The 144,179-nt window shown below is 36.8% G+C and overlaps 3 long non-coding RNA genes across 4 annotated transcripts; 2 read left to right on the top strand and 1 right to left on the bottom strand.

The window, feature by feature from the left end:
- The first annotated feature begins 15,784 nt into the window (after positions 1–15,784).
- Positions 15,785–47,813, top strand: LOC114146906 (uncharacterized). Of its 2 annotated transcripts, none has more exons than XR_003595979.1 (3): positions 15,785–15,882; positions 45,806–45,938; positions 46,902–47,813. It is a non-coding gene; the product is annotated as an uncharacterized LOC114146906 (long non-coding RNA). The 2 variants fall into 2 exon arrangements; XR_003595980.1 differs by lacking the exon at positions 15,785–15,882 and adding an exon at positions 41,280–41,355.
- A 10,822-nt stretch (positions 47,814–58,635) lies between these two features.
- LOC114146052 (uncharacterized) lies at positions 58,636–143,420 on the top strand. Its single transcript, XR_003595835.1, has 5 exons — positions 58,636–58,743; positions 59,877–59,936; positions 93,182–93,318; positions 142,439–142,533; positions 143,289–143,420. It is a non-coding gene; the product is annotated as an uncharacterized LOC114146052 (long non-coding RNA).
- Positions 133,867–135,160, bottom strand: LOC114146053 (uncharacterized). The gene is made up of 3 exons (XR_003595836.1): positions 134,723–135,160; positions 134,580–134,642; positions 133,867–134,406 (listed from the first exon to the last, which is right to left on the bottom strand). It is a non-coding gene; the product is annotated as an uncharacterized LOC114146053 (long non-coding RNA).
- Positions 143,421–144,179: the final 759 nt, after the last annotated feature.

The following is a 144,179-nucleotide window of genomic DNA, read 5'->3' as shown; positions in this document are numbered from 1 at the left end:
GTTGAATGTGCCAAGTCTTGTTTTCACTAAACAAAATGTTTCTGCTAACGCCAGGTCTTTTTTGAAGTCTCTGTTACTGCTTCTTTTTTCTTGAACAAATATGATAACTATTTTATTTTACTCTTATCTCAGAAGTGGTTTGTGGTGAAATGATGTGCTTACTCACACGTTCTGAAGCAAAGACATAAAGCTGTCACAGATGTCATCACCACGCTTTACAAGCGTGGAGGCTTTGACACATCTATATGATGATACTCATTATAAAATGCTTCCTTTGTGATATCTTGATCATTATAAATCTTTTTTATAGGCCTTTGTTTTCAATACTTACTCCGTGTGCTATACTGCAGCATTGCACATAACTTTGTATGGATGAATAACTTGGGTGTCACCAACATCAAGTATTGACTTGTCCTCAATAGTCACATCAGAAACATCTCTACTAACAGAAACATTTATCTTTTCAATACTTATTCCGGTCTTCAACTTGTAACACTGTTACATCACCATGTAGTTTTGCAAATGTAACTTTCCTAAAGGAAGGTGTCTCAGTTAAGGACTTTAAATTAACTTTCAAAATGTACATGAAATTTTAAGCCTCAAGTCCTTATGGGTTAAATAATATAAAGTCAAATAAAAAATAAAATACCTTGATACTGCTAACTGGTCTATTCTTTGTCTTGACAGGGAGAATATGAAGAAATAAACACTCATCCTCTTGTGCTTAATGACCCAGTTTAAAGGTAAAGGAAAGGAGCAATTGTTATGCCTTAAGGTGTGAAGAAGCATCATCCATATATTGACCGCAACAGATTAACAGTGACATACAGATTAACAGCATTGCTCGGTTGAGCTAAACGTAATTACTGGCCTGCGTCTTGTGTTACCCGAAGGCTCCCACATCTAGATCCACACACACATCGTAGACACAAACAGGTACATACCATATAATGTTGTTGCTGCAGCAGAATGATTTTATGATTCCAGGTCAACAGGAGGCTTCAGGCACAAAAGCTTCCTTTCTTTCACGACTTAATTTGTGAAGAATAATGGCTCCGTTGTACAGAGGGACCAAAGTATGTCGGCAATTTTAAACAAAAACTGTTGGTGCGAAGAGCTGGGCATCCTCTGTGAATAATTATCAAATTAATTCTACTTAGCAAGTACAACATTTATGCATGTGTTTGCTTTGAATAAGCAATATACAGTACAGACCAAAAGTTTGGACACACCTTTTAATTCAATGAGTTTCCTTTATTTTCATGACTATTGATATTGTAGATTCACACTGAAGGCCTCAAAACTATGAATAACACATGTGGAAATATGCACTAAACAAAAAAGTGTAAAACAACTGAAAATACCCCTTATATTCTAGTTTATTCAAAGTAGCAACCTTTTGCTGTGATTACTGCTTTGCACACACTCTGCATTTTCTTGATGAGCTTCAAGAGGTAGTCACCTGAAATGGTTTTCACTTCATAGGTGTGCCCTGTCAGGTTAATAAGTGGGATTTCTTGCCTTATAAATAGTCATGAAAATAAAGAAAACCCATTGAATTAGAAAGGTGTGTCCAAACTTTTGGTCTGTACTGTATATAAACACTACTAGCCTGTAAAATCAAGATGTGTATTTAAAATTTCTAAAATATACAGAACTGAAGAAAAGCCTCATGTCATCCTACGTTTCTTTATATGATGCTTCCAAGAACTTAGAACTTCACCTCATCTTTAACATGTTCTTGACAAAGAAAGTGACTTAAGTCTGGAATTTGGATTGAAGTAGGTCTCAAAAATGTAGACTTCAGACTTGACTAAGAACATTACTGTGAAGATACAAGACCTGACTCAGACTGGAGGTCTGGAAATTGAGTCTGAACATTTTTTAGTAAAGCCCAAAATTCATTCATATCCATGATAAGTTAATATGTAAAGTAATGTTGGTAAGTACATTAAACAATATGTATATTTAAGAGAGTCCCTGTCAGAATCCTGACTTGAATCTGTTACTCTTAGCTATAATATAACATCATAATGTTGACCACACAACTGAACCTGGCATAACATTATTGTAAGGCATACATTATTGTTGTATGTAAGGTTTAGTGTTTTTTTTGTGTGTTATGTTTTTATCATGTAAAGCACTTTGAATTGCCTTATTGCCAAAATGTGATACATAAAAAAAGCTTAACTTGATATTTAAAATAAATTTACTTCCTGCTCTGTTCATTCAGAAATTACACTCTCTCAGTTATCCAAACACTGCTGTGCCACCCTGTAACATATCTGCAGTTTGCTTTTGACAGAAAATGCTTTAAATGCAAATTTAAAATGTGGTTCCCTAATGATTTAGCAAATTGTTAGACTAGCCAGGGAGAAGAAAACCCTCTAAGCTCTCCATAGTGCAATATCTTGATAACACAAACATGTATTAACAGGTGTTACATCATGGGAGATAAAGTTGATTTGTCAGAATAAAAGCCCTTCCTATTTGATTCACATCTTCACCCATTTCAACTATTTGCAATTTTGCAATTAGAGTGAATGGTGCCAAGCTACAGCTAAAACAGCCGCAGTTTTATTTAAGTGTTCTCCAGATATTGGGGTGAATTTCTGTTTATTCACACTGATATGATTGCCTAGTACAGGAGGTTTTGTCTATGCAGAAAAACAGTTTCTCTTTCTGTTTAGTCAGATACGGATTTAGTGTTCAGATTCATTTCATATCACCTCTGAAGAAATTTACAGAAGCTGGTTTGTTGACTTTGTTTTCTGTTTTTGAGGATTTCAATAAATATCCAAAAAACAAAGGTCATGAACTGTTCAGTTTAAAAATGGAAGAGCATGTTTGCATTTAGAGCATCCCTCTTCTGTCTTTGCCTGACTTCATCTTCGCTTTTTGTAATTGGGACATGATTGGATTAAGACAGGAAATGAAGAGGACAGAGAGGGGCTGCTACATGGCTAAACATAATCCACTTTCAGAAGTACAATTTCTCCAGTGCCACTTATTTTTGAAGAAATTATTTCAAATTAGGTTCTTGGAAGACTATTTGTTAGTCTTGTAGACAAATAGTCTAATTTTATTCTGATCTTGTGGTAAAAGGCTGATAGTTCTTTTGTATTTTCCAGCAGATAAAAACATGCTGATTTACACTCATTTGTCAGTGTGTTTTATTTTAAAAGTTTCTGAGTTGTTGTTGGAGAGAGAGAAGCAAGAAATAGGAAACCATCTTACATAAAGGTTTATTTGTGTGTATCAAAGGTCCTCGCTTTCCATGTTGCAGACATTGTGCCTGATCTTGCAACAAAAGCCGTATGAAAATAACCATGCCTCTGGCGCTGCCCTTCACTCTAACTTCTTTCAAGAAATCGGCAGAACACAGAGTCTGGGGTAAGTCTTCAACACGATGCGGTTCTGTAAGAAAACAGCATCTGAGCTTAGATATTTTGCTGCTAACTCTTTGATTGTTTTCCTCTTTGTGTTGTGGCACAGATAGGATAACACTGACTGGAGAAATCGCCTCCTTGTCAGAACCCATTCACTCGCTGCAAATTAATTCCTGTCTCTTTCCTTTGCAGCTGAATGAAAGTTTGAAGCGTAAATGAGACACCCTCCAATTTAGGCAGTTCTCTTTGTGGAACAGGGGGTCATTCGTATGAAGAAAACCAAGCAGATTGTCTGATTTAACAAAGGTCTGCACTTTACTTCAGCAAATGCAGTCATGTCTACAACTTCTTAATTGGGTGTATTCAACAGCCTTGTGTGAAGACTTAAAATATTTACATAAACAATGTATTATATAAAATGAGGGAAATGTGTTTATTTTGAAGAAATAATATTTTTTAGGATTAAGGTTGATACTGGGAGCTACAGCAGAAGCATTATATAAATAGTCAGAAACTGTAGCTTGTTGTCATGAAGCCGGAGTCAATTTCTGGCTACAAGAGTGCATAGAGGAAACTTTGAAATATGGCTCTAATATTTCCAGCATGTGTTTAATAAAATGTTCATTTTATTTTAATCCAGTCTAAGTTGCTTTGTGTGAGGAAGCCAACCAGTGTCAGGGCCTATTATTGCCAACAATTATCACTTGCTAAGTGATGCATCACTTCTGATTTAACTGAAATCATGTCTTGAGAAAGTATGAATGATTATGAATTTGATTAGAAAACATAAGGCATCTGCCTTATGTTTTCTGGGTAGGAGGTGAGAGGTTCAATGCAGCTCGGAGAAAGGACGAGATCGTGAAGGAGCGTCTGAGAGCAGGCAGACAGAGTGGAGAAGGCGATCAGAGCTGCGGATGACAACCGTGGAGTTTGGCTTGATTCCAGGTGAATGTGGTGCACTTGAAAGGCCAGATGCCTTGAGGAACAGGGATGCTTCAGAGTCTGAAAATCTCCAGAATTCAAGTACTGAGCCAGGATACTGATTAGGTGGGTAACTCTGGGCAAACTAGGAAGATGCAGAATGTAACATTTCTGGAATGAGATCTTTACTTTTCCCATGTGTCCTGTCATGGCATATCAGGCAGTTTTGCTATACATGGATGGAAATGGTATCTTAATTGGTTGGTTGAAATTATGAAATCAATTCAACTCAGTTTATTTAAGGTGCACTAGTGTGTGTGTGGGGTTGAGAGAGAAAGAGTGGTGGAGTAATGTTGGTGTGATTGCAGGTGTGTACATCCAAAATGCATTAAAACTAAGGCTGGAGGTGATATTTCAGAGAACCCACTGCTGGCAGTGGAGTCTCACCCACCTCAACACCAAATCTCTACGTGTCTTAGATGCAATAAGATTCAGGTGCAAGATGGGTCCAAGGGGAACACTGCAATAGACTTTTTTGTTGTTGTCATCTTGACTGACACGGTCATAACCTATATTTAAATGTCAGTTTTTAAAATGATAATGACATTCAATTGCATTTAATTAAATTTGGTTTGATTAATATTCAACAATCTGAACCGATGATGTGTCCTCACACATTGAGGAGATGAATATATTAAACATTTTCTCTGCAGTGACAAGTTTTGAAATCAGTGAATATTTTTCGAAGTGAAGCGATCAGAAGTCGCCAAGACTGTCTGAACGAGGGGCAACCTGATCGCAAACACTCAGTGAGAAGAAACTCCCACAAATTGTTGAAAACGGTATTGTTGTGAATCCCAAACCTGACGAGAATTCTAAAAGCAACTAAGCCCAACAAAAATATATTAAGTGTACAAACCCCCACCCGTCCCTTTTTCACCCTGCCCTCAGTCAACATTTAATATGGATTTCAGATTTCATTCACTTTGTTCTTGGAGCTGTCAACCAAACAGCTCAGTTAAAATCTGACCCTCAACGTCCTGCAGTCGAGTTTTAAACTGTGTAAAAACGTATTACATGTATGAACAAGTGGCCTGGTCGGTTCAGCTGCAGCAGATGCACTCCTAAGTCTATATAACTCTTCAATGCGCTCATCTCCCAGATAGCAAGATGCATTGAGTTTGGTGTCCGGGTCAGAGATAATACTCTTGTTAAAATTGATTGTAGGTGGTACCCTCTGACCACCAGCAGCAGGCAAGACAGGTGAACAAGAGAGGTGGATGGAGCATGGACCAAACTGTCAATCTACTGATTGCAGGATAAACTCCTCGCCACCACCGTCCTAAGAAGTGGCAGCAGGCTGAGCATTGAGATCTCTGAACAAAAGTTAAGCTAAATCAGTGTTTCCCAACCCTGGTCCTCAACGTAAACTGTTCGGCATGTTTTAGCTGTTTCCGTGCTTTAATGCACCTAATTCAGATGATTGCAGTTCAGCAAATGCCTATTTATCAACCATCAATGGAAATGAACTGGGCTGAAGCGCGGAAATACTTACAATACAATATGCAAGGCAGTGTGCCTTGAGGACCAGGGCTGGGAAACAGTGAGCTAGATGAAACTGGTATTGTTGACCATCCGTTGTGAAATGGTTGTCAGGGAGCTCTTAATGTCCTCCATTATCGAGGGATATTAGGAGGTGATGAAGAGATTGCATTCTGGTGTATCAATCAGACAAGGAATCCAGCACACTCAAACCACCAAGGGTGTTAAGAGGGCTGGGAGGCGTCGGAAGTCATTTCGGAGGAAACCCTAGAAGCACGGACAGAGAAAGAGCTTAAACATTGGCTGGGAAAACACAAGGCAAATCTACAAAGATTTGCCACAGGGCTTGAGGTAACACTTTGGTTGACACTAAGGTGTCGAATGACCAACAGCCAGATACTGTTGATGGGCTGATTAGGAACAGGTGTGCAAGAGCACACTGGTCAGTCCTGGCCTCCAGAGGAAACCTGCAGCTAAAAGGAAAGGAGAATGCCACACACACATAACACACCAAATCCCTGACAAAACCATGACATGATTCATCTCTTAAAGTACCTTGAGGTGACATTTGCAGGGCATTAAATGTAAAAATACAGAGCTGAATTGAATATCTAAATCTGTTGTAGAAGATCCACAGGTTTGAGGTATGCCAAAAAGTATCTGAACACTGAGCTGTGACAGACTATAAAACACAGTTCAATAGGTTTCAATCTAATTTCTGCTCTACAGCAAAAAAATGTTTGGACTTTATTTTATTACCTTATGGTAATAAATTAATTGTATTAAATGTGACATCTGTTTCATTGCCTATTGCTGTAAATAGCTTTTTATATAGAAACATTTTCAGAATGCCTTGATTTATGCCTCAATGAAATACATAAAAAATTTTCACAGTGATTTAATTCTTTCTATTTGATGTAGCATTATATTTAATACGTTTTTCTTTTTTTTACAGGAAAAATGGAAATCCCATTTTTACCCATACATATTTTTTCAACAATCAGTTCAGTGTAGCAGATGCAATTTGTCTGATTAAGTAAACACAGCACACCAATTGTTCTGCTGCTGGATATGTCTTTGTACCCCTGGCTATATGATGATATTAGATAAATTCAGTTTGAACCATCCATTTAGGCCAATGGAGACTAATCTGACCCTATAAGAGCAATCTGATCAATTATAACATTGTTAAAAAGTTTTTTGGTTTTTTTTAAACAAAACCTTGTTGCTCAGGGGTATTTTATTTTCCAGGTTGTTTTTCGCCTGATTTTGGTTGCTATGTTTAATAAATGTAACCCTTTGATTGTTATGTGTAAAAAAAAAAAAAGGCAGTATTTACAGAGGACAGGTACAGTTTTTTTTTCCATTTCTCTGTTTGTGTTGATTTACACCAAGAAAAAAAATGTTTCTATTTGAGATGGCAGAACAAAACCTATTCTACAACGTAGTTCTATCACATTCTGTATTGAGAAAACATCTACGTATATTTATGTTAGATTAATTTAAAAGTAGTAAAATTGGTTTCAACAGGAAAATTACCATAAATTTGATTGGTCAATTTCTTCTTATATTTTATTTAACATTTGAGCTGCTACATTCCAATATTGTCCCTCATTTTTGTTTTTGTTTTGTTGTTTCTCTTGTTGCAAAAGTAAATTGACATAGAAAATGTTTTTTTTCTATTGCATCTGTAAATTTATAAATAGTATAAAGATAAACTTGCAGTTCATAGGCTTTGTTATTGCACAACTCAACAAATAGGCTTCCAATGCTGTAAATAGGAAACAGTTCATCATTTTTACCAGAAAGAAGACTTATTTTGACACAATTTCTCCTGCCTTCAGGGGGCTAGGACAGAAATGGAGGCCAACAGCTTTGTAATCTGTCCAGCACTGGAGAAAATCCCCAGACCTGGGAATATTTGTCTCATTTGTTGCTCCTCAGAGGTGGTATTGAAAATTATGTTTTGAAATGTCAGGCTGTGCTCGACACATTTGTCTAAGTGGTGCCAGTGTCTTTTAAAGGATGAAGGTAATTTTTCAGCTTTATAAAAACAATAGGAATACGGAAGCTGTGGCATTGTATATTAGTGATGTGTCGGTCGCTAACGATCCGGCTCTAAGAGCCGGCTCTTTGAAGTGAACGATTGGAACCGGCTCCACAATGGGAGCCGTTTTAGGATCCTATTTGGGAGCCGGGTTTTTTTCTACAGTATGTCTCTCCGCCTCCCTGTCGTTGTGCTTGTGCTCTGCAAGTGCCAGAGCCGATAGTTTTTCCCCACATCGTTTTTTTTTGTCCTGCGGTGCCTCGCTGTCTCTCCCCCCCTTATCCTCCCCCTTCTCCCTCTACTTGCGCGTTTTGCTCTTCTGCCAGTGCTAGAGCTGAGAGTTTTTTTCCCTCGGTCGGTCCACTGCCCTCATGTCAAGCGTGTGCACCACACATCTGACCAATCACACATAACACTGAATATTATTTGATATTTGTATTGTGGCACCTTTTCTGTTATGAAGCTGCTTTGATACTTTTTCGTATTGTGGTGGGTGTTTGTATTTATATTTAACTGTTTAATTTATTTTAAGTTATTTTTGTGGAAGTGGTGCTATTTTGTGATAATTTAATTGGTTATAATAAAAGGTTTATTTATAAAGCATTGTTATGCGGCATTTTTACTCATCATAAGTGCTTAACAATGTCAATAATGAAACAAAATATTATAAAATTGGGTTTAAGCTATTAATTAATTAATAATGTCAAAAATATATATGGGGAGCCGTTTGGGAGCCGAAAGAGCCGGCTCTCCACAGTAAGAAGAGCCATTAGAGCCGCATCTCGAAAAGGAGCCGAAAATCCCATCACTGTTGTATATGCATTCCAAGGATATAGATAACATAGGTGTGGCTTCTAACATCCACAGGATTTTATTAGAGTACATTAAGCTGATTTTTATTGCCTCTGTTGTTTTGCTGATTTTTCAATCCCTGCATTTAAATGCTGGGTCCAGCGGTGTTTATATTTACATAAAACTCGCTTTGATAGTTTGAGCCTTTATTTATGCAGTTGGAAGCAAATTACACAGCTGTCATCTCAGTGGAGTGGTGCTGATAGATCTCTTGTTTCATTTTTAAGAGTGGTATACATGCTTTCACCAAATTGTGTTACAGGAGAGAAAATCTTCAACATTTGGGACAAAACATTTTAATTTGCAGAAAAGCAAAATTCTGACGCAAGAGTGTTGAAGACATAAAAAAAAAAATCTGTTCCAACAGGTCTTTTTGAAGTACAGTAATCCATGGTTACTGATACTCTCTCTAAAAACCACTTACATCTGCTTTTTTATCTTCACAATGTGACTTCGCCTGTTTTAATAACCACTTACTGCATTTTTTCTTTGCTTTGTTAATCTTCTTAAACTGCTGAAACATAAATTTAATTAGTTCAAATCTGTATGAGCATGTCAAAACAATAAAAATAGTGATTAGCCACAGATTTCTAATCAATTATTCCCTTCTGTAAATGCTTAAGAAGAGGTGCGTATATCCTGATCTCCTAAGAAAGCCACACAGGATGTGCAGAACGTAGGAACAAAATGTCATGCAGAAACTTTCCTCATGGAAAGTCTTAACTATCTTTGCTGTGGCCTCTTGTTTCATGTAGTCCAGGGATTTCATCCAGAGCCCTTTTTGTTTTTGCAATCTAGTTCATACAGTGGGACAATAATAGGACGTCTTAGACATAGTTCCCTGACACTGACTTTCATGTCTCTAGCAGCATCTGTAACTATACATCTTACTTTATTGAAGATGCCCCATTCTGTCAGGAAGGATGCCTTTACTCCAGCTATGTTTTGAGCTCTATGAGCCTCATGGGAACCGACTTACAGCAAGCAGAATTGTGACCAATTTATGTTTGCTTTCATCCAGATAGTGGCAGATGACGACCAGGTGGGCACGGATGTGCAGAAGTCCACATAAAAGAATTGAAGCTTTTAACTGCAACCTTCAGAATCTGTGGCTTCTTATTTTCTTTGTTTTGAGTCAACAATCACCTTCAACTGAAATGAAAATGTTACGCTCATTGATTAAATTAAGGAGTACCTGTGGTCTTTTCAGAATACATAAACACTTCTTTCTGTTAGGCAGTACATAAGAAAGAGTCATCCTGTCCACTATGACTCATAACAAACCTAAATGCCACACTTTGTAAAATGAACTCTCACCCTGGTGCACCATATTCACAAAGCATCACAGCTTTTATTTCTATTTTTTATGAATGACATACAGTATGTACTCTTAACGAATATGGTATCTTCATTATAATGAGCAATAAAGGACACACTTTCACAAACTTTGGCTACATCCTGTGCTCTCATCTTTTTATAAGTGTACTCATGGGAATGGCAAGGTCAAACTAAGCCTGACCCATGTGAACAAGTTCAAACCCTATCAATTAAGAAATATAATTCTTAAAGCAGAATAACAGCAGATACTTTTATAAGGTCATCAAATCCTATTCAAATAGTGCAAAGCAAAATATTTTACTGCACTTGCAAACATGCCCTCATACTTTCATCTCATCTACTGTCTCCAACAGGACATATTTTGTTCCATCCCTGAGGTGGATGGAAAGAATCATTGATTAGGGTCATCTCTCAATGCAGGGCTAACATCTTCCAATTGTAAGTCTCATGAAAACAGGATATAGGACACAAAGGAAGATCTGACCTGAAAGTTGCAACAGGTGAAGAGTAAGATGTGAGGGGCAATCAGCAAGCAAGAGTTAAAAACGTGTAACTGAGTACAAGCTCAAATAAATAAAACTGACAGTAAAGAAGATCAGTCTATTGAAACTAGACAAAATTAAAGTAAAAAGAAAATCTATAAGATAAGTAAACTCAACAGCAGTTCAGGAAGACATTTATTCAAACTCTAAACACAAAAACCAACTAATAAAAATGACATTCCCAGTTTAAATTACCAATTTCAGTAAGCATATGATGAAAAAAACATTGGGTTCTTTAGATTTTTTTATTCTAAATGTTTGTGAAGCATATAAAATAAATGCTTGCTCTCATGTCCATCTAAGGGCAAAATGGACAGACTAACATTTCCTGTCTGTCCAGTCGCTCAGTAAACTGGGATTATGTGGGTTCCTAAATGATGAAAAATGTGTCATTTGCAAAATGTTCATGCCTGCAGCATAGAAGCTGATTGCACGTCTTGACTAAACCGGTGTAGCACATTCATGACGGGCCACAATAATCATGTTTAATGCTCAACACATTGCCTGTTATGACTGAGTCAGTAGAGCAGCATATATCGAGCAACAACTTATTTCTAATTAGATGAAAAAATGCAAAACTGGGAGCTGCAGGAAAGATGTGGAATATATTACTAACATTATGATTCCAATATGTGAAAACTATGAAAGCAGCACTATTAATTTTGTGTCAAATATATTCCTTAAGGTGGACTTTTACTCTAACAAAAAAATACGCTTTTTTATCTTCTGCTAAGTAACCATGTTTTAGTGTTTATGTAGTTGGACTGTGACTGATATTCAGTGCTGCTGTTTTCCGGTGAGAGTCCTTTCTTTGGCACACGGCTGTTGTGTATGAGCCAGAGTTACACTTCCTTTGAAGACTGAGTTTGCTTTAGGCCTATGCTGTATGAATTATGCTCTTTGTGTCAATGGCTCCTAGAGGTGATTAATGAATTGTCAGTAAGACAAAATTCAAAGGTCAAAAGGTAAAATGCTTAAACTAAGAAACTTCCCTTTACCTTTGCCAGTCATTTTAGGCAAGAGGCTAATATAAATGCTGCACCCTCAAAGTATTTTACTCAGAATTTTATCTGACCACAACAAAGTGCATAATTTGAGTGTGTTTGTATAAACTGTTCTTTACTCTGGTGCAGCAAAATCCGATGCCTTCAGACATGCCTTAATGCTGAATGCAGTTCATCTGTATGTAATTTAAGCTCAGAATAAATCCAGCTGTCCAGTGAAGGATTCTGAGGTTTATTAGAGAACAAAGACCATCATGAAGCCAAGGAACATAGCAGACAGGTCGGGGAGAACAGTTTGGAGAGGTTCAAAGCAGAGTTGGTTTATTAAACAATATTGGCAGACTGCTGTTTCAGACTGTTTAGTTTATAGTCTGAAAATGAAAACACTACGGCACAACTTATAACAAGACATGGCAGATCACATAAACCGTCAGGCCATGCACGATGACCATTATCCATAAAAGCATCCCAGAAGTCTATGGGAACTCTGGAGCAGCTGAGTTACCCATAGCTCTGGTGAACTACTCTGTTGACAGAATTACTTTTAGCTATACACTCCACACATCTGACATTTTTTTGGAAGAGTGACAAGAAGAAAATCATTGCTGAAAGAAATCTCTATGGCTTTCATTCAGGAATTAGTGCCATGTAGAAGAATTATAATGAGGAGGAATGTGAAAACAAGCAGGCATTTTTTGTGTGTATAGAGGAAACATTGCACGGGGAGTGTTTAACTAACACTAACCATCACCCTGAATACACAGTTCCTACAATGAAACATTGTGGTGGCTGCATCATGTAGTGGGAATGCTCATCTTCAGCAAGGGTGGGGAAACTGGTCAAAGTTGATGGGAAAATGGACTAAAAGCATCAAACATGAAATAAAAAATTAGCCTAATAAAAGTCTTAATTTAAATGTGGGTCTGTGGTGTGATATTAAGTCAGACTATCTTGCAAAAAAGAATGGGCAAAAGTTTTAACCACTAGTTGTTCAAAACTGATAGTTACATAGTGCATCAGAACTGCAGCTGTATTGCAGTACATTGTTGTTCTACAAAGTTTTGAGGGTCTTAATATTTATTTCTATGAAACATTTATTCTTTTCCTTCATCATCTCATTCTGTTTGTTTGTCACATAGAACGCCATAACATACACTGAAGAAACATATAAACCATCCATGGGGTGTGAATAATTTAGGAAGGCACAGCTATGTTCATTGATATTTTCTCTTCTGATTAAATATACAGTACAGACCAAAAGTTTGGACACACCTTTTAATTCAATGAGTTTCCTTTATTTTCATGACTATTGACATTGTAGATTCACACTGAAGGCATCAAAACTATGAATAACACATGTGGAAATATGCACTAAACAAAAAAGTGTAAAACAACTGAAAATACCCCTTATATTCTTGTTTCTTCAAAGTAGCAACCTTTTGCTGTGATTACTGCTTTGCACACACTCTGCATTTTCTTGATGAGCTTCAAGAGGTAGTCACCTGAAATGGTTTTCACTTCATAGGTGTGCCCTGTCAGGTTAAGTGGGATTTCTTGCCTTATAAATAGTCATGAAAATAAAGAAAACCCATTGAATTAGAAGGTGTGTCCAAACTTTTGGTCTGTACTGTATATATATCTATAAAAAAATCATGATTATGAATGTAAATCATATATGTTTGTGAATGTCTGCTTCTGTGTTCTGAACACCATTCATTTGATTTTTGAAACATTGCAGATATAGTTTGGAGACCAGAGATAGAGCAGCTGAAAATCTGGAAGCTGTAACAGAAAAGAAGATAAAGCTGTCAATATGAGTGATTGATTTGTTATGGGATTCTAGAGGCTAGCAGCAGTCATTACAGCGCCAGGAAAGGTTATAGGAGCAACAGATGAAATAGTTTGGATTACAGTTATCCTCACCAGATTGGAAGTGGGGGAGATAAGGAAAACCATTTTTCTTGGGAGGAGCAGCAGCAGGAGGAGTTGTTTTTTTAAACTTTTTTTTCCACTGTTCACTTAAGAAGCTGTGGTAGGTGTTGCAATAAAAGGGAGAGAAAATTACTCCTTGTGTTGTAAACAGACGTCCTGTTGAGAGGAACAAAACCTGCATTAAAAGAGGATCTTTTTAATGCTTTAGAGAGTTTTAGATCCCTTTCTACCCGTTTTCGTCACATTCAAGAATGTTAATTCTTTTATGACTTTGCTGGAACAGATGGACGACCTTTCTCTAAACAATTTTAATAAATAAATATATAAAAGGAATGTGGAATATTTGTCAATGTGCAGAGGATGGTGAGGTGCAGTACTCATCTAAAAAAGTTGGGCTATGACAAGAATCAAATTATACACAGATGCACCAAGCAATCTGTTTGCTTTCTCAGGATATTCTGAGCAAAACAAAACATACATATGTATTGTGATAAACAATGCACACAGATTACTGTATTCTCTTTATCTCCTAATGCGGGGAGGGTAATGCAATTTTGGTTTCCATACAGTTAGAGGAATTACATTAAGAGAGAGAGAAATCCAATAGATGGAAGCAGCAGCAAAACCTTATCAAATCTTAGCTGTTGGAAAAAGCTCCTCGCTCACACATGAGCATGTCTAGATGCACTTCGCTACGTCAACAAAACTCAGAGAAGCGGTCCACTTAACATGGAAATTGTCCTTTCATCTTTTTGGGAGGGAAACGTTGCAATGGGGGGGGGTTGGGGAGAAGAGCCAACTAATAATCAACAAAGAATATGGTCAACTTTCTCTTTGAGTTTAGGAAACATTTTTAGTCCACCTTCTGTGAACTCAAACCGTGCAATTTCCTGTCTCGCAATATTGGCTCTAAACCTGTCATAGTAAATTCAGTTAATATCTATATTCATCTGCGCTTTTGTTATGTTCAGTAGGGAACCGAGAGTCCCCCCCATAATTTCCTGCAACAATGCGGCACAAATTGCCAAGAAAAGACTTGAATGCCTGCTCTCATGGAAGACGAATGCAGAATTTAAACCTTTTCTTTGGGCCAATGGGTCACAGAGAAGACATTCACCTCTGGTGTTAGTATCTTACAAGCTTCATTGTGGCAGAAATATGGACACTGCCCTCCTCACATCTCAGCACCACTGCTTTAGTCAGTTGACCTCAAAGACTATTTACATTAAATCACAAGTTTAATAAGCCAGCCAGGGATTTATTTGAAATAAGCCATGAGAATAGGACTCGTGATTTGGTATTTTGCTTCATACCCATTTGGGAGTTGTGACTCTTCCTGCTCCTGCTTACTGATTATTATTTCATCACTCATAATGTAAATCCTTTACTTCAACCTTAAGAAATGACTGACAGGGTCAAAAAAATTACAATCAGAATCTATATTTATCCATCAAGTTTCATTTTCATTCAGTTTAATTAATATTCAACAAGCTGAACCAAAAATCCACATCATGTCATCATAACACATCACGCAACCTCTCTTACTCAGACTAAAAGTCAATATCATGCTGCCAGAAACGACACACAAATTATTTATCTTACTTTTAAATATTCTTTTATTTAATCTAAATTAATTTGTGGGGTTTTTTCTGGAAGACCCCATTATTTATATTCTGAGACATGGTGTTCCACCTAAACTGACAGGCCAGGAGAGCATCAGGCAGAGATGAAGACCAAAAATTCCATGGTAACTCTGGCGGAGCTGCAGAAATTCACAGATGAAGTGGGAGAAACTGCTGAAAGCATTACTATTAGTTGTGAACTCAGCAATTTTGCCCTTTAAGTATGAGAGGCAATAAGAAAGGCATGAAAATACCTCTTTACAGTTTGCATCCAGCTATGTGGGGAACACAGCAAACCTGTGAAGAATACTGTTTGAGTCAGATGGCAAATAAAATACATTAAAAAGTACAATTTCTTTCAACTTCACCATATTGCAATAATTTGTTTTAGTCTATCAGGCTTGAACAGGTTAGGATAGGTCTATGGGCCATACAAAACATGTCCAATACATTTTTTTTCACAAAGTCATCCTTTGATAATGAGATTTTGATCTGATTAGTTATTTTGAACTCCTTTCAGAATGATCGGTTTTAGGGCCTCTTGTTACTTTAAATCCAAATAAGCTGCTGATGGCCACGCCCCCAACTCAACATTTGCACTTGCAAGTGAAAATGGCTGCAAACAGATGAGCAATTATACAACCATAGCTGAAGAATATCCTGCTGAACAAACAAGAAAGTGGTGTCTGAATGGTAAGTTAACAACAAAACACATGTTTTTTCCAGCAGCCATTTTAAAGCACATACTGCAGTAAAACCAGCTGAACAAACATGCTCAAACTCTGCTTGTTGTATGGGAACATAAGGGGCTTTGCTAGGTGAGGGGCAGTGCCTGCTGATTTGTGATACTACATACTGTAGGTTTTGAAATGGCTTGTTTTGCTGGCACCAAAAAACTTTAACTTATTGCCAAAAACAGTAGAAGCACTGCAGTAGAGACGTCTGGTGGTACATTTGTTCAAATGTGGCAACATTTGAACAAGTTCAAGGAGTGTAAGTATGTTTGCACTATACTTAGGGAAATGTTTGGCTTCTTCTGCCTGTTACTGTTTTAAATAAAGAGCCTCCATATTATGACTTGTTGTGTGAAAGAGCGGATTCCCACTAATTAGATGATAGTGATGGAGGCTTAAAAGGTAAACATTTGAATCAAGTGTTACAGCTTTCTGTGTGAAAACTGCTTCCTGTCCACATGAAGTAAAATGAAACAAACACCCAGAAAATGATATGCATAGTTTAGCCTCTTAGAGGGGACATCAGAGAGCCCACTGGCTAAACCAAATCTAATTAGGTTTGCAGTAAACCACATTATTGCCTCATTATCGCTAATTGACCTCTAGGAGACCTGTTACGGGAACACTAGAGAAGATGCCTGTATTCAGACAGAAACATTAAAGGGCTATGTTGAGAAGACTGCAAGGAAGTGAATGGAAAGCCCATTAGAACACATTACCGCGTTGAATGCACACATATTCATCCCCGAGGACGATTCCAGCGCTCTCCACCTCTGAACAGAGACCATCAAAAATCTGTTGTAGCAGCTAATAAACACACTAAAAAATCAAGACTTACAGTGGGGTGTCCTGATATCAAAGGGTAGCTGGAGAAGCTGATCTTCCTTTACTTCAGATGTATGTTGCCCAAGGCATGCCTTTGAATAAGGCTCGCCTTTCAACTAAAGATGGATCAGGGGATTTTGCGAGGGTGCAACGGTGTTATCTGACAAAGACAGTTTTAGGTAAATGTTATATGCGATGTGTCCTTTCAGGTCAAACGATGGCTTTGAAGCAGTTCAAATCAAGGTCACAACGAGCTTCACAAGCAGCTAGTTAAAAAAAATAAATAAATCATATCGGGCAAAATTTGCAATACACTTGCTTTGTTTTAGACTCGCACACAAACGCATCCAACATAAAGGCAAAGAAGTAGGAATCCCCTTAAAACATCTCACATCAATGGGCTGCAGTAGCTCCAGGCTCACTCCTATCTTGCCTCATTAAATTCTCATACAACCCTCGTCAAAACGTATCTTTCATCCAAGACTCAGATTAGGTGCTGTGTGACAGAACAGACTGAAATACACCCAACAGGATCTCATTCCACGGTCTGTGTGCTGCAGATGGACGCTTGCTACTAAGGGTGGAGAAAACAGCTCATTTTTGTTTCCTCCTTAAAAACAAAAATGCATTCTTGAAGATATGTAGAGCCTTTGAAGTTAATCTTTTGGCAGCAGTTGGTGCCAGCGTGGTGCATGGTCATCCACTGAAGTATTTAGCTGCATCCAAACAAAGTTGAAAAATAGGACAGCTGTGAAGGAAAACAATTCAAGCACAAAAAAAAAAGCACTGTGTGGTAGGTTCATTCACAAAGTTCCCTTTGAAAGTATCACAAATCTAAAATTCATGTCAGAGCTAAACTGTCCTGAGAGTGTGGATTTCATTTGGCAGGATTTGTGGGGAGGTTATGAACAGTTGGTATCTTTGCAAAAAAAAAAAAATGCAAAACAGGAATCTTAACAACCTCAGTTTTAAAAAATAAAAATCTGAAATGTGTAGCAGTTTTAGAAATCACTTCTGTGTAGAATATTTTTATCACTGCAGCTACAGGTATTTTGTGGCACCTGGCTGTCAGCTTTGCATATCTTTGCAAAGTAGCTCAAGGTCAGTCTGGCTGGACGATGAGCTTCTGTGAACATCAGCCTTCAAATCCTAGTATTGCTTCTCATTTGCATTTAGTCTGGACTTTGAGCCATTCGAGAACATAAATAACTACAACCACATGTAAATAGCTGAAATTCTAGAGATCCCTAAAAAAAATTGCTAAAAAGATTACTAAGAAATTGTAAACAGAAACATTGACAAAGTCCATTCAAAATCATTGATTAACGTCACTGCCATGCAGTTTGAAACATCATCTAAGCATCATGTTTTAATTTTTGAGACACATTGTATGCTATCATTTTGTATTTTTCTTCTTCTCAGTCGAAGAGGAGCCCATTAAGATATTATTTATGCTTAGATGGCCAGTGTGTCAGTATTTTTTTTTTATATCTGATATGACCATTACCTGCTTATATTTATTTTCTGTCTATGTTGAGATTTTTTGTAATTCTGTTATGGCAGGCAGATGCACTGCTGTCACAATCATTCCTGTCAGGTGGTGGGGAAAAAAATGATAAGTTGATGTGTGTAAGAGACAGACATGATGTCAAGGAAATGTCAGTATTTTGTTACACATTTATTATCTTACTCAATTTTTGTTGTTTATGTACTGTTGTCTAGATGCATCATGTTTGTGAAATGCTGCTGAAAAGCATTTTCCTGCTTGCAGTTATCATGTTTTTGCTCTTTTGTCACATTTATAACCTGAAGCACTGTAGTTCAATCCACTGCTTAAAAAACACATAATGAAGATTTTGATGTGACTTATAAGAAGTCTGATCATAGATCCAGATGAGATGCTGAGGCATTACATTAAACAGGCAGCTTAAGCTGAAACAGGCTTTCAGCAGAAATCAGCTAATCAAATTCTGTGCTTTTTAATACCAATTTAATGACATTTTTAACCTTTATAATTCCACCAACAGTGAACACAAAGTGCATGAGTATTTTAAGTGATTTCAATGCTATTTTATGCACTAACTGTAAATACATGAACATTGAAAATGTTTGTGTTGTTTCAACAAAAGATCAAGTCATGTGCCTTAGTTTGCAAATTTTTCCTTCCAGTTCTATCTCAACATTTTTCAGTTAATTGCGTCCCAGTATCTTTTCCTCATACTGTCAGATTTTGTTATTTGAGCTATTGTTGTGCTGGTTTGTTTTGCTCAGCTAATTGATCAGCATTTCAAGGATGATGCACATTACCATCAAGATCCTCTTCCTCTGAAGCATTCCCCTTACCAGCTAATTCTCCCTTTCCTACCACAGAAGGCTTTTTAGCCATGTTTTCAGCCATTTCCACTCCTCTTCAATTCAGCTCAAATGGCAAAATATAAAACCTATATCAATGAAGAAGAATAAGAAGCATATCAGATGCCTCAGTCTCCAGCAGAGGCAAAAAGGACAAGCAAAGATCGCTTTATTTTCTCTTGTTCACGGGTCTATTGCACGTGGTGGTCACTGTAGCGGTGCTGTTTGTGACGATCTAAGTTGTAGCCAAATACGCTCTTGTTAGCCACAGAAAAGTAACTGGACAGACTTTGTTTTTCTGCACGTGTGATCTCAAAAGCATTCACTACAAAATCTTTCTCATCTTCTATCCACTCCAGCTGGAATTTCCATTCATGCATGTTCATGGAGTTTTTCCTTCAATGTGCAGTCCTCCCAAAATAGTGCAATAACTAGCTGGAAACTTTTGCCGAAATGGGACCATGTGTTAAGCTAATGTACATTCCTGACACTAATTCATAAAATCCCCAATGAGCGAGTCTGACTGAATAATTCAGAATCGAAACAGATGAAATCTGTAACAGGATTTTTCATGGTTCTGTAATATTAAAAGCTCTATAAATTTCAGGTACTACAGGTCATCAGCGAGCTGTTAAGATTTCTGCAAGATGTTTTAAACACATGTAGCGCACACACTGAAGGGGTGAGGTGACTCTGGCCCTTGTAACACAGCAAAAATAAACCTGTCTTCAAATCATAGAAAGAGGCATGTTTTATCCGTGGACTGGAAAAACAGAACTTTTCCCAGAAGAAGTGTTTTTTGAAGTTTAGACATGAATGGGGAATTGTTTACTGACAGCTCTGATCCTTAAAATTACATTTCCTCTTAGAGAATTTTATAATCTTTGAGGGTGGTCAATTCTCTGTAACACTTCTGTATTTTATTGCTGAAACATTATTTTCATATATTGTTTTATGCATGCATTTTACGCCTGTATGCTTATGAAGTTTCTTGCTTGACAAACTTGAATAAGATGCAGAGAAAATCTGGATGAAAATTTTTTTCTCAGAATCTAACTGTAGCTTTACTTTTTGAATCTGGTTACAGTCTAATTGAAATCTTTTCTAAAAAGGCTCTGGCCCAGCCCAACGTAATGATGTCACAGGATCAAAGGAGGGTTAAAAATACAACATTAGAAGACCTGTTAGAGGCTGCAAAGGATTTGAAACTAGAACCAAGGTTCAGCTTTGGCTCCATTCAATCTAAGCTTGGTCAAGTCAAAGTCCAGACCTACTGTAAATCTAATTCATCATCAATCATCTTCTTGGACACCAGGACTAAATACAAATGGGCTCTACAATTTCAGATTTTTAATTGTTAATATTTTGGGAATATTTTATTTTCATTCCACTTCAGTTATGCACTGATTTGTGTTGGTCTGTTACTTGCAGTAGAATCCTAATAAAACACATAGAAAGTTCTGGTTGTAAAAATGCTACAACCACACAAAAAAAAAAAAGCTTGTGAGGTATGAATAGTTTTGCAAGGCCCTGTTTTTGTTTTTAATCAAAACTAAATTCAGCATCACACGGCAATGGTTTGCAATATCTTTCAATCACCATGCACTCTTTGCAGTTTCAGCACATGAATATTCATAGGTCTGTATTATTATTCCATCCGTGGGGGAAATGGGGATGTTTATCATGGCCTGATAAGCTAACAGAGATTAGCAAGCATGAACATTAATAAATGCTGTCGCATCCAACAGCAACGCTCAATTTCACACTGTGGTGCTCCTTAACAAAGACTGATCTCCCATCATCCCACCTTTGTAGTTGCTGAATAGACTCACATTGTACTGTTCCATGAAAAACAAGTCAATAGCCACTTGAGTTCAGGAGGACAGAGATTTTCTAAGAGGTGCTCTTAGATAGGTGTGGGGGAGTAAATATTATTTCTTTACCACTATTAGTCTGACACTTGGTGCATTGTTTGCCCTAAACTTGCTGCTGACATATGAGACTTCTCTCTGTGCCTTCACTTTCAAATCTCTGCCGATAAAAGCATTTTCAAGATGAAATGAAAATAGGCCCTAATGGTTATTCTTAATGGCTATCCTCGGATCTGCAGTGTAGCAGCAGTGACATTCGGTTTTAATCATCTCAAGAAGAAATGTTAGTCTTTTTTTTCCAGCTAGCTGCCTACTGAGCTTCCAGTGATGAAGAGTGCCATCTTACTTCATTCTGCTCTATTGTAAATCTTTGCAGTCCTGCGTTATGTCTAAAATTCTTCCAAGTACCGCCAATGTTCAACAATCACAGATAAGTACTTGTGGTATGCTGTAATTTCAAACTGAGGTCTGAGTAACACCACATACAGTAGCTTTTACATTAATCATGAGTTCTTGTCTAAAATATGCTCATATATGTGCTTCATAAAGTAATATCAGACTAGATCACTCTTAACATGCCACACATGAGAGAAATGTCTCATTAGATTATCTTTAGAGTCGTCACAATAATTGTAGCATCTTTAAGATTGTCAAAAGCGGAAAATTGAGTCAGAAATCGGCATAATTGTCTTGTCATATGAATTAGACATTAACCAGTCTGGTTTGGGTACTCCTGTATTTATTTATGCTTGCTCTTGTTTGAAAAAAGAAAATTAGTTCAGATTTCTCTAACTTTTTATTTTTTTATTAAAACATGAAATATATTGTGGTTAAAAAATTCTTTGACACTAATATACAAAACAAGAAACTTAAGGTTGATTACAGAATCAAAGAGAAGCCTTTGGGTGAGTGTTTCTGTCAGAGCAGAAAACCACACCTGGCTATATTTTCAAATGATGAACTGCTAGATTTTTAGGCTGGACCTTATCTACACATGAGGTAAGAGCATTATTACAGTAATAGCCACCTTCGGCATCAGCCCAGGTCGATAATATTTCTGGAAAATCATTATGGTCTGTGTTCTCCCTTGGGGAACATCCTATAGTGGAGAAAATAGAGGCGGCGGAATGGTGCTATCAAATGATCTAATCACTTCAGCAAAAACCAGATAGTGAAAAGTGATTTCTTGTCCATTCTGTGTTAGTGTGCTTGATACACCATGGAACAAATAGTGCAGGAATATCTGGCTAGTTAAAATTCATAAGTTGTTTTTTTTATGTGGGTGGTGGAGCTAAGTAGTGTTATTAGCATGATATCTGTGCATGGACCAATCTCTATGTGCCTCATACTCGAATTCTGCCTACATTGTTTGTGAGGAAGTAATCAAATACTACTTATCTCCATCCTCATTATATTAAACAGAAATCTCAGTCACATATGCTTCTTGTAGACAATGGCCACAGATGGGTGATTAGTTGAAGTGCTCTAAAGGCGACTCTTTTATTTGACCAATTGAAATTGAGCATTAGGCCAGCGAACAAAAATAAGAGCTGCAATCAGAAAACCTTTCGAGCTTTCAGGACGTAATCTCAGTGTAACCGCTTAAAATCTCATTTATAAAATGGCGATAAATCCACAAATATGATGTATTCTACATTGGAAAAGCTTAGTTTGTGCTAATTTGAAGTTTTTCGTATTGTGTTGCATTGTAATCATAAACTTCAAAGTTTTTTTAAATGATAGATAAACACAAAGTTAACAGTGAAGTAGAAGAAAAGTCGTTTTTGACTTTTTTATTGCGGGTTGATCAATGTATTTAACTGCATGAACTGTGAAATTTAGCAGCAGCTGCTTCAATTATTATGGATCTCTTGACTGTTACAGATTACTTATTTTCTTGTATCTTTATTATAAAGTCCATAGAGTAAAGAGTGTGGAAATGAAATGAACACCACTATTTTCAGATCTTTTATTGGTTAAACCGTTTAACAATAAAGTAAGAATTTTTCTTCCACCTTATGTAGGTTTAGTCTGTTATATAACATTTTCAGTATGGATGGATGGATATCTATATATCCATCTCTCTAAATCTATCTGTGCAGAAGTGCGTGTTTTTAATGACTCACTTTTCAATAAGGCTATGCAGCAGACAGGCTATCCCAAAATGCTGTGTAAAGCGGATTTTCCAGCCAGTATTTTGAGAGGTATTAATGGCTTTGTGAATATTTGGATGATTAGTCCGAGCTCCAATGGATAGCGAGCATTAATCATACTTTCTGATCACACGGATGTGAAGGGGATCTCAGCACTCTTCTCAGAGAGCCTGTGGAGGTCACTAATTGAAGAGGATTGGGGGTCTACAGAAAGTGTGATCCTGTAACCGGGATCCCAGAGAAGCGTTGATGAATCCTGAAATAAGCATTTCTCTCTATGCATCTGAGCCAATGTGCATGTAAAGTATCTGTGCACAGAGCAGAGTAAAACATTTTTAATATTCCACTCAAGAATCTTAAAGAGTATTGTTAATGTTCCATCAAGGGCAAAAACCAATGTCTAGGGTTGGTGGATTTACTGTTAAATCAACGACAATCCATTTGTAATAGCCACTGCATGTAAATCCATCTGGATTAATGTTCCTCAACTAATGTAAGTGCCAAGTTAACAGCTTCCCGTTCACACACCATCATGTTAGAAGGCTGAAATACAATCCTTCTGTTGCCAGGGGTTTGTCCACATTAAGAAAGAAAAACATTTCTTTACTTTCCAATTTATTTTTTTTGTTTGTTTGTTTTGTTATTGCTTAGCACAAATCCCTGGACACTGAGAAAAATACAATTGTGATATGAACAAAAAGATACTTCAAGATTTCAAATCAACTAATTCCAAATGGAAGAATATTTATTTTGTCACCAAGCATATTTTTCATACTTATTTCTATATTGTTTCTGTTTCAATTTTGCAGTTCCAGATAAATGCTGCGAAGTGACACAATGACACATTAGACAAAGACTGCCCTAAGTGGAAAAATATAAGCTTTCCATTTACACATTAAATATAAGAAAATATCTTTCTTATCACAGATACATTGGATGCCATACATGGTGACATGATACATGATATTTAATTAATAGAGACAAAACAAGGGTTTAGCAATATTCTTAGGAAAAAAACAACATTTTTTATCAAGTGAAGTAAAATGAGTCTCAAATCATACTATATAAAAATAAACAGTATATATATAGTCATAACAGGTTCCTTTAGAAAACTTTGAATTAGGCTTTCAGCACAGATACAAAGCTACCAATCCAACACATTCTCACTCCCAACTCGTCATATATTGACGAGTTAGGACAATTTCTGATACCCTTCGCGTCAAAAGTTGACGACTTGGGCAGGTCACATGTTTTACGTGGATTTTTCACGCGAAGGGTTCTCGTAACCGCTGCCGAACCTTCAAAACCCAATGATTTGGTTAGGTTTAGGGCAAAAATTACGGTAAGGCATAGTGTAAAACACTTCGCGTCACATATTGACGCGAAAGGGGTACCCTGCGCGTCAACATGTGACGAGGACGGACCGTCCCATGCGTCAATATATGACGAGTTGGGAGTGAGAATGGGTTGACCAATCAGCTATGTTATGGCATGCAACTGCATTCAGTTTTGTTGCAAGTCACTTTTATCCTGTATGTTACTCTGTCTTTGCCAAAATGTTGCCAAACAAACAGTTTCAAAATCTTAGATGCTTTCTAAAGCCTTACATAGTCAAATGGTTTCAGCCTGTTCATGCATCTTCATTAATGGATTCTGTGTTTCATTTGCAATGCATTCGTTTAAAATCCTCTATGTAGATGACATGCATATGTATCATTAAACCACAGTCATTCCTTTTAACTAAAACAACCTTTGAATTATCCTGCCAACACTTCATTTTGAACAACTTTCAATCTGCTTGATTTCAAATAGGGAATAAGTTACTTTTTTTGGATTGTATTCGGCGGTAAAGATCTGGGAGGCGTTCAGTCTAGCATAAAACTATTGATTTTAATTTTAAAATATGTTGGTTCAGCATCAAACTTTCACTTAAAATTAAGGTTTTAATTGAAGGTGAAATCCTTTTAGTCTTTGAGTTATACGGAAAGGGGATCCACGCTTTTAGTTTGACTACTGTAACACTTTGTACGCTGGTGTTAGTCAGCCTTGTCTTTTACAGCTACAGTCAATACAGATTGCTTACATTTCCCTTGTGCTTGTTTCTCCTGCTTGGGTCTGTTTCTTTTATATTCGATTTTAAATGTCATTCCTGACGGGTACCTCATGGACAAGCTGCTGCATCTCCCTGAACTCCTGCTGCCTCATAAAAGCCAATCTTAATAAACTGGAATATCTTTGCAAAGTTCATTTATTTCAGCTGTTTACAAGAAAAATAGAAGCCCATATCTTTCATATATTCATTACTCAATGGGCAATGCATTTCAAAACTGTTGCAGGGCATTCTTGAGAAAAGATTTTTAATATCAGAGAGCTTTTCCCTAGTTAAAGATTAAATAAAGGAAACGGACTTTAAAAAAAATCAAGCATTCATAGATATTGGTGGTGATTCTGATGCCTTAAAAAGTTTGGAAGGGAATGTGTTTCTTTTTTTTTAAAGGGGATCCATTATTTCAATATCTAAAAGATAGAAATGTTGATTTCAATAAATTTAGTCATTTTGCCATTTTATAGTCAGACTATTGTACTTTTTCAGCTTTAATTGTGTTCAAAAACTCATTGGTGTTTACTTTGAGTGACTGCATCTTCATAAAAAAAAAGCATTTTCACAACTTTGTTTATACCGTAAAAAGACGTTTTAAAATAGAACTAAAGTTCTGTGTAATATAGACATTACGAGATTTATATAAAGTTATTACCTCATCAAAAACTGGACTCTTGCTGCTTCTGGCTCTACTGAGATGTTGGGAAGTTCTGTTCTTTTTAGCAGTGGCCTCTGATCTCTCCCACACTTGTGAATGGGCTTTGTTTTTCCATCCTCTCAGGGCTGCAGTTACCCAAGTTGCTTAAGTACCTTTTTTTTTTTTAACCACACTTTTTACTCTCACTCAACCTTCCATTAATATGCTGGGATACAGCACTCTACACAGCTAATTCCCTAATTAGCAAACCTTTTTTTCATGTTCTCCTTGCAGAGGGGGAAACTGACTGTCTGCTGAACAACTGTCAAGTCAGCAGTCTTTGACTCAAGCTTTTACATAAGCATGAATGGGTAAAGGTAGTCATCATTTTGTTTTAAGTAGTTATGCATGTTTTACTTGTTCACTTAACTGTTTACTTTTGAAAATATCTTTCACCATTTAATTCACATGTATGTACTATTTGTGATTGAATCAGTTGAACACATTATAGCTCTTATCTCATTCACTGTGGTAACAAGCCATGAACACATTAAACATTATGCTTCAATGCGTGAGTAAAATGTCACAAGTGTGAATTTTGACACATGCACTGAAAATTACCCTTCCTATTGAAGCAACCAACATTTTTTTTCTTCAGAATAATTTCTGAAGCGCCTGGGTTGTGTTGGAAGGATTTCTGTACACACTTATCCCTGCGGAGTTGTTTGTGGAGGAGACTGGATCCCATCTCCAGCAAAAGGCAGGGAAGAGTCTATCATGGAGTAACCCAGATACAGAGGACAAACAGCCATGCATGCACTCATGACTAACGTCAAGATTATAGAGATCAATTTACCCAAATAGTCATGTTTTTGGGCAGGAAGCCAGAGTACCCGGAGAGAATCAACTTATACATGAGAAGAAGAGACAAACTCCGTCTAGAAGCATCCAATATAATCTTGCTGCACCAATACTATTAACAAAACTCCTTTTTAATAAATTCTGTCTAGTGGAAAGTAAGTCTTTTAACTTTTGACTTTGTTGCTCTGGAATGTACTAACAGCTGGGCTTTACCCCTCCACATACCCAATGACCACTGGAGACACCTTCATGTTATCTTGCACAGATTATCCAAATAGACCATGGGTGGATGGAACATAGCACCTTAAAACTGCTCCATTGGCCTTTTATCCCCTCTAAGGCCCAGTGTTGTAATGCTCAACATATCTATTTCAAACAAAAATTAAAATGTACACATATTGACTTTTCTTCAGGGTTTTTACACAGACTTAGAGATTACATTCTATTGTCCAGTCATGCAATGCTACCCCAATTGTTTGTTAAAGCTCAGATTCTAGCATAGGCATTTTGTGGAAAAGTTGAAATGGCTCTTCAAAGCAAGGTGTGGCCCAAGACCAGGCTGTCCATTTGCTACCACCAGCTTTCCCTTTAAGATGATAATCAGAGCACAATATGTATGCTAGAGAGTATGAACAGGTGCCAGTAGTGAAACATAACCCATTGCTCCACTCCCAATGTCCTAAATTTGTTTTTGCGACTTCAAACAATACCCGAGACACAAGCAACACCCATGGGGCTTCAAAGTATGGATGAGAACCGGCATATCTGGCACTATGCGTGACTTTGATGTGTTCCAAAAGTTGCATGCTTTGCAATTATGTTGCTATTCATAATGTTTTATTGGTAAAAAGAGGTAAATTCTTCTAAGTTATTCTGACAATGACTGTCAACAGCTCACAGGAAATTCTGCCATCCAAATCACCCAGCGTTGTAAAACTAACATTTTCCTAAAACGTTACGAAAACAATTCAAGAATGTCATATTTTTATCTCCAAAGTACTCCTATAAAATCATCTTAAAGGTTGAGCTTTTTTTCCCTGTTTTTCTATGGCCGGGTCTTTCAGGATTAAGTGAGCTCTCAAACTGAAGCTGTGAATCTGATTCGACTTCCAGCTTTCTGATCAGTTGCAGTGTTCAGCAATATTTTCACACAGAGCTTACAGTGGGGCTTCCTATTGAAGTGGCATGCACACAGATAACAGCAACACTGTTGGGTGTAACTGACTGACTTTTTAAAAAAAAAAAACATTCCTGATGCCCCGAGGCTATGCTATGCCACCCGTGTTGCCGTTTTACCTACATTAAAATTCACCACTGACTCCGTCTGAAAAAGCAGATCATGTTCTTTATGCTGTCTGTTTCAGGCATGAAGAAATTAGAGAAGGTCTCACAGGAAGCATCCGAAGTCCATGATCCTCTTTAGATGCAGAATATGACGTTTATTTGCAAGCCCCTGTGCTGTTGGTTTATTGTTCAGAAGTACATTCAGGTTGATGACAAATTTTACTTGCAGAGTAAACAGTCCAGTTAAGAACCTCTGCCAGCTTTAATGAGAGGATTTTAAGTTGAGACCAGTTATGAGTATGCGAGCAGCTTGAAGCGTGGCTTATTTCTGGAAGACAGTGACCTTGGAAAACCTCTATAAAGTTCCCCAGCATGGGATACGTTAAAATGGATTAATTTCTCTCTGTCTGAAACGGCAATTAAATTTGGAATTAAACTATCACAGAGTTCTTAGACCTCAGATTGGACTCAACAGCTCTCACCTAACAACAATAAAAGAGTGTCATCTAGTTCACAGGCAAATAATTAAGGATTATCCAGCAAGAGTGTGTTAATTATGTCTGCAGCAACAACGGGATCAGCCTGATGAGGGGCTCAGCAATGATTAGATAATGACCACTGGCTTTTGACTGGAGTAAATGAAAGCGCTTGTGTCAGATACGAGCGTACAGTAGTATTGTGCATCATTATTTTTGCTGGGTTGATGGGATGCATACAGTAACATAAATTCATATTTCGCAAGCTTGACATGATAAGGCTGAGCAGTCATTATCGCTCATGAATAATATACCAATTCTTCACCCACTGCGGGCTGTATTGATCTGTTTTGAAAGAGATTTGCTTGAGCTCCTCATTTTAAGCTCCTGAGTTTCTGCTGCTGCTGATGTAAAGATATGGGCTTTATATTGAACTTGCTATCATTAAGTGCACTTTGCAAAGTTGAGCATATTTTCCTTTCAAGTCATTAACTTGATTAATAGATGTTCAGTCTATTCTGGTAGCTCGGGTCAGGCTCGCGCTGAGGAGCCTGCTGCTGAGAAAGAGACCTTTCTAGCTGGAAGCTGTCAGACTGAAGGGAGGAACTTTTCTCCTGTTTCAACCACTATTCCAAGAGAAAGCTTCTGCCTTCTAACTGACCAGCAGGAAGACAGAGTACAATGAATAATTGATTCCTTTAGATGGATAGATTCCCCTCTATCGAGGATTACTTCAGTTGTGTGTTGTATTACCTGGAAGGAGGGGTCCATTGTTCATCATTTGGTGCTAAACCTTTTTTTTTGCCACTTCAGGCTTTGAGTCCAAATATTTTTCGTTTATGTTTCTTCAGAAAGTCTAGAGCTATGTAGACATCCACAAGCAAAAAACGTGACTAAAATCATAACTTGTAGAAATTATTCCTCAGTTCATGCTTCGAAAATATTACTTTACAAATAAATGTGGCATCCAGTCCTGAAGATGCCAGTCCTAACCCTACCCTAAGTTTTAGAAGAGAAGAAAAAGAAATAAACTTCTTGGTTGAATTAAAATTATTTTAAATCCTAGAGGTTTAAAATGAGCCTCTTTGAGGGTACGAATAGTTTTGTGCAGTATGATGTTGATTGTTGTAAATTCGCAGATAGCTTCTCACATTCCATGTTGCATAGAAATACCGCCTTTGTTATTGCTCTAATCATTGCTGGTCAAGAAAAGATAATAAGCATGACTCATAGCTCATTACTTCTATTGTATAATTTAGCCGCAGGTCATTATATCCCTTTTGCTATTTCATATGATTTGGTGAATGCTTTGCTCATGCTCCTCACCCTGACAATTTAAGTTATGTTCTATATTTTACTTACAGTACAGTCTGAGTCCAACACAAAATTTAACCAGCAGGTCACTTTTACTTACTGTGCTGTGACTGGCACCATCATTATCTGTCACAGTTATAACAAGTTTTTTTAGTTTCACATTTATCTGTACAGGTAAAACTCACTGAGGGCTGAGGTCTTTTTTAGAGTGACTTGTTTTTCACTGAACATGATGAGACGAACATTGTGCAATAATGCAATTGGCCATTTGTGTGTAGCCTGCATATTGGCCATTGACTGAGGAGATCAAGCAACAATAAATGCATTCAGTCATTGGATGGATAGATAATATTAACCATAGCCTTCACCTCTTAACAGCACCATTTTTGTTTTTAACAATCTTGACTATGTCATTAAGGTGCTTCACTCCTCTTTTTTTCATTAGATTTGCTGTTATCCTTCCATAAAGTTTTCCCCATGGGAGAACTTCTCCTTCATTAACCAGTCATGCTTAGCCGATTACTTGACATTTAGCTCCCATTAAAAAGTCTTTAATTTCAATCCACCAAGAGGACTTGTGATATTTAGCAACTCCTGGAATTTATATATGAATATCCATGATTCATTAGATGTGTTGTGAAATATGCTAATGAACCCAAAGAAGCATAAATGAAGGTGTACAATGAATGACTAGACCTTTGATTTATTTGTGAGCTAAAAATTGCTTTTACAAGCATCAAAGCGTAGCAGCATGACAAACATTTCTGATAAGCCTGCTTCTCAGGTGAGTGACTTTGTATTGACTTTATTCTGGGTCTCAACATTGCGCTTAAGAGTTTAGGGCTGCACAGTGGTAGCATGACTCCAGCTTAAACAGAACAATGTTTTCCTGTGACCTCTTGTCTTCTCCCTTAGGTGGGAAGGGAATGAAGCGTACCATGACATTGAGAGAAGGTGTGAACATTTAAGTGGCACCAGACACCTTCGGTGATATGCCACATAGAAAATTTAGCACCTCTAACACAGCTCAGACCAGGACTATTTCAAAGTTGACAGCAGAGCCGGGGTCAGAGAAAGGTAAAAGAATGAGTATGGCTGCGTGAAACGTGTTGGGGAGCAGTCATTTTACACTTTTATGCCCTTAGTGAATAATGAATGAAGGGAACAGCAAAAAAAAATGTTAGAAGCTCAGCACAACTTCATTTGCAGTCCTTTTGTTGCGCGAGAAACAGTGTTGATTTTTTTCAACTTGAGGTAACTCAAGAAGCCTATCAGTCAGCAAAACAACTTATTTGCCATTTTTATTTCTTTTTTTCTTTTACATTGTCAAGTTCCTTTACTTTATTGCACCAAACTCTGGACAAAAGACAAAGAAAATCGCTGTTGTACAAAACTTGCTGATATCAAAAATTTCACTCGATTCTCCGTCTTGAGCTTAAACACTGGTATGAAATTTATCCACTCCTATAAGATGAAAAACCCGGTGAGAGAGTCTTTTATGGCTGCAGTTTATCACAGGCATGGTTCAACCTGTGATTCTTTTTCTTTCACTGTGAAATTGCTGGTAGAGAGAGGCAACCTATCGGATTCTCCACATCTTATCCAGTCATGGCTGATCCAGGAAGCTGAACCTAGTGATCACTCATCTCAAAAAGAATGAAAATCACTTTGTGATATTGTCTTCTTGGCAGGAAGAGCTTTCTGTGGAGCTTGTTTGGAAAGCATTTATGTCATCAGTATACTAGAAAAGAGCGTTGTTTGTGATTTCTTCTTGTTTTTGAAAATGATCAATAAAACTTTATTCACTTTTATCCATACTCAGCTAGTTCAGACAACTAAAACTAAGTAAGCTTATTTTATTTTTTGAAAAAGAGATGAAAATATTTAAATAAGCCATTTCTTTTCTTCTACATTACAGAAATATTTGCAATCATGAATGTATAAATTGAGATTTAAATGTCCTGTTAAGTGTTCTGGAACAATAAAGGCTTTTTTGCCATTACCATAACCATTAGCTTCCCCTCTCTGATTAAAGTCATGACTCCAAAATGTTAATATTACTCCCAGGCAGCAAAAACTCAAATTAAACCATCCATAAACAAACATGGACTTACTCAAAGGTAAAGGCAGGTTGAAATGGGCAGTGAGCATAATATGCACTTCTTTGAACTGTAAGACTAAATCAGAGCATCAGGGAATCCCAGTCATCCCAGGGAGAACACGCAAAGTCAACACAAAAATGCTGAAACCTGAACCTGGGTCATTTCTGCTGTGGAGCGACTATGCAAAGCGCTGGCCTGGTATATTTGCATAAAAAAAAATAATTGTTGCCATTTTATTATTACCAGAGTTGTGTTTATGCCATTATGCTAAATAATAATATCTTTGCAAGATGAAAAGCTATTGCTAATATACATATTATCAGCATTGGCGCAATAACCATATTCAGATGCTCCACTGTAATGTGTGAGCTGTGTAATGTGCTCTCAATATTTAATTAGAGCATCAAATCCACTGTCAGAGAAAGTGAGATATGGCTCTTTTGTAACCATTTTAAATGAGTTTTTCTCCTTGCATTTCTGTGACACTCTATTGAAATATTTAATGTGATGCCTGATTTCCCCCCCCCCCCTGCTGAAAGCTGAGAGGTTAACAATGAGGATGCTAATCATACCCTTTCACTGATAATTGACCAGTATTATCGTATTACATGCCCCCATTAGACAGAAATTGATTCTCCTGCCCAGACGGATGCCAGTGGTTCAGATATCTCACCAGCAGCAGTGAAAAATATTACTCACCCTGTCGCTGCTGAAGTTATATAAAGTCTTTGTCAAGTTTAAACTTTGAAATTTGTAATTGAAGTAATCTATTAACATATGGCTCATGGCTGTAGAAAATGGGATCCCAGGCAGAAATGGCAAAGTAATAATTCAATTCAAAAAGGGAAGTCTCTATAGGTGTCAAGTTGGATCATGCAGATCCTATTCACCAACAGTGTGTTTCACGTGAGATTTATACAAGATACTATATTACAAGGTTATGGTCTGAAGGACTGCATTATACCATACCTCTCCACCCGGAAAAAATAATAGCTTTAATTATGTGATCAATTATGAAATATTAGAAATTTAGCAACTGTATATATGTACACTGCTGTATGCAGCATCAAAGTTCTCAAAAGGGGTTGAAGTCTGAGCTCTCTGCTGACAAATTCTTATGTGAAAATTGTGTCTTATGCTCTCTGAACCCTGCAATGGACTGTCGACCTGAGCGGAGTTTCCCCCGCCCCTCGGCCCAATGGCTGCTGACTCCAGCCCTCCCGCCATTCTGACCAGTTCATGGTGAGTTCATAAAATGGACTTAGCGGTGGCTTACTAGTGTGCAACTGGAACTCTGTGAAAATTGGCTTTGTCATTCCGTAATTTGCCCACTTCATCAGTGAAAGAAAATATAGTTTTTTTAACAACTAATTCAAAAGGTGTAATATGTCTCCTTTTAGTGCGGTCACAAATTTTCTATCTTTCAAAAGGCATTTATCCACTTATGACTTGGTTCAGTTCTGTTTAGTCTTTACAATTTTAAATTAAATCCATCTTCATCAAATTGAAAACAATCTAATTTAGTTCAGTGCAGCCCGAGCAAGTTTGAGTGTATTTATAATTTCAATTTATTAAAACAAAGCAATTACAATTTTTATTTATTTAATAATGACAATAGTGGATATTAATGAGGTAGGGTCTGGTCACAAACAATTATGCCAGAGTAGCTTAGAAAAAACGTTGCCTCATAATTCATTATGACTTCTTAGTTTGCAACATCTCTCTGCCAGCCTCCATTCAAGAGTCTCCATGGTAACCAGTTACATCTCATGAACTCATGACACTGATATAGATTCAGGAATTAAATTGCACTTCAGTTGTAACTAGTGAGCTAAATTTAAATCTGGTGTCAGATAAAAGAATATGTCTTTTCAAAAGATTTGGCTTTTTATCATGATTATTTTTTGCATGCTTCTTTGAAAGAAAAAAATCGACAATCAACACCTACGTTTAAAAATCTCATCTTCAGTAAACATGATTACTGAACATGACTTATGCATTAATAAAATTATATTGTTTAGATTAGGTCTAAGCTTTGCAACGTTTGCTAGAGCTATTGCTTTGAAACGTCTTCACTCGGTTAGCTAGCTGCCTGCCTTGCAGTTGGCTATGTAGTTCCTTTATTATATGTTATCTATTATTTTTAAGGCGTTATCGAATATTATCCTTTCCTACATGACAAAAACCAAAGAACAACTTTCCTCCGAAGGATATGCAGTAAGAGATGATACTGAGAACTTGAATGCTACAAAAACTCAAAGCCTTACAAAGAAAGATTATTTTAATTTATTTTCTTTAAGTTGGCCTCCTGAAGCATGCATAAAGCAGAAGGCAACATTAACGACGCAAACTGCCTTTCAAAATAAGATCACCAGTGAAGCTCTATAGAATTATAACATTAGAGTTCCAAGTCTCTAAATATTGGACAGGCAATACATTCATTAAACTTTGTTCTGTTTTAATTGCCTTAAATTCAGCTTATTTATTTAGAGACAATTCACAACACGTCATCTCAATCCACTTTACCAAAAAGTCATTTCAATCCAAATGTACATACATTCCAATCAGATGTATGATGCTACTATGTTTACTATGTTGTTGATTGAACTGAAATAGATTGCATGTCATTAGATACCAATGACCTCTAAATACTGTAGATTCTGTCTTGTAAAAGGAGAAGCAATCTCACTCCTTCTTTTACCCAACTTAAAGTCTGCTGATGAGGACAAGGTGTGACTGCACATGATAATAGACATTTTATAAGCTGTTGTCAGACTATTAAAGATCCTTGATGTCAGTTGGGTCTCCCTCTCACAACTCAAAGCTCTGTTGTGTTTACTGTATAAAAGTGACCTTGAGGCCTTCTGATGGTATTCACAAGCTTTCTATAGACACGCTTAGAAATAATGTGTTAGGGTCACGGTATCATTTAACAGAGTCTATGCCAAGGAGATCTCTTTCACCTAGAAAGACAGTCGCTACACAACTTGTGCTCAATTTACCAGTTAAATGGTATTTCTAGGAAAGTATGAACTAAATAAGACAACTCCAGTGTGACAGCAAAATGCCCTTTTTTGTTCTTTTGTTTTGTAACAAAAGAATCACAATGATGTTTTTCTCAAGTTATCTTATAATCTAAATCCTTAACTGATTGATTTATATTTGTTTAATTCATCCCGGCAGAGTCTCTCATTGAAGGTTGCAGTTAAAGGAAAGGCGACTGACCTTCAAGTCTTTTGAGAATAATTTGTACATTGATGCTTTGACCCAGTCTGACCTTTTTCAAAATACTTTCCTCTTTAAAAGAAATACTTATACTAGCTCTGGCTTTTATTTCTAAAGCAACAGAAGCACTGCATTGCATCAAATATTAATACAGAAACGCCTTGATATGATACTCATTTAATTTAATTTTTGTGCTGATGAAAAACACCATCTCTGTCCTCCCTGTTCAGTCTACTGTGAACTAATCAAGATGGAAATTTCAGAAATAAAATTCTGTTTAGTCATAGAACACCATGATGAATATTCAACACTTTTTCCTGTTGACGATAACTAGTGATGAATTGTGGGGTTGTGTTTCATTTATACACTCCCACATTAAACAAAGGCTCTCAAAGGTGCTATGATGATTATTTTCAAATTTGTCTCTCACACGTATAACACAGTTCACTGTCTGAAGGAAATTAATCATCTATTATGGGATGTGTCATGTTTCTTATTGGTAACAATTAAGCAGAGTGGAACAAGCAAATAAGACTCTGTGCAATGTATCATTTATTTATTTAGTTAGTTATTGTAGAACAAATTTCAGAACACATTTTTCATCATGATGTATTTTTTTTACACACTGTAATTTTGTTAGTGTTTTTAGAGAGGGTCTAAGGATTTTAGCTATGTAGACATTTTTTTCTACAACTGGACTTACTGTGCAGGTGGAGGAGACGCATTGTTTTACAAATGTTTGTAGATGCTATCTGTTTGCCCATTAGCTGGATTTTATACATCGGTGTACGTGAAAGTTGTTGGAACACCTGAATTTATTGATCTTGAGGCGTGAGTGAATAAGTTTGACAAGATGGTGCATGTTCAGTCAAGTTTATTTAAGAAATAAAACAGATTTTACATGTCTAGCTCTGGTTAAAAGTCTAGTCTAGCTCCTGCAGGTATTGTGGCCTTCCACAATACTTGTTGGTGAAAAAAGACTAGGTGCCCTCTAGTCTGTAATGATTAACATTTCAAAAATCCCATTACATATAATTTTGTCTCATATTATTGTACTGGCCTATTCAGTCGCACAAAAGGACACAGATTCTGCACTGATGTGACCGATGCTCTATTTAAACCTTCCATGCTCATCTGGTAGTTCAGATGTTTCAGCTGTATCTTTTTATTCACACTCTAAACAGAGCACTATTTAAACTAATAACATAGACAACACTGAATATTCTGTTCTTGTTAATATTTTGTTGTAACACGTGATGATAAACAAAAGAATAGTAATAAATCTTTCTGCCAGTACAGCATGTAAACCCTGGTAGAAATTACCGTTAAGAAATATCCTTCTAAGTTTTAAAAAAAGAAAACATCAGAAGAAAAGTTAATGCTTGGTCCCAGCACAGAGGCAAATACCAGAATGTCTGCGGAGTACCTCACAAAAAACTTATCGACGACACACATGGGCCTCCTTCAAAAATGTGACAGGACATTTACATTTCACATAATGCACTTCATTTGGATTCACATGAAAAAGCTCTGTTAGATATGCCAACATACATAGCAAGATAAGAAACATTGTGACAGCATCTGGAACCACAAACATGCACATACTTCAAAATTCAGATTTTTATACCCAGTAGAGCGAAGGCAGACAGCTCTTATTTACTATAAGCTTTATGAGCCAAGGTAAGACAAACAATGATATGTGATATAACTGTTTAAAAATCAAAGATGAAGATTTAATTTTTTTGCTTTCAATAAGAACCACTTTTGGGTTTTTTTGTTGTTTTTTGTACAACAGATTGTAGTTGTTATTAGAAATACTGAGTATGAGAGATTATGAGGTATCACAGCTTCAGCATACCTACTGTAAGTTTCTTGCTGTATTGATGTTATGAATGTGTTAAATTACTCAGAAGCCTCTTATCAGTTGAGACAGTTCTTATCCAATTTTGTTTAGTGTTTTTGCTGCTGAGTTGAAAAAAGTGCATGTCCATTTATGTGAAAAAAGATCACAAACCCACTCCTCTGTTTAAAATTTTGTGAAGACTCAAGGCTTGCTTTTTCAAGGCAGCTCACTGCACTGAGCAACTACCATACAATGCAGACACAATGGAAAATACAAAAAATACAATAATTTGTTATAAGAAGAAAAGGTGGGAGGATTCTGCAGTTTAGTGTAATGTGTTCCTCTTGTACTCATGCTGTGTTCCAGCTGTACTCGGAACTGGAAAATTCTTTCTTCCCAGTTTGAAAAATCAACAGAAGTGTTCTCAGTAGTCAGATTTCCCACTGGGAAAGTGGGAGCAACTCAAACTACCCACAGTTCTGACTTGGTAGATGGACTTTGCATTTAAATATGGCATCAACAGTAGCAAGAAGTGGTGGAAAAAATTGTATTTTACAAGACACATGCAACAGTGCATCTAAAATCAATATTACATGTAGTGCCTATAACTATAAGCTGACAAGTAATGTTTGCTTATGGAATGTAAGGTTAGTGAGAGGTCCTGCAAACAATGTCTATGGCTGCTGCCATGTTGAAATTCAAACGTCCTGACTAGAACACTGTTTTAGACTCCTCTTTGATGGTGCACATCGTCCCCTCCCTCACAGAGGTGAGTGAATCTCCCTTTGTCCATCTCTAATTATGTGCATATCACCAGATGGTCTTCTGTATCAATTTGTTTGTATAACTTACATAATGTTCTGTGTCAAACAGTTTGTTACTTCTGAGTTAATAATGTATAAGGTTCTGTGCCAGATTATTACAGAAACACCATGACTCAAAACACACACCCCTCTTTCTGTCTCTGATTGTTATATTATTCTTATTGTTTGTTAATGTATTGAAGCTTTAATAAAATTTTACTAAAAGTAGTGAGAAGAACATATCCTCTCTGTGTACAGATTTAAGAGGGGAAAAACATCACCCCAGTGTCACCTAATCCTACTAACTTGTTTATCCTCTATTTTTAAGACTTTTTAGCCATTTTGTACAGATTTTGAGTAAAAATGGCAAATATCAGTATTTTTAGAGCTAGTGAAGCTAAAAACTTTGAAAGTATAAACCAAAAATAAATCATGGCCAGCTTTTCTGTTGTTATCAAAGCAGACACATTATTTCAAAACAAACTTTTCTGACATGAAAAAATCCTTTTGTGTCATGCCTATTAAGACAGGAAGCACTTTCATATATGGATGACAGTGTCTATGATGGCACTGTTTTGAAGCCTGTCATTCTCTAAAGTGATAGAAAATAGATTGTTTTCATGACAAAATAAAGCCTTTCTAATGGGAATATGTTCAATGGATCTTTGGCAGCTTATTATCTCCACCTTACAGTGATGCAGTGAGGACTTTTGCTGCAAAGACCATCAGAAAACATGGGTGAGCTCCATGAAATAAAGCATTTAGTGTACTTCTTGCCATACGACTATAAAACAACTGGATTTAGGAGAAGGGATATCTCAAAGCTAAGGAATCATGCCACAGCTAGAACAGAAGTGAGTGATGGGTATTTTTTGTGATCTTTAAGTTTAGCAAGTTAAAACACTTTTTTCTGTTGCTTTTACTTTGAATGTGTCTTCTGTTAGTACAAAACACCTGCCAATGTCCACAGATTGCGTTGAATCAACAACGCAACAGCTACCTCCAAGCAATCCAGCTACATGTTTAGCCATGATAATTAGCTTCAGCTTTGACATATTTTTTTTTCTCTTTGTTTGATCAAAAAGAAAGGAGAGAACATTTTGTTTCTGATGCTGTATGTGGTTTGTGTAGCATGTTTTAAGGACCAAAACCTTGCTGTGAACTGATAGACTTTTTTGATTTGTTATGGTTAAACTCACACAAGTAAGATTTGCACTAATTATGAAGAAAAACAAATCACAGTTGCACAATCACTCCATAGAATCTGACAGCTGTTTTAATTGGTAAAAATTGTGGGCGATATATTGTTTTCTTTCAATGAATATTCCTTGTCAATAGTATTCAGGCTTGTAGATCACAAGATATATTGCTAATTATGTTTTCAAATAGTACAAACAAAATAAAACATATAAGAGTTGCAGAAGAGGTTTGGGGTTATATCTGGAAAGCTAAATTTGGGTATTAGTAAAAAATACAATGGCTACCTAAAAGCGAGAGGCAGTAAAAGCTGCAGTTTAAATGTGACTGCAAGCTTAAGTGGTGGTGATCTTTAAAACAATTCAAGATTTTGTCTGCCTTCAGTAATACGCCACAATTTCTGCTCTAGTTCTGTTCAGCACTCTTACTTACAGAACCATTGATGTCCGAACTACCATGTCTTAATGAAGATGGAATTTAGGTATCACCTTCTGCATATATTTCAAAAGTAAGAAAATTTTCTGTCCCATTTAGGTGTAGAGTTCAAATCTTTTGATCCTTTTAATGAGTCTCAGATGACCAAACCGCAATCCTGTTTGCAACCTATTCTGAATTCCCTACAGTGAAAAGAAAATGCATCTCTCACCAGTAGATGCTGTTCTCTACTGTGGACTGCTATTGACTTTACACATGAAGTCCATGTAGCTCTGTCCAGTTTTATAATGATCTGGCTTTTTAGAGGTCACAGTTCATCCATAAAAGTGTGCACTACAGTTATCTAGCCTGGTTATGTCCAAGCACTTTGATTTTCACCCTAGGAGCTGTGGCCATCACCTCTTAGAGAGAATTATCACCACAACTCACAAGCATTCAGAGAAAATGACTGCACAACTGGGTAGACTCAATAAACCAAGCCTCCCAGTGAGAAAACTCGAAGGTGGGCTCGTCAACAAGTCAGAGCTCTTTTCTCTCTCAGACTCCCCTGAAATATTTATCACCAGAACTTATCAGCCCCTTGATCAATTATACACCTGCCATGGGCTTGGAATGAATTATTAACATGCCCCTGATAAGCATCTCACCCATTGATTTTTGTCACTTCTTTGAGATGGATATACTGGGTGGAGTTTTCTCCAGCTCTTTCTCTTGACATTTGTCCGATTACACAAGGGAGTCAATGTGAGCTGACATTTCTGGCATAAATAGCAATTTCTTGTGAAAAAAAAATAAGTAAATGAGGCCATACCACCAACCAACATCATTCAAAATTGTAGCTGTCGGGAATTGTTTCTTTACAGACAAAAAATACTTATGACATGCAACTAATAAATTTAGTGCAGCCTCTTACAGGTTTTCCGCTATGACTATAAACTATCAACCCTCCTGCTGAAGAAAAGTACCCACATACCATGATACCGCCACCACCATCATGTTTCATATCATTGTCAAAGTTTTTCTTTTAAGTATTGCATGTGTGCCGAAAGTTCAATTTTGGTCTCATCTGACCAGACGCATTGTGTTTACATTTTATGTCACCCTACATGTCATTGTTATGGTTTTCTGTAAAAAAAAAAAACACACACAACAGTACTGGCAAAGTTATGGAGTGCACCAAAGATAATTATACTGTCAACAGATTCCCCCACTTGAGCTATGGAGGACTGCAGCTCCTCCTGATCTACCACGGCCCTTGACTGTTTTACTGAAAAGTTTTCTTCTTGCCTTTTTTGTACAGAACAACTCATAAGGTGGTGGTCTTAATTAATGTATCTGTCTAATCAACCTTTCACATATACATAGAATCCTCTTATTAATGTACATGACCTATTTTAAATTTTTGCGTATTTGCTTTCAGGTCTTGTTTAAAATTTACAATTACAGTTGAAAAGCAGTATAATAATTTCTCTTGATTTATACTACTGCTGCCTTTGAAAAAGAAAACATCTCTATCCATTCCTAGAAAGTAATACTGCATATCAGCAGACCTTGTCACATAAGCTGACGGTTCTCAGGTTAGCCTGACAATTTTATCAATTTAGTCGACAGTCTCAGGTTCTCCGGCCTGCAGCGCCACAAATCTCAACTGAATGAAGCTGAACAGCGAGAACAAAGAGCACAAAAAAAAGACCAATTCATTCAAACAAGTAAAACAGTAAAAATCTCAGTTCTCAATAATTTCACAGGCCAGTGGGGTAACAACTTTAATCAAAAATCCTTTGTGTAATGGCAGCTGCAACCCCCACTGATCTCTCACTTGCCTGGTTGAAAAGAACCCAGATTAATTATTTCATTTCTCCATTTTCCACTACAAGAACGCCCCGTCACCTATTCATGATGGTTTCATCCCGTACCCTGGCTAACATATGCTGGCTGCCAGTAAGAGTTGAGGTGAGGAATTCAAGAATTGCTTTTTCTTCTCTTCATAGCAAGCACAGCTCCAGGTTTCGACAGACTTACCCTGACAGCAGAAGATTGATTGCTGCAGAGATTGAGTCTGAAAGTCGGTTTTCACATTGGATAAGTCGCTCAAGATTAGCCTTCAAAATGATGTGCAGATGCCTTCAGATTTGGCAGGAGAAAACTTAAACAGAAACCAGACTAATTTTTGTTCTTTTTCCTTTTCCCTCAAACGTAAAACATAAATTTTATATGAACTTTGCCTGTTTGAACCTTTGTTTAGTAAATGCAAACTTACAGATAAACTCAGAGGTGTTTTTTGGCTGTCAGGAATTAGAGAATTCTTAAAGATAATTTTTTGTGTGTGAAATTGTATTTGGAGGAGAGGAAGAACTGGTAGTAAGAAAAGGTATTAGGGCACAAGAAACGACTGATAGGAAGGAAATAAGGAAATGGAGAAAGTAGGACACACAATAAGGAACGTAGGAAATAGGAAATAAAAAAGGAAGGACACAAGGAAAGTAGATGGAAAATGAAGGTATGGGTGGTACCATGCCATATATCTCCAGAGAGGAGCCATGCAACCCTCTTTTTTTGTCAAAAGGGAACAGGAAAAAGTGTTGTACTGAGATACTTTGCCAACATTGCACACAAACAGGAAACGCTTAATCTGAAAAGCCACAATGCTTGTTTTACTAGCTCTGCAACCGTGAAAAAGACAGACACTCTAATTCTAGAGGGAAATTTTAAAAGTTATGCAAGCTCCTCTATCTGCAACATTGAAGCAGCAAACATGGCAGACAAGATAAGCTCATTGTTAGCTGTTTAAATATTAACAACTTGATGTTAGCCATTCCACTGCGAGTTCCTCCATCGAGATGTTTCCCTCAGTGTGAATTCTGCACCAACTCATATACATTGATTTTTAAAGAAATTAGTTGCTAATTTTGCTAATGCTATAGGAGGAAAATGTTAGAAAATTGATCCAGTCTGAAGGTGCAAATTAGAGCAGATTTGTCTTTGTATTAGTATAGAATTTGACATTTTTGTATCATGACATAATTACAACAAATTTTAATAAATATGAGGATGCTCCTCATATTTATTAAAAATTATTTCATGTAACTTTCTAACGTTCCTAGAAAGTGAATTTGAAGATTTTCTAAACCCTAAGTATGAACATTAACATAAATTACTCTATAATAAATGGATGAGTTGCACCTTTTGATGTGAGATACTGTAATAAATTCACTTTTTTGATTTGATTCTAATTTGCTGAAATGTAGCTTTAGGAAACAGATCAAACACTATGAGATTAATAGTAGCACCACAATGAAGGAAAAAAATATAATTAATGAGAATCTAAAAAGGAAATTAAATTGAAGTCAATGCAATTACAGAGGTGAGTTCTGATCAATAACCTTGACTAACAGCTTCTGGAAAGCACCATATAATAGAACGTCACTTATGTGTTGTGTAGTCTGGGTTTTTTTTTCCTTTCTTTCTTTTTTTATTAGGTCATATACACAACAGCACACCAGAATAAATTTCAGATTCAAAGTGAGCAATCAAGTTGTTTTTGCATGAATTTACCACTGATTAGCACCTTGGCTGGTATTTATATTCACAAGGAGATTAGAAACACTGACCTTATAACCCTCTGGAAATTATCATTAAATTAGTTAATGAGAAGTTGTGTTAAAATTTACATTCAAGTGTAGTAGTCTGGTGTAATTAGCTGCAAGATAAAATTTTGAAGCAGGAATAATTAACATTTATTTTTAGTATTATTCACTGTGGCCTTTTTTTTGTAGAAAGAAAACCTTAACTTAATTGAGTGAATCAAGAACAAATATCCTGTTTTTTCTTAACCTCATTATATAAAGTAATGAGTTTTCTCTCACACGTAGCTCCATTATTTAGTTATTTTTTGGTAATCGAATTTAAATATAGATTAATATATCACCCATTAGAACAGAACACAACACCATGGGTTTATTTTTAACTGTTCCGCTGCAGCTGTCACTGTCTTCACTGGATTCTGGAGCTTTATTCTTCTAAAGGAACCCTGTGGAGTTCTGTGCAAACAAAATGGATTTATTTACATTCAGTATCTCACAGCAGAATGCCTCTTGTGCATCATTAAGGCTGAAAGAGTACAATTCTGACTGCCTTTATTCCAAGCATACATAACATTTAATAGATTTGTGCCGCATAGTGTTACATTGTTACAGTTTATGTTCCTTATCTATTGTTCTGTTACTCATGAGCAAGTACAGCAATAAACATCACACCACATTACCAAATATTGCTCTGCTGGACCTTATTGAACCAATAGATCCTTCAGAGGATAAGACTGCTGCAGTTTTCCTTTCCGCTACCCCAGGAGTGACATTTTATTTTTCAGAAGAATGTCCTTACAAATGTATATGTGCGCACACTTGGCACAGACATTTCAGCCTCCTTCATGTGGAAAATTACTTTATTGAACCACTATCTGTTCATCTACTACCACTATAATGTAAAAAAAAAAAAAAAACACAGAAAAAGAAAAAACATTTGGCATGGATGGAACAATTTAGCATTATTTTTTTCAATTACTGCCAATAACTTTGGGTTCTCTCTCTGTTTACTTTCCTTAGAAAGTACACATAAGTCAGGGATTCTGTGTTTAGCTGTGTCTTTCTTGGACAAAACTGCTGACTATTGAGTTTTGTGTACTTCCTTCTCACATTAAAGTACTTTGTGTTGTGTATACCTCCTGGACAAAAGCATTAACAGAGCGACCACCTTCTTTAACCTGGAATCTGTATTTCTTCACCACAAAAACACTGAAACAGATACACCCGAGTATCTTTTTTAGTGTTTAGACATGTTTCTTTTCTACTCAAAGTTAAATATTTTTCATTAGACTTGTGGACTTTTAACTTGGTGAAACCTTTTATTTCTCCATCATAGAAAGTATTCCTAGCACAATGTGTGTTTTGTTCTTCTGTATCTCTATCCTGTTTTCTCAACAACCACTGTGTAAATCATGAGAAATCTGTAATGTAAAGGAAAATGAAGGTTTAAAAAACTGATTTTAAAGGTGAAAGACTAATTTAATTATCAATACAACACATTGCTAAATGTTAAGATACAACTTGTATACTTTATTCAACATCTCTGCCCAGTTTACTTTAGTAATCCTTCCAGTCTGATTCACTTGTGGAGAATAAGTCTTGTTCAACATAACGCAATCCGCTTAATGATAAATAATAGATAAATAAAAGCACATATTGAAAAGTGATAGAGCAGATCTTTCATAGAATACTCATTGCACAGTAAAGATTTTATAAGGACTGAAGCCAAAAGGAGTCATCAGAATAGATGAGTGTGATGAAAGATTTATTCACTGTCAGTTCCAGGAATGGATGAGTCTCTGTCTCTTGTTCTGCATAAGAATCCAGACAAGCATCAGTTGAATTTCACTGCAAACAGAGTTGTTTGCAGAATGAGAGGTAGACAGATACACAATGAGAGAAGGTTTCAGAAACGCAATCAACAAGGACATTTTCCTGTAGCAAGATTTTGAATTGGCAAATACAAAGATCTGGCAAAAAAATAAAAAATAGCACAAATAACCTGGAGAAGACGTTCAACTCAGAGAAGAGCGCTGGGAGTATCAAGTAGACTGTTGAGAATCTGGAGGCCTAGACTACAGAACCAACGAGGAGGAAAGACCAAGGACATCCATAAGGGGCAAAGAATGAGAAGGGAAAAACAAATCTTGTAAAAAAAAAAACTGGACAAACAGTTTTATACCTGGAAGACTGAAAATAAATTATTCTTTTCACCTGCCAGCATGTGTAAAGGAGAGATTCTCCACCAAAGCAGTTCCGGTGCTGAGCCAGCGTTAGTGCCATAGTTGGTTCTTAATTGGTACATCTACAAACAGATGACCTACGATCACCAGCTTTATATGTTAACACCGTTTCAAACAACAATGTTTTTTATAGCCGAAAACTGGTGATTTTTGGCAGATAAATGCTGTAACAGTTAAACAGAGCATTTAACGCAGCATTAATTATCACTAGCTGATGATATTAGAAGACAGATTATGTTTTTGATCCATCTCTCTTCTATCTGCCCATTTTCTGTCTGATAATTGTGAATGCATTCTACAAATGCTACGGAAAAAATCTGTTATTAAAATGGCACTTATAGGTTCAAAACAAACATTAGGTATGAGTGCATCGATCTGCTTAACCTCCGTGACTATAGATATCAAAATAAACAGTTTTGGAAGAATTGGGAACAGTGAGCTTGTGTGAGCTGGTTCGATATCTTATTATCGATCCATGTTTTTGCTGGTGTTTTGCCTTAAATTAGACAGATCAAAAAAGAAACTTGACACTTGCAGTGTTTTGATTGGTTGTTGTTCTGCATAAATCCTCTACAGCTCCTGAGGAAAATGGTTCTTTCATCTGACCAGGATCAAAGTCGAACTCTGACACAGAACATGTCTGTCTGAGGAGGAACCTGCACCTGTGGAACAAAAAAAACTGGAGCCCGACCACAAAGGATGCACAAAGGTGAGTTCAGCACTGAAAATAACTTTAACGGAATCCCTGATGTGGATGGTGATCAAATAGGTTACTTCAGTACAGGATTGACATTACATAGAGAAATTGTATTGCTATATTCCACACAGTGATTGTATTTAGTACTGTTTGTAGCAAAACTGCTGCAAGCATGATCAATTACAGTATATTGTCTTAATAGATCCAATTTTTATCACAAAAAGAAATATCCCACCACCGAAAAAGAGGAAATACTCCTCGATATTTACTGATTTTTCATAGAGCATTTTTCAGAATACTAGAAAGAAAATGGGGCTTGGGATTTTGAAATACCTAGATGCAATTCTACTTGACACGCCATTGGCTGTCATTTGAAAAACAGCCAATCGAGGATCATAATTCATTTTTCTTGCCACTGACTGGTTTTTCCAACAAAAGTGGAAATAAGGCAGATCGGTCAGTTGTACCGCTAAGACGATTTTCACTGTGTATATCAATGCATATTAAGGTATATTTGGTGATAGAACAATTAAAATAGGCAGTTTTTAATGTTTTTAAATGGAGTCCCAAGTATTCACAGATTGTAGCTATTCATCCACAGTTGTGATTCCTAAACTCTGCAAATACTGGTGTATCCACTATATGGCCAATCACTAAAAATTTGGTGGTAGTGTTGCATATTTTCTTTTAAAAAGCACTTAAATAGTGATCTATCCATCCATCCATTTTCTGTTCACCCTTGTCCCTAATGGGGTCGGGAGGGTTGCTGGTGCCCAACTCCAGCTACGTTCCGGGCGAGAGGCGGGGTACACCCTGGACAGGTCGCCAGTCTGTCGCAGGGCAATAGTGATCTAAAGTAGTCTAATATAGAATTTAATGCACTTTCAGAAAACTTAAAACCATAGAAAATTCCATATTACTGTTGAAATAAGCTATAATTTTACACACATAATAATTCTCATGTGTGACTGTAAGACCAACCTGGTTCTGAAGCCCATTACCAGCCTGTCGTCTACATTCCTACAAGCGATGACACCAGAATCCGACCCTGATGATGTGTTAAGTCTCTGACTGGGCTCTAAGTCTGCTTTGAGGTGCACAAGGTTTTGCATGACCTCCTTCTGACAAACTTCTGGGACCAACTTTATTCCTCTAAACTTTTTGGGTGTCTTTCCATGTGTAGCAGTGGAGTTGATGAAGTAGCTAAAAAGGCCAGTAACAGGATGTCATTTTGGTATTTCATGCTTGTACCGTCTTTGACTGTACTTCTGTGAAAGCTGTTTTCTTTTTGTGTTCTTCAGCCCAACATTCTGTATTAAATGTGTCATAATTTCTGATTTGATATGAAAGAAGGGTTCACATGTGTGAAAATATAAAAGCTGTGCAATGTGTAATTAACATTACTTAGTGCAGTTTTCTAAGAGATGCATATAAATCTGAGAAAAGGCTGTACTATTTTGACAGATAGAAGCGGTACTGGTGCAAGATTTTCTTCAACAAATGGTCAGCACTGACATTGAAACACCAACCTTTCATGAGTGTATAGGCTGAGAGATTTATAAAGGCAACTATTTAAATAAATATACTGTACCTGCTGAAACAGGAGGATTAACTGCCTCAAGGCAGGAAGAAGCAATGGTTAAAAACTTGTTCTGTCTACAACTAAAGTTTAAATATTAATTGATGTATGCTGTCTCAGTTTATAGAAAAAATATACCTAACAATGAAATCCTTACTTTAAAAGAGATTTTTAATCTGCCTGTATAGTTTTATTTATTGATCTATTATTTATGTCTTTCAGTTGTTTTCTATTCACTTGTTCAATCATTTAATTACTTCTTCGTTCAGTCATTCCTTCAGTCAATCAGTCATTTGATTATTTATTTATGATGGAAATTTATTCAATTTATGACTTATTCAACTGTGTATTAATTAATCCCTTCAATTGTATGTATTTTTTATTTATTTTTTTCATTCATTCTTCAATTCAGTAATTTAGTTATTTAATCATTTAAGTTGTTCCCAGTTTTGCCACTTGTTTATTTTTCATTCCTATTTGTGATTTAAATACTTATTCATCAATTCGTTCATTCATTTAATCTATGTATTTATTAGTTGAATAATTTATTTATCAAAACAATCATTCATTCAAGTCTTTAATTTATTCATTCAGTCAATATTTTCTTTATTTAGGTCTTTACAATGTAATGTAAAGATTCTTAAATGTGTTACTTTCTCCGACGATCTGATGTGTCAAAGATTAAAACTGAGTTTTCTTCCAGCATTAATGATTCTGTTGAACTTGAACGCCTCATTTGAGCAGATTCGCTTTGTGCTGCATCCTTCAAATTGGACCGTTGCTGTTCTTCTTTTTTTTTTTTTTGTCTCTGGATCCAGTTCCCTTCTGAGAGTCTTCTCTGAGCAATGATCCACAAAATTCCAGTGCACAGAGAGATGAGAGAGCAAGAGAATAAAAACAGAAAGTTAGGCTGGAGTGGGTGAGGTGGGAGGTGCAGTAGAGTGTGACATAGCCGTGCATTTCAGCTCGGCTGACTCCCATCCTGTGCGTGTGACTGTGGAGGAACTGAAAAACCTCTGCTTCGCCCCACAGCAACAGAAAGAACAGGACAGTTCTTGGGGAGACTAAATTTAGACCCAATGTGCTGTACCATCAATCCCGATTACTCTAACTGCAGAGTTGCATTTGTAGTTAGAAGAATATGGCTAAGTGTGGAAACCATGTTACATAAGTGTTATTTTGTACTTTCTGCTCCTACATGTTTGGGAAATGAAGAAACTTTTATGTTTCTGTGAGTGTGGTACTGTACTTCTCATCTTGAGTAACCTGGCCTTTATCCATATTACATGAGTTAATTTGAGGTTTGCAGCAGCACAGTTTTGGGCTCTAACAGATAGTTACGTCAGTGCTTTTTACACTGAACAAAGATGACACTAAGTGCACAGTCACATAGTGTTTATAACTGAGAAATGATAGTTTTCTCAGGCTTCTTTTGTTTTGCTGTGATCAATGTACAGTTATTCTCTTGATAAACATGTTTTATTTTTAAAGAATTCACATTCAGAGTATACTGTATACAGTGTTGCAAAAAAGTATTTATTCTGTTTGTTCTTTTCTCACACTTAAAAGTTTCAGACAGAGATAACTAGTAAATAGAACAGGCAGATTGAATTTATTCTATCTCTTTCCAAACTGACCTGCCTGTATATGAAAGACTAACTCTCCCAAAACCTAATAAGCAGGTTTTTCAAACACTCTATTGTGTGATGAGTTTGCATTGCTACACAGAAAGAAAAAAAAAAAACTCGGGTAAAATAAGGGGAGAAAGACTAAGAGTCCTTGATGGATGCAGTCTGTGAAGGAAGGTGTCTGATTTACTTCAGCTTTTTTGTCATTTTAACAGAACGTCAAACTTGTTTTGACCACATATTTCACTTGTTTTTAATACTGCCGCTGTCATTTCTCAAGATGGTGATTAAAAAAGATGCGTCAAGAGTTTCATAAAACCACTGGCAATCACTTTGTAAAGTTGTTCTGGCAAAATATAGAAGTCTGCAGCAACTGTGCGATGCTGTTCTGTAACATGGATCAAAATCTCTTGATGAAAGTTTCTGACGTCTTGTTAAAGAGCTTTCACACGCCATGATATTTGTGGGTAAATTGTTGCTCTGAACAGTAATTCTCCACAGAAAACAAAAGGGAAGGCTAAATATGTCCAGAAAAATAATTTTAGGTGGCATAGCATCTCTCAAAGGCAGCTCTTCATTATTATTACTATTTAATTTCTATGAAAAAATAAAACAGTTAGAAGCCTACAGTCTAGCACCAGAATGACTTCAGCACCAATACCATTTCAGCAGAAAAGCCCTCACTGGGGCCGTGGGAGGCTGCAGGCTGCACCAGCTGCCATCAGCTGAGTGGCAGGAACCTCTTTGAACAGGTCACCAGTCACAGCAAACAGAAAGACACCCAGTCATGCATGCACACATTCACTATTACTGTTCATTTAACATCAGAAACACAGCAAACATCCATGTTTTCATGGATGTGTGGGAGGAAGAATCAGACAAGCATAAGGAAATCACAAAAACTGAAGGACATTAAATTCTTGCACTGCAACATTTCAGGCCTTAGTGAAATTGAATTAAGAGCTATTTGATATTGTGTATCCATCTGAAAAATTTGATCAAACTTTAAAGACCCTTTTTATTTTAGCACTAAGCTAAACATTTCACTGTCTTTGCAATTTACAACAGTGACAATGTATTCAATGTCTGCAATTTACTGCTAACTCACATTATACCTAGAGCAGTACACTCTTTTAAGGCTTTGTCTTGTCAATTTACTCACATGTTTCATCTAACAAGAGCTGTACCTAATAACTGTGAAGCCCCTTAAGATAAGGATTTCTTACTTGTTTTGACATGTGCACACATGCAGATACACACATAATCTGATTTATATTGACTGTATGTTTCTTTAGGAGCTATTTTACTTGTTTTCTTTTTTTTATTACGCATAGGCTTGTGTCTCTGGCTGACATTTTCGTTTTCATCACCTCATCAATTATGAATGAAAAGCACCATAAATAACAAATGTCTGACAGGCATCTGAACACTGTAGTTTTCTTTATGCCATGTATTTAACTGCCTTTCTGAGCTTGTGCTGACTTTGCCAACATGCTTTTTAATTTATTTAGTTTATTCTGTATTTGTAACAAGCATATCCCTGTCTCACTTCAAATGCTATGTTAAACAGCTGGTAATTTATGCACTACAGTTTATTCCACCAAAATCACAATGTACTGTACATGGTTGCAATGACTTTTAAAGACTGAACTCAAGAAAATAGTCAAAACAAGGTGGACATGTCATCTTAAAATACTTCCATCCATCCAAAACCGTAAGTATAGCTTATGAAATGCGTCATTAACTGCGAGACGACCAAATAAAATAAAGTGCAATGGAATTTCCTGCAAAGAAGTTACCTAATTATCAAATATTGTGTATCTGCATTCATCTCAGTATAAATCCAGCTGTTCTGTGAAAACTTAAGACGATTGTCGGAGGCCACTGGTGAAAAACCATCATCATGTAGAGCAAAGAACAGAGCTGGCAGCCTCACTTACCAGTTATGTTTTAAAATGGCCCAGTCAAAGTGCAGACATAAACAATACTGAGAATCTGTAGAAAGACCTGTAAACTTATGTTTAGGAGATAAGGGCTTAAGGTATAATGGGGTATAATAAGGACAGGAAGCTGAGTGAAGCTTTTGAAGATACACCCCAGAAGATGTTTTGGCAGCTGGAAATTTGATGTGAATTGTTATAGAGCGTTCATTTTTTACATTTAACTGTGCGTTGTTTATTTTACATTTTTTTTATTTATGAAAACCCAAAATTGTATTATTACAAAATGTGAAAAGGTTGAAGGGGTAGGAATGCTTTTGTGAGGCATTGTATCTATGTTTATATTTATTTATATTTATATCACATCTCTTGTTTAGCTCAATTAACATTGAGACATTCTCCTTTACAGCTAAATAATAATTTAGTGAATATAATAGCAGAGTTCATGATATCTACATGAACTCTGTAAGTACCATAACAACCAAAGCAAAGCCTAATCTTCACCTCTTTGACTTTAAACATTCCTTGACTCTTCTTATATTGTGCATTCTAAGTTTTCCTTGAACTGACATAAGGTCTCTCTGTGGGCATTTTACACAGCAAAAAGCTCCCATGTTAATAGCACAGTAAATGCCATCTGCATTAACAAAAAATTGTGATGGATTTTTCTTGTCAAACATGCATGTATTCTGTCCCAGCATAATAAAATATTTATTCAAATGCCATGTTTCTGAAATAGTGCAATAGTTAACGCTTCACTTAGTAGGAGGGGAAAACTCGGCATTGATTAATATTCCCTGTTTTATTTGCCTGCCAACTACTGCGTCTTGACTTTTGCAGATGCAATTCCGCTGGATCCTTTGAGCTGATGGTCCCGTGATTCATCATTGAAATAAATGCATCAGTATTACAAAGTTGTTTTTAGGGGAGACATTTCGAACATGAATATATTACCAAACATAGACAATGTCAGTTTTGTTTGCTCTCTGGTTGTCAAATTAGCTGGCTGCCACATCCTTCACACAAAATGCGCTTTCAGTTGTGAGAGCATCCTTTATCCACAGCTCCATGGAAATTTATAATTGGAATCCAGCTGGGACACCTATTCTTTCAGCTGAGATGGGTTGTCCCCTGTTCCTATTGGCACAGAGATGTGAATGCGTATGAGGTCACTGACAGAGAGGATGGACTCCTTTTGTCCAGATCAGGGTTGTTTCTCTCTGGAAGGAGGCTCCAAGTGGGTGAATGGGTCAGAACAATTACTCAGATTGTGTTGTTTGGCTGTAGGCCTGCTGGAGCATAATCTATTAATCACATTCTTGCCTTGTTCCTCGTCTGGTTGAACGAATCAAGATGATTTAAATTGGAAAAAAAATCCAATTTAGTTCTTCCACAAAACAAAACTAAATGTTTTTTAATAACAAGTGAACTGAAATAATAATGATTTTAAAAGTTTAAGACCATATAATGTAACTAATTATCCTAACTGTGTAAAAGGCAACAGGACTTCTTCCCTTGCTTCCTGAAGACGTTTCGCATCTGATTCAAAAGTTTTTTTCAGTTCTGATCATGGCTGGACATAACAAGCTGAGCATACGCTGAAATATACAAGACTTTTTTTTGAAATTTTGTCTTATTTTTCCCTTTATTTAGAAACATCCTAGCTTCTTATTATTGTCAATACATAAGACAATAAATAGAACACACTAATACGTTCAATAAGGTCTTTATGAGATAGTTAGGACATGTTACTTATTTGCTATTTATTTCAATGTTTGGGACATTGATCCTTGACCATCCAAAAATATCCCTAAAGATGCAAAATGCATGGCTGCTTCTAGACAGTCGTGCAGTGAAATAGCTAATTTCTTCAAATTAAAAGCATTTCACATGAATACCATCAGTTATGTAATTTTGAGTGACAAATATTTATTTAATGTTATCAATGTGTTTTGGCCTTTCTCCTAACCTTTGTGCAAACCTTTGTAGCCATTCTAAAAACTATGGCTTCAGTCTTTACGTAGGCCATAGATCCAAATAAGTAAATGTCAAAATCAGCCCACTTTCTTTAAGTTTAATCAGTTTGTCTAGAATTGGTGCCTAAGGTGACCCTAAGAGTCCATGAACTTAGCAGCGTATAGAATCATGCAACCAGACTATTGCCCATTGTTTGTTTTCTATATTTTTTGCCCTTAACAGATGTGTTTGTTTTTTAGTTGAAGAAATCAAGATTCATGTCACATTAAAGGTGGGAAGAAGTTCGAAAGGATTTGTCTTGGTATCTCATTGTTTACATTGATCTTGAATCTTAGTCATGGTTTGTTTGTTTTTTTTACTTAGCAGCTGAATAATTATCAATGCAAGTCAACTATTTTCCAGGTTTGCTAAAGTTGACGACAGGGGTTTTCACCTCTCTGCAATTCATCGGTTTCCCCAGGCACGGGCGGTCAAGTGAATTTCGAGTTTTCTGTCAACAAATGCCGTTGTTATCCTATGCTCCAAATTTATCTGACATTCAGCATTGTGGGCTGAATACTACAGGTAGAGCCACCTCGTGTCAGACTGATATTGTCATAAATAATGGAACCAAGATGGGCCCATATTACCCAGGGATAGCCAGCCACCCAGGAGTGATGAAAGGAACCTGTAGAGCCCAAGGACACTCATCTAATGGTCCAGCATTGTCAGTAGTACTGTCACATATCTCAATCAAACCACACAGCCGCTGCTGCCTACACGTACAGAGTCTGGGGAGAAAATATCCTGTCGTGTACATGTGAAAGAGATGAAGATCAAATGCTGGACCACCACAGATGTCTGGGCTCTAACATCCTCCACCTCATGGTGGAAAACTTTAAAGGTATGTGTCAAAGAAGAAAAAAAGAAATCATGATTAAAGTCCTAGCACAGAAGACACTGGTCAGTGTTCACTAAAGGAGTGCTGGGTTCTTGAGAGGGAATCCTGCTCTGTGATCATTAGAGGATCCGTGTGCCGAGTCCAGATGGAGCTGTCACGGCGAGGCATGCCTACATGCACCCTCTGTGTCTGTGGGATCTGTTGCTCTGGGCTAAATAGAGGGGGATGGAAAACCAACATAACCTTGCGTTGAAGGTTTTCCCACTCTGAAAGAATGAGCGTCTTATTGCAGCAAACACTGACCTTCTGAAGTCAGACAGAAAGTACTTATGCATACAGCCCCAGCCGAGTGCCATTCCCCATCAGACGAACATCTCTGTTGCTGCTGGCTGTGTAATAATGGCCTCCCAAGCCAGACGACTTGATCACATTGTGAAACTCATCTGACTCATAGGATGTGATCAAACAAGTAACTGCTTTGACATTTTTTTAAAGTATAGCTGTAATTCAATATCTACATGAGTAACAGATAGCATAAACTGTACATGGTATGATGTCATATACTACCATTCAAAGGGCATGATGGGATTTGTTTTGCACGAATGTCAGATATTATTATTGTCTGTTATGTTGTATCAGTTTTTCTTTCCACAGAAGACTTTGCACCATTGTAAAACAAGGCTGTGGAGTGAACTGCAGTATTAATATCACTGTAATCTGATATTAATGCCTTGACCTTATTCCTCCGACAGTTTGTAATTGTTAATAATAAAATAATACATAGTCCAATCGTGGTCCCAAACAGCTAACTTTACAGTGATCCCTTATTGGTCTTTGTAGATTATTGACCTATCTTGTGTGCATTTATGAAGAATCTGGGTGTTCTCCCACTGTTGAAAGAGATAGTTATAGTAATGTATGCAAGCTTCTGATTTTGAAGACGATAAATAAATTTCTGAGATATTATTTGTTTTATTATGGTGGCATATAGCAAACAGATTTGTTTTTTGAAATTCTATTGTCAAGATCTAAAATAAGTGTGAGAAAAAAAGGTTTACAAGTCTTTTTATTAGGTGTATGCAAACTTCTGGTTTCAACTTTACATGTGGGACCTTGTAGAATAAGAATTTCCTCAAAAACCTGCTGTACCAAGTAAATATCTTTCCAAGAATATTTACACATTCTCTAAAGAAACAAAAATGCCATTGACACATTAATGATACAAAAAATAGAAAACCAATGAATAAAATGAACCAATAAAGACTTGCTTGAAAAAAATAAATAAATAAAAATTCTGATGGTTGTTTTTGTAGAGGGCTGAAAAACAAGTTGTTAGTAAACAAAACCAAGAAGTAAGAAAATAGGCACCCCTACATAATTTTTCATTTTGTATTTTTAATTTCTCATCCTAATAAGTTCTGCAGCGTTATTTCAGTTAGTCCGTGCAATTCTACACATGGCCGCTAGGGGCGCTGACGCGTTAGTGACCAAGAAAAGATAACGCACGCCAGAAGAATAAATCTTCCTGTTGAAGGTAAAAGGAGCTCAACATGTGTGTCTCGTCTTTTCTATATCGCAGGTCAGTAAAAATGTATTCTGATGCATAAATGTGGTGTCCTTTAAGAGTTAAGAAGTTATGGACTCGAGAGTCAACTGGTGGGTCACTTTGTACAGCTTTGGATTGACATTGTGTAGAAAACGGGACGTATTTCTGGAGGCTAACTAATGCTAATGCGAGCGAACATTGTGCATGTGTTGAGCTGAGAAACAGTTGAAGGACTAGAGATTGAGTTCATTTTGAACTTATTGTATTTTTCACTTTTGAAATGGTAAAAGACATTTTTCTGGTGTCTTTTCTTTATGGGTTATTTCAATAACACAGAAACAATGTTGTCAAACTCAATGAGTAAATAGTTGCATGAAGAGACAGTATTAACGGAGCAGTTTGTAGTTTTTTTGTGTAACAGATAAAATACTATAATGTTGTCAAAACAGTGGATACAGTTAAAAGCTACATTGCTTAAATATTAAAGTATATGTTGTGCAGAATAAAAATTGTAAAAGCTATTAAAATAGTTAAAAGCAAATCCATATATTTTTATTTTGACAGTTAAAAATACAAAAGGTCTGAGGAAAAGGGACAAGATATTTGAGTTAAAACAAAACTAATTGGTTTGGAGAATTAAAAGCTATCTAAAATATTTTGTCATTCAATAAAATTCATGATGGAGCATAATTCTCGTTCGGTTTAAAGGAATATTGCAGTCATTTGTAATGTACTGAATCAAAGGGTTATTTGTTGAAGTTATACAGTGATACCTGAAATATTGCATATGTAGTGTTGTATATGGAGTACGGTCATCACAAGAAGAATAAATCTTCCTGTTGAAGGTAAAAGGAGCTCAGCGTGGGTGTCTCGTCTTGTCTATATCACAGCATCACACGTTGAGGGAAGATTATCTGCTACATTACCCTCAGCCATCCGAGGTTGCAGGGTAACATTTTTTTGTGTCTGGCTTTAAAATGTTCAACGAACCACTGCATGTACTGTAGTAATAAATATCATATAGTGCGATACTTTGTGAACCTTTTTCTTAATTAAAACAAACAGCAAAAAATGTAAGGGGTCGTACTTGATCAGTTTAATCTCATGAAGCAGAGCAGCACATTGCTAAATCGTGCTGTGTGTTATGATAATTTGTCTGTTTAGCTTGTCATTGCATGCCTTGTACCGTGCAAGAACTTCACCTTCACTTGGAATGTTATCTTTGCCATTACCATTTAGCATCTCAATTTAATATATAATTGACAACTGAAAAGCCCAAGAAAGAAAAACAAGATTTTCCAAAAATAACAAGTTATTTGCTTGGAATGTCATGAGGAAGATTGCACCTTGACACACCCGGGCCTGATTGCTAACTGCTGTGTAAAAGGATCACTTTCTAAATGAGCTATTTTCCAAAGCAAGGAGAAATGTGATGGAAGGAGAAAGTTCTCTGCAACTGCTGAAAGAGCAAAAGTAAGTAGCAGGATGAAACAAAGTTGTTCAATAGAAGATAAGGAAATGATTGAAATGTGTCAGTCCAGGAGGTAGCTTTGAGTTGTGTAAATAAAGTTGGGGGGGAAATCTTTTAGCCCAAAAAAACATTATGGCTTGTTCAGGCTATTTCACAGATCAAAATTTGAAGCTGGAGATGAATGATTTCCATCAGACTATGAGATAACTCTCAATAAGAATTCATTATCACATCACGTTTTTGAACATAAACATTAGAAGGGGCCTAATCAAAGCTTCATTCTGAATCCAATGAAAAGGTCCAAGGCAGCATGAGCTGGAAGGTGAATGTGAGAAAACTTTAAAAACTTTGCGCTGTTTTGGTTTTGTAGGTGATGTAGAACCTGACTGTAACTGATTATCTATAATAATCACTAAACTTATGCAGTTAGGCTTTAAAAATGGACCAGAACTGACTGAGAACTTTTCTAATTTGTCTTAGAATCTGTGACTTTAAACACCAAAATGTATAAGAACTTTGACATCAATTTAATGCAAAGGGGATCTAATAAGTAAATAAACACCTTTTATTCTTCAGTATCACTGTGATTTAAAACAAGTGTCTTTTTTATCACTAAAGTTATCATTTTTTGTGTGTATAAATTGCCTGAAGATCTGACACTTTAGCGTAATGAAAAGATAAATAAAAGAACTCAGGAAAGCTTTTTGTTTCACAGCAGCACATTCACTGGGCCCTGTTGAGACAGTCTGGTGTTTTTACCCACTTAATGAGCAGTTCTCTGAAAAAAATTAGTTTTTTCTGCAAAGCAGGATTTCCACTTTGATGACAAAAGTGTAATGTTTATTTCATGACAACACAACGCGCTTTAGAATAACTATTGCAGATCAATCCGCTTTGTTCATCTGAAGCTGATTATAACAGAACTGCAAGCGGTGCATCTTTTGTAGATACAGAAAGTGGCAAAACTATAATATCTCATTCTACTAGACTTAGACTTAGACTGTCTAAGTCTAAGTCTACTAGTTCTATTAGTGTCATCAACTGTGATGACTGAAATTTTAATGAGGAACAAGACACTTTGTGGCATGTTGCTACTGTATCTACAAAACATACTTCTACATGAAGGATAACGAAGCAACGATGTGCAATATTTGATGAGGAATGCAATGCTGCTTAACCATCAATATTGATTTTCAGCTATAAATAGACCATTATACTATATTATGTTTGCTCAAACTTATTATCTTAGGCCAATTAGCTTTGAATGTCTAGTCAAATGTCGTTGCAAAAAAAAAATTAATTAAAATGATGAATAATGGAGTTTCTATTTTAAACAGATTAAATTATGGATATAAAATCTTGTGATAATTTGTCAAAATTCTGGGTTGTTTTAGGACTTTTCTGGGTTTGTAGTTTTGTTCATTTGTCATTCTGTGTTTCTTTGTCTCATTACTTTATGAGATCAGCCTTATTATTTTTAATTTATGTTTATTACTTATTTCTTGTCCTTACTTTTTGATTCATTTGGATTTGATTACCCAGATCCCTAGTTTGTGTCTTCTCCTTCTTCTCTAACTCTAACTCTCTCTCTCTCTCTCACTCTCTCTTGTCTTTCCTCACTCAGTCTGTCTTCTGTTCTCTCCCCTCACACCTGCAAGTTGTTAGCTAATCCGCCCCGGTGTATTGTTGCAGTTTCACTCTCAGTATTTATACACCTCTCCTCCTCTCACTCCTTTCTACTGTCATACAGCTCAGCTCCAGGTACCTGGTTGTTGCTCCCTGTGATCTCCCAGTTTGTAAGTTCTTGTTTATTGACTTTTTCATTAAATCCTCACTACTTATCTTACACCTGAGTCTGCTCTGCATTTGGGTCCAACACCGTAAACATGACATATTAAGTTTTTCTAGTTCCCATACAACCCAGTTTTGAGATGATTTTCAACTATTTTAAAGGAGTAATGGGATTCTGATTCCTTGAAAAAACAAAGTAAATAAAAAAAGGTAAATTTTAAATGTTCAGCTTTTGAGTGGGTGCAACAAAGGGAATATCACCAAATAAGCTCTTAACTCCAAACAATAAAAAACATAACGCCACATGGGAGATAAACTTCCAAAATATCAACACTCCACATGATTTGAATGTAAGTCAAGGTGGTAAAATAAGCTGAAACAAAAGGAATTAATTCTACTAAGAAACCTTTTAAAGTTTGTGCACCAAACCTAATCATAGCTGGCATATCTCTGTCTCCTATTAAAATTCTCCTTAGGTTAGATACAATCCTTTGAAACGGTTAATTTGCCAAACAAATAAACATTTGATTGGCAGATCAAAATTTTGTCAAGATATGCTTTTTATTTTAAGTATAAACTGAAGATTAAACAATGAGACCTGGAATGTTTTCTTTTAAAATCAACATACCTGAACCTTTAATCCATTATGGCAGTGGTTCCCAAAGATTTTCTGGGCACCAGTATGTATTACAATAAAATCCCCCCCAAAAAGAAAAAAAAAAAAAAATCAACTGGGCACACACATTGTTCAACCAGACATAAACCTATACACATATTTTGTTTTCAAACTCCACTGAAGTTTATTTCACACTTCAGGTTTCAACAAAACATATTACAAACCATCTTTATAGTGAAACATTTTGTGTAAATGTTTGTTTTATTTTGTTGTTTTTTTTCCATTTTCCATCCCTCCTGCAGTGGCGCTCCCCACCCCATAGGGGGCGCGCCCCACACTTTCAGAAACACTTCATTATGGCAATTTTGTATTGCCTATATGGAGGCCAAAACTGAAACATTAAATCAGCAAGTGACTCCTACTGAAACTTCAATTACTCCAATCCTGTGTTTACGTTTTCTAACTACTGTAGAGTCAATACGTAGACTACATAAAGTCATAACCATTTCAAACTTTTTTCAGGGATTTTGCTGCATGATTTCATTGATGCATCAAGAAGAGGAGAGGAAGCTCCATATGGAGGTAAGGCTCTGTTTTCTAGCCATAACTGATGATCATTTCACAGGTTTTACACTTTAAAATGAAATATAATTATCTCACAGTCCAAGGAATGTTTTACTATTCAAAGATATTAAATAGAGCCACACACAGCAGCAGTGCCTTAAAATTGCAAAAGTTACTGATCCAAACGGGAAAAAAATCATTTAAAACCTCAAAATATTTTGTTCACTTATTCCCTCTTTTGCCACAGGCAGCTGTAAATGAGTACAATAGATTAGCTTAAACTATGACTGAGCTACAGTGAAATGCTGAAAAATTACATAAATTCACAACAAAATTTCATGGCTGCTGAAAAATGTTAAAAACGATACAATTCTACTTAGGCATTGACTGGGGGTGAATTTCTACTGTAGTAATTTGTTTTTCCCCAGATAAAGTTAGAGGCGTAATAGTAGCTACCACTCTATTTTTCAGGAGAAGACCCCTTTATTCAATATGTAACTTCACACTATAGAAAATTCAGACACAGAATATAGTCAACTCTTGTTAATGACCTCAGACAGATATGTTTATTGGCCTATTCCTTAATTGTAAATGACAGCATAAGCACTGAAAACTCTAAATAAAACTTATTTAACACAACTATATTAAAGAGAAGCATCTCTCTAATCATTTTCAGATTTATTTTTAAAATGACTGACATACTTTTTTTTTTCTCAGTCTATTTAGAGCCTTATTTGAATGCCTTAAAAGCCTTGATGACATGAGGACTCCTCATTCAGCCAAAGTGGGATATTGATTTTAAAATTTCTAAATTGAACTCTATGAAGAGAATTTTTGAGGGAATCAATTTTCTGAAAACACAGCATTAAAACTTAACATTGCCCTATTTGAGTTCTCTGGATTTAAAATAGGACAAAGATAAGACAGTTCATCTCTGTTTGTAAGACCAAAACCAGGTTTGTTAGCTGATCAACATGTGAGTCAGTATATCAGAATAATGGCAGTATCTGTTAGCCCTCAAAAGAATTGTTTAACACGTAGATCACTTAGAAACCACAATCTCCAGAATATGTAGCTTCTGTTTAGCCACCCATTGCAGATACATTAAGTACTCCTTATCTCTGCCTTAATTTTCTAAAGTTTATGTTCTTGTTTTTTAGAGATGCAGAAAAAGACCTCTGTTCTTTTTACCTATAGAGTCCCTGTGTGTATTTCAGTATTAAAAGTGATTCTTAACATGAATTTTTTTATGTGCAGAAAACCACGCTAAATGAGATATGGCTGCCTCTTGTGGAGTTGGCATATTTCTTTTACTCCCTGCAAAGTTTGAACTGATATATGATTGAGTGCAACCTTGACAGCTTAGCAGGGCACCAAAGACATGGTTTCCTGTGTTAATAGCTCTGTTAAATCAGTATTTGCCTGTATAATTGAAAAATATATTCCAATTAGATCCCTTTTACAATGTGCCAAATCGCAAGGTTGACTAACAGAGGGTTGGTATATGTTGTACTCCTCTGTAGCTGACAACTGCTTTTTTATGTGTAAGTAATTTTAATCTACAGTTTGTTTGGAGCAGAGCTTCACACAGGGATCACTCCTGGTGGAGGCAGTAATGAAACCATAAATCACAGCATCATTGGACGTCTTCCTTGCCTCTGATATTTCCCCAGACACTTTCAGTCCAGCCCTTTTGGCATGCTTACAGTGTTAAATAGATTGACCGTAGAAGATAAACTTAAATGGGACTTTCAGGGGTTTGTGACTCAAAGAAAAAAGGAAGGAGCGAGCTGTTAAAATCGGCGAGCATTTGATATAACTGGAAGCTTGAAGCAAAAGAAGAGGTGCAGTTTAAGGATTTCCTCTGCATTGTGCAGCATCATGTGGGTGGAATGGTATTTAAATGTCAGTGAAATATCTTTTTATAGCAAAATGTATGAGCTTGCTTGGTGATGGAAGGAGTCAGGCCCATTGAAGGTTTCCACCTTGAGCTAGCTTTGTTGTGCATAAACAGGCAATGATGGGTGGCAGCAGGTTGGACTTTTTGTGGAAAATCAACCCACCCCCCATCTGTTAAAGGGTACATTTTCTTCAGTTGTGTTATTTATTTCCATGACTAAAATCACTACATATATTAAAAAAAACGCAAGTTCAGAATGCAGCTGAAAGTCAATGAAAAGTAATATCTTTTGGAGTGCATAATTCTTAATGCATAATTCAGATACCACGGTATAATACAATAGTGTATATTACTGAAATAAATAGACAGCATTTGTACATGTGACCACATGAAAATAGCCCATGCCTAATTTCCTTTTAAATGTCCCTTGGCAAGTTGATGTTAACAACTTGCCAAGGGAAGTTGTCATATGTAGATATATGACAATGTTCCCAAAAAAACATAACGCACAAAACAAAATCAATAAAACCAAAAGGGGGGGATGCAGAACGTCACAGAATGGGTGATGTTCAGAATAGCAGTATATCATTCAAACTCTTTAATTTTATCAACAATTAGATTTCTGACAACATGGTTTTGGGCCCAAAATGTCTCTTTACCTAATTAATCAAACACGTTCACCCCCTTGTGGCTCAGACATTGAGAAAACACTCACAACTGGAATTACTTATTGTTTCTGAATGAAGCAGGAAAGTTTGGAGAGGGTTATTGAAAGTCATCAGTAGATGTTCTATATTGACAGAGTACATATAGAAATAAAAAGACATAGTTAAAGAAAACCTTTATCTTAAATGATTACTTATTATCAGTGGACTCATTGTCATTGGTCTGGCTGTTCACTCCCTGTGTCAGCTATTTTCCCTTGCCGTATCACAAACTTTGATGTGTTATATAATCTGCGTTGAAAAGCAATGGAGAAGTCAATTTATGCTTTATTTATGTTTCAGGTTCTTAAGATTTAAAGGTTTATGGGTTTAAAATTTGATGGCATTCCCTCTTTAACTAGATGATAAGAAAATACAGGCTGCTCTAAAGATGTCAGGAATTTGTGTTTGTGTAGTTAGGGGAACATCACTCTACATGATTTCTCTTTCACCTGATTCTGCGAGCTTTGTGGTAATGACCATTTCATGATTGAGGGACACATTCAGCACCTGCCAGTCCAGTAATTAGTTTGGGCTGTGGCATGATAGAGGCCGTTTTTCACCCACAGGACAATGATTGCATAAGAGCTGGCAAAACAGGGCTGCGTAATTGCTTTCTTTTGTTGCAGCTTTAGAGGGTGAAATAGCTTTCCAGAGCATTGTGAGGGTTACCTGTCACTTCCATTCTGGCATGTGCACCACCATGTGTCTTCATGCCTAGTGACAAATTAACAATACAGTATATTAGCTCAGACACAAGGTCATCGGTGGTGGGGGGAGCACTTTATTTACGACAGAGCAGGAAAATATTTCATGTTCTGTGTGAATGGGGTAGACAGTGCTGCGACTCTGAAACTCTTCAGCAGCAACATGTAACGATTCCCTGTCAAAGAAAAACCCAGGAGGCACAACTAAAACAAGCAGAACCAACTAGAGAATACACACTTCAGCCAAAGCTGAAAATAACAAAGCTATATTTGTAGCTGCGCCACTGGTTGCTGCTTGTCTTATGAGCTGCTGTGAATTCCCACCTAAATCTATTGATTGTCTGTGCTCCGTATTCGACAACAGGTTACGATGTGAACATGTCTGAGAGGAGTTTTGATGCATGTGAAGGAATTATTAATAGACAAACTGACCTTTACGTGTTACATTTTACTTTTTTTTTTTTTTTTGTCAGACTATTTATTTAACTTTTTTTGATGGCACTCACCTTAAAATCACAAAATAACTAGATTTTTTGATAAAGGAGAAAGAAGCTAACATATTTTGAGCATGGTTTGGAAATTATTCAGAAACAAGTTACGGTAATACAAAAAGCACAGACGGGACACATTCAGTGTACTTAACCTTGAGAGTATGGGTCTTATTCAGGTTTGCAAAATTTACTTATTTCTGCGTAAAATATATTGCTTACTTTTCAGAGTTATGGGGGGAGAGATTATGTAGTATGAACTTTTTTGAGCTTTATATCATCGTAAAAAATTGTCCCCTTTTTACCTGGAGTTTTGCTTTGATTCTTTCATGCATGTTTGATAAATCCTTGAATGTCCCCTGGCAGGCATTCAGGGTGCCTAAACATTTGCCCCTACAAAGTGCCACCTATTTTCACAAAACTTCTCCAAAGAGCTGCAGTACTTTGCACTCCTCCCCCACACCTTCCTGACTCGGCTCCATCAGACTAGCACCAGCAGCAATTAGTAAACACTGTAGAATTGCTCATTCATACAAACTACTTCTCAGTTCAACTGGTCCTAAGAATGGTTGAAGACAGCATAAAGGATAAGCATTGTTCTGATAACATGCTGAGGGTGGAGTGTAGAAAAAAGCAAGAGCTTTTTAAAGAGACAGAGGCCAAATTCAAGACTCCAAATTGTAAAGTCATATTTCCTTTGTTATGTTTGATACATAAAACATGCTATAACAACTCAAGGTAACACAGTTACTTGATTTTGATGCACAATACATGTTGTGTTTAGAACTACACCTGCAGTCACAGATTATGTCTATCAGCTTTGCACACTCTGACCTTAAACACTTGAATCGCTCTTCTCTGCAAAATTGTACTAGTTCCCTCAGATTGGATGTAGAATTTTAGTAAACAGTAATTTTCAATTTTGTCACAGATTGGGGGAAACGCCGTTTTGTAAGATGTGCAAATGTTTTGTTTCTGTTTCATATTGCATTAAAATTAGGTTAAATCTGGGATGCCCAAGTACAGTCCTTTGAGAGTTACTTTCCTGAAACTTTTAGATGCACCCTTTCTCCTACACACCCAAATAAAATGAGTGTATTGTTTCCAGGCCTCTGCAGAATAACATGAGGGAATTCAGCCATTTCAGGACTGGGCACCCCTGGGTTAAAGCAGCTATATTTATATCCATCCATCCATTGTCTATTCCCTATTATTCTTTGTGCGTCCTTGTTGTGGGGGGTGTCTCAGGGCGAGAGGTGGGTCCACCGTGGACAGGTCAGTAGTTAATCACATGGCAACATAGTCCATCACAAGCAACCACCAAGCAACAAATAACCAGAGGAAACATTCAAACGTCCTGCAGAAATGCCTGAAACATGGTTGGACATTTTCACTGCTGGGTGAAACTATAATATGTGTATTCTACTGTACATGTACTGAGAATAAATTAAAAACACATTAGCACCATTTGGTATTAAGATTTCTAAAGACAATTAGATGAACTCCATTTTATTTAAGGGCATTTTTAGGTTTTCTTTAATTTTATTTTCATAACTAACTATTTTAATAAGAATACCAAACACAAATGGAAAACACGCAAAACATATCTGGCCTACAATATAAACATTAAAAAATGCATGTGGTTATAATGTGAAAAACATGGAAAAGAGGGCTTGAATATTTTTCATAAGTCAGTGAAACACAGTTGCATGTAAACTACTTGCATATTTATGATTTGTAATGTGTAATCACTTTGCATCACCACTAAAATTATGGATTCACTATATTTTTGTATTGACTAGGATACAAAAATACAGAAATGATCAGTTACTATAAAATTATACTTTTTCATTGAAGGTTTACAGTGAAAGTTAAAAATACAATATCTTAAATGATTGGTATACAAAATAGTTTCAAAGTTAATTATTTAGCATTATGTTTTTTACATAAATCTTAAATAGTTTACCCAAATTTTCATTTAAATTTGTTTTTTGTCATAGACTTTTACTGGAGAGGGTCCTGTAAACCAGTCATGGATCTGGAGTATAAGGGAGACACTGCATTATAAATCATGAAATGAGATTTGAAGCAGATCCACTTTTGCACCAGAGCCACTGGAAGCTCTCAGCCTGGGGGGGGGGAAGCTGTGGTGCACTGGATGATGCAGGAGGGAAAAAGGCAAGAGCAAGAGTGAGAGAGGCCATCTGACACCGTGAAGTGATGTGGAAGAAACAACTCGAGGTTTTGTGACTGCTGAGTGAGAACCGCTATGAAATGATGAGAGGCTTAGCCGTTTTTGAATATACCCTCTGTGTGTGCTTTGAATATGTGAGTGTGGAGGCTATTTTATCTGTACCTGAAGTATTATCTGCCCCCACCCCCAAAAAATAAAAGATAGAAAAATCTTTTTCACCCTTCAGAGAAAATAGGATGTGAAGTGGTCGGGTGGTGCACTTTGATCACACTTCATTGGTGTTCGATTTATGACTGCTATCCTCTGACTTGCATGGTCAAGGCCAAACATTTTGAAGATGTTTTAGACAGACCGGTTAACCTTTCACCCTGGATGCAGAGCAGGCGTGTTCGGTTGGCAGACCTCTCCTTAGCCTCCCGGTGCCAATCAAGAGATTTAATCCAGTTGCAAAGGAAGGAAGTAGCCTTGGCTATCTTGCTCTAATCCTAGGAAATCCACATTCTTTTCCAAAGCTCCAGCATCAAGTGCTGTCAATTATAGCTTGAAAAAGCTTAAAGAAAAAGAGAAACCAGTTTTAGTGCATGCACAAGAGAATAAAAAGTCTCCTGTGGATCTCTGAGAGCGGAACAAGTACATTTACCGTCAATGTGGTACAACAACAACTTAATTAAGTAAATTGGCCAACTAATTCTAATTTCAGCATGTTTACCAATGTAGAAGACGTGTTTTAATAGGTTTACCTTGTAAATTGTGATTAGAATGAAATTGAAAATGGTAAAGCAGTTTTGCTGCCCCTCCTGCTCCCTCTATTTTGCTCTCCAATAGTTTTCACATCTCTTCAGCTCTCCTACATTTTGTCACATCACAGCCTCAATGCATAACAATGGAATTTTATGAGGCAGAATATACCTTAGTTAATTGGGGAAATGACACGTTTTTTTTGTTGTTTTTTTAAATAAATGGCAACAGGTATCATGCATTTTTATTCAGTCACTTGCAAATGAATTAACCTTGAATATATTGACTTAATAGACACCGCAATACAGTCTTCTAAGCGAAATATCTTTCTTTTCTTTTCAGAGAAGTCATTTGTCTGCACATACTGTAAGTAATTGGAATAAACAGCCAACCAGAACAGAAATGTGTCACATAAACGCTCCCATCAGAGTATTCTGATTGGATTCAGCTCGAGTGGCAGGAATTCATAATCTGAATGTGAGTGGTGGTTTATGCTAATTGATAATCTGATGTGTTTAAATACTTGTTCAGATATTTTGATAGTAGCCAACTGACCTGACGGATCATGTGTACGCTATGTCAGAGAGGCAAAACTGAATTAATCAATTTTGTGTCCATGTAAATAACACATCCAGATTATTTTATTAAATGTATTAATGAGGCTTTCACAGAACCGCAGAATTTATTCAGAAATTAAATTCTGAACTGGTCGGCAACTTATGAAGGCATATCATTGCATTGTATTTTATTTAGGGATATCAGAATAAAGGAGGAGTCATCATAATTATGTGCCACTTTGTGGTTTAAATATGATAAAATATGAAAACATTCAAGAGATTTGAAGACGGCAGATGCAGAAAATGGTGTGGAATGTGTTTAATGATGAATATAGTGTCATTTGGTCTAACCACTGACAGGCTTCAGTGCTGCATTCGAGGGTTTGATACTGTGTAAATATATAATCTTTGAAATCTAAATCTCCAGCTTTATTTGCACTACATGTTTCACATCTTTTATATATTTTTAGAAGTAGGCTAACTCGAATCTCACACATGCCACATTCTTTAAATAATGTATGCGTTGAGCTTGATCTTGATCTGGGTCATTGAGGTCTTTGGAGTGTGATCGACTCAACGTTGCGAATGACAAGGGCTCATTTAACTATATCCGTCGCACGCTTTCCAAAGTTATTGGAAGGAGAGAGGAAGTGTCACATTTTAATGGTGGAGCGGAAGCAGTGAGATTACTGTGTTGATAACTCTTTTGTATTTTGGCCTTTTCTGTGCTCAGGCTTGACAGCATTCTCGCCTCATTTTAGATGACAGCAGCTGGAAGCGAGTTGTTTCTTTCTGAAGGAAAAACGGAAGAAAGGACAAATCAGAGCTGAATCGAGTAATGGTAAATTTAATAATTGAAAGTCCCCTGTCCTGTATTTCATATTTATTGACAGCCTATTCATACAGACAGCAGGTAGTGAGTTTGTGCCCCACAGTAACAGAGTTACTGATTATCTATAGGCAACAGCGTATTTGTTTTTGAAGCCACACCACTGCTTCGCTGTGAACCTGTCAAAAACCTGATGCAAATGAACCAGTTTCTGCCTCACTGCACTCCACGAATTAATAACCACACACACCCTGCATTACAACGCAATTAGATTGTCCATTATTTTGTAAACGCCAGCAGAATCATTCCGTCCTCTCCAGCATATTGTCATGTGGCTGCATTTGCCTAACAAACGTGAGATCAAAGGCGCGTTTTTGAATCCTAATCAAATCTATTTGGAGTCCCTCGTCGGTGCAGGATAGCGGGCTGCGGTCTGCGGCTGGCACGGTTTGAGGCCCTGTCTGAATACCTGCAGTAGTAAATAGATGGGCGGGAAGGATGATTTGCATATAAAAAGGAGCAATGATAAAAGAAAATACTTAACCTGGAGTTTCTCACCATCCAACACTCTGGCACCTCCAGCAGAATGACAGAAGACTGCTTTTTATCAAAGGGGATCCCATTATAAGATAATTGTATTTATTCTGTTGGGAGAATGAAAGGGAAGGGGCAGACAAAGAACATGGTCTGCAGTGCTGTAGACCAGGATGAACAACTGTAAAAGACCGAAGAGCCCAGTTACTTTAAATACAGACGAGCGGAGCGCGGACTGTGGTGTCTGTATGCATTTGTGAAGGGACTTGTGTTTTCTACCAAGATGAATGCTTTGAACATGTAGGAATCCTATGAGGTATAATTCATGTTGTGTCAATTACCAAGAAGCGCATGTAACAAGATGAACAGAGGGACTCCCAAACCAGAACTCTTCAAACAGTGTGCGCTCACTTCTCCACCCCGTTAACACTTCTCCTGTCAGTCATGCAGTTAGATCAATGCAGCAATACTCAGCAGACTCTGAGGTTTCTGTCCTGGTTTAGAAGATTTGTTTGTTGATCCTGAGAGGCTGAAGCACATAGAAACACATCTCTGGATTTCTCTTAGTCATAACACGTATTAAAAGGACTACAATTCTGCAACCTTGCTAGCAGATAAGGTAAATGAATAATCTGATCATATCTTTGCATACTTCTAACTGAAATCTTGTAAACTAGAATACTCTGTCAGCCACTTTTAAAACCCATTTATACTAAGCATTAAATACTCACTGGCATACTGGAGGAGCCTCCTATCCATCTCCTGTGTTCTTTTCATACATATTTTAGTTTGGCATCAGGGAGCTTTTGGATGCATATCCACCCATAATAGTGAAATTTCTACCATTAAAGCTAACAAAGAACAAGAGAAATGTTCTTTTCCGTTCACATGACACAAACTATATAAATCTGGAAAAATCAATAAGATGGTTCTCACTGTGCATTTTAAGAGTACATATGGTGTTTGAACTGTAACATAGACAATTGTGTTTTTAAAGGGCTCTCTTAGACAGCAAATATAAAAATGTATTTTTCATTAAATTATACATGCATTTAGGCAGCAATGGGTGATACAATAGTTTCAAATTTATCAAACCTTGATTGTATTTCAGTTTAGTGATTCTTCAGTCAAGCAGCACAATCCCTGTCAACCCAATTGCAAAGACTACAGCTGAATAGCTGCAGGATTAACAAACCTTTAAACTGAACTCAGAGTTAACACAATAATTAGCAGAAAAATATAAATCAATTAGTCCTGGCAGTTATTTTAATGCCTGAATGCTGGGCGTTTATACCAGTCGAACCAGCCTAGCTGAATTAAGCCACATAAGATATACAGTGTCTAAAAGAAATTTCTTTGCTCTCATTCAAACTTTAAAAAAAAAAAAGAAAAAGAAAACCTACAATGCTTGCTACCATTTCCAGTAGGGTACTTTCATTAAGCAGAAACAAATTCCTATGATTCATGCAACACAATTTTCTTCCCTTTTAATCAAAGCTATTTGTAAAGGACACAAAAGTGACCAAAAGGTAGTTGAATAAAATTAATTTACCTGTTTCATGACTGGACATGAACATTTGGGCTTCAGTCAAGCTACATATTTGCAAGGATGGAAGAATATACTGTTGCAGTCTTTGCTGCTCTACAGTTACTTGTTGTTTCTACATTGGCAACAATAAACTAGGACGACAAGACTGGTTAATGAAATTAATTACAATGCTTGTACAATTTAACATAGTCGTTTACTTGACTGAGAAAGTCAAAAGACCCTTAATTTTGATGAAGATTAAAGTTTCAGAGTTAAATATCAGCTTCAGCTGGCTTTTGAGTGCTACATTTCTAGAAAAAGTTAGCTGGTCATTGTATGTGTACAGTGATATACAGGATATTTATTCCCATTGTTACCCATATGTCTACACTACTGCTTGTCTCTTGGCACCTAATTACAGGAGAAGTTAAAATATTCCACTATGAAAAGTGATTCTCGGTTCAGAAGGAACATGTCATCAGGGTGCACAAATTCATTGCACAGAAACAGATGCAACCGTCATTTGCGTGTGTAAGTTATAAATATGTGTGCTGGTCATTTCACTGCTTTGGGACTTTGTATCTTTTTACTTTTGGTCATTTTGAACTTTTTTTTTGTCTCTGACTGTAAGACGTTTCTTACAAACCATGAGCTGATTTCAACTCACAAAGGAAATGTGTTGTACCCACTTTGACAGCTGATCTATAGGGGGCATTATGTAGTTTTCAGGCACATGGTGTCTGGAAAATACCTTCAGTTGTTATAAAAATGCAGTATATATATATATATATATATATAAAAGAAAAACTTTGAAAAAATGTAACTTTTGAATTTGGCTCCTGTAGTTTGGGTTTCTGTTCCTTTGATCCTCAACTTCCATGCGGACACATGGACCCAGTGGATAACATGTAAGCATCTTGGGGATGATGGTTATGGGGTTAAGAAGTTCCTATCTTTGCGACAACACCTTCAGCACGTCATCAAAACGCTTCTCAATATGCAATACTGTGTGTAGTGAATCAATAAAATACAAAAGTTTATAAATGTTTAACATTTGCCTTCATTCTTTAAAGCAGCAGTATGAAACATTTTTTGAAAATGTGTTTTTTGCTTATTTGTTAAAACTACCAATATGTAGTGACAGTATGGTATGAAACGGGCAATCTGTAAAAAATTTTTTAGCTTCTTTGTCTTCTCAATATGGTCCTTCTGTCATCTGAAGAAATGCACCGCATGGTCAGAAGCAACCAGTCGGAGGAGGATGTTAGGGCAGTCAATCACCACAATATCCCCTTTTCTCTTTGCTATTCTACTACTAGTTCACCCTATTCCACCACAACAGAGACTAACATGAATGCTCAGGCTAGTTAGCATGGCAACTGGTGACAGAAGATAACCGGTTTTATTGGAATGGTAAGTTGTTTCTCTGCTATTATCACATTTAGCAGTGCATATATATGCATTTTACATTGCTCAAACTTTGCTCGGCTATGAGTAGATTGATGTGACATCTCTGGTGTAGTTCAGCAGATGACCAGCTTTATTAGCCTTCCACTGAAACATCTTTAGGCTGCATTTAATGTCAAACGCGCCACACATCTACCTCCTCCTCTGGAAAAGAGACAGCTGGCTGCTGCTGCTCCTGCTGCTGGAGGGCATCACAATGAGCCATGTGGCCTGAGGGATTTGAGGTCTTCAAGAAACCACAAGGACATTTGCCTCATCTCTCATGGGCCTCTTTTGATGTTTTCATCGTGTGCTGTAGTGTAGCCATACATAGTTTTAACCTCGTGAAAACATAAGCATCTGTGAAAGAAAATGAGTTCCTTTTTCCGAGCTTCCCTCACCTAGTCCTTATGCTGTAAAATTTCTGTATGATCTCCCTCAAACTAGTCTGACACATTTCATAATTGCCGTGCCCACGAGGTGACCTTGATGATCAGTGCAGCTGCATCCGCTATCTGTTTACCAGAGCCCACCTCTGGGGAGTCGTTCATCTAGATAGGAGAGCCATCAGTCAAGGCAGCAATTGATCGGCGCGTCAGAAGCTTTGATTTTCTTGTGTAATAATCGGCTCATATTTGACACCCTAATGTGTAAACAGGAAGAGAAGAGTGGAACAAATGAATTGTGAAGGACAGCTTTATGCTTTCTCTGTTGCATTTATGTTCGAATGTCTATCAAAACCGATCTGGCTGAGAATGAAAAAAGTAATCCCCCCCTTGTTAAACAATCATGGAATTTAAACACATTTGTCTGAAAGCTAATAAAAGTAAAATCAATAAATCAGTAAACAGGATCAGACTTACATGAACTTGGCTAAAAGATCACCAAAGTGACACCAATTCTAAAACTGATCAAAATATGGTCCTTAATTTCTATCAGTCGGAGTCATTTCCAAGGTTTTAAGAATCCATAAAATTTAGTGATCCTAATTTAGCACAAAAAAATAAATAAAAAAGAGACTGAGCTAAAATCACATCCATGAGAGAGTTGCAAGGCCAAAATCACTGCAGGCAAATCACTGCAGGCCAGAAATTACACAAAATTCCATTTTACATTTACCTGAAAACATATTGACTGAGATTTGTGGAAATATACTCTGTGAACTCATGAGACAGAAATGTAACTTCCTGGAAGGCTTGCATCTCATATCTGACATAAAACCAACAGCATTTTTAGGAAAAGAACTTTATATGAACAGCTAAATGATGGCTACTTTACTGCTTCAGCATCCTGATGATTGCCACTGATCACTGGTGCTATGAAATTTGCTCATTATGCCACAGGACAATGTCCGACCATCAGTTTGACATCAAGTGAAGGACAGGGAGGGTATTGTCCAATGTACACCAACAAACCCATCCCCAAAATAAAAGGAAAAGCTAAGGTTTCACAGTGGCTTAGTCAAAGTCACAACACCTCAACTAAATCTATTTGAGGTGTTGTGGGGTAAGTGATTAAAGGTAACTCATGCTGCAAAACCGTCCAATGTGACTGAATTATAACAATCATACAAAGAGAGCGCCAAAACTCCCACAGCGATGTAAAAGACTCATTGACAGTTTTTCACAAGAGTTTGATGGTAGTTGTTGTTGCCAAGGCTGGTTCAAACAGGAACAAAGTTTTGGGGGCAATTTATTTTCACCTCCAGCCATTTTTTTCCTTAAAGAAAATCAAATTATCATTTCAAAACAGGTTTTCTTGTATCTTTTAGCCATGATATCTTTGGTAGAATATTAAAATTTGTTTGACCTGAAGCGGGACAAAAAAAGACAGTAGAAAGCTGTGACAATACGTTTTCAAAGCACTGTACGTCATCAATACAAGCCACGCTGCACTCAGAAGACGATAAATATGTTGTCTGTATTGCTATTTTCCAGCAAATATAATAAGACGTATTCATTGGAGAGCCCCAAATGTCAGGCATTTATTCATGATGCATTGTGAGACAGTGCCGGATTAGTGCGTTTGGTCCCCCGTTGTGGTCAGTGTGCTACTAGGACAGTAAGAGGCAAGCTGACATGTGTTAGGAATTGATAATGACTGGTTGAATCACAGCATACCCACTGGAGTGCTGGGCAAAATAAAAGCGCACAACCATATCAGTCCCAAGCATGGCGGCAATCGCCCACAACAAAGAGCAGTGTCTTGCATGCTGAGCTAAGCTGATGGGTTTTATATTCAAATAATGAGGACGGGACAGAAAAAAAAAAACACCACCAGCATCAAGGGATTGCTTTCTACATCATGGTATCATAAGCCTCCATGTACATGGATATACGATGGCTAGATTCATGGTTTATGTCTGATCTCATATTAGAAATGTTTCTAACTCAAAGAGACGTTCAGCATTTCAAGTTGAATTATTTTTATCCGGCTCTTTGGCAACACAACGTTTCTGTCAATACATTGTTGATTTTCAGTGGCCTCTCTGTATTTAATGAGCGGTAAGTGCATAACATCTTGCTTTGTTTACCAGTCCTTTTCTGTCTGCCTGGTCAATAGGTTCAATTTGATTCAGTTTGAGGGTTAGAAAATAAATTGGACTTGTAATGGAGGTCGTGTTAGACAAGATTCAGTTTGCTTATATATTTATTCAAATAACTAATGCAGGCATACATTTTACAGACTTTTGATAATTCTGGGATGTACAGCGTTAAGACAATGCTTTGCAAAAGTATTACCACTGTGGAAACTTTTTATCATTTTGTCACATTACAAACTCAAACTTCAATGTATTTTATTGTTACTTATATATGTTAGACCAGTGGTTCGCAAACTTTTCATTCAGGGCCATTTTTGCCCCCCAGTGCTATACATTTGCCTTGAAAACTAACTGGGAAAAAAAGCTTTTAGAAATGTGGACAATATGTATTATTTGGAATTGGAAATTACCCTCAAGCACAAATACAGAAAGTGTAGCATGCAAATCAATAGATTGAAAAGCCACCTTTTGCTGCAATTACAGCTGCCAGTCATTCAGAATATGATTCTCAGTTGGATTCATGTCTGAACTTTGACTGGACCATTATAATATCTGAATAGGCTTTCCCCATTATCTGTGGCTGCATGTTTAGTGTGCTGAGGAAAAACACCCATACAGAAGCTATGCTGCAGTGTTAGGTCCAACAAAACTAGCATTTTGCATTAAGTTTGAAAAGTACAATTGTTCATTTTTGGCCAGTACATGGCAAAGCATTAGAGCAAACACTCTATATGCTGAGGCCAATCAGGACTTTCTCTGGATGCCTTTCCTCATCCTCTCTGCTCATTTCCTTTGCGATTACTTTAAGTAAAGGCCACCAGTGTCACAAAATCTTTACAGAAGTTCAACTGCTCAATTTTGGTTTAAATTGGACAGAGTTCAGTTCAATCTTTCACATTTTGCTTGTACCCTACATGACTCACAGGAGACTGCACTTCTATGGCTTTTTATGACTTTCTTTCAACTTCGACCTTCTTGTTGCCATTTCTCTTAAGGGAATATCCAACTAATAGTAGTTGTGTCAACAAATGTATTCACCTAAACTCTATGTATCTGTAGCTCCTCTAGAGTTATTGACCCTCAGTGGCTTCCCTGTCAGTTCAGGTGGTCAGCCATATTTTGTTAGGTTTCAGTTGTGTCATACTCTTTCTCTTGTTTGTAAGTTGTAACTTTTTCTGAACGGACTCCTGTGTCTCTTGGTCTCCATGAACTTCTGAGGTCTTCTCAGAACAGCTGGAAATTTTACAAATCAAGGTGAGTTGCAAAGGCACTCGGTTTTGCTGGATTTTAATTAGGTTTAAAAGGAAGATTAAAAGGGAATGAATACAGGTGCACACTATGCTTCAGAATGTTGTTTGCTAAAATAATGAAAACCATGAATAAATTTCCTTGCACTTCAGTTATTCCCTGCTTTATGTTGATCTACCACTAAAATCAAGTAGAGTACATTAAAGTTTGTGGCTATAATGTGACAAAATGTGAAAACGTTTAAGAGGCACAAATACTTTTAATCCTAAAACAATATATTTTAACTCTTTCTAGCATATGTGCCAGTATCTGTGGAAAGATTCACTGAATGGCCCTATGATCAAAATGTTTCTTGACAACATTAAAAAGGCATCATCATACAGGCTCACCATGTGATTTGGGAATATTTATACCCTCATTATCACTTTGCAATTGTCATTGTGGTGCCTGGATAATTAGCTTTCCAAAACCCTAATTTAGGAGTCAGTCTGTGCAACACCTGTAAATTTATATATATTTGTGGAAATAATTTTAGTATTTAGTATAGAGGTTCTAATTAAGATCTTATTTTTTCTGATGCCAAACAAAATAATTTAAAAATAGGTCTTTGTTGAACCGAGATACAACTGAGTGGGGTCATGTAAAAATTGTACAGTATGTGTCTCTTTGTATATAGACAGCTGCAGTGACGTGCGGTGAGGTTCATAGCTGGTGAGGCACTGACGTCATCAGAATCAGATTTGCAAATAGATGCATAGATTGACAGCAGTTTACAGGTTATGTTTCACTTCTGCATCCTTACACATACAAACTGTAGCTCACAAAACACACATTTCCTTAAAAAACAAAACAAAATAAATGTTATTACTGTCTTACCTTTACTTATAAATTACTTTGGTTATTATCTCCTGCTTCGATTGAAAGTCCACTTGAGAAAACTTTTTTAGTGTTGTAATGTAGTCATCCATGTTGAAAGTCGGGATAAGCGAGAGGAAAAAAATCACTATCTCTATTATAATCTATCGCTGCACTTGACTTGCTTCCCGAATCGTTTAGCCTAGCTCGCTGTCACTTACTCGGCAGTTGAGGAGTGAACAAGACGAACGTCTGGGATCTTGAGCGCCCCCTGCCATGAGGCAAGAGAACTGCCTGCCTCACCTCGAACCTGTTCTCTGCCGTTTATAATCGCTCATTACACGAAACACGTTACACAAACACAGTTGGTGACAAAAAGCACTGTACATTATATACATAAGCTAAATTATTGGAAATAAGTTCACATATTAAATTTGTTTAAACCATTTTATTGACGCCGTACAGCAACATGCTCTCTCCGCTTAGCAGCCAGCGCAGAGCCAGGGGTTGCGCAATCCAAGGTGAGGCAGAGCTCGCTGCTGCCTCACCGGCATCGCTTCCAAGCATTTGAATGGGAAAATAAGAAAATTCAGCGATTTTGAACAAATAAAAATCGAAATTGGTGAAGCTACATGAAAAATAAATATTTTTTAGTACAAACCACCGGATGAATATAACAATTTAAATTACTTTATGATTATATATTTTCTTTCTTTCCATGATGGCAGGTGAGGCAGTGCCTCACCTGCCTCCCCTGACCGCACGTCACTGGACAGCTGCAAGAGACTATTCACATGAAATAAAAACATACTCATCAAAAATCAGCTGGGATGTGCAAATAACAGCAGATGTGTATAAAAACTATTAGTTTATTGTTTATAAAGTTCAATAGCTGCTGGGAGGAAGGATATGTGATGACATGCCTTTGTGCACCTATGATGCAGCAGTCTGTTACTGCTGTTCTCCAGTTATGCAACACAAAAGCCTGCAGGGTGTTTAAGGTGTTGCTTTAAAATACCTTTTTACACATGCCTCCATTTAACTCAAATGTTGTAGATTATCCTGTCCATGCAAAGAAAAAAAACAATTTCATTTGGACCTTTTTAGTTTCAAATCATCATCTGTTTGTAAGCTTCAGGTTTTAAAGAAAGTAAAAATCCCTCTAATTATGCTGGTATTTAGGAAATACGGATAATTTGAGTTGTAAAACAGAAAAGGGATGATCTAATTTAACTGGGGGGGGGGGAATCTTTGTGTATATATAAAGAGAAAAAAGAGATAATTTAAACATAATTGTCAAAAAAAAGTGGGATAATAAATCTCTGAGCCCAAATAAACATTTGTGTGTATATTTCCACTTTTTAGGTGTGCAGTGATCCTAAATGTTAGACTGGAGGCTGGTTGGTTCAGGGGCAGCAGAATTTTAATAAAACAAAATCCAGACCCACTCAAACAGAGTCTGAGGCAAAAGAAACAGAAACCAGGAGGGAAGAAACTGGTAGCAACAGAGGATAAAGCAATGAATGAAAGGATCCAAGGTTTATTAAGGTGGCTTTCACATGAACCTTGAATACATAATAGTGCTTCAATCCCCGATCTATGATTCAACCACAGATCAGGGTGAATGAAATTGAATCTCAAGCGGAAGTGAGTAGAGTTGCCAAAAGTTATACTGAAGTAACCATCGGGTCAATAGTTTTAATCAAGTAGAAATAAAGTACTCTTTAGTATGTGTCTGTACTTAGTATATTTTTTGTTAAAACCAGGTTTTTCTTTGCTTAGTGAAGAATCTTAAGGTGGGTAAAGTAACCAGGAATTGTAATCCAGGAGCAGTTATATTTCAAAGTACTATTCAAGTAGAAACAAAAAGCCTGGTGTAGTACATCTACTCATTGTAGTACTTTCTTTTTGTTTCTAAAACTGTTTAATGAAATATTATCTAATCTTATGTTCTATGCAAGATTAGCTTCATTGACTGTAATGGTATAAGTTGTTTCTGTAAGGCACTTTAGTGTGAAAAGAACCAATTGTGTACAAATTATAAATGAATTTGTAACTGTCAGTATTTTTTACAGTATTTTGTAAACATTGATTTTTAAAAAAAATAATATGGAGTAATATCTGAAATAGCTGGATGATATGTGGGCATTCCGATATGCATTACCCTCATATTGACTGTCTAATAGCCTGGAAACTTGCTGTAATTACCCTCCAATGACTTATGCACACCTGTTTAAATTGGTTATAAATGCCTGCCTCCACCTGGGACTCAGAGGAAGACTCAATCATGGCGAGCTGATGGGCTGTTTGTGAAATAGAGGCTCCAGCATTAATCTTTGCGCTCCAGCCCTCTCTTGCAGGTGTTTCTCAATACATTTGAATATTTTAGATGTTCATTCATTTCTGAAATTCAACAAAAGACATTCATTAGAGATAGCAAGCATTTATTTCTAATAATTTTAATTAAACCTCAAAATTTAGTTCTTCAGAAATGTTGAATATTACACAACTGATGTACAATTGATTTTGGGGGGGGTTACACAGAAATGTGGTATTATGGTTCACAAAATCATGGTGAAGACTGCTGACTTCATAGCTCTTTTGACAGTCACCGTCCATGAGGAGGATCAGGCCTAAAAGGTCATTGCTAAAGAAGCTGGCTGCCCAGTGTGCTGTTACCAAACATATGAATGGAAAGCTGAGAGAAGGGAAAGGTTAAGAAGCGACATGGAAAAGCCTTGAAAGCATTGTGAAGCAAAGCCTACTTAAGTGCTTGGTTGAGATTCAGAAGGCTCAGAGTGAGGATGGAGTCAGCACTTCAAGAGCCACAAACATCTATAATGGTCAAATGTCACATTCCTTGTGTTAAGCCACAATTGAACTGTAAACAATGCCAGAATTTTTTTTTTACTGGACTAAGAACCACAGGACTGGACTGTTGCTCAGCGGTCCAAAGTCATCGTATTAGATAAAAGCAAATTGTGTATTGATTTAGAAATTGCATCTCAGAAATATTACAAGCTGATTGCCTACATGCAACACTTTATTTTTTTGTATAGATTTTATTGGCTCTAGTTGCCTTTATTTGATAGTTAATTGACAGGAAAGTGGGTAATGAGAGAAGGGGAAGACATGCAGCAAAGGTCCCCAGGCTGGGAATCAAACCTGCGACAGCCATGTTGAGAACTACGGTCCATATGTGCTTGACCCCTGCGCCACCACAGCACACTCTGCAACACCTTATTGATATAACATTTAATGCAAAAGAGCCCTCGCCAAAGCGCACGCAAACATTTCTGTCTTAAAGATCTATTTTATTTAACATGTCATGCAAATTTTCTGAAATACAGGATATGGCTTATTCAATTTATCTGTATTTGTAAAATTTAACACAGATAAACACTTCAAATGTGTGCATTAAATTTGAGTTTTTCAACTGGAAGTGAATCTGTAAAATTTACTTTTTTTATTCATAAATTTTCGATTTTAAAATTCTGTAATTTTAATTCACGTTTTGAGATTTTCTTAACTTTTCCAAAATGTTGTAAAAATATTATTTACACATTTAAAGCTCTCATTCTGCAGACCACTTTCAGATTCAGAATAATTCATTAAAGCATGAAGTTTATTTTTGTTAAGAAATAAAATGGCCATCTACTAAAACAATGTGAAAGATGAGTTTTGGGGGGAGAAAATATTACATTTTTGTGAAAAGTAAGTGGAAGCTAAGAATAACTGAATGCCTTTCTAAAAAATAAATAGAAAAACTTTTATTGACATTAGCTGACTCATTGCTTAGTTTGGTATTTAAACAAGACCCAAAACAAGGCTAGTTTTAAACCTAAAATTAATTCACATCAAATATTTTTGTTAGGCCTGAAATTGAACAATTTAGACAGAAATGAGATGAAATAAGCGAATGGGGGATGTACAGCAAAAGTCTCAAGGTCTGGAATCTAACCCTGGACAGCTGCATCGAAGACTAATGGCCTCTGAATATGAGGCACCTGCTCTATTGCTACAGCACATACCACCTCAAAATCCTCCTTTTTCTAATTTTCTATAGTGTGTTTGTAGGTTTATAGGTTTCCATACAGAAAAAAAGTATCTACAATTTCAAACATTTCTGAGCTTCTGAAGTCTGCTTTTAAGCTCTAGCAGGAATGGACCCCGTTTAACTACAGTTTATTTATATTTTAAATAATAGGGGACTTTGTCATGGAAACCCTTTTACTCTTTGATGTCCTGAAACCTAGCTTTAGTCATATATTTTATAAACACAGCAAACAGTGTTATTCACAAAACTACTTTCAGAACAGGCTCCTTTCAACATCTCCTAGATTATATCTTTTAAGGACAAGTCTGATAATCAATAGAAACACAAAAATAGCTCTGATTGTCATCTTTTGAAAAGAGTACATGTTTTCTGGAAAAAGCTCTCCTCCGCGACCTGCTTTTACCTTCTGTTTCAATTGATCACTGTTATTTCCCTAGTTTAGCCCTGACAGGCTCGTTACAATGAATTGGAGGTTCCACAAAGGAGACTTTTTACGCCACATTAGGCAGGGGTCCTACACGCTTCTGTGGCACAGAAATACAATTTATTTGGACAGAGCAGCTCATGTTGGCAGATTGGCTGTTACAAGTTCCCTTGATTTTTAGTTTTTCCTGCAGCCAACTTCTCTGTTGAAGTTGAAGTTTACTGTTGAAGTAAGGATTTGGTGCTGGTAGAGGCATTCAAGGAATAGGCAGAATATTTTTTCATAAATTACCTGTGATGTTATTTCCCTGCAGGAGTGCTATAGTGACAAAAAAGGAAAAGAATTTTTCAGCATTGAAACCACCAGCGGTGTTTTCATTATTCTTGTAAAAATGTGATTTGGTGTTCATGAAAGCATTTTTTTTCCTTCTACGGGGAATATGCTGTGTTGTCTGTCAAGCAATGAAAAGCAGCTGATTAACCACAGTTGTATAAGTGGCCCAAACACCACTGGTGGGCCTCCGGGTCGTCACGTCAGTGAATCAATTTGTTGTGTGCCGGCATATGAAATAAGACCTAATGAGAAGTGGCTCAGTCTCAATCACAAGGCAACAGGGAGAGACAAGGACATATTTTTTTCCCCATTTTTTAGCGATAATATTAGCAATACATATGCATCTCGAAAAAGTGATTTATTTCAGTGACCACAGTGTAGTGCTGTGAAAAAGTATTTGCCTCGCTAATGGTTTCACTTCTTATTGTCGAACAATTTCAGATCATGAAACACAGTAGATGATCAGACAGAAATGTGGTTTTATTTAAGAAAAAAATGATACAAAGGGAAAATATGTTTTCTCTCTAAACATAACTGGTTGCGTCACTGTTGGTAGGAACAGCAGAGTTTGTGAAAGGGGTCCACAATTACAAGAAAATATTTAATTGTGATACCACAAGTGAAAATTGAGATAACAATATAATTATTATGATTAACCCTGATGTTTGGGACACTTCTTTTACCATAGCACAATGACCCTACCACTCTCTAAGAGATTTGTATTCTGAGCCACTAAGGAAATGCACCTTAGCTCCCCTGTGAGCAACAGGGGAAGTTAGAGTTCATCCAACTGGCCAAATATGCTATAGATATGCAGAGTGTGAACGCATCATACTGTAAATAATGAATTCTACTAAATTTTGCATCTATGCAGTCCTTTGCGATTACAAAATTGCGCACACTGATGTTGTGATGACTGCTGTGACTTGGTATGTTGTGCAGCCCTAGTTTGTGATAACTGGATATCTGTCTTAGATATTTTTTCAGGATTTGATGTAGATGACCAAGAAACATTTAAAGCACTCGGGCCGGGTGTTTTTTCTTCCTCAATTAAAAACTATTGTGAATTATTTTCTTTTCACCTGCTCAAAAATAAAAATGCAGCCATGTAGTAAAATAAAGTAGAAAAGAACAAATAATTGTACAAAAAGGGTCTCAGGCAAATTTTTTGCTAAGTTTTTGCTTGAATGTTTTCTATTTTGTTGTTCTAACTTGTGTGTCAAACTTGAGGCCTCAGGGCCAAATCTGTTCCACCTTAACTTTTTATGAAGTCCTCGAGACTCTGTGGGTACACATAAATACAAATTTCTAAATAACAGTTCTCAAATATTAATTTATTATTTAAAATTCGTACTATCAAATTACATCAATGTGAAAAGATGATCAACATTATCTTAAGTTCACAGAATTATTTTTTTAAAATTGAACTACTGAAATAAAGTAACTTTTGAATTATCTTCTAATGCACCAACGTACACCTCTACTAACTGAGAATGCTTTGTTGGAACTATTTTAAAAATTGTATCCAATTTCCAATTTCCTCCCAGGCTCCATCTCCATAGTGCCATCAACATGCTCTGCCCATATGTGCTGACTGGATAAGTGCAGTGTGGCTGCACAACGCGCAATTTGTACATAAAATTGCAGGGTATAGCGTCTTTCTCAGCAAGAAGGGATATAATGTATATTGACTTGTTTTGATCGAAGCTGTTTGAGGGACATTTGAGAAAGTTCACTCGTATATTTTTGCTCACCACTGAAGCCTTTGATAGTGATGGACAGGTGTGTGAAGGGTAATAAGTACCGTAGCTGAAGTAAGAATGCACTGACAGAACCCATTACCTCTGCAGGAGAATACTTCACACATCCACTCAAATCAGAAAACATGAGGGTATAAATAGGAAAATGCTCATTGGCCTCCGCATAGCGACTGGAAAATTGAACATTATTAGAGTGCTATATGTCTTCTAAATGGGTCTGTGACACTCTTCTGTTTGTGCTGTGTGCAGGGCAAAGCTGTCAATCAGTGCAGAACAAGATGCCACTGTTTAATTCAGGCTGTTGTTTCTATACCCACTGAGACTATTATTCAAAATTGATGATCCTTGTATCATGATGTAAATTAAAGTCTTATAAGCCAAGTTCATAAGAATTTCAGACAGTCTGATTAGAGTGTTGCTCATTTTGATAATCACAATCATAACTTTCTTTTCAAAACAGCCCCGGACTTTGTTCAGAGTATATGAGGGGGTGGCAATTTAAACAAAAGCTCCAAATTAATGAGGATAGAGGGATTGCTAAAGCAGTGAGGTTTCATCATCCTCTTGTGCTCTTCATAAAGCTTAAAGTTTATAGGAACTCTCAGTAAAACTCTCCCTGCAAAAGTATTCACAGCCCTGGAATTTGTCCATATTTTGTGACTTTCCTACTTCAGTGCATTTTATTTGTGAAAGTTGTGATGTATAATTTTAGCTTAAAATGTCAACATTATGATAGAAAGGTATTTTCCCTGAGCATTCTCTTCATGAGACTGTCGTCAAAAAACTATGTCTTCAGTCAGAAGCTTTTTTACATTTTCTGTAATACAAATTGCTATAGGAGATTCTTCCTTTCCACAGCCATCGCCATCGACAAAAACTCTTTGAAGAACCTTGAACTAATGAGCTAAATCATTTAATTTCCGTTTTTATAATCAAAGTATTTCTAAATAGAATTTAAAAACACAAATGATACTCTGCCAGTACTTTAAGTAGAGCAATCATAAAGCAAGACAGCACGCAATCCTAATAGCTACATCTCATCCTATTTTCAAATATATTCATGTTTATTGATACCTTTTGGAGCCAGCAGTGGGGAAAAGTTGAACTGGCAAAACAGCAACCACAGTCAGGTTTTCTCATTAGTTTTGGATTTTTTTGCATCATAAATCAAAGTTTATTCTTGGACCAACTAAATCAGAATCCTAATCAAAATCATATTTTTGCCCCCTGAAAATGAACAATACAAAAGTAGTCCATTCTTGCATGATGGCCTCAGAATTAGCTGAAAAAGCATCCAGAGGCCAAATGATAACTCTGGAGCAGCTGCAGAGATCCACAGCTCATTTGGAAAAATCTAATAACGGGACAACTATCAGCTGTGTATTCTGCAAATCTGGGCTTTATGGAAGAAAAGCAGCAAGCAAGCCAACGTTGAAGGAAAGCCACATGAAATTCTGTTTACAGGTTGATGAAAAGCCATCCAGGACAGACAGGAAACATGTGGAAGAAGGTGTTCTGGTCAGATGAACAAACTTTCAGCCACAATTTATAGTAAGAAAACCAACCAAAACTCCATCATATTTGTGCTAAGATGTCAAAGTCCATTTGTAAAATTAATTAAAAATCTGACACAAGACTAGAGTTTCAGAGAAGAATAGGGTAAAATATTTAAAAATGTGGATATTTGCTGAAAACCTGTTGCTGAAAATTATACCCAGTTTTGAATGAAGGACATCACACTTTACCAAACATGTAAAATAATTGCATTCCCTTTTCTCAGTTCATGTGCTACTTTGCTATCATTCTACCACATTGTGGCAGGGCTCTGTTATGACTTGGACAAAAAACATTATTGGTCAATGCTGTAGTTTACTTCAGATCGTGTTTATTGTGCTCATATTTAGGTGAAAAAAGCTGGAGAAGCTGTGCAGCATATTTGAATTGGACGCCCAGGCAGGTTAAAATACAGGCAAAACACTATTGCATCTCAAAAGTCCATTACCTTCAGCATGACCTGTTGGGAGTATAAACTCGGACTGACTCCCTGTGGTGCAGAGTCCTCTTTTATAGCCACAGGCTCCACCCACAAGACAAAAACAAAATCCTTCTAACTCAAGTAAACTCATATCAAATTTTACAAAATAAATTGTTTAATCATATTACTAGAAAGAAACCTGTGCCCAATAATACTATGTATATATATATAATTAATTTTTTTTGGTTGCTTCAGTACTTTATTTTACTCACACTTAAACAGATAACTGTGTGTGTGTTGTCCTAGAAGAAATAATACATACAAAGAATCAATAAATCTTTATGAATAAACTTCAAGAATATTACAATATTAATACAACCTAGTCTTGGTCCTGATGATGTCATTACGTTGTCACCTGACTCCTTTCTGGCGCGCTTTAGTCTGAAAATAGCTTTATTTGAATATCAGGACTGGGAAAATGTTTGACAGAATCGACACTGAAAATTACGAGCTAGGATGGATATGATAACTGATGCAGGAACACCACGTGTGCACCCACGACGAACCGCGCCTGTTTGTGCTGAAACCAAAAAAGTAAGTTATGTCCGGTGTGTGTAGACGTGTGTGCTTCAATGTCGACACGGACTTTACTGTAGGACTACGTCCCAGCTCGTGACGACTCCTCCGTCACACACAAAATCGCAAGAAATAAGAGAAGTTTGTGATTGTACTGGGGGCAAAGTACAAAACAGTTTAGTTTTGCAAGGATGTTTTAATTTACAGTATACAAAGCAGTTTAGAGTTCACTGCCGTCTTAAACCAGCAATTAAAATGTTATATTTTGACAAAATTACCATGTCTGTATGATTGAGAAGTTAATGTGTAACAGTGGTGAAGAAGAACTTTAGCTTTATTAGCTCATTAATCAGCCTCTTTGGTCTTAGACAGACTTTGTTACATGTTTTCTTGCATAATCTCTTCATCGCAGTTGCAACACATTTAATTATCACAGTTTTCTAATCCTGGAAAATTAATTCATAAAAACTGTTTATCAGTGGTCGAACGCAACAACTTTGAATTGTGCAAGCTCCTAAACATCAATGACTCGCTTTGTAGACTGAGTCAGCTTTGTCATTTAATTAATTTTTTAAAATGTAATCACAAACAGTTTCCACCAGGCCTTCGTAGCACAGCTGAATTCATTCTGAGATTAAATTGATTACAAATGGGCTCTTTACCAACATCATTTCTGAAGACATGTGGTTGGTCTAAGTTTAATGTAGGGGCACCACAGTACAAGGAAAGTGGAGATTTTTATGTATTTCTTTTAAAAATTGGAAACATTGTTTTTCATTGTACCTCCTTTTTTTAACCATTATGTTCTTCTTTGTGCAATTCTATCACAGAAAACCAAACGAAAACCTACTTTGCAAGATGTTTTATCCTCAATGTTATCACAATAACATTATTTTAAGAATGACAATATCTTAAGAGATAATAGCTTGCTTTTTAAATTTACCTTCTTGAGAATTAATTGTTTATTTTCTGTACAAGAAAAGCTTTGTTAGGGCAGACTTCTCACTGCAAACAAACAAGCATTTCACAATAGTTCTTCTGATTACATCCAACCCACTATTGGTGTAAATCAGGGTTTAGAGGAAGTAGAGAAAGTCATGCAAAACGTATTTTTGTCCCCAGATTGTTTGTGCTTCAAAGGGTAATTTTAGGTTCTCTGTTATTCTGTGTTTCAGTGAAATTTGATGAGATCTGATGTGGTTACTGATCAGTGGTGTCTTGAGAAGGAAACTCCCTTGGTGGTTATTGGCTTCCTCTGAGAGTTGGAATGAAGTTCTAAAAAAGAAAATTTTATCCCATAATTACAAGGCAGACATGAAACAGGTCACAAAAAGGACAGACACGAATCTAATATCTAAAACATGATTCATACCAGGAAACAGAAGAAAGGCATTGAATCAGAATTATAAAGTTTACTAAACACTGCATGTTGTCTCTTATGGCTGTGGTCTCACCATTTGCATGCAAGATTTAATTTTTTTAATATGAATGCAGTTCTTGGAACAGGTTGTGGGAGGAATTTAACTTTTATGTAGCAACATTTTATGAAGAACACTGGTTTCAAAACCGTCAGTAAAGATCAACATCAAACACCAGAGAAAACCAACCGAGAATGTACAATAAAAAGTAGTTTCTATCTACTTATTATAGCCTAAACAGAGGAGTTGGCATCTCACCCAGTTGAGCAAAGAAAGAAAGGTGCAGAAGTTAGACTGTGACAAGCACAATGCACAATAAATGTGCATGCATCCCCGCCCTGCTTCCTTAACAATCACTCATCCCAGATGATTTCCTCTTGACTCACCAGTTACAAGGAGAAACAAAAAGGAGCTGGAAGATGTTAAACAAAAGCTAAAAACTGGAGAAGTTACAGAGCTTGCTTAATATATGGTCTAGAAATGAAAACCATACTAACTTACTAAAAACACTTAACTTTTTCTAGTTATGTCCAAATAAACTATTTTTAGGAAACACTGTTGATGTTTATTTGAAAATTGCTCGCAGGGACTTTGGACTCAAATGTGAATACTAAATGTTTAAAACTAGATTATGCAACCAACAGAAACTCCTCAAACGGAAGCTCTCTTCCAAAAGTTGTACCATGACTATCTTGTTGAGACTTTAGAATACCAGCGACACCAGCATCCTTACCATGTTAACATTGTCGCTTTTATATTCCATGTCATATTCTACCCCCACAGCTATTTTTCATCTTTTTTTGCATGAGACTTTAAATTATAAACCCCTATGATGTGAAAAATAGCATTACATAGTCTAAGCATGTATTCTTTTTCTGCTACACGCAGTTTTGAGATAGGAGAAAGCCTGAGGACACAAACGGCTCACAAAGTGTGTTGCCAGCTATTAAACAAGGTGGCAGTTCTGCAGTCACATAAGCAGCCGGGGGAAACATTAGGTGTGATGATTGCTCTACATGGTCATATAACAGCCAAGGAATATGATGGCATTTAATGGAAGTACCCCATGGTGCAAAAACAGTTCGCCTAAGATGTTGCTGTAATTTGCGTGTGCGTCAGGAGGGGAAGTGAAATCCATTCAAAGGTGGTTTGCTAAAGACTCAGATGACATTAAACGTATGCTTGTCCTTTTATTATTGTGATTCAAATACACTTTAACTTGTACTCAAAGCAGATTTTTCCACTAGGGGGTTTCAGAAGAATGAGTAGAATGTACCTTGAAAACAGACACTTAGAAACAATAATGGTTCCTGTGTAAATGGTGCCCTGGACAAAGCCCTCCTTCTGGCGCCTTCTACCCAACTGAGCCTATTCTCCAAAAACATAAGGCTCACACACAGTCAGATGTGTTCTTTGTTTCTGCAGACACCTTTGTCCTATATTCTGCAGGACCTTATTGTATTTTTAGATATCAGTGATATAGAAATGGACTCCTAACTTTGCCAAGATTAGTTGTATTTTGTTATAAAAATGTAATTGTTTAGACATTAAATTATTAATTTATTATTCCCACTTCGACTGCTTTTTGGACATTTTGCTCTTTAGTGTGGACCATTTGTGTCCAGGATGTGTGGGGTCTTCAGAGATGTTGGCTGCTCCTTTTGCTGACAATGGACTTGTACAAGTCCAGTACAAGCGCTGAAAGGCCAGCCCAGTTGATTGTGCAGACCTATTTGCTTGTTGTAATCTGAACCTGTTCTGTTTTGAGGATGAGTCAATCCACACAGTGATGAACGACCACATTACAGACTGAATGATGCAGAATAAGTGCCTGTGGAAGGTTTTACTTCTTGAGTTACTGCTGGGCCTTCTTATGAACAATTATCTATGTGTGTGGACCATCGCTAAGAACTGGAAGTGATCATCAGTAGACGGTGTTGTCGAGAATGGAGAGGGAGAGGCAGTGTTGTGGTTGTTCTCCAGAAGTCAAATTTCGTCTACACTGTCCTGAGGGGTTTAAGATGCACACGGTTCTGACCGCAGCAGTGGGCCAGTTGATCCATCTGATTATTGCATGCATAGTTTTATTGGTGCCCTAATAAAAATACCTGTGTTCATGTCAGACTGTTAATATTTCAAAAATTGTGTTAAATTTTTACTCCGATAACCCTTTTAACCCAAATTGGTCTACGGTTACAAGCAGTTTGAAAGTTTCATGCTGCTTGCTTATATTTTTTGCACATACAAGTAAAAATAAAATGAGTAGATGTAAGCTGCTGTACAGAACCAGGTGAGCTGATAAAGAGTTTTCTTTGTTTTCTAAATGTTTCAATCAATATTCTCTAAGCCATATGGCCAAAATCTCAGTTGTAGTTATTTGTTAAATTGTTCTGTTATTTTTTGGGGTGAGCTTCAGTCATGTCAGTTGAAAGTTTTCTACTTTTTTTTTTTTGCAACTATTTTTTTGCAACTATTTGCAACTGTTCAAAACAGAATTAAAAAAAAAAATCTTATAATAAATTCCTCATTAACTTGATGTGCTTAATGACTGCAGGGGTCATTTTTATAGTTCTTGTTACCAATAGAGTTGGTTTCTGTTCTTTGTATGTGACAGAGGACTTATGGTTGTTCTCACTCAAACACCACCTGCTGGTGGACTATTGCATCCCTCCGGCTGTGAGCTGAATGCAACCAGAAAAAAAGGGCATGAACATATGTTTTCCTTTGAGGACCTCCGAAGTCTCCACAGCTGTCGGATATTTTTCAGAAATGATCATTTTAAGTGCTTCTGTTAATAGACGCCACACAGATTTGTAGAGGTTCCTCAAGGCAGAAGACACAACAGAAAACATAATTGCTACAACATGTGTCGATCCAGCCGACATCTTAATAAATGGAGGAAGATGATATTCATGAGACTGAGACCTTATTCAGACTTATCATCTGGTGGGTTTCAGCTGCCAAAAGGCTAAAATATGTGCCTTTCAAACTGAAAACGATTTTAAGGAAAAGGGATTTATTGCTCAATATATAAGGAGAGGAGTACTAGACTGACCAACCGATCTTCATCTCCCTTCGGTTCAAATAAAATTCATCCCACTGAGCAAACGTCACATGATTGCCTTTGGGATTAAAGTCAATAAGCCTAGTTTAGAATCCTGAAGACAATTTCAAAGTTAATTTTAAGACAACATGCAAAAAATTACAGAAATAAAAAAGGCAGAATATTTCTCTGAAGACCTCTCCTTTTTAAAACCAATTTCATCAGTTTTGTGACGCTGCTACCAAATACCAACTGTACTGTATCAAAACTATGTATATGTTTTGGAGTAAAATCCAGCCTCATCCTATTTCTGGCAGCCCTCTTTTGGCTTTGGGACAGACTGCCTTAATGCATCACAAAGACATGTAAAAATCTGACACAAAAAATAGACCTCTTTGTTTGATTTGTCTGTTTTAAAACATGATGTTATATTTTACAAAGAGTTTATGTTTATTTGTGTTTGGGTGAAGTGTTTTTCAGAAAAAAACACTTCACACTTTATTGGCCCAAGACACATGATTTTATGCCTGCCCTGGGAGGCTTTTATTGTGAAACAACTCATCTGCAAGAAGTGTCAAGCTTCATTAGTGTGACTGTGAATTTTATCACAAACTACTAGAAACAGACTGAAACTGTCTAAAGTACTGAAAATCACAGAGTGCATTTCAAACTTCCTCTCATGGTGGATTCTGCCTTTAACCTCTGGTGCTTTCAGATAGATAGACTAATACAAGTAAGATCTGTAAATGCAAACATTTACCTCTAACCATGTTTATGTCTCTAAAAGGTTTTAAACTCCTAACCATTGGATTAAATTAATTAATCAGACTAATTCCCAGCATCAGCTGCCGGTGCTTGCAACATAATCAAAAATGTACTGTAAATACATACTGTACATTGATTCATGGGAAACGATAAATCACTGGAAAGACATCCAACCTGCCTTAACATCCATCCAATTATTTCTTTGAGTTGTCAAACTGTCTCTTCATCCCTCTGGCCAACAAACTATTAGATTTATCTAGTTGTTTTAAGATTGCCCCAACAGAAAAGCCTTCAGTTCTCTTACATTAAGCTTTCCTTAAGAAATTGGACAACAAAGAAGAGTGAACTCCTCTAATCTGAGTCTGGAAAACTACAAAATTATTTAGTGGAGCACTGCAATAACATTACTTATTGATTTACCCAAAACACCAAGCATTCCTTTGACAGAAGGTCTGCTGTTTCTGCTTGAATGATGGCTCTAGTTTGAGTGTGACACACGGGGCAAAGAGGTGTGGACCTTTACTAAAGGCCGTGGTGGTAGTCCGATATTGGTGGATTTTATCTGAGTGTAAACAGAAGTCTTTCCAAGTAGTGAGAGAAGAATTTACAGGACAGAGCGGCGGGCAGGTGGAAGGACAGAGGACTAAATTCAAACACTATTGATTTCTCTCTCCAGGTTGAGAAAGAACACGAGCTTCTGTCTCTGGTCAATGAAAAAAAGCTCTTTGTTGTACTTTTACATTTTTGCTTTCAGCACGAGGACAACACAAAGGTTCTTTTATTTTTCTTTTTATAATTCTTGTCATTTGTCAGGAATGCAATCATTCATCAAGCTGAAGCGAAATTGTCAAACTGTGGTTGTGTCTGTGTCACCTTGACAAAAACAGTTTCAGGTTGTGCCTGGAGATAAAGCATCTAAATACAACTTAACGTTTTAAAGACTTTGGAATTAGAATGTGTCGGGGAAGTTCTTAATGTCTCCTTCAAAGTGTTTTGAAGCAAGATTTGCACTTTAGAGAAAATCCTTTCAGTGACTAATCTGCTTAAGACAGTGAAAAAGATAAAGAGGGTCCTGTGGAACTAAATTCAGTGGACCAAAGCAGTAACGCTTGTCACTTCTTATGGCACTCTGCTGCAGACAGCATTCATCTGTAGGGTCAGCAGCTGGGAAACGTTTAGCAAGCACAGCCCCAACTGGCCACCGTTCGCTTGCAGATGCTGCTGAGGAAACCTAAAATTCACACCTCGTAAAGAGAGGAAGCAGATGTTTGCATTTCAATAGAGACAGAACGGGGAGGGTGTTGCAGCTGCTCCATTACAGAGTACAGTATACGGCACAGGTGGATGTGCTCTCATTTCATCTCTGGGGCATTTTGATCTAGATGCCTTAACATGCCAGGTGCTTCAAAATCCACACTGCAGTCGGTACACATCTGTGTTCAGGATTGCAGTATCATTTTGTTGTTTGTTTTTTACTGTGATTTAGAATAACTGTTTTTTGTTTCATATGACTGCAGGATTGGTGTAGCCGTTTGTTATGGCAATGATCCTTTGACATTTTGTCAATGTTAGCATTTTACAAGAAACATGTTTCACCAAAGTGCTGCACAGGGAGAACAAAATAGTTAGTAAGAGTAGTTTAAAAGAAAAAACAGACATAAGGCCTGAAAAAGAAAATTGTTTAAAAATAGTTGAGATATGAAGCTCTATTTAATTCAAAGCCATGGTATAGAGGTGGGTCTTTCTATAGATTGTTAAACAATTTTGGGGCTGCAACTGAGATTAACTCAAATTTTCTGGTTTCACCAACGGATTCTTTGACCTTAGTATTCTTGTTGGTGCATGCCATTTTGGAAAATCCTTTAAATATGATGAGGAAAGATTATTAAGACCCTTAAAACTTAAAAGTAACATTTTTTAAAAATGAATCTTATAACAAACAAGAAGCCAGTGAAGCTAGTTTATGATTAGTCCTTTGGGGTTTGCCTAACTGACTTCAGTCTGTGCACTGTCTGTAACTCTTTCTAGATTGATAAATATAATTTACTTTGTTTCCCGTGATTTTCTTGAAAATCTTTAGTCATAGCATGTTGCTTTTTGAAATCTTTTTATCCTACTTCATGTAGTCACATAGGTTCTATTTAAGTGATGTCTTGAGATTACAGTCAAAAACGAAGTTGCTTATAGTTGTTTATGAGCAGCCTCATAAACAACTATGTTAATGAGGTTCATTATCTGTCATATTGGTTTTGAGAGTCAGTGCAGGCTAATAGCCTTCAGAGTCACAATCCATGGAAATTGGGTTAAAAATTTATAAATTAATTATTTTACACAGTTTAATATGTCATGATTATATATCCCTGCAATTTGTTTAGTTTATCTGACCTTCTTTAACCAGGAAAAACCACATTGACATTACAAGTCTGTTTTACAAGAATATTCCGACGAAGAAAAGACCAAAAAATGAAAAAATATTACAGGCAGATGTATCAGCAAACCATATATTAGTCATTTAAACTGACTAATATATGAAATTCATTGAAAAAGTCAGCAGAGATTTGTCTGACTCCAAGTCAGTCAGTGTTTTCTAAGTTGGCTCCATTGAGATCATTTCATGATGTATTTTTTCTGTTCTTTATCAGTTTGTTCCAGGCACAGATGGCAGCTTGTGAAGGCTTTTTTCCACATCTGAGTTCATACCCTTGGAACTGAGGATAAAATGTGTCTTTAAACGAAGCCTGGAAGGCCCTGGACTCTTTAGAAGGAGATAGTTTGAGAGGTAAGACTGAAATTCACCAAGAACAACCTCTTCAACAAGAGTATACCAGTTTCTTAGTCTGTGTATTGATACAGAGGACCAGCCAACATGTTTATATAACAGACTAATCAGAGAGGAATCTAAAACTAGATCCCTCTCCCTGCCAACTGTTAGGCATTCAACACATCACTATAGTCCCACAAAGATAGGAGGGTTGCATCCTCTTTTTTTTGGATTCAAATGAAAGCTATTACTTAATCTTGAAATAAAGGATTAATCTAAAAAATTAATCAACTGCCACAAGAAATTGATGGTTATGCAGTGGTAAATTCATGGTACAAAAGGAAAGCAAAGTGCTTCCACAAAAATCTCATTTCAGAAGTATACTTGTGAATACTTGATCTGAATTTTTTGTAGGATTTTAAACGGACAAAGCAGTTTATATAGATCAGATAAGAATTAGCTCCTCGCGACTAGCTACTCTATTGTCTAATTGGCTTTCAGAAAGCACAAAGGCCAGCTGTCAAATGTGAATGTCACATTTCATAAACTACCCATGAAGCCCAGTCTGCCTTAAATGTAAACCCAGAAATATGGGGCAAAGTGTTGTTTCTCAATTCATCTCTCTCCACTGACATGAATCTATTGATTTACCCGTCAGCTGCTTCACAGCCGCTCCAACAACTAGGACAGTAATTTACTGGAGATTGAAGTGGATAGCTAAAAATTCTGACATGCATATGTACTTTTATGTTGTCCAATTAAACTTTCCAAAAAAGAAATCTCCCTGAATGGTCACAGAGATTTCTAATGATGGGGCATAGAGGTAATTTGAGCTGCAATCAGCATCCACAAAGAGCTGCAGTTGGGAACAAAATCAGTGCAAATCAGACCAAGTTAGACGTCCACATGCTTCCGCCCTGAATGCAAATTGCCACATATGAAGACATGGGAGGAAACTGGAAGCTAAATTAGGCATTGCTGGGAGGTAGACTTTGTTCAGGCCGGCTGTTCTTAGTGAAGGGGTTTATATCCGTGCTGAGTATACACTCGCTAACAAACACACAGAGGGAAAAACATGGACCCAGAACAATGGAGCCACTCATCCCCATGAACTGAAAGTCTTTGGATGTCTGCTGTTACGGATTAATAGCCGTGAAACTTCATTGATTGTCTGTTGTTAAGCCTAACAATCAAACTGACGAGATATTGGTGTTTGCTGTTTGAAATTTTCCAGTACATTAATTCTATTGGGTTTACTTTGAATAAAGGCATTATCATTTTTGAACAGTGTCAGTAAAGCCCCAAACCGGTTGAAGAAAAACTATAACTTGCTTTTACATTTCCTCAAAAAGAAAAACATTGGGCTCTAGGTTTATGTGTTCCTCAACTGCAGAAAGTATTGAAGGAGTCACAAAAATCTTCATTTTTCATTTTCCTTCGCCAGATTATCTTGATGTTATGATTGTCAGTTGCATTCCTTGGCTGTTTTTATTTTTCATTTGCTCATTTGTTGCTCATTTCTCCTTATGTCCATTTAACCTTATGTTTCCAGAAAATCTAGCAGCATGACATTTGATGGTTGATGTACAACTTACACATTATAATATTTATAGTCTTCAGAAAACTAAGTTCACAAGTTAATTTCAAGCTTATAAGACTGTCTGTCAGATGAGAAACCATCGTTTCCAGGTGCAGGGCTGTGAAAACACTCACCTTTCCCTCATGCTCAAGGCAGAGACTGTATTTAAGCAAGATCATCAAGGCTTCGGGTTAGAATCCCTGGTGAGGTATTCTCTTCAAGTCCTGCCAAAGGGGAGACCCAGAGAAAGGCCCAGGACAAGCTGGAGGGACGATGTTTCTCGGTTGGCCTGGTATGCCTTGGGGTTTCCCTGAAGAAACTGTCCCAGTTGGCTGGAGAGAGGGAAGTCTGGGCTTCTCTGCTTAGGCTGCGGCCTTCTGGATCCAACCATGGATTAAGCGGAAGAAATATGAATGGTTACACTTATTTAGTCATCTTCTCCTTTTTCATCACTCCTGTTGTCTATTTTAGTTGTCAATTCAGAAACGCAGCATGAAGCAATATATATAAATATATTGTAGTTTGCTCTGCAATGGTGGTGAATATAGGGATGCTTTTCTGAGAGAAGCTGGTGGTCAGACTGGGAGGATGGATGGAGTTAATACATGGAAATCTCGAAAGAAAGAAACCAAGATCTAATTTAAAAATATTTACAAGGCAATTTGCAATATTTGCGCTTATTTACAATGTAAAATGTGACTTTTTGTTACTCGCCTTATAGATCAATCATGGACTATAACTTGACATCAACCGATGTTGAGGTAGCGGTGTAGTAGAAGTAAGAAATATTGCCACCTTCCAGTGAGAGTTAGCATCACTGAAACCTAATGGGTTTGACTATTTTTGCAGAAAATTTGCATCCTTTGCATTAGCATGAAAAAATGCAAAGCTCTGTTGATTTTGCGTGAATATATATATATATAATTGTGGAATCGTGAAAAACTGGACGGACTAATTAATGTAATTTTAAAAAGCTATGGTGGGCCAAATTTAGCCCCAGGACCTTGAATTTGACATATGTGGGTTAGATCACATATTAATGTTTATGATGGCCTAGTCCATCAAACTTATTTTAACTTACTCTAGATTCAGCCAATATTAGGTTGAGCCTCTGTGCAAAGAATGGGCATTATTCTTTGAAGTGTGCAAGACCTAGTATAGAGAAATGGAATAAAACACTTGCTCCTGTGATTTCGTCACAAAGGGTGGTTCTGAAAAGCTTTGCTTCATGGGGTTTGAGTGTAAATGCACGTCATACTTTTCAGATTTGCATTTGTTGAATGCTTCACAAATAGACACTGGGAAAACGTTCTGGGGTTATGGCTGAAGGTTCCAGGTACCGTATTGGATTAAATCAGTCAGTGTAAGAAACAAGAGGAAGAGAGAATTAACAGCTTTAACTGTAGCAGAAATTGACCTGATGTCTCCATTTCTCAGTAATATTGGTAAACGAGATGTAAGGAAGTGTGGGTTTAATCTCAGATTAAAGTTCTTAGATGGTATTCCAAGCACATTCATTCATACTCTGCTCACTTTGAGTCACAGAACAGTTTCATTCAACACTTTTTGCATTGACAGTGTAAATTACTAAGCATGCTCCTCTCACAGTCGCAGCTACACTTAAAGATGGGGAGGGGTAAATCTGGATCGCTGCCAAAGCCACCCCTCCGATCCCGATTCATATCCACCTCCTCAAGCCCTTTTTTTCCTCGGGGGGGGGAAAAGAAAGAGGAAGGGCTTGAAAAGGCGAGAAAAGACCTTTTTCATCTTCTCTCTTTTTAACAGTTAGCGAGAAAGCGTGAGAACAGTCACTGCGGGGTTTCAGGAACAAACTTGTATCTGCCTGCAGGATGAAAAACCTTGCAATGGAATGAAAGAATGAGAGGCGTTTTCTCCAGGACCCAGCTCAGTGTGAGAGAGAGCAAAAGGGATATAGTGAGAGTCCACTACTTCCCACTTAATTAGATTAGGAGAATATTGATGTAGAAATGAAAACTAGTGAGCCCCATACTATAACACTATCTGTAGAAGAAGCCGTTTCAGCATTTCTTGACCATATTGACGGTGATAATGAAAAAAAAGAACTAATATCATATAAGAGCATATTTTATAAGATGTATCACACACCATGAAAACATAATAAGGCAATAAACTGTGACTATATGTGCAAATGCTTGTGTAGGTTGTACTCTTACTCTTTTTCATATACACAGAATATGTTACAAATAAGCTATTTGTTAATTCTCATGATCTCATACTACATTTTTAAAAATGTTCAATAAAATGTTTTTAAATGTCATCTAAACACATGACCTCGTTCACACTTGATGCTCAATTCTAATTCCAATTTAGAATTGGAATCTGATTAGTTTTTTATTTGATCAATCTTACTATAAGACTTCTGTGTGAACGGTTTACAAACCCAAGTGGCCAGTATGCATAGAGGAAGAATGTAGACGTCACATAGCAGCGCACTGCTTATAAAACTAATAATGGACACTGGCATCTATGGATCGATTTTAAAGTTCACACAGCAAGGGGAGTCAATTGTCATGAGACCATAAGACTAGGTAAGCTAAGAAAAAGTAACCAAAACTAATAGCAATGGCCTTTTGTGGAGAACCGACTGCAACTTGTGTTTGGATGTCGGACCAGGAGTGGTGGGATTGTGATGTGATGCACTTCAGTGACTTCTTTCTTAATTTCATAATTATAACTTTCACCCATTTTATACATCCAGAGGGAGAGTGTTTGGCTCCTTTTGATGCAGAATTATGATGCATGTCTCAAGTTAATGATGTAAAAGTCAGATGAAATGCAAAACGACCGTTCAGGCTGTAGACGCTTTGAAAAAATCTGACTTAATACCACATAATAGAGGTGGCACAAATCAGGTTTGGGGGGTGTAATGATCGGAATTGAGACATTCAGACTGCCATGAAAAAGTTGGATATGGGTCACATTTGCCTGTGGTGTGAAAGTAGCCTATACGAGCATTATGTCATGGATAAACTACCCCTGCTGCTACCAGGCTCCTCCAAGCAAAATCAAGGACCACCACAGTCTCACCACAGAAGTTTGGAGGGCGCTCAAAGCTGTGAAAAACCTGTCGATCTCCAATACAAACAGTCGTCACTGTGTATTGGAGTGCAGCACAGAAGACCTTTCCAAGTCCCTGCAAAGACGATAAACACTCTGGATACTTTTGCATTTTTATACTAGTGTGAAGAAGGACTTAGAATATGTTTTTGCTACTTTTCGCTTACAATTGATTTTCTCTCCTTCAGATTCTTAATTTTAAAGGTTTCTTTTTTAGCATTTTTTTTTTTACAACCAAAGCAGATATGTTCCAAGTAAAAACCAACCCAATTTTCCTTTCTTTTTTGAACATCAACTATGTTTGGAGAAATAAGCATAAAATCATTATTGTGTTATGACAAGGCTTAAATACATAAAAATATTTGAATTTGTTTCCTTCTCCAAATGAAAACATTCTGATGGACCACTGATCAGTGAAAATACAAGCGAAGCCTGTGCTATTGGCAAACCTGCTGCCTCAGCAGTCTGGGTGTGTTACTGATGTTTGGGTGTCACTTCATGCAGGGCATCAAGCCAAAATTCAAGCCAAGACTTCTGTTTTGTGCCCTCATGGCAGAAGCTTTAGGACTCTCCATTAATCTAAGCTTAAGCTGCCTGACTTCAAAAACAGATGCTTGAGGAGGATAAGGTAACTCTGTGGGAGAGAAGTCACCTAAGCCTCACTCAGATAAGGAGAAAAGGTGGTGGTGTTGCTGAGTACTTTATCTCCTGGATGAGACTTTATGGGGGAAATGTTTGCTGATTTAATCGTTATAATCTCATTTTTGATGTATGAGTATGCTAAGGATAAATTAAAACATCAACTCTTTTACATAGAGGAGATGGAGGTCATTCTCAGGTGTCAGACTGATACACCAACGTACTTCAGGGTGCTACCAAAACACAAAACAAAGACATACGTTTTCAGTGATCTGGGAAAATGGGCTTTCTGTCCTCAGGGTCAGCGACTGGGAAGAAGGGATAGTGCCTTTAAAACCTACTAAGACATGCCAGCCCAAATAAACTGACAAGTCAGGTAAAGAGAGTGATAATCAGAGAAGCAGACCTCTAGAGGCCCATAGTAACTATAGAGGTCTACACTCCACAAATCAGGTCTGTATGGGAGAGTGACAAGACAACTGAAGAAAACCAAGTCTTTCCATCTATTGTTTTCTACAAGTAGTGTAGAGAGGAACGAAAAATCAGAAGGTACTATGGTCAGATGATACCAAAAAGATACTATTTGGTCTACAATGAGATAGGTGTGCTGAAAAACTAATATTACCCTGAATACACCATTCCTAAAATGGGACATGGTAGCGGCAGTATCATTCTATCGGGATACTTGTAAGCAGGAAAAGGGACATTGGGACAAAGTTCATTAACCGACCTAAATAAGGAGCGATCCTTGGAGAAAACTTTCCAGAGGCTGACTTATTGGATAATTTCCTAAAGGGACAATCAACTTTTATATATAGACAGAGCTACAGGATAAGAGCTTAGTGAAGTGGATATCTGCCTATTTGCAGATTTTTTTTTGCAGATATCTAAAATATTATAAAGGAAATCATAAAGCTAAAATATCAATACCCAATACTTAAGATGCTGTTGGCTGCTGTTTTCAGCAGCCAATCCAGAAGCAAAATTCATTTTCTTCATCACTGATTGACTGTATCCCCAAGAGCAAAAAAATTATAAATATGATCCCTCGTCTTTTTTCTGTAGTAGTGCTAAAACATTCCATGTATGGTTCACTTGGTGGTTTTTCTGTTTCAAAACAAAATCATAAAATAAATGAGGTGTTATTTTGTTTTACCATTTTTCAAATTTAAATTTAAAAATGTAACATCAGACAAATTAAAATTTCACAATGTTTGAATTTTGCTTCAGCTATCTAAATCTTAAGTCCTTGTTCTAATATGAAGCAATGCTGGAAATGACAGTCGCCCAAGAAGATTTGTTCACAGTAAGATCATCTAAATAAGAAAACGGTGTGCAACGGCGGCAATTTCTAAAGTGCTAAGTAAAAATTCAATGCGCTTGCAGTTCAGCCCATGATTTCCTGTTCTGCCACAAAGTCCCAAATGGTGTACGAATAAAATAAAAAGCTTGCCTTTGCTTTAAACATTAAAATAAAAAAGTAGCATTTTTTTAGTATTGCAACTATTTTTCTAATATAGTTTCAAAACAAAAAAACTCTGGTAAAAACACCCAATTATTCATTTATCCTTTTATTTGAAACAAAAACACCAAATGATGAACCATGCAGATTCACAACTCTTTCTACTGTGTCTATTATTTCATCATGAGGCAAAGTTGGCATCTGAACTTTTAACATAGCACCACATAGCTCTGTGGTAGAGCAGATGCAGTGTATACAGAGGTTATAGTCATTAACAGTTATTCTGGTTTGATTCCAAGCTCTGGACCATTTACTGCATGACCTGGTATACGCATAATACACAGACTTGCATCTGTAAATGCAGAAAAAAGCTAGTTTTACAAATTGACTTTTGGGGCTGAATACAAATTCAAACATTTTCAGATTTTTATGTGTATAAAAAGAAGCACAATTTCCTTTCCACTCCACAATTATGTGCTCTTTGTTGTTTTTCTACAATAAAATACACTGAGGTTTGTAGTTGTGACATGTCAATACATGCAAATGTTTAAAAGCTACTATAATAAGGCATTGCATGTTTAATGCTTGAGTGACTAACCTACCCAGTTAGTGTTTAGGGTCACAGTCAATACACACACATCTCTTTCCAGTAGAAGATTACTCCACATTGCCAGTAGACCAGCGCCAGTAAGGAAGTCTGTGCAGATCATGTGATAATTTGTGGGTCATATGACTGATGTAAAGAATGCCTAATCAATAGATGTCGTCATGCTCTCACTTTAAGTACATCATTTATTATTCAGGGACTTTATGCATATTGTATTGAGTATCCAATGATGTCTGTTTTAGATATGTCCTCTTCACTGTGGACAGAAAAACGTCCATTACTGTGTGATTGTGTAGTTATCTCCTATTATTATATGAAATGTGCAACAAGGTTTGCTCTTTAGTCAAGCTTAGCATTTGCATTATTAGTTCTTGTCCCCATAATAATCAGCATCTTGGGAAGCTGATTAATGGCCTGCGACATTTGGTCAATAGATCCAACAGTGAAATGCCAATTTGCAACATTGTTCTTTTTGGGTCATATACCAGTATGTTATTCCCATCTTTCCAGAACTGCTCTATCTCTTCTTAACATTTCATAAAAACTCCACTGAAAATAACGACGGTCATAGCAACAGCATTACAGCCAACTCTTTGCCACTCTGTTTTTTACTTGCCTGTTTTCCTCTCATAAAAACACTTATGTGTAGTCTCATTAAATTTTATGATTATGCTGACACAACTCACCAGAAAAAAATTATAACAGACAAAAAATCCAATTACTACAGCCTAAGTCTGGAGTTTGTTTGCTTTAGTTTATGGTCTGGCTGAACTGATGGCAGAGGAGTGAGACCAAAAACAGAAATTCCTTTGTATTCTTAAACACCCTCTTGTTTTTATTTTTATTTTTCCTTTACCATTCTGTTTATATTATATCTTTAAAGGTTTCAAAGGAAAAAAATAAAAGTTATTTAACTTATGAAGTTGGTCTAAAAGCTTGCATACATTTTTAATAGCTAGATATTACTACTTCTCTAAGCTTTCATGTTGTTTAAGTAAAATTCTGACTTTTGTTCACTTTTGATGAGCCTATGTGAACTGTAGCCTCAGTTACCTGGTGTTACCTGACAGGAGTGGCATCCGGTGTTCTCTTCTGCTGTAGCCTATCTGCTTCAAGACGGTATTCCAAATACTTTGGGATTAAGGAGCAGCTATTTGGGCTATTGATGCCTTTCTATAAAGCATTAGTAGCCATTAGTAGCCTTAGAGAAAGGCAATAGAGTCTGCTCATTTTATTGTGACATCAGCAAGGTATTTTCATCCACACAACTGGCTCTCAATGGGCATTTTTTCTGTTTCGGACCAATTTCTGTAAACCCAGTGGCATAGAAAGTTTTTTCTAAATAGTGGGGAATGTGAGTTTAGCTATTTTGACTGGGACTATTTATAAAAATGCACTGTAAACTGGAAACTAAATGTAGAAATATTACCCAAAGGACATACATTAAGCACATTTGTTTGCTTAAATACATATTCAAAGGCTACAAAATTCAAGTTTAGTACGTTTTTTTGTTAAAACATGAGTACATGTCTGCCACTTTGTGCAATATTTTGATTTGTAATAATTGGTTCTTTTCCATATAAGAAATACTCAGATTGGATGGGAATTGTCTGTCTGTTGTTGGATGGTGGTGTGGTCCATTTATATAGAATTTAAGCTTAGTACACAGTGGATTGTTTGCTTACAATGTAATTTGCATGTAAAATATGCACGAAATTTGGTGCATTTTTGGCTGTGTTGTTATTCCATAAACAAGGAGGAGGAGCGTCAGAGTAGAGCATGTTTGGATAGATGTAAGCGCTCACATCAGTTTCACTGATCGCTCGGATTGGTGGTAAAAATATAAAGCTATGCCAATGCAATTTTTGAGCAAAACTGTGGGAAAATCTCAAGGTAAATTGTGTAGGTGTTAAAACATTTAACCCAGAGGATGGATTCGCTTCCTTCCTGCCGATTTTCTGCAGGACAATGCACATGATGAATGAGTGAACCACTCATCATCGCTTCAAACTTCATCGCTTGAATTTGTAATTCAAGTGATGAAGATAAGGTTTACGTAGGATTTGTTACCCAAAAACAGTTTTTGTTATTAAAATTAAACCATTATTGAACATTACATGAACAAACTTATAAGCTCAATTAAAATGTAATGGCTATTGCCTCTAAAATTTTCATTTAGAACTAACAGGATATTAAAATGTTCTTTTTTTTTAACAGCACAAGGAACTCTTTTCCCAGCTCTATCTAAAGATAAAGCTCTTTCAACGTGAGTGGTCTTAAGTACAGCTGCCTAATCTTGTCTCTTGTCAGGAAAAAGTTGAAACTGAGCCTCAGCAATATGGAGTCTTTTCACAGAGAGTTTGGCTTCCATATCATGGCGGATTAAATTGTCTTCAATATCCTTTAAAATAGACACTTGTAATCTCAGCTCTCGCATTTTCCTGAGTGTGCCTATGGCTCCAAGCAAGCCATTTGCACCCCTAAAACTGGTCTAGAGGGTGATCTTGTCACAGGTTATGCAAGGGGGTTACATGATGTGCAGGGGGAGGAAAGTCACCGTGGTATTCAGCACTTTCCCTAATACTCCAGCCGTCACGGAGGCATACATTCCTCACACAAATGTACATGGAGGCTCCAAGTAGAATGTGTGGCCTCTAACCCTCATACTTCCACGCCGTAATTAAAGACAGACGGTGTATTATATGACAATGTGCAGTTGCTCTGATGGAGATGGAGTATGTCACAGGGGCAAGAGGACCTCTGGGACCAATCTGAAGTCAAAATAGACCTTTGCGATTAAGTGGTGGGGGGGGGGAGCTTCTAAAATGTCCCATCACTTGTGCAAGAAGTGTCACAGCTTGACATAATTTTTCTATTAAGGCTGCCAGCATTATTTTCCATAATGAGAAAATTCCTGTGAGCATGAGGGTTAAAAGCCGTCTCTCACCAGTCAGCCCTTCCCATAACATACTGAGCATTCCTATGGACTTGTATCAACTCTCGTATCAACTAGCTTTGAAGGTTTTGAATGACTTTCCCTGGTCAAGGATCAAGAATAACATGCCTGAAAGTTGTCAGCAACATACATTTTATGTAACTAAGTTGGAGGGGTCAGATGTTCTCTCTGTTTTTATTTTTTCAGAATACCAGCCTTATTTTCCTTTTAGTCCTAAAAATAAAACAAGGAAATATCAGTTAAATTAAACAACAACAAAAAAAAGAAGTGGGATGCATGACACTAATATTGGTATCAACCAATGTTCTTAATTTTTTTAAGATATCTGCTTTGATCCAATAAATAAAACTGGGCCAATTGTTTCTGGAGGAAGGGGAAAGGAAGTTGGTCATGTGGTATTTTCTTGATCATGTAACTGACAGCACGGGATTTTGGGGAGTTTAATTGAAGCAGAGAAGCAGTGGTGAAGTCAGTGTTGTGGTCGTTTTTTTCAAGGTGTAGAAAGGGTAGTAAAATATTTACAACAGAAAAAATACTGGTAAATATTATCGACCATAACAACAATATCTAGATTGGCCCAAGTTTTGTATGAGTTCATCCCTAAATTTAACATAACCTTTTCTTCTTTTCTTCGTAAGTCCAGTTGAAATCCTTGATTCGTTCATTACTAAACAAATCAACTGGCGATCCCTGCTGTTGGTGTCCTCTCTGTAATTTGTGCCAATGCTTACAGTTTTGTGCAACCGATTTTTAAACATTTGAATAGAACAACCCCAAACTGATTATGAAAAATGACTAAAGTTGAAGTGGAAATTAAGCATTGGCTTGACATAGTGTTCTTTTGAAGAGCAACACCCCATCAGAGGCAACAGTTGTCAAGTACACTGGTGAAACAGGGGACCTTTTGTCTCTCTGAAATCAAATTAGGCTAAACTTTTCTTGTTTTAGGTCAGGAATACCAGATTACTTTAACATTGATGGAATGGGACCGAACTGTACATTGAAAAGGCATCTTTAGTCATCCCAAATTGAACCAGCATATGGGAACAAAAACATCCAGAATGTTGCTTTCAGTGTCTGTTGTCACATTTATATGAATATTCTTCATTTCTTAGTGGCATATTCAGGAGCTTTTCTTCAAACAGAATCCTTACGAATCAAATCATAAGATGTAAAATAAATACAATCCTTTCCACCATTGTCACTGTTAAACTCTGTAAAGATCAAGAATAGCATAATTCAAATTATTTGTTTTCCGTCTTTTTGAAGCAAACCCAGACAGCCTTTTCTCTTAACTTCTATAATAAATAATCATCTTACCTTTATTCAGACGGTAGGGTTAGGTTTTAAGGTTTCTATCATCACATTTAGGCTTCAAACCGAATAATCTTTTTGCAAATCATATATTTGTTTTCAGTGTTTCCAGGATTTCTAATCCTGTGAATGTTAGCATAACAAACATCTGGTTTGTTATGCTAACAAATCGAATGTTTACTTGGTCATATACTTTAAAACACACCTACTACATTAATGAAAAATTCAGAGAAACAATTGGTTACTGTTAGTGCTGCAATTCATCCAATCAGTTACAATATTCTAAATAAAAAGACTAGATCACCCATTTTGTTTGGGTGAATTTTTGTTGCTAAGATTTCTCTTTCTTAGAGTTCTTTGCAAAGTTTTATAAATCCTTGCTTGAATTAATAATCCTCGCTTTATTTATTCTCTCGTTATTTGGCAGGACAGCATAATTGTCCGTTGCTATGCAAATGACTCTCAGCTATACTTATCTATGAAGCCAGATGGAACCAATCAGTTAGACTATAATCATGTCTTAAAGACATAGCGGGCAGGATGATTTTTAAGATTCTGCCTCTAAATAAAGATAAAATTACAGTTATGTTCTTTGAGCTCAAATGCCTCAGACTAATGCTGTAGCTGTTTGTTTACTCAGGATGCCATTACCTTGGCCTGTGCTATGACTGTGAGAAACCTTGGAGTTATTTTTTACCACTAAGTCTTTTAGTCTGCATAGAAAACAGCATTCTCCTAGACCTGCCTTCTTTCACCTTTGTAATATTGCCAAAATTAGGAACATCCTGTCTTGGAAGAATGCAGCAAAACACTTTTTTTTTTTCTTCTCCTCCTTATTATTGTGATGTGCTAAAGCTCCAGCTGATCCATAATGCTTCTGTGTGGGTTCTGAAGTAGAGAGAAAGATTATATTGCTCCTATTTTAGATTATTTTCAGTGGTATCCTTTTTAAATGTATCCACCTACAAGATATGACTAGAGATTTATGTATCTACAGTATATAATTGGCATTAAAATATGAGAACCACAGATCTACACAGTAATAGTTTATGGATTAGAGATATAAAGGTTTAAAGAAACACTAGCAGTATAAGCCAAAACCTTCCTATGTAAGGTCACTAAATATTGGCTTCATTATCACAAAGTGCATTATTATATATCTCAGTGATCCCTTGACTCCTGCTTGCCAGTTAGCAACATTAAAACTCACAGCAGGGCATTTTATCAGCTGTTGGGAAGACAAGGAGCCATTTTGAGGGCTTTGTCTCATAGGGAAAAACGACGTGTGGCTTCTGTTAGGGGACAAAACTGAACAGAATAGTATTGGCACAAGAGAGTGTGGTTAAGTTCTGAGTCAGGCTGCAGATTTGAAGGATTAGAGGTAGAACAATGAGAATCTTTCAGGGACTAAGATAAGCATATTGTGAAAAGAGATGGGCAGCACTGGTGCCAGAAACTTTTTTTTTCTTTGTTTTTTTTTTTTTTTTATCTGGACCAATGGATAAGAGACTAAGATATGGTCTTAGAAAATGAAGTGAAAAATTAATTAAACACAGAACGTGTAGAATCCCTCTGAAGAAGAAAACATCTAATTTAGGCTAACAATCTGATCCAACATCAAAGTCACTGCTTCAGTCATTACAGTGGAAGGCAATATTTTTTTTTCTTTATGTGCATTAGCAGTAAGTAACTCGAACAACAATGTCCAGGCTCTGGTAAATGAGCAGCAGCCTGTCGATCCTTCAATGCACGGCGCGCAGCAGGCAGTGAAACACATCATCTGCGAGCCGCTACCTGGGAAAGAATATTTATTACCAGCGAGCTCTTCCTGGCACCGACTGCATTTCAGCGTCTTGGAAATTAAGTGCGCTCAAGCCTACAGACTTGTTTTGACGCAATTTGTCATGCCAGCTTCATTTGCACCATTTAAAGTGGCAATTAGAACCTGGTTGCAAAGCTGCAAAAGCTAAGCTCTGGGGTAAGACGCTCAGATACAGTTCTTGACCTCCTTGCCGGCCGGAAACTCTGCCAGCGGCCTGCCAGCGGCCTCATTCATGATCAAGAGCTTTGTGGCATTCTTTTTTTTTGCAACCTGAAGGGCGCTCAACACGTTGGTCCTTTAGGGCTAATCCAGGGATGCATTTCTGCTTCATTACCATTTCAAAAATGCAGAATTACCTGTCAGGGCTCCATTGGGAGCCAGTGTTGCCAGCGCTCCCAAAGCCACAGTAACAAAGGGTGCTGCCTCTTAACACATAGATTGTCATTAAACGAAACTGGAGCTATTTGTAGGTTCATTAATTACACCCTTTCACACACCACTTCCCTTTTGCTGGAACAAAGGGAAGGTGAACGAGGACTTCCATTTTTGCTGTACATCAATGTCAGATTACAGCCGTCCTGGCTTCAGCTCACCTCCCTTGTGCTCTCCCTTTTGCCCTCGAGGTATGCGATTAATTATAATAAAAGGAATGGGGGAAATAGTGACATTCACATCACTGTGTATTCTCTCACCCTAAACTTTGTGCAAAAGCCATGGCCTTGAAATCAAAGGAAACAGCACTGACTTGTTATGATTGTCACACGTCTTATCCTGAGTTGGTGATTTCACATCTGGTTTGGCAAGGGGAGGTCTGATGTGCCACTCAACGTCCATTTCTTCCAGACAGCTCAGCGTTCTGCTGCAATTAGCTCAGAGGGCAATGCCGGCCTTGACTCATCATCCCGGTGCTGTTTAGCTCTAATGACTGACTGGAAAATATGCAGTTGTTTGTCTTTGAATGTGATACTTTTACCGTACATTAGGCCATCCAGACAATAAAAGTAAAGCTGAAGCAAAATGGAAGAGGATGCCATTTCCTTCTTTTCATAAACATGAGCTAATGAGCCGCTGAGATCTGCAAATATTACTGTCTCAGCGTTGTTTGTGCTGAAAAAGTGAGAAATGGTTAATTGGCTTCTCAGTTAACACTGTTTGCAGTGTGCAATTATTTCCCAAGATGTCCATATATGAGCACGACTTTTTAGACCAGTCTGCCATCTTTACTTAGGTTAAGAGAAGCATGTAATTGCCTTGACTGATCTGTCGTATTCAGAATCCTGATTAAAGTAATAAATCATAATATCCCCCTGTGTTAAAATCACCAATCAGCTTACAAATCACAAAGCCAACAGAGCTAATGAAAATACATTGGACTGCATCCCACTGTTGAATGAGACCAATTTTGATCTGTATCTTTCAGTGGACAGCTGCTAAATGTACATCTGTATTGGCACGGCCACTTTAATGGAAAGTGCCTCAGACATGGTTCCCGTACAAGCAATCAAAATAGGCCTCTGTTCTGTCTGAAGCTTTTTCTATGTAAGAACAAAAAGCAGGTCTTCAGAGGTCTCTGATTTAAGTGTGTTATGGAGGAGGTGTGGTGTTGGTGCAATACACTTGGGTTTGTCTAGCTGATAAGAACAGTGGTTTAATCTTTGATTTATGGTTTCATTAATTGGCGTGCCTTCTATATTTCCAATGCTGTTAAACTTTTGAGATTTACCTTTATCAGTAAAGGAACAGATGTTTATTTCATCACCTGACATTCAAATCAGTTTGAGGAATTAAACCTAGACTTACAGGCTCTTCACCAATTTTCAGTCACAAAACCTAAATGTTTATAGGACGACTGAGAGTTTCTTTTTTTCTCTTGATGTTTGTTTCTGATGTTTTCCAGTTTGGGGGTTAAAGAGGTTCCAATGGAGTGCCAACATTTTACTCTGTTTATTAGAGTTCATTAGAGTTTATTAGAGCTACATACTCTAATAAGCTCTTGGAGTATGCAGCTGAATTTTTTATAGTGTTAAATTCTAAAGTATGCATTTTCATAAGAAAACGTCCCATCACAAGTAATACCATTTATTCAAAAAACACATTTAAAAACAGTAATTATATCTGACCAATGCACTGGATAATGAAACTAAAATAGGGGAAGACTGGTGGGGGAAAAAAACAAACATCTATAGCTTAAAGCAAAAGAAAACAAACAAAAAAAAAAATCAGTAATGAATAAAATCACATGAAAATCAAACGGTGTCTTATGCCACCAAGTAAAAGTGAGTTTTAAAACGGGACTTAAAAATAGCAAGAGATGGAACTCATTCCACAGCTTAAGCCAGGTTCACACAGCAAGATAATTATGTCGATTTTTGATCCAATCCTCCTCTTCCAACGGTCTTAAGGACGCCCCAATTATTGTGATGACCCTAAAGATAGTCTGATGAGATATTCCTGCTGTGTCTGGTTTGCTTAGAGTGATATCTAGTCTGCTCAGAAGGATGTCAAGAACGCTTCAATCTAAAATCAGGGATATTCAACAAGTTAGATTGTCTAGGCCCCATTTCATGGCGTGTGCTGTGTTCCCTGAGGACAAACGACAACACAGCCTGTTAAATGTGACATGTAGCCAATCAGAAAGCAAGGTGACAGAACCCTTGAGGAGAATCCAAAATTCTGGAGACAAAGCAACCGCCATGATGCACCAGAAAGTCCTTTGGATGCAGGAGAAATCTATCTATATTGGGTGGGGGATGTTCTATTAAAAATAGTCAATGAACTATAGCCATTGCTTCTTCCTTGTCGAACATGTTTGTTTTCTCTGAATTTTTGTTTGATATTGAGAGGCTTTGCGAAATTTCCTGTCTCACATCATTAGCACAATTCAAAATGTTCACAGCAGAAAGAAAGCAACCTTTTAAACACAGACATGACACAGAATGTGATGCTTCAAAATTTCTCAGTACATGGGAAAATGACAAAATCTCATAAAAATGACAAATCATAAATATTTTTCATTAAAAGGAATAAATAAAAGTACATTTTATATATTTCCAAATAATGTATGTTTAATGTGTAAAAGATTTTTTTTCCATAAATGTTATATGTTACTACTGATTAATGCACAAAGAGCTATTTTTTGACATGCTTAATAAGTTATGAACAAAATCTAACATCTTCATAATGCCCAGTGATCTTTGTGTTTTACACAAGCAGCCTCAGAAATGAAAATGTTTCTGTAAATAAAACTTGGAACCTATTTTGACATTTTGCAGCACATCATATTATATTTAAAAGCCCTGTATATTTAAGCTACTGAATGACAAAGGTACAGATCCACTCACAATTTAGTTTTTGTCTTGACCCCAAAATCTCTACAAGACTAAAAGTCAACTGTTATCATCTGTGAACTTAATTCTCATGAGAATGACAACCAGTTGCACAGCCATCCATATTTTATGCTTTTCTGCCAGATCAGGTTAAGCCATGGTTCAGAATAGATACCAGACAGAGCTAATGTCTGTGCAGAGGGCACTCTAAGACGGAGCTGAATGAGGTAAAGGAAAACTGGCATGAAAATAAGGTACGACAACGATTAAAGGTAGAAAGAAGAGCTGCTGTATAAGCTCTTGATTCAGGCTTACCACTTCAGAATCAGAAGGTTACAAAGAACCTACTTCAAAATCTCAGTTCCGGACAGCCCTCTACTCCATCCGTTGCACTTTGCATACAAGAAGAGTCAGAGGTGGGAAATGCTGTCATTTACCTGCTGTGCAGTGCATGCTTTAACTTGAGAAGGGGAGTGGTGCAGTGAGAACCATTTTCTTTTATCTCCGTGGTGCCTTCAACACTATCCACTCCCCCCTACTGAGAGACAAGCTCTGGAAAATGTAGGTGGACCAAAATCTGATTTCCTGGATAACAGATTGCTTTGTGACACCACAGTTTGTTAAAGCAAACTCAATTACCTCACCTTATCTCTCGACTGAGCTTTAGTACCCTTTGTTGATCAGACTCACCTGATACTGGTGGCAGTAAACACCTTCCTTCTTTTCTTCAGACCTTTTGTCAGATCCTCCCATCGTCATGTCTGCTTGTTTCACTTGATGCATCATACTTTTAATCTGTGCATTGTTTCAGATTCAGAAAACAATAGTTCTTTGTTTTTGCACATTTTTGGACTTCATTGTTAAAAGTCCACTATTTATCGCCTCTCATCCTGTTTCCTCACCAAATTTATATTGTATATTGAGAGTCTAACCAACTTCATAAATCACTTACACTACATAACCTTCAACCAACCTTCAACCAACCTTCAACCAATAACCTACTGAGAATGTTTTGCTTATCAGATTATTACACTTCCAGCCATTAGCAATTATATTCCTGAGTTTTGCCATTTTTATGCTCATTTCTTCTCATTCAGTGTCAAACCAGGGAATGCACACACACTCTAACTCATAGAAAATGTAGAACATTTATTCAACCTAACCTCCCTGTGTTTTGCCTGTGGGAGGATACAGGGTCAAACATAGAACCACAGCAATGAAAAATTACTATCCAATTCTACAGGATATAGATCAGAAGGGCTGGAAAAATCTATAATTATAAATTAAGGAAGAAAACTGAAAAATTTATGTTGATTTTTAAATACTAACATCAATCTTGAATATGAGTTGGTCAGCAATTGTGTTTTGTTGAAAGGAAAAGGGAAAACAAAGCTTTCCTGTGGTTGTACAATTGAGACTCATTATTAATGTTTATTCATTAATATTTAGTTAATTCTGTTTTTAGGCATTAATTAGACCATTAAGAAAACCTGAGCTAAAGAAAAACTACAAACATGGATGTTTTGTTGTTAATGTGAAGAATTCATGATCCTTGTTTCTTTGAGTCCACATCTGTTCACATGTATATGTTTCAGTAAACCTGGCAAATTCACACAAGATTTGAAGAAAACAAAGTATCTATTTCACTAGTGAATTTTCCAAGACCCCTTTCTTTCTTTGACATATAAATCTAAATGACTTTTTTAGGGTGTCTTTTGGCAACATCAAATTAAAAGTCACATTCACCCTGATTTCATTTACAAGGAGTTCATAGGCTGTTTCTATAATTAGTAGTGTCAAAATTGTGTACCACAGTTATATGTAATCTCAGAATAGCAAATGACCTGACCATTTGATGTCGGTAGACAGTCTCGCTTTGCCAACTGCCTCGCCATTATATCATTTGCCAGACATTCCCAACTTTGATCTTTGCTATCTGCCTCCCATCTTTTGAGAATGGTTGAAGGTGATGGGGTGAATATTAGAGGCAGAAATTTTACTGTCCTCTGATATAATTGGTGGTCATTTTAATGTTGCCAGTAAAGGTGGCATACCTCAAGCTTTGGATTATTCAATACCGACCTTTAATTTAAAACTGAGGACGATTTCTGAAAATGACTTTTATTTAATGGGAAGAATTTAATGATTATTGGATCAACTGCTCGGTCTACAGTGCCTTCTCAAAGAATTCACAATCCTTGAATTTCCTCACGTTCTGGCACATTGCAACCAAACATTTAGGTATGTTCTAGTTCAACTGTATGTAATAAATCAACACAGAGTAATGTATAATTGTGACATGTAAGAAAAAAACTCATGGTTTTCAAACTTTTTACTAATAAAAATCAAAAATAAAAGCAGAACAATACAGTGTGTACTTATATTTAACCTCTTTTACTCTTTCGTTGCCCACATACCCCCCCCCCCCCCATATATATATATATATATATATATAACCCTAACCCTAACCCCCCCCCCCATATATATATATATATATATATATATATATATATATATATGGGGGGGGGGTATGCGATTATATATATGTGTGGGTGTATGTGTGGGTGTCTTTTATACATAAAAGACTCAATGAAGTTTGTAGCTGTTGCTTGACAAAATGTGAAAAAGTGCAAGGGGTTTGAATACTTTTGCAAGCTACTGTAAATATTGAAAAAGGAATTTAAGAAAGTGTGGGGAAATTGTTCTTACCTACTGTATTTAAAACGTATAAATAACTATGTAACAGTTCTTTTTCTGCCTCCTAAACAGAGTTACAGGAGGAAAGAAAGCACAGCTCATGCTTTAAAGACTCCAGCTGAGTCACAGTTTCGGTTGCCTTAATGAGGCCCAAACCAGGTCCATTTCTCTTGTCGCCTTTATCTAGCGAAATGTAAACATTACATCTCTGTTGATCACAACTGCTTTTTCCTCCCCCTTTTAATCTCCCACTAAACAACAACAGACCCTTCGAGGCTTTTCTCTGTTTGGAGGATTCAGATTTTTGTCTTGTCATCTAAAATGGAGATGTATGGGCTTGTGCCGCCAGCCTCGATTGAGGCTTGACGTGTTGCAGGGTCTCAGGTGTCAGAAGCCATTTCCCGGCCAGGGTCCCGACCAGAACAAGATTAGGTCCATTTATCTGATTTCAGATAGCTCTAAACCTATTTCAGCTGTCATTTACTCTGTGAGTGGGTCATTAGTCCTACATCTGTTTTGTTTTGTGCCACGCCTGTGGGCTGTGTGCGAGTGTTGGCCTGTTGGTGTCTGCGATGGTCTGAACAGACTGAAAACGGCAGCACTGCACAAACACGTACAACAGAGCTAATTTGTCTGTCGTACTCCCACCAAGATGACGCAAATAAAAGAGACATTAAATGCAGTAAGGGTTTTCTGTTTAACATCGTCAAACTGTGTTTGAAAACCCTTTCCAAAATATCAGAAGCGTGAATTTACAATAATTTTGAACAAGGTAGTAAAAATGTTAGATTTATAGCCTTAAAGAAGTACTCCTATTCCTTTAACTTTTTCGCACTTTCTCACATTACGACCACAAACTCTAGCATAAGTATATAAACCCACATCATGATGCTGCCACCACCAAACTGCACAATTTACTTAGAATTTACTTAAACTAAAACTTAATTAACATTATGTGTGTTTGATACAAGTTGAAAATGAACAAGGATTTCAAGTCCAGTCCCCCAGAGCTATGATCCAGCATCTCCAACAGACCTGAATCAAATTAATGGTTCGTTAGCAATCCTCTGCAGGCCTGAATGACTTCCTGATGAGGTTATTTAGCTGTTTGATTCAGGTGCGCTTTGGGAAGAGATGCATATAAAAGTTGAACAATGGTACTCTTGAGGACTGGATGTTTGCATCCCTGGTCTAAGGTTTAGTATTGAATTAATTCCTGTAATATAAACACCAGCACTAAAAGAAAAAAATATATATATTTGAAGTAAAAGTCTAAAGTTGTAGCTCTTGGGAATGAGTTGCACTGGAAAGCCATGAATAAAAGCACCCAAGGCCCTGTCCACAGTACTATAATCCTTGTGGTTAATTATAGCTACATGTAGTCAGTGGTACACATTTTTAAGATTTGTTTGTAAACAAAAGGTTGAAAACCATATATTTTCCTCCCTATTGATAATAGAGAGCTACTTTGTGCTATTGTGTCACTTAAAATCCCAATGAAGTACACTGAAGTTTGTTGCTGTGGTTTGTCGAAATGGGATAAGTTCTAGGGGTATTGAGGCTGTCAGATTTACATTACTTTTCCTAAACAGAGATTAAAGAGTCAGTGCACTCTTAGATAACAAGGCTCTAATAAAACCTTCCTCCCTTGTTTTTCACTTTTTGGTGATCAAAAACAAAGTGTTGAGGAAAATCTCTTCTAATAGATCTCAGAAGGAACAGAAACAAACAATATTCTACTCACTATTCTACCTCAGACTCTCTCAGAAACACAGCAAACTGAAATGAGACCCCCGCACAACATAACAATATAATGCCTCACTTGCCACCTAAATGAAATGGTCTACGTTGAAAATCACATTGATTCTTTTTTCCTCTCGCTGTACTTGATTGTGCTGCAGTAAAATAAAATTTTCTGAGAAATGAAAGTGACGTGCCATTAGATTTTCTTGTAAAAGCACAATGACTGAGGCTTCAACAAATGACTTTTTATGGGTTCCTTTTCCCCAAAGTGATATTGAACTCTTTGTTTTGTTTTTGTTGTTGTTTAATTCAGTCGCATTTTGTCAGGCTGGATTAGCCCTAAACTTGACGATGGGTTTCAATCCGGATCTAACTCAAAAGCAGCTGGTTAGCAGCTTTTGTTTTCAGGCTGTTTGCCTCTCATACACCCACAGCTGATGGGCGACGTTTTGATTAATCCGACAGGACTTTCTTGGTAGGATCATAGCAGGGATTCTCTGAGAAGATTATAAAATTATCAGCAAGTACCTTACGTTGCAATTTTCTTTGAAAAATGACCCCTGATAGTCTCAACAGTTGAATATTCTGCCAACAGGAGTCAGAGCAGAAACTAAAATATATCTGAAATGGTGTTGAGTTGATAAATATGGGCCACAGGCCATACTTGTTGAAATGATTAAACATGGCTGCAACTAAAAAAAAAGTTGTCAGTTTTACAAGGTAATTAGTCATTTTGGCTTTAACAGCTACACAGGATCCTGTCAGATATAAAGAACTTGCTTTTAATGGAAGAGCTAAAGCATCCACCATAATTATTAGCACTCCTGTCAAAGATGTGTACCAAAGCCTCAAGGTGAATTTTTGTTGTGGAGACTTGACTCCAAGAGGTCACCGATTGCTGCAGTTCTCTTATTTGAGATTTGAATAATTTCTAACCTCTGTACATGGTAGCTGCATAAACTTGTTCAGCCCCAACAGTTACTGTTCCAGCCGTTATAAGCATGCAGTTATTGTTCTGTCTGTTGGGTTATTTGCTTTTTTTCTAGTCAACTAAATTATTAACAGCTTATATCAAAGTAGATTAAACATTCTAGCCCTGAAGCTGTAGTTCTCTTGCAGGGTTTCCCTGTCTTTTGCTACATTCAGTCTTCTACATTTAACGTGCCTCACAGTGGAAATGTTGTGTTTGTGGTGATATGCAGTGTTTGATTTCCATTAAACTTGTCTAATGGCCAAAAATGCTCAATGTCAGCTTTATCAGAACAAATAACTTTTTCTTTCGATCAGAGTCTCCCATATGCCTTTTGTCAAAATCTAGGCAAGTTTTTTATGATTTTTTTTCAACAGTGGTTTTCTTAGTCCCACTGTCCAATAAACATAAACTGAAGAATCCGGGCAACAGTTGATGGCTTCTCTCACTAGTCTCCTTCTTGCTTAGTCATTCAGTTTGTGAGGACAGCCTGATCTGGTCAGATTTACACATTTTTCTATTTCTTGATGATGGATTTAACTGAACCCCAGGGGATGTTCATTGCCTTAGAGATGTTTTTTTGTATCCATCCCCTGACATATACATTTCAATAGCCTTTTCTCTGATTTGCCTTCATGCTGTAATGGTAGCAAGGACTACCGAATAACCGGTGAATGAATATCCTCATTCCACTCATTGTGAGAGTATTAGCACCAGTTTGCTGGACCTCTGTTGAATTAGGTCACTCACTTTAAAGGGGTTGAATATTTCTGCACTTATTTTGTGTGACATTTTTATTTGTGCTTTGTAGAAATCAGTTTTCACTGAGACAATAATTATTTTTAATATGTTGATAAGGATTGATTTGTAACGGCTGCAAAAACAATAAAGCATCCAAGTGGGTGAATACTTTTTATAGGCACCATAAAACTTAAGTTTACTTTGTTATCTGACTAATTTCCAATATACACATGTAATCAATGTCAAATATCAGATGGTTATCAGCAAATGTCTAATCTCGACTTGGATCAGCTATGAATACACATAATCCTGATTGGATCCCATGTCTAAACTGGTTTTGATCCATAATGAGGAAATTATGTATGGTTTTTGGACTGAGTAGATGGAAAGTTCCTTGTTATTATTTTTAACTGACTGCCAATACCGGTTCCTGTCAATTAGTGCCATGGTTGATTGTTTTGTTTGTTGTATTAAATGTAAGATGAAAGTAATAATTTAGTGAAGTAGTTAACACCCTGATTTAAGCTGAGAAATCAGACTAGACTGTAGTGAAATCCGAACATGTGGCACATGATGCTGAAAAAGTCACTTTTGTTGTTTTTTTTCACTGTAAACTTGGTCATTTAAAGTCGTGTCTAACTGTCTTTGAGATTCATATTGTTCTCCTCTCCTGTTCATCCCCTAGTTTAGGAATCACTGTGACAGAATAAGAGTTTGTTGTTAGAGAATTGTATGTGTGCCAGTCTGATTTCATGCTGATTCTGCTTACTGTCCTGCTGTGAGTAGATGTCATTTCCTTATATAGAAGCAGCTCATTTGGGGGAGAAGGAAGTCCCTGAGCTTGCCAAAAGCCTTAGGGGTGCCTTTCTCATTTTCATTTTTGATGATCCTTCAAAGGACAACTCTGTTATGACTTTTTAAACTAAACTTTTATAGCTGTAAGAAAACTATCTTCTTTGTTCCTTTTCATAGTGCTTTGCAAATATATTTATCAAACTTTACATTTTGTCCACAACCATAAACCAAAATGTGTTTTATTGGGAATATGTGATATGCAGAGGTGGGGACTCGAGTCACATGACTTGGACTCGAGTCAGACTCGAGTCGTTAAAATCACGACTTGAGACTTGACTTGAAAAAATGCTCAAAGACTCGGACTTGACTTTGACTTTCATGCCATTGACTTGGGACTTGACTCGACTTGAAGCTGTTTACTTGAAAAGACTTGATATTTTTTACTCAAAGTCTTAAAATTTAAAACACATCACTCATTCCGTATCAATATGCGCAGACCGTCACTATGGTTTTCCTCTCTCCTTATGTATGTATGTGTACGTAGCTGCAGCACAACCAATCAAATTAACAGGATTTGGACGTTTAAAAAAACGCGGCAAAGCTACAGAGCTCAGGGAACGAAATACGAAATAACCGCTCGAATATGCTTCCGCGAGTAATTTCTTTTGGCTACGTAGGTTATGAACTTTCGACTAAAAAACGAACTGCAACTTGTAAAACATGCAAGAAGAGAATATCGGATGGAGATGCCACAACGTCCAACTTTGTCCGGCATTTGAAGCTTCACAAAGATCGGTAGGTGGCACTTTTCTTTTGCTGTAAGATAGTTGACTTTAGCTAACTTCGTGTTAGCATGTGTACTCCAGGTTAAATTGGTGATTATTTACCATAAATCCGGTCCTTCAAATGCCTCCACAAATAATGTGCACCGTGTTAGCTCAGGAAGCCGGTGGATAGTGAGCGGGGGTCCAGAACAGAAAGCAGATTCTGGACCTGAACACAGGGAACAGAGTCTCTCTGTCCCATCATGATGATGAGCCGGGTCTAGTATCATCTAAGGATGGTTGGTGTATTTGAAGACATCTACGTTGGGAAATTATATTGACAATATATTGTTTTGACAGGTCAGAGAAAAGAGGAAAAAACTGCTGTTATGGTTCTTTGTATTGTGCTGTGGAAATGTCAGCATTTTCGCCTTTTTTTTATTGAATATCAAGTTTAACAGAACTGGGCAATAAAGTGGTCCAATTTAAAAATGTTTTTTATACTTTGTGTTCAGCTACACATGTTCTATCATTTGAGATAAATACATATTTTAAAACGAATAAATGGTCTATTATTTGAATTTTATGTATAATTGCAAATTATAAAAAAAAATAAAATAAAAACGACTCGAAATGACTTGAAATTAAAGGTTCCTGACTTGAGACTTGACTCGACTTTTGCCTGTCTTTACTTGAGACTTGACTCGGACTTGAGGACAAAGACTTGAGACTTACTTGAGACTTGCAACACAGTGACTTGGTCACACCTCTGGTGATATGCCAACACAACGTAATGTAAAAAAAATTTAAAAATGCATAGATTTAAGACATTTTTCAGCCACATTTACTCTGTGACCTCTAAATAAACTCTCTTGCAAAAATGTACCTGCAGCAGTCACCCAGCTAGTAAGAGCCAGCCTACCCTTGTGTCATTTAATCTCAGTGCAAATTCAGCTGTTCTGTAAAGTCCTCAGAGGTTTGTTAGAGAACATTAGCGAACAAACATGAAGACCAAGAAACTCAACAGTTAGGTCAGGACTAAAGCTGCGGAGAAGCTTACAGCAGAGTTAGATTAATAAACGGCACCAGAAATATTGAACCTTCCACACGCTGTTCAGTTTCCAACCAGCTGAACTTGGAGAGCTTGGTGGCTCCCCCAGAGTCAAGTCCCCTCCCTCCATCAGCCTGATGGATTCCTCCACTTCCTGGTGTTGCATCATTAAAAATCCTCTCCCCAAAACAGTTCTTTAAATCTCAGTAACTAAAAAAGACAGTTAATAATTTAAACAAACTGTTTACCAAGTGTGTGCATTCACATCAGCAAAAATCTTCAACCAATAATTCAGAAAAAGTGAAATTATAAGTAAATGTGCCGGTGTGAATGAAAAGATTTAAATAAATACCAACACTGAGAAATGGCTAGAAGGAACTCCAAAATGCAAAACCCTGTGTGTGGGGGAAACTTACCACTGTGATGATCGAAAGTTGGTAGGAGCAAAACACAGGACAATCTTAAAGGAAAACCTGTTGGATACAAACACTTTAGTGGGGCTGCAAGTACCAATTAATTTAGTAATCAATTATTCTATTGATTATTCATTCATACATTTTGCAGATTTTCATTTAACCACTTAAGCTTTTTATACATTATTAAAAATCCTCTAACCATGCAAATAAAACCAGCTATTCAATTTTAAAAAGGAAACTGCACATTTTATTTCATCGTTAGTGCACGCTGGATTATTTCTAACACAGGATGCATCTGCAGCTAAACAAATATCTTTCTAACATCACCATGAATGATATATTGCCTTCTCTGCTCGACTTAACATGAATACAATGTAAAACAGATCTGTTGATGATTTTTTTTTAATCAACTGATTAATTGGAAAGCAATTAGTGCTTGATAGATTTTTATTTTTTTATTTACGTATTTATTTTTTACAGAATTTGAACCAGGTGAAGTTAAAGCTATGGCACTTGAGATGTTTGGGTAGGACATATTTACAAACTTTTTTATAATCAAAAATGTAAAATGTATATTTTTTTGGACAGTTTTTACTCAGTTGCTGCTCTGAGTGTGTTATTCATTAGCAAATGGCCTTTTGTGGGGTCTGTATACTCCAATTAACGATTAATCAATTACTAAATAACTAAATCATCTTGATCTTTTTTTTGGCAAAGAAAAAAAGACAGAAGTTTCAGAGATGTACCTGAAAACTGTGTACTTTTAAAGATGGTTCCACACTCTTGTCTCATTTTCCTATGTCTTCAATAAGTTGGTGCTTCTTCTTTGAGGACATATTGTGCACAACGTCTCTCCCTCTTTTTTCTCATCTGCATACCGCTCCTTTGTTTCAGTGTCCAGCTCTGTGTACGCCCCCTCCAGGAGCCCTTGATGCTTCCTTGTAATGAGGACATTCTTACTATTGGAAGAATGTCCAAAAGGTTAATGGTAGACAGAGAGGTACCTGACAAATCCAAAACCTCGTGACTCCTCAGGCAATTTCACATAGAATGGGTCTCTCTTTTCTCCTGCACTGGAAGGAGAGTCCATTCACTGTGTGAATGAGTCAGGTAAATCCAATTCCAAAAGGCAATGGGATTTGAGATGGAGAGCAAATTGCACCAAGGTGATGCTGGACTGGTCAAGAGACCCTTGAGGAAAGAGAAGGGGAAAAAAAGTCAGCTCGTTCTGACACAATAGAGGACATTGGTGTTATCTTTGCTGTTAGTCGTGTTTTTATAATTGATTTCCCCCTCTAGCACAATAGCTGGGCAATAATGAAAAGTCTGTCATTCCTGTTCTTTTGTGTTGTGCGTTGATGAGGTCATTGGCTCAAGGTGGCCAAAGCTGTGAACTGTGTGGTCCGCGCATAGGGTCGTCAAAAGGTTGAGGACCGATAAGGAATCTAAATTCTGTGAATCGAGCCATACAGTAAGTTTAGAAGAGGCAATCACCTTCATTAGATTATAGTCTAATCCACATCCCTGTAGGATAAGATTCTGCTTTGGCTCATCTAAGAGGTCGATCAAGAATCCTTTAAAGGTCCTTGAAGAAAGCAGTTAAACGTGTGTGTAAAAATGAGACTTAAGAGGATCTGTTCACCATAATAGTTAGGATTGTGGTCATGATCTTTGCACATTCATATTTGCTGGACGCCAGTATTTGGGTTTATCTGCAAAGTTGTGTTAATTGCGCTCCAATCCACTCAAGCTGACTCGAAAAAAAACATCAGTTAAACGTCTGAAGCCTATTAGGTGACGCCTGGTGTCATTAGTTAGGTTAAAAATGAAGCCGCTGCATCGCTGCAGTATCATCGCTCTAACACCTGAATCAGGGGAATAATGATAAACTGCAGCTTGAGTCAGGAAGCAACGGGTCGTTAAAGATTTCATTGTTAACCGCATCGCAGTTTATCTTAGAGAAAACATTATAAACCGCCTACTTAAAATGCTGATGAATTTAAACAGAATATATTAATAATAAAACATGCTCTTCTATAGACAACAAATAGTGAATGTTTCATTTTCAGCTTCTCAATGGACTTCTGCTGATTTTCATCTGTAATCACCATATAAAGACATATGATTTTAGCAGTCATTTTGACAGTCTGCCATATGAAACACCCAATTTTATCACGTGTCAAAACACTTCAGGTTTTCCATACATTCTATGAATTTGACAAACTAAGCATGAAAATGATTTTGACTATAAAAGGGGGATTTAAGATGATTTTATGGCTTTTAAGACTTGTTTTATTTGACAGAAAACGTATATGAATATGCTTATTTTGCTTTTGGATTAAAATTATGCATCTGGTGGGAATTTAGGGCTTTGTTTTGACAGTTTTGTGCTGTTTTTCTTGTTAAACCCTTACTTCCTTGGATTATTACGCTTTTGAGGCATCTATTTCTGAGGCAGCTCCAGACTGATAACCTTTTATTATCTTTATTACTATCCTTTACCTGAATGTAAAACATTTTTGGATTTTGGTGAAAACCTGTAGTTTTGCTCAAATTTGAAACTATTTTAATCCTTCATGCATTGAAATTTCTGTGCAATAAATGTTTAAAACAAACACATGCATAATTAGCTTTGAAGAGAAAACGTCCTACCCTATCGTACTGTTTATGTGCCTTGCATTTCAAGGGCATAGTAAGCTAACACTGTCTGTCACTGATTTATTTTTCGTACATATGCTGTTATTGCTAAATGTTCTTGAACTTGAGTAAAAAATGTATATACTTACAGATTTCTTCAGTTTTTGCTTTTTTGTCACACTTATGTGTGACATCCCAATATTTTCAAACTGGGATGTCACAGATAACCTGCATAACTACAAAAAGCAGATTTTAGGTAATTTTTGTTCAGGGGAAAGCTATCCCAACCAACCTGAGCCAATATTAAAAACTAATTACCCCCTGAACCTAAAACCCAGTTGTCACCTTCAGTGACAACAAGAGTCAATCATATTCACTAACCAGCAGTGAGTCTTTGTATAGATAGATAGATAGCATTTATTGTCATTGAACAGAATTCAACGAAATTTCCATTGCAGCTCCCATGCAAAAGGTCAAATATATACAGTATAAATAAGCAAACACACAATAATAATAATAATATATACAACTAAATTAACTAAAGGCACTCAACCACACCAAAGAAGTAGTAGCAGGTCCAATTATGGCAAAGTACAGATGATGTGACAGTGCAAAGTGCAGAACAATATGGCTGTGTGGGGGTGGGGGATATGTATGTGTGACTGCGAGGTTATGATATGTGTGGGAGGGGGGGGTGGCAGGGAGTAATGGCTCTTGTACATCGCTTTGGAAGAATTTGTCCCTCCCTTGTTTTACAGCATGACACAATGGAGATATTTTGAGTATAAGTAATGTTTTTAGGTTCACACCACAGCATTGAACCAGCATTTGGTACCTTTTGGGCAATGTCGACAGGAGATAAATCCTCTTGTAAAATGACATTTTGTTTGATTCATATTGTTGGGCTCCTGTCCCACACTCTTTATTCTTCTATAATGCTGAAATGTATTTCGCAATTTTGAATATGTTGCCTCATATAACCCGCTTAGCATTACATTGTGCTCATCCACAGATTGTTTTGTGGCAACTTCCGAACTAAGGACAGACAAAAAGTAACTTTAAAACTCTGTTATAAAATGAGGGATTTTTCTGCAACTAAAGTAATGATTTCAAGATCATTTAACTAAACTGGTATTAAAACATATGTGATACTCCAGGCCACCAATTAGTGACCCAAACTTTTTAAAAATGTCAGTGAAATATTTTGTGCTTAAACAGACCAAAATATGATACAACCTTACTGATTTGCAATTATATTAGCAAAAACATTTCTCATTCAATTGTGGAAAACAAAATCCTGGCACAGCGTCTCCTTTAAAATGTGCTTGCATCTGCAGTGTTGTAGCAACTACAGTCGATTCCTGGATTTGTGAGTGATTAAAACATCCTGCATCGTTGCAGTTTACAGAGATTTTGTTTAAACCCGGGCGAAAACAATGACTAAGCAACATATTATGCCATTTGTTTTGAGTCAGAGGGAAATATCAATGCCAAAGTGGCTAAAGGCAGAAAAACACAGTGGCATTGCTTTGCACCTGTGTTATCTCACTTCATGTTCACCTCTGCAGCCTCAAATCTGTGACATGTCACTGTGATTATCAGTGGAGCGCAATGATTGTGGCAGAACCAATACAGCATGACACATTTGTGCTGCACACTTTTCCATCAGATGAACTGAGCCAATCTATGAATATCTACAGAACTTGTAGATGAAAAACTTTCCCTTCTGCCTTGCTGGATCCACTCATGACATAAAATCACCACAAGGATGAAAAACGACCGAGTCTAGATTTGATGAAAATGTCTACTGTTGGAGATTTTTAATCAGCAGTCAGGCCTGTGCTTTGTATGAGGAAGCTTAGGATGCAGGGAAAAGACAAGCTTTCCTTGAGGTCTATATCTCTTTCTTGCCCTAATCTCTGCACGTAATCACTCTACCCGCTGCGCAACAGCACATCCAACAACACTGTACATGAAAAACGAGGAGGTAAAATCATCATGACAGCTTGCAGCTCACTTGTGTGCACAGACGCCCTGTACACCCGGGTAGGCATGAACATTCACATATTCATCTCTTTCTCAGTGTGGCTCGCATCCTTCTTTTAAACCAATACAAACTCACAGAGCACAAATGTTGCTGAAGCAAAAGAGCAAATGGCTCTTTGTTGACTGGCTGGTGAAGCTCATTTGAATTCTGTTACACATGTAGCATAATGACACAGTTGAATTTAGCTGACGAGTGCTGTTTTGGCTCAGCGTTCAGGAACACTTCTCTTCCTTCAGCTTTACACCCACTTCCTTAAGGAGGTCAATTCTTTGCTTCTTATTTTTGATTTTAATGGAGGGATTGGATGCAAACTGCTGTGCTGCACTTTTGATTGATTTGTCAAAAAGCATTTCATGCTGCAGATCATGATATCTTATGTCAGGTTTTCAGAAATGGGCCTTTCACACTAAGCAATCCACTGGTTTTCAAATCATCTGTTTGGACGGATGCTTTTTCCTTTCATCATATGACTGTATTTGGACACTGTAGGTCTCCCTTGAGGCTGTGTATTGAGTCCAACAAATTTATAATTTTGGATTAATTATTCCATCTGTTTTGGACACCTATTTAATCCTCTCATTTTAGCTGCCTCCTGTATCCAGGATTCAATAGCCAAAGGAAAGGATACAACCCTCTGATATTTCCAGCATAATTACTACTACACGATTACTAATTTTGAGAGACGGGTTATAGGCCGATGTTTACATTTGAAACCGATCTTATATAAGATGTAAAGATAGCTTAGATAGATAGTTGTTCCTGATTTTAATGTTTTAATATCGACTTCTGCTGCTTTTGTTTAAAACACTTGGTCATTTTCTATATGTATTTTAATGCCTGCAGTCAGTTTCAGCAGTTGTATCTTGTTTGTTTGTTTAGAACAGGTTTCTTTTAAAATGGAGTGAAATAAAACAAAATTCTTTGTTTTTTAGCTAATAGGTGGTGGGCTGGTGTTCCTATGCAGCATGTCTTCGTTTATAACTGCCTTGATTAATTGTGGTAGGGTATTAGTCTTGTAGAAACAGAGCTTGTGTAATTAACTATCCACTCAGGCTCTGCCTAGAAATTAATAACTGTGATGTTTAATCAAGATTTACATCAAACAGCATGAATGTTGCATGAATATTTGCTCGTACTGTGCCCTATCGGTTCGATTATAGACTGCCCTATCTACTATTTGTCCTAAGTCCCCACAGTGATGTTACTAAAAATTATGGAAATAAGCCAAACTTGATCAGTTATATGTGCTATCAGCACCTGCCTCTGAGGTTACCAGTTCTTAAATTAATTGAACAGTAATTAACAGTAAAGTTGAGATCCTGAGAGAAAGTGAACTTGAAAGGCAAATCTAAACTAATGAGGTTCTGCTTTGAAGTAATGAACTCTCTGGGTTTAGGGTAATCAGAGGCCTCTGGGCTTTATTCACTTTATCTAGGAGAAAGACAGAACTGTAAAATATGTAGAGGGACGCAATCTAGTTTTTCTCTGTTTCTTGACAACCTTAAGTTGAAAGCTCAATCTTTCACCTAGACGTTGTAAGAACACTCAGTACTGTGCAGTGCAGTGTGCTATTCCAAAAGCCCTTTTTCAAAGTAAACAAAAGCTAAGATTTTAAACTTTTTTTCTATTTTTCCCAGGCATCTCTGAGTAGAAACGTGTGAAAAATCATTAGCAGCCTTTATTTTGCCTGTTTACTGCCAATGTTGCAGGCTCAAGATGTTTTTTTGTCCTCATAGCTTGAATAATTTTTAATTTAGGTCCATTTCATTCAGATAACTTCTGAGAACTGTTTTTGTTTTCTTACAGATAAATCTTATCTTTATAAATATAAAGTAATTAGCTAACAATCCACCATGGCTTTCTCCTTTTGCCTAATCCTGTTTATGGTTTTCATGGGAAGCATCTCAAAGCATTAGGGTCCTGTAGCTGTAGTTCACAAATGAGCAGTTTGAGGTTGAAGCCATGGAAAAAGGTGTATCTTTGTTGACGAGTAATTCCAGAAAATAGGGCAGAAGATGGAATAGCAGATTGGGGCTTCATTTGGATTAATGCTGGTGTTACTCTGGTCTGTCTTGGTTAAGAAAGAAATTCATGTTTTGGCAGCTGGTCTGTAGGGGATGGTAAGGCGCTGCCCTCTCAGATGTGGAGGGGAGGTCAACATCTAAATATTCTATGTAAAAATGCTTGCATGCCTCCTAAACAACTGGCTGATGTATACATATAGTTGGAATAGAGAACAATTATTTACCACTTTGATATTACTTGTCCAGTCATGCACTCCTGTAATCTCCTAGTTCAACACTCGTCTTTCATTTAATTCTTTAATTAAATCTACAAGTGAAGGTGAAATTGGAAGCAGTATATAAAACTTAAATGGACAAACAAAACTGTTTTTCAGAGACCTCCCTAAACTCTAATCAAAGGCTTTAAGCAAATGAAACAGCTTTTACCTGTATGTAAAGCAAGATGTTGACTCTTATTAATGAGAAAAGTTTATTTTTTATTTATTTATTTTTTTAAGCTTTATGCAGGCTTATATCTCAGCGACCTCCTGTTATTCCACCTTGGGCAACATCATCTTTCAAACAATTTTAAACAGTCAAATGTGCTTTATATGTCTATTTCACTAAATAATCTCAGTATTGTCCTGTTTTGCAAGAGATAAATACAGCTGCATTAGAATTGCACTTAAAACAATTAGATGTAGGTGTGTAGAAAATCAAAAATAAACAATTTAATAAACATCTGTTAATTTGATGTGGCCAGATCCATTGGTAATGCTAAACCAGTGTTAAACTTTTTTTTAAGCTATCCCTCCTACTAGAGGTAAAATTTTGAATATAAATAATTGCGTGGCAGAAATGCATATGTTGTTGCCGGCATACATTTCTACAAATCCTTGCTCCTACCAGCAGCCCTTTCCAGCTGACTTTTTCTGCACCACAGAGGAGAGTGAGGCAGCCGTGGTTATTATAGCTATGCTGTCATTAATATCAGGTTTACTTTCTCAGCCATCCAGAGCTGCTGCTGCTGCTTAGTCATTGATGGTGGGGGTCATTACATCTAGCTGTCTCTTGTCTACCTGTCTCTGCCTCCACAGGACACTAACAAACCCAGCTGCCTCCTGTGAACTAACCAGCACAGGAGCATCCAAATAGAAAATTGGTGTGTTGCCAGTCAATTCTTTTACTAACACGGGTCCAGAGACCCATGTTAGTAGAAGAAAATAGTTCCCTCACCACTATAGCACATAAATAATAATTATTAAGACTTTCCCAGTGGGGGTGTAGACATTTTGGGTTATTAGTTCTTGTTACAATAACATAAACAATGTCAGCGTGTTACTGGGATAAATACTGATTCCAGTTTCTAATTACATATTTATTGAAAATTATATATCAAATTTTATACATTTTTGTCACAAATTGAAAATCAAGTATCTATCATTGCATGTTTAACCAACATCCAGAAGCTTCTGCCTCGTCTGAGTCATAGCTTACTGAAAATGACAGAAAAAAAACAGTAGAATAACCAGTAGTCTGATTAATCCAAATTTGAAATTCAAATGGTAAGAGCATTCTCTGAATGAAAAAGGACCAGGAATATCCAGCTTGTTATCAACCCAGATAAATGTGTAGAAACATAGCGGTAATACCAGTGCATTAGTGCAAATGGCAATGGGATTTTGTACAGTGGTTAAGTCAACATGACCGTTGAATAATTATGTAAAAATGTTAGCATTTTTTTCTGTCAAATGCTGCTGAACTACCTTCTGCGATGATTCATTTTATAATACAGGTCTTTTAGCCAAATTCAGATGTTTCACTTCTAGTGTATTGCTTACTATAAAGTTGCTGAGCAACTTAGTTTCTGCTGCTTGTTATTCCCTCTGCTGTTGCATTCATTCCAATATATATTTGTTTTCTTCTGATCTTACTTTAGCAAACAATCAGTCTTAGTTATTCTTTTGATATGGTGTTTGAAGGAGTCAATTTAAATGCCAAGATAGTGGATGAGTAGTGATGGAAAGAGGGTGGTAGTGTCTCTGGACAAAGAGAAATCTTCAGTGGACTTAATGATGTTTTTGGAACATCACCTGATGATGTCAGGTTTGTCATACATCAGCTTAAAGTTTTGCTTCATCCAGGTTTTTATTACAGTGCCTCAGTGGGTGTGTGTGGGGTGATTTGCATGTTGACGGGTTTGGTGGAAATGTAAAGTTGAATGTCATCAGTTTGGCAATGAAAATGGAGAATCTGCTGGTGCCTCGGGGGATTCCTTTTGACGAGGCTGGGGGTAGTTATGGAGAAGCACTTATTGATGCAGATGAACTGTTGATGACTTCAACCAGGCTACAACAGAGTCAGTGTTGTAGAGTGAGTTCTGGAGGCAGGAGATGATGTCGGAGTGGCTGATAGTCTTAAATGCTGCAGTGAGGTCCAGGAAGATGAGGATACTGGATTGGCTAGAGACCGAGGAAAAGAGATCATTGGTGACTTAGAGGAGAGTTTCTGTGCAGTGGTGAGTGTGGATGCTGGATTGAAATGGTTTGAACAAACTGTTAAAGATGGGTTTTGTATTGGACAGACACAACGCATTCGAGGATGTTGGACAGAAAGGGAAGGGTAGATATGGACCTGAATATGAGATTCTCAATATCAAGACTGGATTTCTTTAGAATGGGGCTGGTGACAGTCTCCTTGAGAGACTGTGGGACAGAACCAGAGGTGAGAGAGTTGGAAGATGGCGTGTAATGAAAGCAGACATACTGGACATACTGTGCCTGTGAAAAGTATTTTTCGCAATCCCCGTTAGAGATTTCTTCTGTGTTGCTTTTTGGACATAGGTAAAAGTTTCAAGTTATCAGACAGGTCAACTGAAGAAGTTGAGGTAAGGGTGGAGTTGGCGAGTGGGCTGAGTAGAGCTAGGGGAAAATGATTCAATTGGGGTTCATGTTGGGTCTGTGGAGGGAGAGAAAGAGCTGTATTTGGTGTTGACTTTTGAAATAAAAAGGTTTCACATTTGTCAAGGTTAAAGGATAATAAAGTATTGTCAGGGGGTTTGAGGAGCTTGTTTATTGCTGGAACCTGCTGTTGTTGAAGGGATTCTGTGTAGGCTTGCAGATGTAAAGCTAAACCAGGCTTTTGTGCAGTCTCTCAAACTGAAGTTTTTAGAATTTCATTTTACAAAGTTCTGGAGTGTACCAAGGAATTGTGGGAGTGAATAAAACTGTTTTATTTTGAGCAGGCGGTAGTGTGTCAAGAAAGAAGGAAAGAATGTTGTTGTAATGATCATGTTGACATTTTCAACCATAATAATAATAATCATATACACAAACTCCCAGTGGGCTAGGTGAGGCAGCTCCTACAGTAAATCAGTGCAGGTGTAGCATCTTTATGACCTGGAGACAGATTGCATAGACTTGTGGTTTGCTGAGGAAGGCAGGGAGCAATATTAGTCTCTATCCCCTTACGTCACCAGTCATAACATTCGCCATTACTTTCCTTGCAAAATTCAATCAAGAGCACACAAAGCCATGCTTCGCGCGCAAATGAAAGGCAAGTGCTCTTTGCCAGGCATTCTGCAGAGTGAATTGCATATAGAGTGACTCTGAGATAGCATTGTTTCTGGCTGCCATAAAAAAAATCTATTTAGGGCAAATCTAATCTTCATAATCTTTCCCCTCAGAGGTGGTGAACGGTGATGGGGAAAGATTTCCATCCAGGTCCTGGGTGACTGGTTGGAAACATGAAGGCCTTGAGGATGTAGGAAATTGCCAGGAGCAGAGGATATTAAACTTCAATTTAGGAACACTGACAAGCAACGAACTGTTGACTTATTTAGGCATGCTGTCAACTAAATCATCCTTAACTACTGGACATACTGTGCCTGTGAAAAGTACTTTTCACAATCCCTGTTAGAGATTTCTTCTGTGTTGCTTTTTGGACATAGGTAAACGTTTCAGGCTATTAAAGAATTGATAACTAAAGTTAATTCAATAAATAGTTTTCAAATTAGGATTTCATTTAATATTGGAAAATAGCTCTGAAAAAGCTTGATCCTAAATGAAAAAGTAAGCGCCCTCTCAAACTAATAACTCATTGTGCCATCTGTATGGTGTTGTTACAAACATGAGCAATATGTCTTACTTATCCCTATGGAGGAATTTTGGTCAGCTCTTCTTTGCAGAATTGTTTTCATTCACTTACATTTGAGGATTTTTCAACATGAGCAGCCTCAGTAATTTATGGAGTCTATTCTGACACAGAGTTGCTGGGGTGTTTCAGATCATTGTCCTGCTGCAAAACCAAAGTGTGCTTTAGCTTTTCATCACTATGTGACATCCAGGCCTTCTTTCTCAGGATTTTCTGCAGGAGAGCAGAATCTATGGTTCCATCAGTTACTTGTATAAATACAACGGTGGAGAAGCAACGCCGCCTCATCCTTTGACACTACCACCACCATGTCTGTGGATAAAAAGTTATTTTACTGAAATGCTGTGTTAGTTGGAGCTGGATATAACAGGATACGCACTGTCTCATTAGCCCACAAAATATTTTCCCAAAAGTCTTGGTGATAATCACAATGTTTTTGTTTTTAGAAAATCTCTGACTTGTCTTTTGATCAGCAGTGTTTTTCACTTGGAACTCTCTTTCTTGTTGAACACAGATCATGGACACTGAACCAAGTGTTTTGTTCTTTTGTCACCTGCTTGATGAGTCCTCTATGGACTCTTGGATTAATTTCCAACTGGTCTCTTTTGGGAAGGTTTGCTACTGTTCCTCGTTTTCTCCATTTGTGGATAAAAGTTCTTACCGTGGTTCACTGGAGTTCCAGAACCTTTAGCACTTTCCAGACTCAAATGAAGTCACTGACATTTATGCATTTGCTGCTTGTTGAGAATTTTTAGCTCACTTCGAGCTGTAAAACAGGTTCTGTTTAAAGGAGACGTATTTGAAAGAGGAATTTTAAACTAATATAGAGTGAAAGAAAATCATACAATATGCCTATAACATATATATTTTTTAGTATAATAATATAATTTCTCATATTGATTCTTCTTCTTCAATACTCATTACCAAAAAAACAAAGTCACAGTGCAAGTCATGAACCAAGGGTGATAGAGAACGGTAACTCTGCCCCAAAGAAATCACCTAATTTCACCATTTATTGACAAACATCCAAAAAACAAGATGTTTAAGTTTTAGGTAAGAGAAACTGGTTTCTGGAATGCTTTGTGGAAGCTTTTCACTAAATAATTTTCATTAAAAATGTTCATATTTTGATATGTGACTTTAGTTCTCCTTTAAGAGATTTCTTCATTCTACAAGTTTAACTATAATTAAATCTGAATGTGGCTTGTGAAACTGAATTTGTAAAATGTGGTAACAGTTAAGCACCATTAATTAGTTGCTTAATAGAAGGAGTATTTACATTTCCATATTGAGTCAGGCTGGTTTAGATAGTGTTATTCCCTTTATAAATAAGTGAAATATTTATCTGAAAACTGCTATTTGTATTTACTCAAATATTAAAATGTGTTTGTCGAGCTGACATTTAAATATGAGGGGAACAAAGCAAAACCAGGATGAATCTGTATTTCTAAGTGCAACTGTGCTTGTTTTTTTCAGTAATATCTTTAATTAGAAGGGCAGAATACAGTGTGTCCTCACACAGGCTGGAGATATGGTTTTGAATAAGGATGATTTTCCTGGTGATTAGTTGTGGTGTAGCTTAGCAACCGTGTTTAAGAGAGAGAAACAGAGAATAGAGAGTGAGTAAAAATGGAGCTTTCTGTCACGGTCTTTCTTTTTGTCCTGCCTCTCTTTCAGCATTAATGCAGGGGCCACTAAAGCGGCTCTGCACATTACTCCACCATGCGTCACTTTGGAGCATATAAAAGGGGCCAGCGTGATGCAGTAGGGAGAAACAGGGCCTCCTAAGTCAGCAGCAGAGAATGAATTATTAATGGGTATAAATCTCAAACAGAGGGATGCAGCCGATACTGACGTCCACTGGCATAAGAGGCCACAGAGACCTGCACTGTCTCGATGTAAACTGGTGGCTTCACACAGCTGTCATCTGAGGACGTTAGAGATCACTCCAGAGATAAGAGAGCTCAACAGAGATCATCATCATGTCTACGCCATCGCAGTAAACATTAACACTGCAGTGTGTAGCCGTTCCATAGGCGTCTTGTAATAACTGTAAAGAAAGCGAGTTGCACTTAGGAAAGTAGTTCTCAAGCCAAGGAGCGAGCCTCCCAATTAGACTTTACAAGTAAACAGGAATGCTCCTGGAAGTGAGTTTTGCTGCATCTGGTGCGTCTCATTTTGTGTTTGCCTAAGCAATGGGGAAAGAATAGTTGGGACAGCTTTTTTGAAATAAGACATTTTGCTACACTTGCTGTTTCAGTTAGAAGGGGAAAAAAATCTCTCAATCCCCATGCATTGTTTTAGCACCTCAGGCTGCCAGAATCAACCTTCCTCATGACTCATCATAATAAAAAAATCCTCACAGTGGAAAATCTGTGGTATTGAAAAGAGAGAAGTTTTATGAGTAAAACTCCATTTAGAGGACTGACACTCTTCTACAAAATGACTACAAAAGTAAAAGTTGCAGCATACACTAGTTCCCATTAAAGAAGTATTCCTCAGGCTTTGAATGTGAGAACACCACTACCTATAGCTATAATACAGATAATTGTCCTATATGTATGCTCAGATTAAACTTTTAATACTGAATAATGTCATCAAAGGGTAAGGCTAGTAACAGATTGCTCTGATTTATGACCATAAGTAAAGTATGCAACAGTAAAGTTACAGTAGAGTTGAGAAACTACAGTACAACACAGAAATAACATTTTGAATCAATTTTGAATTGATGCCCACCTTTAGCTGCAGCAGCAGAAGGCCTCTTGTCATTGAAGAACAGAAAACTAATGCTGCAATTTACACAGCTTGCCAAAACGTCTCCTGGTCTGACAAGACACATTCTTAGCGTAGTGTAAACAACCTGAATGCATGAATCCATCCTACCTCATGGTTCAGATTGGCTGTGGGGGAAGATTTTTTTGGAACTCTTAAGCCCCTCAGTACAAATTGAGAATTGTTTCAATACAACATCATTATGGAATTCCGGAATAATTCTGACTGGCAATGTCCATCCCTTTTATTGACCGCAGTGTACCCATCTTGCCTATTTTGGTGTCTTAGACACGTAGAAATGTGAAATGCAAGATGTACTGCACATAGGTACCACCACCACATATTTCATTTACATATGTGGCAGGAATGTCCTATTAACTATGCCACTTAATCTCATTCTGTTCTATGCAGACAGTTTGTATGTCCTGTATGTCCTGCTGAAGTCACATGTATGTCACATCCTTAATAGCACACATAGTTGGAGATTTGGAATGTATTTCTTCTTAACTAACCAAACAATTTCACTAATTGGGTCACCCCACGCATCCATATAGAGCATCGACCTTTCAACCCAAGATGGTTAAATGATTAAAATGACAACAAAAAAATACGGGACAGCGACATCATGGTAGGAGTACCTTACTATTTTCTTATGTAGTGGCACACTTTAGATTCTACACCCTTCATTTCATTAAATGCACTATGTAAAGTAGTGACACATAAATAATACACACAATATACATACACATGACCGGAATTGATGTGTTATTTCCTTCCTTTATTTCCTTCTACTTAATTGTGATTTTACATATTCCAGCATACAAGACATGTGATTTCTTCTTTTGAGTTAAATAAGGCAAGCAATTGTAACACAGTAGAGAAGGGTAGTATATATATATTAGATAAATGGGCCAATAGGTTCGGCTATCGGAGCACAGTGGAGTGTTTAAATGACACACAAAGGCAGTTGGATGTATCTAAAGAACTGGCTTTAGTGACATAAAACATACAATTGACAGTTGCACAAAACACACAATTATGAAAATAAAATTACACACAATAAAATACATAAAATAATGACAATATTACTTGGCCAAGTGCTATCTCTTAGATTCAAATATTTTGGGTGCACCCTAGTAATCTGCACTCTAAATTATATTAGTCAACAGATTAATTAAATTCATTTCCAAATTGAGTTAACTCGACATCGTTCACAGAGGAGAATTTCCACCACAGCAGTTTGTTATAATGTATGAAATAAAATTGGTCCAAAATGTATTGTCCAAAATAAAAAAAAAACAATAAGAATGGAGAATGTCAGTCGGTGGTCTCACACATAACCAACTGTGTGTGAAGATGTGTGTTACACGCCTACCACACCGCAGGGTGCAGCAGGACTCCAAATGGGACAGACGAAATCTGGTTCTTTCCTTAGGTCCAGGTGGGAAGGCTCGCCATCAAGGTCAAAGGAGGTTCCACTTCAGGAACAATCCAGCACAAATAAAAAACCTGACCTGTCAACAGACAGGACCAGCAGAAATATAGGATTTTTACTAAGCTGTTCTAGCTTTAATCCTTTTTTCCAATACAATAATAAAACGTTTCTTAATTACTCAAATAAAGGATATTTTTAACAACAATGTGACAAACAACAAAAACCCAAATGAAAGGCTCAGAATATGCTCACCGATCTCAATGCGACACGCCTCAGACAACTGTATAGTGTCTCTCAGTCCGGCTGCGTGGGGCACTAGACAGTGTAACAAGGCATATTTGACCTAAATAATATAAACTTAATAAAGTAAAAATAGGTTATAGCCTAAATTTTACCTTTAACTGAACGGAGAACAAGATGAACCAACTGCCAGAAAGAGCTAACGGTTCCTAACGGCTCTAACAGCAGAAAACTGAAGTTTAGTCTTTATACTTAATAAATCATTTCCAGCCCAGAAGCTGGACGATCAACAGAAAATCTATTTACAAAAGAGTTAGTTTATAATACAGTTTGTAAATAATACAGTTCGTACGAAATACTTTAACTGTCACAATACATACGCTGGCGCTGCACAGCTCAGCTGTCTCATTACGTCGGAACTCTAGGGCAAACCAACAGTACTGCAGACCCGGGGGAGAAGGGCGGGACCCACAACGGCAGTCTGCATTCTGATTGGTTCAGACGCTCTGGAAACTAAACTTCCTATTGGCCAGGTAGACCACCCAGCCTCCTTAACCTCTGTCTCTTAAAGAGGCATACCCACTTTATGTGGGTTACACAATGAAAATCACTTACGTTTAGGTGTCTGTATAACAAATGTCATCAAAATTGAACACAAATCTCATTTTGAAGTTACATATTTCTCAAGCTCAGGTTTATGGTCAAAGTACTCAATTTGTCTTTTTTTTTAGAATTTGTGTGAGCTAATTTTTCAGTGAGACGTACAATGATTGAATTATTCTGAATAAATGCTGAATGAAAAACAATAAGTCTCCAAAGTAGTAAAATTCTGCATTTTGCAGTTAAGGTCATCTAGTAAAGTACTGTCTTTGTAAATCAAAGTCATCTTTACTGCACAGTGTAGGCATATTGTAACATTAATGACGTTTCATAAAACTTAAAATTAGATAATTTTACAGTTTCCTAACATTGAGAAAACTGTACAATTTAATCTCAAAATGAAACTGGATGTTTAACTGTACTTTCAACAAATGCCAGAAATGAGGCCGCTGTCAGTTCTGCCTTATTGAGGGACCTGAAAGCAAATTTAAATGCAACAGGCAACAAAAGAGCAGGTGTGCTGGACTGACGGGAACAAACAAGGATGCAGACTAAGAAAGTGAAGAAGAAGAAAGGCAACAGAGCACCAAAGTGATCTTGTCAACAACAAACTACAAAATACAAAAGAAAAAAAACATAGACAGAAAAATAAACAAAAAGCATGATAGAACCACACCAAACAAAGCACATGCAGTATGAAAAAGTATTCACCCACATCCAGTGTTTTCTGGTAATGCTCCTTGTCACATTTGTTTCAGATTATTAAAAAAGGGAATACAATATGTAAATATTATATCACCTATCAAATTTCTTTAAAGAAAAACTTGTTTGACAAAAAGAAGTAGACTAGAAATTCCTATTAAAAAAAAGTCAAGACCAGTGTTGCAGAGCCATTTGTAAGGCTTTGGGACTCTAGGGAACCACAGTGAGTCATTATCAAAAAATGGAAAAAATATGGAACAGTGTTGAACTCGAAAGAATGAGCGTGAAGAATTTCCATGATCCTAAACATTGTATTCTCTCTGTACAACCATTGTCTGTATGAAAAAAAAAGGCAGGCCAAAACTCATTGCCGATTAGTATTCGTTGCTGCAAGGGTGGCGTGACAAATTATTAAAATTAGACAAACTGGACTCTGTATGAAAAACCAGCTAGTTTTTCACACAGACTGGACAGGAATTTACGTCCAAATTGACATGATTATATGTCACTAGGTAGTTTTTCATGTAGAGGCTGCTTGATTTGGAGCATTTCTTTCACTTGCATAAATTGAAATGATTTAAAAACTGCATTTTACTCTGTTAGTTAAACTTGTCCTGAGACATTTATGCACAAAAAAAACGAAAGAAATGTTTTAGAGAACACAAACTTAGAACTGTAAATCTGCTCTCCATCTGAATACATCTTAAGATAAAGTTTGCACAACTCAGTTGGGTGGCACATATGAAATACAGTAAATCAAGAATATTATGTAAGACAAACACTTCATTTTAATTAATTTTCCAGCTCTGGGCCTTTTGTTGTGTTTTTGTTTCTTTTTTTTCCTTACCACAGAGAGCTCATCAGATATGATGTTTTATTTCTTGATTTCCCAGCCTTCAACAACATTACATGCTGAGAGGCTGTTTCTTTATTCCTGTTTCATTTGCACATTTCTTTAACAAAGATAACAGCAAATGCTTGCTGAGGAATTTAACAAGACCCAGAGGTTTAACTGTGCAAGCTGGACACTTTTAAGAACTAACAGACCACAAAAGCAAGAAACTGTAGACACATGAGATAGACACTGTAGAAACAAAAAGGAAGTTTTTGAAAGAAAAAAAAGTTTCTTTCAACTAAAATGCCTGGAGTTACTTTATTCCCTCTTTTTGACACAATTCATTGGATCCCACTGCTAGACAATTTACCACAGCAACCAGAACTGCTACATAATGCACATTTTCCCCTTTGTCACAGGCTGACAATTTCTTCAGATCGTAATAACGTTTGATATGTTATTGTCAAAATGCAAGGATACAAGTACAACTACTGTCTTTACAGCTCAATTCTCCCTCTGTATTTTTCTAACATATTTGGACATGTGAATATTTAATATCAGTGTCAACAGCAGGGAGAAATAACACACAACTGAAGAAAGTATTTCTTCAATATATTTTCACTGTATTTTCAACATTATGAAATGATGATGAATACAAACAGCAAGTAGCTTTGACAGAGAAACAGCAAACATTTGAAAACGGTTCAGTCCTGCCACCCTTAAATTGAACACCATTCTTATAAATTAAAATATTTTATCCTATAAACAATTTTCAAACCCTTTCCTTGACAAAAATCAGTTCAGTTTCTACATGAGACCATCCTAAAACATCAGTAAATCCACCAAGGACTGTCTGAAAATTAGAAATACCAGCACTGAGTCAAGGCCCAGATACATTGAGATGCTGTGGGGTGACTGACAGTGACTCAAAGCATACCAGTAGATCCATCCAAACTTACCCGAAAATTAGGAGATGGAAAATACTGGGCAGAATGAAATCGAGATGCTGAGCATACCTTGAAATGGGGTTTTCATCCAAGAACTTCTCAAACATCTCACAGCTAAAAGGGAAAGTTGGAGCTGGAAAACATAGTTTTTGTCTTTTGTGCAATTAAATCAATATTGGACAGTGAAATGTGAACAATTCTTAAAAAATAACTTGGATATCCTAATTTTTTTAAGCACTCAATTCACTGCTGCAAAGCATTAACTACTTTTTAAAAAATTATGGTTAAAAAGTCTTGCTTTTTAAGGAATCCAGTGAAGTAAAAACGAGAAGCTGCTAAAAACAAAACTGCATTAAAAAAACAGCCCCCAAACAGGAAGGAAGGTGAGGATCACAATATCAGAGAAAATCCTCTCACTCAATCCACTGGTTTATCTCACAATGTGTTATGGGTATTTACGTCAACTGACTTGAATGTCCCAATTTCTTAACCATACAGTGTAAAAAATAAATAAATATTACTTTCACCTGAGTTTGAACCTGTACTCCAGGTAGTGAAGGCAACTGGAGATCTAATTCAAAGCATTTGAAGAGGAAGAAGAGCACAGAAGTCAGCAGGCAGGAGTCTGTTGTAGCTCTGCACCATAAATTGAGAACTTTTTTATTTATATTTGGGAACACACACCAGAAGTCCTGAAGGTTAACATTGTTTAATAAACAGCTTCAGCTGAAAGTTGAAGCTCATTTCCCCCTTGCTGACAATGACCAATTTTTACTAAAATGTACACAATGTTTTAGTCAAGAAATTCAAATGGAAAGCCTTTCTACTAATGACAGCTTTCGATGTTACTTGGCTTTTTGATGTCCTTTTCACGGCTGTTGGAACATTTTCTTGGTTTCATGTCACTGTCAACAAATAAAACTAAAAATAGCTTGATCTAAATGTCACACTTACAGTATATTGTCATGTGGTCTAAATCCCATCATCTAAAGGGAAATAAAGTCAATTGACAGCTTATTGGTATTGTGAAGACTAAATTTCTCCTGGACTCATTTGTTTTGCATGCGTGTGTGGTGACTTCCATATGGGAGGAAAGAATTCTCTTTTTTTATTTATAACTGAGCAGCTGCACATTCCTGATAGTGCATAAAATGGACATTTTGCACAGCTGGTATCTTCATACTTAGCAGGAAACTTACAAGGTAGATTAATAATGGCTAACATTTCTTTCAGGGGAGACCCCTGCTGCTATGTAAGTTGATAGCGACCACATTGTCATGGTTTCCTAGCAAAGTCGAAGAGAACTTAACTGTCATAGTTATTAGTTTGGGTAAAAAATGTTGGTTCTCAATCAGCTCTTTTGGAAGAAATTGCAGAAATTACTCAAGCAGAGACGTAATACAAAGAGATGCTAATGCACTGAAATATGACGCTGTTGCACAAACCTCAAGTTATAATTTAACTGAGGTATACAAATAATGACGGAAATTAATTTGATATCCTTCATAAACAGTGGGGGGTTGTGTGAGTTGCCTTCTCAGTAGACTTGTCATAGCTTCCATAGAAGTTTGATGGATGAATCATTCTGACTTAAGTACTGCATCCATTTTTTATTCTAATGCATTTTTACATATATACAGCCAGTTTGTGAAAGTGTTACATTCTTAAGCTGAGAGAAAACTACACTGGAACAGAACATTAAAAACTAAGTAAACAAAGGACAGGAACATATATATAAATCAGACTAAAAACACAGATTAGAAATCTTTTGCTTCATAGATGAAGCAAAGAGGAATTCATGAAGGTTTAAAATGTTTCTGATTTCACCTAATGAGAGAACATAAATTTTGAGTAAACCTTAGCACACCTACAGTAGCACTATGCTAGCTGACTACCATAAGTATTTGGTCAAAGCAAGCATCGCTGTGTTCCTACATACTGTTGTGGATTTGTGGAAATACAACAAACAAACCAAAACATTACATTGCAATGGCAACATAGTGCTACGACTGTTTCCGTTGTCCTTTTCAATGCACAGTGGAATTTCAAATATATGAAATGGTATATCTTATGTTAGCGCTATTAAAATTGACCAATATAAGTATTTTTATTGCAGCTCTCTTTGGTCCACTGTATGTATATACAAACCCATTCATCAGAATATTGTACAAATTGTCAGAATTTATTTTAGGGACTTTATTATTACATAAATACACATTGTTTAGATCAATTACACAAAGATGGATGTTTGAAAGTATTTATTTTTGTTAATCATGATATTTTCTCCTTACAGTTAATAAAAACATGCTGTTTATAATCATAATACTACATCATAAAAATGAAAAACTATTGTCAGAAGCAGAAATCAGGACTTAATGGAAAGTATATTTAATAGCTGCCTTCTGGTTGTTGAAAAGGTACTTTTAGTTTGAGATTAATCATGATGTTGTATATGTCACTTTATTGATTATGACTCATCATCTATTGACACACCTTGTAAGAAGGACTGAAAATGTCAAAACAAGGTCAAGTTTTACTTCAAAACCAAAATCTCACAATTTAAAAAAACCCAACAAAATACATATTTAATTACTTAGGTGTAAGAAAACTAAGAAAAAAAAAGTGACCAAAATATCAGAAGCCTCAAGTAATTGCATGCCTAATAGTTTCAATAAAAATAAATGTGACTTTTAATTTGTACTTTTTCATTAAATCATTGTCCAGAAACTTTTAATTAACCTGGAGTATAATGTGTGAAACAGAGGTCCTTTTCTATTTGCCAGTCTCTAAAATACATAAGTTTACCTTGTATTAATCTAGCCACTGTGAGGATGATGGCAGGGGAGGTGTAAAAAATCTCAAAAGCTCACTGTTGGAGAGCAGCAACAAAGAGTGGCATCCTGGGGAGTCCAAGCTTCTATGGCAAGCAGTAGACTTTATCTAGAAGCCAAAAGCCTTTCATGTTTTACATATAGTGTAGAGTACAGAGCCCAAAAGTACATGTACCACTGGTAGAATTAGATTTTAAATGTTTTTTTTTTCATTCAACCTTGCATCTTTAAAGAACAAAAATAATGTAAAAGAACAATTCTGAAATAAAAAAACAAAATTATTGTGCTGAAATAATAAAAAAATATATTTAAACCTTTCTAAATGACTATTGGACAAGAAAACTTTTATTAGCTTTACAACAATCAGCCATCCGTCCAGCTGTTTCATGTTTCCACTGGTATTATGTCTGTTTATTCCTGGTGATGAACTCAAAGTTAGAAGGCCCTTTGACGTCACCCTAACTTTTACCTTCCTTCATAGATTTCCTATCAGATTCAAGTCTGGACTCTTGTGAAATATTAATCTTTTAAAGTGACCCAGTCAATCAGAAGAAATGTAAAATGAGTTAACTTCAACTTAAATCTACCAGCTGGATGATTAATTATAACCAATTTTACCCAGTTAGGACCACATCTGACTGTGGCCTGGGTCTAGTAGAAAAAATTACTATGCTCTACATAGACTGTCAGAAAAATCTAAATAGGTCAAATGGCTGGGCAATATGACCCTTAAATCAATATTACTGTATATTTGGATTTGTTGTGATACACATTTATCACGCCACATTAAGTTCTTTTTTTCATTACTGTAATGTTGTCCAATTCTCTTGCATAGTAAAACTTGGACCCTCTTTTGAGCAGGACGAAAACAACATATTTTGCCATTGTATGTATCATCCTACAGTAAAAGCTGATTTTTAAACATTAAACTTGCAGACCGTAGATTGGCTGCTCGGTTTGAAAAATGGATAGATGAACATTTCTGTTAAAACTAGTCATAAATTTTGATTTAAGAGGAATACAAAAAAAGGAAATGGGCCATATTACGGCTAAACCAGTAACCCGTTCATAAACCAATTTGCCAAATTCACATAGATTCATTTGATTTTTTGTATTTTTTCAATGCAAGATTATATTTTTGCAATAAAAGGTCATTTATTTTAAGGCTTTTCATCCATGACCACCACTGGTCTCAATAAATAGAGGGTAGTGCATTTCCCAGGTATTGAATGTTTAAGTAGCTCTGTGTTTTTTATCATGGCCGCTGTATTGAATTTAAGATTAATAAGGCAGGCCTTGGCTACAGGGCTAACAGAACAACCAGGTGTGCCTTTTGTGAGCTTTGCTTATTAAGAGGCAGGGAGTCAAAACACACACTGAGATGCAGAGACGAGGTGTCCGTCACCAGGGACACTTCTCCTGTCCATGTACTATAAATAATGTTATATTGTAGTCCTTTTCAGTAGTTGGCTTACATATCTCATAAATAGTCTAAAAAGAAATCCACCTGTGTCACCTGTCAACTCAGAACGCCAGTTTCTGTTTAAAGGAATACAAGTGTTTTTTCAAGCCATCTGTTTGTTACACAAAATAACTTGAGCGCAATTGAACTGAATCTCACCTATTTTAAGGTGAATTAAATGTTAGTTTATACAGCTTTAGCAGATTTTTTTTTATTAGTCTAACCTGAAGAGGGGAAAAAAAGTACTGTGTTTTAAATGCTCCAGCTCTTAACACCTGCTAATTACGTTTTATCACTTTTAACTTTAAACATCTTAAAACAGATTGGTACACTCCAAACCAAGACTACTTTGCAGTTTGAAATAAAAACGAGCAAATCGAGATAGGAGTTAATTAGTGTTTTCGTCACCTTCTTTGATCTCCTTTCGCAGCACTTCTGAGTCGTCCACGTGACTGAAGTTCATGCAGCACTGAATGTGTTTTATTTTTCGGCAGGCAGTCGTCACACTGGACAAACACAGCCTCTGCAGGAGGAGAATAATGAAGCACATTGTTTACTCCGAGAGGACTGAGCAGATCTGTCACAGCAGGTGAGACCCTTCCTATCCAGCTGGCGCTAATGAAGCCTGCAAGTGCTCTCTCTGGTTTCTCGTTTCAGCTGTCAGAGCAGGCTTTAGAGATTAAGTCACATAGAGATCCAGTTCTCATTCTGAAGCAAACTTACGTAAGACAGAGAGAGAAGAAGCACTCATCCAACCGTTCTACTCACAGGCTGTTTCAGGTTTACAGGCTTTTATCGGAAAACCTTCAGAAGTGGACTCTAGCTTGACAAGACTTGTTCTTGATGAGTTGCAGTAAAGATAATGAAAGAATTTGAAGTTTGGAAGCTCAGCATATTCCTACTTTTTAAAACATCTAAGCTAAACAAACATTGTTTGACTCAGTAAATATTATCACCTTAAGAAAACCACCACTGGTTATGTCTTTCTTCCAAAAATGGAGTTCTTCTCGTTATTTTTCAATACATCTTATATTTGTAGTGCCCCTCACTAATAGCTGCTCCATCCACAAATTCTCTCACCTGAGCAGTAAATCTCTGCAGTACATCCAGAGTTACCATACGCATCTTGCCTCCTTCTTTGATAAATGCTCTCCTTAACCTGCCTGTCAGATTAGGTGGATAGAAATGTCTTAAGTTTGCAGTTGTGTACTCTTTTTTTTGTGATGGATTTGAACAGAGCTTTGTGAGATTTTCAAAGCTTAGAATATAATTTTATAATTTAACTCTGTTCCTTGGTTGTCATGACACTGTCTTTTCTCTGCTTCTTCACCATCTCTGATACAGCGATGGCTGCAGAGTATTTCTGCAGATGACAAGAGTTCATTTTGAACTGGAAGCTGCTGACCACCTGGTCAGACCCATGAACCTTAGCTTTAGGTGACTTCGGATGACATGTAATTGTAGTTTTAATTAGGGGTATTAAAAGAAATGGTACAAATGTGCTCTTTTTAGTTTATTATTTTTAAAATATTTTGAATCATTATCCTTCCACTTCACAATTATGTATTACTATTTTAAAAATCCCACAGAAATATGATAAAAGATCACAGAATGGGTAGTGAAGGATTTTGCAGCAGAGGACATGCAGTGCCTTGCAAGAGTAGTGGGTAGAGTTTTTTAAAATAATGTTGCATTTGGGTCTCTAGTTTTTCTAAAAATTTAGTAAAATATGAGTTGTTGCTTTCTAACAACCTAGAAATAAAAACTGTGTAAGGCTGTGCAACATTTTGTGACTATATCGTCATAATATCAGTTTGCTATGAAATTGCCTTTTACATGGTAATGTAATATTTAGTCGAGTGGAGCTGCAGATCTTCACAGCACACACAAATGGCATAACACAAAATGCTAAGGGTTACAGACTGATGGAAACTCAGATGAGAGAGAGAAAAACATAATATCTGCATACATGAACTTACTAATATTATCACACGATTTGCAAATATCCTGCAGCCCTGAAACTGTTAGATTTTTAATAAATGAAGTACTTTCCTTTATGTTTAGTTTTCCTTCTCAATCTTCTAAATCAAATTCAATTGATCCTGCTTTAATAAATAATATATGACAGTGATTAAATTTCTATAGTACCTGAAAAGTAATTTAATTTCACACTGACTGTTTTTAGTGTACTTAGCATCAAATTACATTGTTTCACAAAGTGTTCTGATATGCTGG

This window comes from Xiphophorus couchianus, chromosome 6 (genome assembly GCF_001444195.1).
Source record: "Xiphophorus couchianus chromosome 6, X_couchianus-1.0, whole genome shotgun sequence".
Lineage (NCBI taxonomy): Eukaryota > Metazoa > Chordata > Actinopteri > Cyprinodontiformes > Poeciliidae > Xiphophorus > Xiphophorus couchianus.
This window is presented reverse-complemented; position numbering and strand designations above follow the sequence as displayed.